General features: G+C 43.3%; 6 protein-coding genes across 8 annotated transcripts; 2 read left to right on the top strand and 4 right to left on the bottom strand.

The window, feature by feature from the left end:
• The first annotated feature begins 2270 nt into the window (after positions 1-2270).
• LOC133513639 (uncharacterized) lies at positions 2271-7015 on the top strand. The gene is made up of 3 exons (XM_061844586.1): positions 2271-2964; positions 4175-4230; positions 5226-7015. The coding sequence occupies exons 1-3, from the start codon at positions 2434-2436 to the stop codon at positions 5320-5322; spliced, it is 684 nt and encodes a 227-aa protein (XP_061700570.1). The 5' UTR covers positions 2271-2433; the 3' UTR covers positions 5323-7015.
• On the bottom strand, positions 6819-14062 carry LOC133513638 (kelch domain-containing protein 1-like). The gene is made up of 13 exons (XM_061844585.1): positions 13937-14062; positions 13590-13683; positions 12100-12170; positions 11707-11824; positions 11060-11172; positions 10868-10955; positions 9653-9811; positions 9497-9555; positions 9314-9423; positions 8785-8857; positions 8615-8699; positions 7642-7694; positions 6819-7181 (listed from the first exon to the last, which is right to left on the bottom strand). The coding sequence occupies exons 2-13, from the start codon at positions 13668-13670 to the stop codon at positions 7031-7033; spliced, it is 1161 nt and encodes a 386-aa protein (XP_061700569.1). The 5' UTR covers positions 13671-13683; positions 13937-14062; the 3' UTR covers positions 6819-7030.
• Positions 14063-14921: 859 nt separating this feature from the next.
• LOC133513510 (TMF-regulated nuclear protein 1-like) lies at positions 14922-16517 on the top strand. Its single transcript, XM_061844372.1, has one exon. The coding sequence runs from the start codon at positions 14922-14924 to the stop codon at positions 15495-15497; it is 576 nt and encodes a 191-aa protein (XP_061700356.1). The 3' UTR covers positions 15498-16517.
• A 3558-nt stretch (positions 16518-20075) lies between these two features.
• asap3 (ArfGAP with SH3 domain, ankyrin repeat and PH domain 3) lies at positions 20076-60336 on the bottom strand. Of its 2 annotated transcripts, XR_009798439.1 has the most exons (27): positions 59989-60336; positions 53534-53606; positions 48685-48830; positions 46742-46816; positions 46011-46060; positions 45196-45313; positions 43898-43983; positions 43535-43610; positions 39952-40038; positions 39079-39188; positions 38632-38701; positions 38400-38487; positions 36952-37000; positions 35126-35292; positions 34762-34895; positions 32402-32493; positions 32144-32324; positions 30123-30208; positions 29752-29867; positions 29605-29672; positions 29170-29277; positions 26883-27096; positions 26534-26795; positions 26185-26392; positions 24868-24999; positions 24498-24684; positions 20076-20946 (listed from the first exon to the last, which is right to left on the bottom strand). XR_009798439.1 is itself a non-coding variant. In XM_061843884.1 (26 exons), exons 1-26 carry the CDS (start codon positions 60112-60114, stop codon positions 24610-24612), a joined length of 2997 nt encoding a protein of 998 aa, XP_061699868.1. In that variant the 5' UTR covers positions 60115-60336; the 3' UTR covers positions 20076-24609. The 2 variants fall into 2 exon arrangements, 1 of the variants encoding a protein (XP_061699868.1); XM_061843884.1 differs by having other exon boundaries at positions 20076-24684.
• An 8365-nt stretch (positions 60337-68701) lies between these two features.
• Positions 68702-84243, bottom strand: e2f2 (E2F transcription factor 2). 2 transcript variants are annotated; one of them, XM_061843788.1, is made up of 8 exons: positions 84051-84243; positions 83565-83794; positions 74641-74731; positions 74331-74550; positions 73367-73528; positions 73116-73230; positions 71683-71848; positions 68702-70011 (listed from the first exon to the last, which is right to left on the bottom strand). In XM_061843788.1, exons 2-8 carry the CDS (start codon positions 83751-83753, stop codon positions 69743-69745), a joined length of 1212 nt encoding a protein of 403 aa, XP_061699772.1. In that variant the 5' UTR covers positions 83754-83794; positions 84051-84243; the 3' UTR covers positions 68702-69742. The 2 variants fall into 2 exon arrangements, with proteins under 2 accessions (XP_061699772.1, XP_061699771.1); XM_061843787.1 differs by having other exon boundaries at positions 83565-84243.
• A 4314-nt stretch (positions 84244-88557) lies between these two features.
• On the bottom strand, positions 88558-90943 carry id3 (inhibitor of DNA binding 3). The gene is made up of 3 exons (XM_061844216.1): positions 90487-90943; positions 90276-90348; positions 88558-89227 (listed from the first exon to the last, which is right to left on the bottom strand). Exons 1-2 carry the CDS (start codon positions 90805-90807, stop codon positions 90295-90297), a joined length of 375 nt encoding a protein of 124 aa, XP_061700200.1. The 5' UTR covers positions 90808-90943; the 3' UTR covers positions 88558-89227; positions 90276-90294.
• Between the last annotated feature and the right edge of the window lie 10140 nt (positions 90944-101083).

Genomic DNA, 101083 nt, shown 5'->3' with positions numbered 1-101083 from the left:
AACAATTCAACTGGCTACAATTCAGTCTGAAATTCACCGTCTGTGCCACCAGGCAGGGTTACTTCAGGTCAGAAGCGAACACCCGGCCAATCGGAGTTACGCTTTCCGAGTCACGTGACGTCACATATTAAGAAAGCGTAACTGGATTGGCTGGGTGAACGCTTGCTTTGTACGGAAGTGAATTAGTGCCACCAAGATTTGAATTTGAAATCCCACAGAAAACAGGATTTGAATTTGAAATGTAAAGTGACCACATTTTCAAGAGTTGTCTTTCAGCGTAACTTTTCAATGTCAACAATTCAACTGGCTACAATTCAGTCTGAAATTCACCTTCTGTGCTACCAGGCGGGGTTACTTCAGGTCAGAACCGAACACCCAGCCAATCGCAGTTACGCTTTGTTAGTCACGTGATGCGTAACTGCGATTGGCTGGGTGTTCGGTTCTGACGTTTCAAATTCAAATCCTGTTTTCTGTGGCATTACAAAATTCAAATCCCGGTGGCACTTAATTACTTCCATACAAAACAAGTGTGCAAGAAAATGGGCCAGAATTCCTCGCCGCAATTTGGGAACATTTGAAAAGGTGCCGCAGGTGTGTTTGACTTGGTCCAGGTCCAGACCGCTCACACATGTCGTCACACAAAGACAACACGGGGGCCCCGCTAATGAAACACAGCAAACATCTTTGACTCGAAGGGGGATTGGGCGGGGGGCATTGCCGGGGGGGGGGGGGGGTTACTTGGCCCAGCTCATGCTCCTGCTGTGTCTTTTGTACGTGCAAGTGGGCCAAAAACACACCCACACACAAAAAGCTTCGTGATGAATCTGCTGTCGCTCGGGAATGTTGCCTCTCGTTTTATTTTATTTTTATTTATTTATTTTTTTATTTTTATTTTTTTCAAAAGAAAGACAAGTGTGTGAGGCAAGAAGTTGATCGCAGTTGACCTCACTAAAGTCTTGTTAGCTGAGGAGAGGCTGGCGGGGGGCTTCTCTTTACTGATGATGTGATGCTTCACAAATCACAATGACTGTTCGAGTGCTGCAGGATTACGTAATGCACCCCCCCCCACCACCACCACCGCCGCCACCGCCCTCCCCGTCTTGCTAGAAAGTAAAACAGAAGTTGTCAAGAGACAACTTTTGTCACCAACCCACATTTTTGTACATAACCCACCCATTTTCTTAGCCGCTTATCCTCACAAGGGTGGCAGGGAGTTCTGGAGCCTATCCCCGCTGTTAACAGGCAGGAGGCGGGGTTACACCCTGAACTGGTCACCAGCCAATCCCAGGGCACATGGAGGCAAACAGTCGCACACACAATCACACCTATGGGCAATTTAGAGTGTCCAATTGATGTTGCATGGTTTTTTGGGGGGGATGTGGGAGGAAACCGGAGTGCCTGGAGAAAACCCACGCAGGCACAGGGGAGAAGATGCAAACTCCACACAGGCGGGTCCGGGATTGAACCCGGAACCTCAGAACTGTGAGGCCAACGCTTTACCAGCTGCGCCACCGTGCCGCCCAATTTTGTACACAATAGTTTTTTTTTTCCTTGCAAAAAAAATGACCTTGATTATTATTATTATGAAAAACATTTTTAACTAAAAGAAATACAACTTTTTTCAGTCAGATTTTTCGCAATAATAAAAATTGATCTTCTCGGGAAAAAGTAACAACACAGCGAAGTTGTGAAAAAGTTTTAGATCTTGAAAAAAAAATACTAAATTGTCATAAGGTCCAAACTTTTTTTCTTTAAAATACATGTACTGGCCGGCAACCAGTTGAGGGTGCACCCCGCCTCCTGCCCGTTGACAGCTGGGATAGGCGCCGGCACTCCCCGTGACCCTCGTGAGGATAAGCGGCAAAGGAAATGGACGGATGGATGGGAAATGCATGCACACCCGTTTTCGTGGTCAAAAAGACAATGTGACTTTATTCACAGATGATTGTTTTTTTTCTTGAAAATATATTTCTTCAATCCCAACAAATTTGACATTATTATATTAATTTATGTCGAAGACTTTGTTTTTCTTAAAACTTGACTTGGAAAAAAATACACATTTAAAATTTGACTTTGTTTCAATAAATTATCACTTTTTTTGTGGCCGCGCGAGAAAAAAATAAAGTTGGGAGTCATCAAGGAAGCATGTTTGTACTTTTATGAGAAGGCGGAGTGTTTTTTTTTTTTTTTCCATTTTATTTCTTTCCCCCCCCCACCCCCACCCCACCCCGAGTGCTGCTGTGTCCAAGTGGCGTTACGTAACCGCGCCATCCGCTGCTGAGGACTTCCATTTAGGTCTCGAACGACCATCGCTTCAAAAAAGTGACACTGAAGTCTAACGGAAGAGGACTTGTTACTTTTATTTAGTATTTAACCTAAACCTCAACTGTCCGCGTGAGTTTAAGATGACTTTTTTCATGGCTTAACCTCGAAATGGGGAGCGGAACGAGCCGGGGGACCAAAGTGGCACCTGCGGGACTCGGCGAGGCGAAGCTCGCGAAGAAAGCCTCTTCGTCGGTCGTGTCGTCCAAACGCGACGCCTTCGACGCCTTGAGGATCCACGCCCGCCGCCGAGCGCCGGTGGACTGCCACAGCGCCGGCCACGACTCGGAGATCTCCGGGGACGGGGACGGGGACGAGGACGACGACGCGGACGCGGACGTCGAGCTGGACGCCGGGTACGGAGAGGCGGTCGATGCGGGTCGCCGGAGGGGGAAGAAGAACCCGGTGTCCAAGAGGGCGTTCATGAGGTCCAGGACGTACGGACTGTGTCACTTCAGTAGCAAGGACCAAGATGAGGAGCAGGAGCAGGAGCAGGAGCAGGAGCAACAGGGGGCGTCGTCGACCTCCTCCTCCTCCTCCTCTTCCTCCGCCACCTCCGGCCTTGGCGGAGCGCAGGGGGCGCAAGGCTGCCCGGGTACGGGCCACAACAAGAGGGGCCACGATGCCTTCGCACCTCCGCATGTAAGCGCTACTTGATTTATTTTATTAAGCGTGATGCAAAAAATAATACACAGAAAACTATCGTTACGGGAAATTCATGTCATCGGTTAAGATTGAGCTCATGTTAGAAGAATTTATGATAAACGTACACAAATTGTGCATTATGCAATGTATGGAATGCTCCAAGTCACTTATAATTTGATTTTAGTTTATAAATTTGATTTTACTCTCATTAATCAAAGTATTGTTCATTTTTTGTAAACTATACAGTACTCCAATATATTGTATTTCTGCTAATTTATCAACTTGGAAGCATTATATATTGATACATTTCATTAAGATATATTATAGAAACTAGCATTTTTTTCTTTTTCAGTTCCATTTTAGTCGTTTGCTGGATTTGCAGTTATAAAAACTTTTTTCTTAAGTGTTAATAATCGTGTAATTCCTGGACCCGCCTGAGTGGAATTTGCATGTTCTCCCCGTTTCCTGTGTGGGTCTCCTACCACATCCCGAAAACATGCAACATTAATTGGAGACCCTAAATTGCCCCGAAGTGTGATTGTGAGTGCGGCTGTTTGTCTCTATGTGCCCTGCGATTGGCTGGCGACCAGTTCAGGGTGTACCCCGCCTCCTGCCTGTTGACAGCTGGATAGGCTCCAGCACTCCCGCAACCCTCGTGAGGATAAGCGGCTAAGAAAATGGATGGATGGATGGATGGATGAATGGATACTACTCTCATTGATCAAAGTATTTTTCTTTTTTCAGAACTCTACAGTACTGTACTACTACTAATACTACTACTATGTAATACTACTGTATTGATACCAATTTATAAACTTGGAAACATATATTAATTAATACATTAATTAAATTATATAATAGAAACTAACATTTTTTTTTCTTTTTCAGTTCCATTTGTTTCAGTCGTCTGCTGGATTTGCAGTTCTAGTGATAATAAAAAAGTAAAACTCAAAAACGTAATAAATGACCTTTTTTTCTAAGCGTTAATAATCGTGTAATTAATGGAAGCGCCGCTGAATGTCACATTCCAAATCAACTAAAAGGCTAAAATGTGGTATTTTAAAGACTAACAAGAAATATTGGACGTTTACGCAATGCATAACAGCTGTTATGTCATAGCAATTAAAAATCTAAAAAAAAAAAAACTAAAAAATGACAACCACTTCATGTAGTTGTGTTTGTGTCCCTTGCTGCGTGTTCCCTTCAGGCCTTCTTGACGACAGGACCAATCGAGGAAGATGCCCCCTTGCCACAAATACAGACGTAAGTAGACCACCTGGATCAAAAACGGATATTGTCTAATTCAGTGGAGAGAAGTAAACGCTAGGTATAGACGGAGCCACACAAAGTTATTCTCATACAAGTACCAATTAGTAGTACACGTACTCTGCTTCGTGGTACATTAAAGAATCACTGCCAAGGTACAGTTCCGTTGTATTTAACGTTTTAGTTGAATACATGTGAATGTAATCTTTAAGAAAACTTTGTATTTCATACATTTATGTTTATTTTTTCACTTTTATGTGCACTACATTTTAACTAAATCATTTAAGCAGTTTGTTTTTAATTTTCCTGTATTCAAGCACAGTGTTAATATTCAGATTGTGCACAATGATCCTGTGGTTTAAAATATTAAATATGCTTTTTTGATATAAAACACCTCATTTTTGATGACCGCTTAGGCCTACTGCATTACTGTATGTTAATGGTAGTCATTATATTTGTACTCAAAGAGCCTACTTGGGCCTATTGGTTAAAATTATTATCATCATTAAAAACAAGTTTGAAACCTTTGGTAGTTTTGATAAACTATATTTTTTTCTCAACTTGAGTTTCTAATTTTGTTTTGCTGCGCTGAAACCACCACCACGCCTGAGGAAAAACAACTAATCAGAGACAGAAGGTGTGACTTATGAGAATTGTCACAAAAATTTTGTATAGAACATTTCTAAAGAACTAAAGAACGTTCGGACCCAAGTCCTATAGAATTTTTCTAGAAACAAGTTGTTCTGTACAAATTCTATAGATTTCTATAGAATTTTTTTTAGCAGGGCTCCCAGGCGCACTCACTGTCAGGGCCTCACACTGACTCGTTACATCGTAACCCCGCAAAAGCACCTTTTACATAATGCAGTATTAACATGACAAAATGTTGTTTTGAACTTGTACTTTTTGCTGGGGTACGGGGGTGCATCTGTGAGGGGTGCACTCGCGGGTGTGTGACAAATGACTGACTTTTCTTGTTCGTCTCCCATCAGCACTTTTGGACACAGCACGCCCGTCGCCACACCAGTAATTCTCTACGACGGCTCTGAAGAAGAACTGATGGACACCATCGAGAGGGACTTTAGTTGACCCCTCCCCTCTACTTAAAACTATGTTCACTATTTTTGTTTTCTTTTTGCACAGGCACATGCAAGGCCAACTATTACTGAACAACACAGATGAATACGTAAATAGTTCTCCTCACATTTGAGATAATACTGTCATGTGTAACCTTTCTGTAAATAGTCAAACAGATAATTGTGTAGTAGAAGTTGAGGAATATTTTTTTTTTTTTTGTGTGTTGCTATGGAAATGCTGCTGCATATATAGAAATGCAAAGCGAGCGGTTTTTGGTCGTGAGTGAGGCCAGTCAGCAAAAAGGAAAACGTGCGGGTTGCCATGTTCGTATAAGGTTTCCTTCTTGACTACGTACTAGTAAAAACAGCAATTTTCCAACCCTGGTAGAAAAGATTGTCCGCCCAAAAATGTAATTATCGGACCAAATAGCTCCTCTGTTCAAGTTTTACGCATTGCGCTCTGCTGGCACCTAGCGGTGAAACACAAGCGTATGTGTGGCTCAACCACGTTGTAATATGAAGAGAATTAAGTCCCAAAATTCATCCAGCCATCCATTTTCTTAGCCGCTTATCCTCACGAGGGTCGCGGCAGTGGTGGAGCCTATTCCTGCTGTCAACGGGCAGGAGGCGGGGTACAACCTGAACTGGTCGCAAGCCAATCGCAGGGCACATCGAGATAAACAGCCGCACTCACGATCACACCTATGGGCAATTTAGAGTGTCCAATTAATATTGCATGTTTTTGGGGACGTGGGAGGAAACCAGAGAGCCCGGAGAAAACCCACGCAGGCACGGGAAGAACATGAAAACTTTGCACAGGCGGGGCCGAGAATTGAACCCGGGAGCTCAGAACTGTGAGGCCACTTCCGGCTGAGCTACCGAGCCACCAAGTCCCGAAAATTACAAGGAGAAAATATTATTTCATAACATTGTAATATTAAAAGTTTTGACAAGAAAAAAGTTTGGGGTATGGGGTTAATGTATTTTAATGAGAAGTTTGTAAAGTCATATCACGGAATGTCTCAAACATAAAGTTCCAAATGTCAAATATGAAATTATGACCTTGAAAAAGTTGTAATACCGAGAAACAATATAGTCAAGAATCAAATCATTTTTTTTTTTGAGAACAGGAAAAAAAGTCGCCATCTTTTTAGACCCTGCAATATTACAATAGTCACATTTCCCTCATTTTGTCTTAATTTTTAGCAAATGGGAAATGTTATCATTATGAGAGGACAGTAAATGTTTTATATTAAATTAGGTTTACATTTGTGTAATATTTAACATAATCTTGTATTCAAGTACAAATAGTTTTAATATAGAGCTGCAAAGTTTTTATTTCACCTTTTATCCAAATGCTGTCACTTTATTTAAAGTTCTCATTACACTTTTTTTTCTTTCCATTGAGCGCATCATTTGCCGGGGCCTTATTTAAACGACACGGTGAGCCTCCACCAGAATGTAAATCTTGACTTTTAAAAAAGAAAAAAATGCAAAGAGTGAATCGAATATTTTGTCATTTGCCATTTAATCATCATAATGACAGCAGGCAGACAGCACAAGATTATTTCATATTTGTGCAACAATAAAATGTATCATTTCTTACATGTATTTAAACAGAAAATAAATTTGCTTCTTCGCATTTTTAAGGTTCAATGTTACAAAGAAATCACAGTATTGTATTGAAATAAAAAATGTGTAAAACGCATGGTTGTTGGCATTCAGAGAGCGTGCACGTGTTGCTTCTTCGAAGGCCTGTAAAATGACATCCTCCTCTTCACTGCCGTACACAGTTTGGGAGGAAGTAGACGAAGCTGCTTTCGGAGGACGTCGTACTCGCTCGCGTTCTTTGCGATGAAGTCCTCGCAAATTCTGTAAAAACATAAAAAAGCTCAAGGAAGGAGCAGAACAATAGATCATGTACAATGAACTCCTGTTATCCGTGGGATCTCAGGATTGAGCCGTGCCATGAATAGTGGAAATCTGAGTATTTGAAGCTTCCTCCAAAAAAGGTTTGTGATTGCCAAAAGGTGGCACAACATTGCGGCAAACGACTACTTTTGTCGAAATACATGACCCGCGTTGCTTGGGCCAAAGTCACCCATTTACCATCAGTAAACCTGTTTTATATCCATACGTATTTACCATTGGAAATGAGGACTTGCCCATAGTGACCCCTTTAAGATTGAAATGATTTGCAACAAGATGAACTGAAATATTTGAGAATCTCAAGTTCCCTTGCAACACAAATGTTAGCCAGAAAGACAAAGCCCCTCCCCCCAAAAAAAAGCAAGAAACTTGTAAATCAAGGTAAAGCATTAAAAAGGCCTACCTGAATAGTGGGTACGGCGCCATCTGGAAGACGAGGGCGTCATTGCAGTGGCCCTGTAGACAGTAACAAAGCACCGTGTTGATCACAGATGCTGGATCGAGATCGAGAGGCGTGAGCTCATTGATCCTGCCGCTGGTAAATCACTTTCCAGGAAATCTCATCTTGATTGAGTTCCATACACCGTTCGAGTTCACATACTTATTATAATGGTGTGTATATATCTATACATCATCAAATACCACTCTGCACCAACATCGACACACTACGCTAAAATTATCTTAAATCGCTGATTTAAAATGCTAAACACAAGAATTTATTACACTGTCATTTATTAAAATTCTGTAATAAAATGTGGTTACATTATCTTTCCAAAATGTATACAAAAAATATACCCAAAAAAACAAGTTTAATAAGTAGTCTTGTAAGTGGAAATGAATCGTAAATTGAAACTTCACCTTCATGGCTGGCACTTCCTTCCACACCGAAGCATTACAGCGATCCATTTTTAACAAAACAGGCTTTCTCAAAATGTATCTATGCTCACTAATGACACTCATTATTTGTCTAATAAACATGAGGCGACAATGCTGCACCAAATGAGGGAAGAAGCGGCGTTTCCCAAGACTTAAGACAGTTGAGCCTTCAAAAGCGTTTCTCTCCGTTTACGCTAAATGCGGCAGTACTGCGTGCATAGAGCCCGATGTTATTATACAGATGTTGTCCGCACATTGCATAAGTTCATATTGAACATGACGCAGGAAACATAAAACTGACTCCACGCTATGATTACTCCAAGAGACTGATTATGTGCCTTGATAGATGTTGCTGTTTTGGTCAGCAACCCAAACAGTTGCCTCGGTTGCGTTAGCTCAACTACGAATGGGCTCCAAAATTAATCTCTTGATGAAAAATAGTGTCTATGAAGAGATATTTACAGACTTGAGAAAACTATTTTCTTGTTGTAGGTACTCACAGTGTCAACAAGGAGGATGTAATCGCAGCTGCCTCCAAACACAATTACGTCAGAGTCCTTTCCCGGACAAGCCGTGTGCCATAACCTTAAGGCGCAGAAGTTATTAAAGTTTAATAGACAAGATTTGTGAATTATGCCTATCGTAAATCATGGTACATCCAAGCTGCTACCTTGGCTTATTCTTAAAAGGATGCGCCAGTTCTCTCCATGTCTTTGTCTCCACATTGAACAGCCAGCCGTCACCTGGTGATGCAAAAAAAAAAAAAAAAAATACTCAAAACATTGTCTGTACACTTAGTGAAGGTTATACGAGTCATTCAAAAAAAGTTTCCAGTTCTACAATCGTGACCAAAATTAAAATAGTACCGTCGTAGACCAAAGCGTTCACAAAAAACAAGACAGATTTTAATCCTGGAAAGTACAAGTAATATAATTTAAGTCACTGTAATATTACACACAGTTTTAATGTCAACACTGCAATTAAATATAGGAAAATAAGAAATCTATACATAATCATTCAATTTAAAAGTATTTTACAGAGATGAATAAAACTGTGCCGAAATGAAAACAAATGGTTTAAATGACAACATAATAGTGATTATTTTGCACACCACTAGTGGGAGCCCACATACCACTAAATTATTAATTTGAACAAACTGACTCAGACTTATGAAGTGACAACTGACTAAATGTTCTTACTCATGGGTTTGCAGTCCACACTGAGACCTCCGAACAGAAACAAAGTGCTGTCGGACGCGGCCGTGAGCGAATGCCACGACCTGCCGACTGGAACGCCGGACGCTGGGACTCTGCACGCAAACATTTCGAGCGCTGTGACTTTAAAAGGACGACATTCATGACGGACGCGTCACACCGACTCACATTTCGGACCACGTCAACGAGTCAAGGTCCAAGCAGTGAATGTCATTTGTTCTGGTTTCCTGCATAAAAACAAAAATTAAAATGAATAAAATAAAATGTTGAACACAATCACGTTTTATCACAAAGGTGACAGTCGTGCTGGGAAACGTTTCTCACCTTAACTCTCCCGCCACATATGTAACCCCGATTCCCGAGCGTGGCGCAGGCTTGGGCCGCTCTGGGGGCCGGAGGGCGACCGTGTGTTTGCGGTTGACCCCAACTGCATTGTGCGGGGTCAAATACGTGGACCTCGTTGTTCCAACCCCACATGACATCCTCAAACGAGAGACAAAACAAACTTTATTCATTACCAAAAATATTAGCCACCAAAAGTATCAACTAATTTAATCAGTCGGGCCCTAAAACATTTTTTTTTTTAATGATGTGTTCCCCTTAAATAATATGTCTACTAGAAAATTAGTCCGGTTTGTCGGTTCCCTTGCTCTCACACGCCTTTTAATATCTCACTTCACTGTGGATAATGACACCTTCTTACCAGCTTCATCGGGTATTTTCGCAAGGCCCTTTAGCTTTTGTTCTGGTATTGATTGGCACATTCCGGATAAAAACATGTTCGTCTCTGAGACACAGAGCATGTCTCCTTCCTGAGCGGTGTGATTGCCTGAAAATTCCCGTGTTGTTTGTACTTCCGTATAAATTTTTGAACAGAAGAACGTGGCACGTTCAAGCATCTGGAAATTGTACCCAAAGATAAGACAGATTTCTACAGAATCACAATTCTTTCTCTGATTTCCTGTCTGATTTCTTTTGATTTTCCCATGATTTCAAAGAAGGAACCAGAGTGTGGCCTTAAGTACATCCCCAGGTGTGCCATCTATTAACTAAGATGGTCTGTTCACCTATCAGGAGTTTCCAAAGCCATGGCATCATCTGGGCTTCACTATGTCTTTTTAAAAACTTGGTACTTTTTGTGTATGTAAACGTTGGGCTTAGAAGAAAATTATATAAAATTCTCCCTGTTGATATTGTGGCATTTAACAAAATTGAATAATTTTAGTGACCCTGATAGACCTGAAACAGGACAGCTTTAGTCCGATTTGACTTCAGACAGTGAGACAAAAAAATGAAACGTGTTTTTGCACAGTATCTGTAAATGTCTGGCTCCAACTGTATAGTAAAGAATTAATTCAAATGTTTACTTCTTCTGTAATGATGTCAGTGAGTGAGCAAAAAGATCACTCAACCGATCAGATAGTACTTATGTCATACCTAATGGCTCTCACAGTTTTTTTGGTATCATATTTTCATAGTACCTGCCAATTTCTGTGATTTAGTGTTACACGTGAACCATTATTAGAATTTTGAAATTACCTCCGATAAGTCATCTACAATGAAGCTCCTATTTCGTCTGTCGAACTCTGCCAGCAGTTTGTGACCGTATCCTCCAAAGTAGATGATCCTAAAGTACACAAAGTTGTTGTTGTTTTTTTTTTAATCAATGGATGACGAAAACAGAAATTGAAATATTAAAATGAACAATCCATATGCCTTTACTGTACTTACCTTCCTTTGTAAACCCAGCAGGACAATTTGTCGCGAGGTGACGGCGCAGAACCGACACGGTGCACGACTTTGGTCCACGTGTACTGATCGTCCGTCAGTTTGACGCGATAGATCTTGTTTCAAAGACACGGGGTGATTTTATTAGCTTCATCTTTATGGCTCGTTTTAATGAATATACAGTTGTTCCACGGTCTTCTTGTAAAGTGACAGAATAATGCAGTTCTGACACAATTAATGCTGTCGTCTGCATCGCAACTAATCCAGAGTATACAAAATATAATCCGAAATATCCAATACAGACACAACTGCCGCCATTTTAAATACCCTTCACTCACTGCAAATAACATTTGAAATACTAGGATTTATTACAATATTATTGTATCTATGATACCTTCCGGTCTTTTTTTTTTGCTTTTGAGTAAAATCTAAAGGTTGAACACTGTCTGCTATTTTAAACAGTTGATAATTTGCTCTACCCTGCCACTAGGATGTTTCATTGTAGTTGCGGTGTTCTTTTTGCCATGAAGACTGATATTTCATATGATTTATTTTGGTCTAATTTTGAGGGATGTGTTGACTTTTTTTTTTTTTTTTTTTTTTACATCCACTCTATACTATACAAGTATAGTTTGTATTATGACTCTCACCTGATTGGTCTGACCATTGTCGTCACAACCTCCAAATATGTACATGTGACTGTTAAGGGAAGAGCCGCAAGTCCCTGACATGGAGGGCGGGACTTCCCCTGTCATGTGGAACGTCTGCCTTAAAAAAGAAGGGAAAAAAATGTAAATGAGCAATTCATTCACTTCATTATTCAAAACAAAAATAACATCATATAATAGATGAGCTGGGCAACAAGGCCTAAAAATACACGACAACCGTTTTACATTATTTTCATTACATTTTAACAATCGCAAGACAGCAATGTTAAATATTACTGAAAACATTGCATGTCGCTTCAACAAAGCCTGTCTGATGGTGGCAATTTGATATTTTGACAACAGATTATGTATGACGTATGGCTGTAAAATTCTTACCATACGCCTTGTTCAAGATCATAGATCCACAATTCATCATTGGGTAGGAAGACTTCATCATCAGCAACAGACTGGAGAGAACAGTGTGACTTAGTAATGGCATAATTCAAGTTTGCGTTCATATAAAAACTACAATATCCACAAAACTATGTGACAAGTGTAACTGAATGTGTTTAGTATTTATATGGATTTATGATATGATTTGTTTATTAAGAAGGGCATGTATTATTATTACTTTCACAATTCGCAAAAATTTTTAGTTAGTTTAATAACATCTGCGACAAGCTTCTGTCAAAATACCCAAATTATCTATCATGAATCAAATCAAAAGCCTTTATTGTCATTATATGCTGTGCATACAACGAAATGATGAGTGCTTCTCGGCAAGGTGCAATAAGATAGAATAAAAAAAAAAACGAAGAACATCTTGGGTAAAAAAAAAAAAAAGAGAAAACATCAAGGCACAGTTGTTGCTAAAATAAATAAATGCACAAAAGTGCAGTTGCGAAATATTACATTCAATTGTTGTTATTTTCAGTGGTTTGAGTTCAAGGACTTGATGGCTCTGGGGAAAAATCTGTCCTTGAATCTAGTTGTATATTTTCCATATATATTGCAATAATTTAAAGTTGTGGGGGAGCTAACACTTTTTAGGGTATTAAGAGTAATAACGCAAATCCCAGAAGAAAAATACAACAAAAAGCAAAAGTAGGTTTTATTAAATTATGAGTGACTTTAAAGTCTGAGATTTTATTTTAAGGCCGTGTCACATAATTGCACTCAGTTTTAGTCCTCTTGTGAAACTGATTATCCATCCATTTTCTTAGCCACTTATCCTCACGAGGGTCGCGGGAGTGGTGGAGCCTATCCTAGCTGTCAACGGGCAGGAGGCGGGGGACACCCCTGAACTGGTCGCCAGCCAATCGCACGGCACATCCAGACAAACAGCCACACTCACAATCACACCTAGGGGCAATTTAGTGTCCAATCAATATTGCATGTCTTTGAGGATGCGGGAGGAAACCCACGCAGGCACGGGGAGAACATGCAAACTCCACACAGGTGGGGCTGGGATCGAACCCAGTACCTCAGAACTGTGAGGCCAATGCTTTCCAGCTGAATATGCGCACCAAAACATTTATACACTATTCACCAATGTAAAAAGCTTGATGATGATGAAGAGGAAATTTGAAATTGTATTTTTTAATTTAACAAGGCGATGCAATAGTCCATTTAAATGTCAAACACCTGTTCTGAATTTTACCTTTCGGTTCCATCCGAGACAATCGGAGTCTCCTAGACAAGTCTAACTAGAACTGAAAGGTAGCACGCGTCCAAAAACGTTTAGAGAAGATAAAATTAAGCTCCTCTTTGGATGTTGTACTACTGAATATCAAATTGTTGGCAATAAAGGGTGATGGGTGCATTAAAACGTAGAAATAAACCTGCATTAAAATCAAAATAAAGGTGAGTCAAGTGTGTGTCGTTACCATGTAGCCTCCCCACACGTACAGCAGGTCGCCGTCGACCACCGCCGTGTGTCCGCTCCGTTCTCGGGCCACCAGTTCCATAACAGCCAGGTAGCTGAATATAAACAGCGGCTATGAGTTAGCCAAAAAGAATCACCCCCACCGCGAAAAAAAAAGAAACGTTGTCTAGTCGGGTAAAGTTACGCCAAAATGAACAAGTACAGTACACCTCCATCTTGTCTTGTCTCAAGTTATTCATATGTGGAGGGCTGACGTCGCGAAAAAGGTGTGACGACAAATTAACAGCTGGGACTTTGAGTAGGTAGCAACAATTTAAAAAAGATGAACAACTCAACGTTGGCTCTTACCATTTATTCTCATGTTATTGAAGACGGAATGTGTCGAAGACGTAACATGACAACTCTCGACACATCTGCTGCGTGAAAACAGCTACGAAACACAACGTCATATCCGGTAAATTTCTTTCAAAATAAAGCTTTAAAAAAAATCGACCGTCCTGTTTATTTTTACAATTACACACCAGATAAATTCACTCCTATATAGTCATTAATTTATAAGATTAATTCGTCGTTTGACCAGTCTGTTAATGCATTTAAATTATGGCAAATAATTTTCCGACTCTAAAAATAACTTAAATGACGATATCCTCCCCCAAATTTTTGTTGTTTTTTTTAATGTAAAAAAAAACCCCACAATATTGTATAAAATATCAATTCATCCATTTTATATGCTGTTTATTGTTATTTAAAAGAAAATAGATGTGCTCTCACAATTTCATGGGGGGACGTGTACTAAAAACAAATTGCACAGATTCATGTAATCCAAAACAGAGGCGGGATGCATTTTGGGAGATGTCAAGCCATGAATTTTTAAACACACTTTTTGCTTTTAATGAAAAAAAAATTGAGTGGTGAATCACATTCAGTGAAGTAGAATTATGGAAGTTTTTGTGCAAGCCGTGCTATTGTGTGCGGGACGTTTGCCAGAGATGATTGCACACCATGTAGGATTATCTTGGCGTGTTTATCTTGCGCAACCAAAAAAATAATAATAATTATACCAAATATATCAACTGTAGTTGATATAAAATGACTGGTGAGGGAAAAAAATCCTTTTAGAGAGAGAACAAGCATATAGTTTGCTTAAGTGAAGCATTAGCAGCACAGCCAGCCAATCACTGGCCAGTAGGCCCAGTGAGCCCGTGAGCCAATCGGCTGCGAGGAGGTTGTGCCCCCACCCTCCTGCTGCAGCAGAGAGGCTCGCATCCTTCATCACTGATGAACGGAGCCTGATCCTGGACGCGTTGCGATCGGAGGTGAACCGCAGGCGGCCATGAAGAGGCGACAGACGACCCCACAGGATGAAGACCCCCCCGAAGACGTCCTCCAGCTGCATCCTCACTCTTCTCCGTCGTCCTCTTCGTCATCCCGCTCTCCACTATCGGCCATGGCGGCCTCCGCGTCCGCCCTCCTGGCCCTGGCCTCGCCGGCCACCCGTCGCTCCATCTCGATGGGCGACTTCCGGAGGCTGACGGACGCCTCCGAGCCGGCGTCGTCCTCGGCCACAGCGCCGTCCTCCAAGCTGGTGACGCCGAGCTCCAGCATGGAGTTCGAAGCGGCCCGCCGCCGTCTCTTGGAGGTGGAGGAGCGGCAGCGGGTCGTACAGGAGATGGAGCGGAGGCTGGAGGAGCTCCGGGAAGTGTTCGTGCGCTCCGAGCAGGAGGTGGTGCTGCACGGGGAGCGTCTCGCCAGGATGACCGGAGCCGCGCAGCAGAGCGAGATCTACGTGGCCGAGGGCAGCCAGCGTCTGAAGAAGGGACTCAAGTTCAAGAAGCACCGACCTACCATCGTCTTCTCCTCCATGCTGGGACTCCGAACGTGCCTGCCTTGGCCCGTCAAGCTCAAGTAGGACCGAACCGCTGTCCACCGTCCGTGCTCGTTTGCTCTCGTACCCCGAGGCCGGTCCTTCGGATCTTTGGAGCGCACCCGCACAAAGGAGCCGAAGGGGCCGGTCGAATCCAAACGATGCTCTCGTCCTCGTTGTCATGGAAACCTTGCCGGTTTCTTTTTCAACGTTGTCGAGACTGCGTGGCGCTGCATGGATGACTCACGTATGGTGGCGCGAGTGAACCCCCCGTTTATCGCGGCGAATAGCCCACCCGTGACAGGCGAAAAATAGATAAGATTGTGGAACTGTTTTACCTCCACCCCCACATGCTTTAAACTACACAGTTTGAACAGTTCTACATAGTATTAGGAATACAAAATCAGTACAGGGAGTCCTCGATCTACGACTGAAATCCGTTCCTACAGTAGCGACTTAACTCGAATTTCGACTGAAGTCGGATTCCGCCATTGAAGTCAGAATTTACCTCGAAATACTTTGTATAAAAAACAAATACATTGAAATAAACAAGATGACGTACTTGGCGTTACTGCTGAGAGGTGGATGGAGAAGAAGGGGAGACTGCACTTAGCTATCGCGAGCTATCCAGAACCTGGTCCTCAATCCTCTCCATCTCGACAAGTATCAAAGATCCTTGTGTTCTAATCGTTGGAACCAACATGGGAACAAAACCCTTCACATGGACTCAAATTCAGGCTTTATCTTGAATAATTGTCACCACGGCCGACCGACTGAAACCTTGGTGGTGTTGCTGTCTCTCCTTTCTCCAATCTTTTTATGATTTTGAGCTTCGTTTCCATGCTAATGGATTTTCTTTTGGCTGGAGAAGCATTGGTAAAGGGCACAGCTTTCTTCTTTGGGGCGATAATGTCAAAAAAAGAGCGGCAAAAATGCCCAGATACTCCCGCCGCACAAACACGGACAAGAATTAGCCAGACAAAATGGCGGACGGGGGACGGGCGTTGTAAAGTCAAAACGTCTTACGTCGAGACTGTCTTAACCCGAGGACTCCCTGTACCATGTTCTGACTCTCTCGCTAGCACAGCTCTCCAAATAAGAAGCTTCAAGGTGTATTTTCCACTTCCATCAAACAAAAGCACATAAACAGTTTCAATTTTATCACCAAAACTCTTCAACCGAACCACCGATTAGCAAAAGTCACCGATCACAGTGCTAGCTTACGAGGCAAAATGCAGCAGAGCGACGAATAGAAATCAACATAAATGTGGCGGTAAATCTTGTAAATCCTCAAACCATTTGCCGGTTTGGCACTGGCCACACACAAACTGATTATTCTTGCTACTTAGTAGGGAATCTTCTCTGCTTTGTCTTTTTTTTCCTAAAATTATGCTACATCTAGTATTGTACAGCTCAGTGCTGCCTGCTACGTGGCTAAATAGTCTAAATTCGGACTTGCCTGTACACAGTAAAAATCTTGAAAAAACCAAAACAAAAAAAACCCCAAAAGCGATGTAGTGGGAGACCATTGTGTAGGAAAAGCTAACTGTCGCTATGTTAGCAAAGCTAACGTGTTAATACCTGGCAACACAGAAACAGAAGCTGTGCTTTCACGTCTCCATGATTCATGACGGGGAGGAGGAAAACCGAAACAAGCGGGCGGCGACGCCGCCTGCGGCCTGCAGTCTCCATGGCAACCACTGTTTGCCTGCCGGTCGCCACGCAGCGACACAGAATGTATCCAGTGAGCAGCGAACGCTTCGATCGAAAGCTTGATGGCCGTCAAATGCGACACATTTGCGAAGGCGTCAGCTATTTGTATTACTGTAAAATGCTTGCAATGTGGACACATACACAAAAATGGAATGTCCGCTTCATATTTTTATCAGCCGTAGATGATTTCAAATTGTTTCTTTGTGGGCACGAAACGCAGCGGACGCACCGCCGACGTCTCTCGGTGGCATCCGAAGGTCGAGGCTAACTGGCCTTTCGGCTCAGATTTCACGAGAAATCTATGGCGGGCTGCGTGAGTGCACGAGCGGGAAACTGGACATTATTAGACCGGCATTAATATTTTAGTTGCAGTCTTGCTATGATATGAGAGTTGTATGCCTCGCCGTCGCCCTTCTGGGCTGAGGGCAAATACGAAATGTGATGCGATAGACGATTAAGAGGGTGCGTGATTGGACTCCAGCGCATATGTGAACGCTCAAGACCAGATTGAAGCGAACTGATTTGAGATCGATTGAGGTCCCGATGCGGTTCTGCTTTAACTCCGCGGCAAAGTCAGCAACTTTCAATGGGAACTGCTCGGCGTTTGCTTCAAGTCATCAGACCGGAATTCTGCGGGGCAAAGTGGACACAAAGTGGACCAGATTTATTTTGCAGACCTGGAACGGACCTGAAAGAGAACCGGTTCCCTCCTCCAGAGCAGTTTGCCTAACCCAAAGCGGCCCAGGTCCACTTGGCTTCATATTACCTCATGCCGCGTCGGACCCGAAGAAGAGTTTCTCGGTCAGCATTTTTTTTTTGCAACCAATGTGAACGCTCCAACCGGACTCAGACCACTTTGAGACAAACCAAATCCCTTTCAATTTTCTCTCATTCAAGACCAACTTTTAACGTCACGAGCGTTATTTTCACTGTACGTGAAACGGGCCGTGTTTCCGTCTCCACTCTTCAAAGGGCTCAAAGGATTTCGACACGAGAAGCCGGTCGAGCGGAGGGCGGACATCGAGTTCTCATCTTCCCCGCCGACGACAGCCATAACGACCTTACGATTGACGACGTCTCCATTAGCATCCCGCTCTGCCGAGGGAGCGAGCGCCTGCTTGCCATTTTTACTGTGCGTGCTACTCAACAAGAATCGATGACGGGGGCTTCTATTACCCGCTAAGAGCTAGAGCAGGTTAGGCCTTATGCATAAATATGTACGCAAGGGTCCGCCATGTACAGTACGTGGAAATAATGTAATACAGTACAACTGGCGTATATCGCTTGCCGTCTGCCTTATGCGACATTTGTGCATCGGCAATGAGAAAGTTAGACAAATAAGATGTAAGACAACAATGCTGTTCCGTGTTTCTAGTTTTTAGGACTCTGCTTCCCAAAGAACTCAAGAATGAATGTACTGTACCGTATTTTTTTTTTTTTTCTTCTAGAAAATACACTAGTACCTGATTTGGAATCATTTTTTTTTTTATTTGGACCTCTGCCTGGCCAGATGCTATCATCACATCCATCCATTTTCCAAGCCGCTTATCCTCACAAGGGCCGTATTGGAGGGGCGCGGGAGGGACTCCGAATAGTAATACATGAATATTTATTCAGTTATATAAGTAAGTTTTCTTTGACATTTTTATGTCAACAGTTTTCACACAATTATTATTCGGTTGTAGATCACACAATACATTGATAAAACAAAGTACTTAGTTAGCATTGATTTTTTTCAAAATAAAATAAATACATATATTATATTTATAGAGATAAATTGCGGGAAATCAATTGATGCAAATATATTTAGGAAAATCCAACCATTAGTTTCAGACTGGCACGGAAATAGAAAAAAAATTGAAAAATTCCAAAAATTCTACGCGCATGCGCATTAATCCCTAGGGGACTTTTCAGCACGGGGGAGCGCTCAGACCGTTACACCGGCCAATCGCAGGGCACATCGAGACAAACAGACGCACTCACAATCACACCTATGGGCAATTTAGAGTGTCCAATTAATGTCGCGTGTTTTTTTGGGATGTGGGAGGAAAACGGAGTGCCCAGAGAAAAGCCACGCAGGGACGGGGAGAACATGCAAACTCCACACAGGTGGGTCCGGCATCGAACCCGGGTCCTCGGAACTGTGAGGCCAACGCTTTTACCAGCTGAACCACTGTGCTGCCTCCTCCAAATAGTAATACATAAATGCTATTTATTCAGTTATATAAATAAATAAGTTACTTCACACAATTATTATTCACATGTAGATCACACACTATAACACATTAATAAAACAAAGTACTTAGCATTGATTTTTTTTAACAAAATAAATACAATTGCGGGAAATAGATTGATACAAGTATATTTAGAAAAATATTATATATATTTGAAACCATACATACGTAGTCATTATATAGTCCTTATACAAACTTTGGCCATACAAAGGTTCATATGTATTTGGTTTAAATTTCATTACTGAATGTACTCTATGAATATTGTGTTACTTTTAAATTGCTGTATAATAATTTCCTTTAAGTGACAATTTGCTCTATATGACAATGTTTTGCCATCTCATCTGGCCCTCGTTTGTGTTCATATTCATAATTCAGAGCCTTAACGCCACGCTTCGCCGGGGCAACCGACCTTTACCACTTTTGGAAAACCAAGCTTCCTGCTGCAGAGAATGAATGTGGTGGTATTTTCCGCATACTTTTTTTTTTTTTTTGCAGACTCGCGTTTCACATTTAAAGCTGAAAAAAAAAATACTGTTTGACGATTTAGGCTCGGCGCCGTAATGTACGAGCCGAAAAGGATGTGTCGTTCGGATTAAACTGGCTTAATGATTAAAAATGTTATATAACATTCCAAGCTGTTTTTCTGAGAATTCTTAATTGTTGGTGGATTTACTACTTTTTTTTTTTTGGGTGTGTTTTTAATCTTTTTTTTTTTCCCGAGGCTCTTTGGTGTTGAATGCATTCAAAATCAACGTTAGATCAACAGTGATTTTTTTTTTTTCATTTTAAAATTTGCACATCACAGATGGCTTTTATACAGAAACGCGGATAACGCATTCGAGGCACACAACTAAATCCAAAGATGTATTCATGCTTGTTTTCCGCAGATTAGCACGGCATCCCGCGGTGTGTGTCGCCCACGCATTGACACTAAAATCCACCCGCGGCTTAGCGAGCGGGCCGATTGGCTATGAAGCAGAAGCGCTGCTGTTATTATTTGGCCTCGTTACATAAGTGACGGGTCGGAACGTCGCCGCGCCGGACCCTCGGTTGGCCGTGCTTGCGGAGGTGGCGTGCGAGGCAAGTGCAGCTGTCGGCTTGCAAAAACACGTCGGATTCGAGGAGCGTCTTTCTGTGCTTTGTGGCATGAAAGGGGAATTACACATTGGGGCTACATTTAATTGATTGGCAAAAGAGGATAGTGAGTCCCTGTCTCGCTGTGGTCAAACGTTGAAATACACGACAAATATTGTGGACATAATCCACCGGGTGCTGTCAAAAAAATCTTTTTTTTTTTTTTTTTTAAAGATGCAACAGCGGCGATAAAGTTAAGGGAAACAATTTTATATCCTATCTGGAATAAAGGAGCAATAAGATGACCTTGATTGACAAAGGGTACGATCACAGTCCCACTGTAGTTGTTACTAGAATTTTACGTGCATTCAGCGGGGTTATGATCATCCATCCAGCCCTCTTCTTTGCCGCTTATCCTCACAAGGGTCGCGGGGAGCGCTGGAGCCGAACACAGCTGTCAACTGCTTGCCAGCCTATCGCAGGGCACAAGGAGACAGACAACAGTTGTACTCACAAGCATATCTAGGGGCAATTTAGAGTTTCCGATTAATTTTTCATGCTTTTGGGAAGTGGGAGGAAACCCACGTGTGCACGGCGAGAACATGCAAACTCCACGCAGGCGGGTCCGGGATCGAACCTGGGACCTCACAACTGTGAGGCCAACACTTTCCAGCTGAGTCACTGTGCCGCTTTGGTTACGATCATATAGCCAGCAAATTCATTTTCGGGTTTTAATGATCTCAACTTTGTAAATTCAACATTTTTTAGCCACAGACAATTCATTAAAAGTTATTCTAAAGTGAAAATAAAGTAATTAAGTCATTATACAGTCATTACATGTACAGTAATTTCCACTGCGTTATCGGATTTTTACGTCATACACCATAAAGTGTTGCTGTATTTTCATCTTTTATGGACTTCTTTTAAACTACCTTGAATTATAGTAATTTACTACTTCTGTTGTCAGTAAATTACTGTAATTCAGGTTTATGGTACTATTAACACAGTGACATTTAGTTACTGTAATTTACATGTAACGTAACACACAGTTACTGTAAAAGTAACGGAATTTCTGGCCTACAAGCCACAACTTTTTTCCCACGCTTTCAACCCTGCGGTTTATGCGGTGATGCGGCTAATTTGTGCATTTTTTTCTAACAGCCGTAAGGGGTCACTCCAGCGGAAAACGTAAGAATGAGACCGGTGGAATATATGTGCCGAGGAAGTGACTTTTACCGGCCCTGTTAGCGCTCTGCTAGCCTGTTGCTGCTGTGTTAGTGGCATGTCTCAGTGATATTTACCGGTAAATTTTATTTTAACCGACCCTGCTAGCTTTAGCACTACGCTAGCGTTAAACTTTTTCTCTGTACCGTCTTTCTTTGCAAATATCTCGTGTTTCAATCCGGGTTTCAATGTGGGCACTTGCGGCTTTTACACAGCTGCAGCGTATGTATGTACCAAATGGTATTTCCTTTACAAATGTACTCGGTGAGGCTTGTAACCAGGTGCACTCTGTAGACCGGGAATTACGGTAATATGTCGTACTCTAAACTTCATTTACTGTAACTCACAGGCAGAAGTGTTGCCAGTAAGCTACTGTAAAAACCCTATCAAATGTCTAACAAGGCTCGCTTAAATTAAGCAGTCAGAATTAAGAGTCTTTTTTTGGAAAACTCATTTCAAGGCCACCATCGCAATTTCCACCTTAAAAGCAGTGCGCGCATTTCATTGAAGGACGCCGGCCGCACTGAATAATTGAATCGATTCATGCTCGTATCGAGCCCAAAACAAGCACTTAGCAGCGTTGCCCGTCTTTGTGCTTCTGCTCTGCTTGTGTTCAGGATTTGCGAGGACGGCAAACTAACTCGCACTGCACGCTGCTGACCCACAATATTAGGTACACCTCCGGTTAAAAAGCGACAAACGACACTTAAATGACAGTTTCTGCTTGCCAAATATTGCTGGGAATATTAATTCCTGAAAGTGTACAGGAGTACCTAATAGTCTCCAGCGTGTGTACGTCCATATATTCTGACTATACGGTGCTTTACTCGACACATTTAATGTGTATGAGCAACAACAAATGCAGCATTGAGCACAGTAAGAAACAGACTGTATTAAAAATTAACATTAATGTACAAGTGTATCTAATATGGCGGCGGGCGCGGCGAGAAGTACAAACACATGAAGATACATCAGTGGGCATTTTAGACAAGTACTGTATATACATCAATTAACATGTACAGTCATCTCCATGACATGAGTTACAAGTATTTTAGTTATATGTCAGTATATATATAAAAAAAAGGTTCCTAAATACCATAAGCTAATTACAATATGTACAATGAGTGCAATTGCATGTCTGTGCGGCACACACACTTCCTGTATGTTCACTGATGGCTAAGATCAATATCTATCCCTAAGGCTGGTTTTACATCGCATGGTCCAGATAAAACAATTATGAATTTTTGCACTTGAGGGGCACAATTGGGAAATTTGCCAAAGCAGCAAAAAACAACAAAAAAAAAACAGAAGGGGGGGGAGATGTATGGAAATGCGTATCTTCAGATTGGAAGTTGGCCTCTTCCAAATGTAACTGAAAGTCTGATCTGTATCAGCTATGGACCCCCATTATTAAAATATACTGACCAGGAACATACAGTGAAGAAAATAAGTATTTGAACACCCTGCTATATTGCAAGTTCTCCCACTTAGAAATCATGGAGGGGTCTGAAATTTTCATCGTAGGTGCATGTCCGCTGTGAGAGATAATCTAAAAAGAAATATCCAGAAATCGCAATGTATGATTTTTTTAATGATTTATTTGCCACGACCCATCTACAATGCTCTGACTGAGGGAAAGAGGTTGTTCCCACAAAATCTCACAATACATGGCCGTGGTCATCCTCCCCTTAATACGGTGCAGTTGTCCTGTCCCATGTGCAGAAAAACACCCCCAAAGCGTGATGCTACCACCCCCATGTTTCACAGTAGGGATGGTGTTCTTGAGATGGAACTCATCATTCGTCTTCCTCCAAACGTGGTTAGTGGAATCATGACCAAAAAGTTCAATTTTGCTCTTATCTGAACACAAAACTTTCTCCCGTAACTCTTCTGTATCATCCAAATGGTCAGTGGCAAACTTAAGACGGGCCTTGACATGTTCTGGTTTAAGCAGGGGAACCTTCTGTGCCATGCGTGATTTCAAACCATGACGTCTTAGTGTATTACCGACAGTCACCTTGGAAACGGTGGTCCCAGCTCTTTTCAGGTAATTGACCAAGTCCTGTCGTGTAGTCCCGGGCTGATTCCTCACCTTTTGTAAGGATCATTGAGACCCCGCAAGGTCTTTGAGGGTCAGAATTTTAGCTGATAGACAGGTGTTCAAATACTTATTTGCAGCTGTATCACACAAATCGCTAAAAAAAAAAATCATACAATGTGATTTCTGGATTCTTCTTTTTAGATGATCTCTCTCACATTAGAGATGCACCTACGCTGAAAATTTCAGACCCCTCCATGATTTCTAAGCGGGAGAACTTGTAATACAGCAGGGTGTTCAAATACTTATTTTCTTCACTGTATACTGACCAAACTATGACTCAGCGTTAAACAAAACTCCGGCATAAGCATTAAGTTGCAATTGGGCACTTGGACCATGTCGTGTAAATCCAGCCCAGCAGTCCCTTACCCAACCCTGTTAGTTGACATCTATTTTTGAATATTTTGAGGACCAGCAGCTGGCCTTTTGAGATGTGAACACCCATTTGCGAGGAATTTAGAGTTTAAAGTGCATTTAAAAATAAAAAAAAAAACAGGAGAGATTAGCTCGGCAAGTAATGCAAAGGTTCATTCGTGTATGGCGACTGCCGCACTTGTGAATGCAAACGTTTTAAACGACTGAAGAAAAGTTCAATATCAGGACTGAGGTGTTCATTATTTTTAAGACTTTTATATTCCTTGTTGACAATTTCAAATCACACTGTAGAGTCTTTGCCCGAGGGGGTGTCCAGAATTCGCTCACCGCGTTGCAGTTTTTGCGAATCCCCGTCGGAAAACAGCGTAAAAGTCCACTTGTCCACAATAACGTAATAAAGCCGGCGAGCATCCGGCGCTGGCCCGGTTCACAAACGTCTTTAATCTGCTACTTTCTGTACGTAGTTCACGGGGAAGGTCCCGCTCCTGGACGAGTCCCCTTCTATGTAACCAACCTGTTAAAATGGAAAAAAATATATTTAAAATATATTCAAACTATTGCACTACACATATTTAGTATAAACAAAATGAAATGGAAATGATATTGTTTTAAAGGAGTGCCTGTTTCTCAACTTTTGATAAAAACAACAAAACAACCTTGGGGTGAAGGAAGGTGAAGAGGTGGTAGTTGCACTTACCCACCAGTGGGGGTCAGTGGAGACCGTGACCACAATGGTCTCGTCTTTGAAAAAGGTCAGCTGCTCCGAATTGGCGGCTCGGCAGTCCGCTAACGCCTTGACCCGCTTCTGTTGGTGCCTGTTGCCCGAAACCTGCCAGGTAAATTAATAGAATGGGAAGAAGGAACCGGAAAAGGATGCAATTTTCATGATGAGACATTTGAAAAAAAAAAAAAATACACCATTTAAAAATAGTTATGGATATTTGGGTTTTGGCTTGAAATTTCCAGAGTGAACGTCAAATAATCACGAGATGACGAAAAATGGACCTTTCCGACCTGTAACTCACTCATACAGTGATAGCCAATCAGATAGCCGCTTCATCTTAACCCCTGGCTTGACACGCCCCTGCCGCCATGTTGTCCCACAAGCAAAAGTGGTTGTCAGTAGCGTGCGCTTGGAAAAGTTAATGTTCCCAAGGAAATGGTCCTCAGATGCACTCGGGGAATGTGCAATTCTGATGAAGCATAGATGCAAGAGAAATGTCTATTTGCCGATTTGTATCACATCGGACTTTTAAGACAGAGCACTGGATTCCATTACGAAACAAGTCAAACTTTTTCATCTGGTAAGTACGGTACTGACTGAGTTAATCACCACTGTTTAAATGTAGAAAATCGAACCTAACTCACTTACAAAGACTACAATGATATTACTCGGGATCTTTCCAAGTAAAAAGTACTCACCCTGCTTTACATGCGCAGTACGATTCCACGATTTTATCCTGTTGGATTTCAATATGAAGTTTGTGAGGCGTCAAACTTTTTTGCATCGATCGCCAACGTTTCACTGTAACTCTGACACATTGCGACTCCTGCTCCATTCAAAGTCTTAATTCCGTGTGCATATCGTTGCGTGAAATAGTTGAGATTTCTCTGCAGAACTTTCTTGGACAAGTCTGATGCATTTGGCAAAAAACATATCGCAATACTGTCTGGAATACGCGATAGAGAATCAACTTCAAAACTGTTCTGTTCAGTCGCCATTTTGGAAGCTTGTGGGACGTATCAACTGTCGCTAAGGAGGGCGGAGCTTAAGATCGCCAGTCGGAAAGGTCCATTGATCAACAGTAGCAGAAATGACTGTGACGGGAGGGCACACAAGTCGAAATCTTTCGAAATATTATTTGTTCAAATGCTTGTCATTCAGCTCTTTGATGGAGGAGCAAGTTGTGAAAAAAGTGCAGAAGCATCGAATAGACAGAAATGGAAAAATGTGAGTTATCGTGCCAGACATTTTCAGGACTTTTAAGGCTCAAGGGGCCATCCGTAGTGGTACCATAGCGTTCCGGCGTGGTCGGAGGGCTGGGGTGACACCCGGTGAAGAAGACGGGGCAACCGCCGCGGGTACCGGGCTGAGGCAGGTGGAATTCCCCGCCAAAGTACAATAGGGGTCCTCCTGGTTGCTGGTGGGAGACAACGAGGCACACTTGGCCTGGTTGCCTCCTCCGCTGCACGTGCGACGATAGGATGTGGTCTTCTCGGAACTGGAAAGAAGTTTGACGTCGGTCACAATAAGACGTGGCAAAAGTACTCACAGACAACCTGAACAATCTACTTCAGTACTTCCCACCGTCGGTCGAATTTATTGAGGACAAAGCTAGACTGAGTAGGTGACTTTAATCTACCTGACAGGTCCAATGTGGTTCTGGGAGGACGTGGAAGTGCTTTGAGAGGCGGAAGCAGTTCCGGCTTGCACTTCTCCGGAATGTCTGTGAGTCCTCAGCACGCTTCCCTTGTGCGCCTTTTGATTGTCTACACCCGGCGAAGGTGGGGTCTGTCGGGCCGGGGTCTGGGAACCGGGGGTGCCGGCGGACGGGTTCGAGGCACGTCTTGGGGGATTTTGGTTGGCTTCAATCGCCGTGACCGCGAGCTGAGGGTCGGAGCGACCTGAACGAATAAACGGGAGAGGATATGGAAAGTGAACGCTCGCTAGACAAGAACTGAAAGGTTTTAATCCTCAGATTCAGTTTTTACCTTTAGGGGTTGATTTCGCAGGCAGTGGCGGTGGCACTGCCAGGCCAGAGGGGGCACTGTTGGATGGGGGATTTCTGTAGAGGAACTCCAGGTTCTCGTAGGTCTGACAAGGTCTGTTGCCGGGGTTACCACCGGCGCTGCTCAACACACTCCAGCGGGATCCAACACCTCCGTTTGAGGACACCGGAGACCGGTTCTTTGGTATTGGGCTCACCTGAAAGTAGGGGTTGAACAACTTTTGATTGTTTTGTAGTCAACGCCAAGGTGATGTTGAGTCGACATTGACTAATGGATTACATCACAAGTTTTTATTTTGATTCGCTCGATTAGTCTCGATTCGCTGTGCGCGCCTCGAAACAAAAGATTGCTGACTCACTCGGGCCTCAGTTGCACAGGCCCCACCCACTAACTCTTTCATCCAATCGCTAGCAGAGACTCACTCATCCAATCGCATTCTGAGAGCTGTACAGTCACCATTTGCGCAACTCCAACACTGTACAGGTAACACAACTACAGATCCTGCAGGGATTTCTGCCAGAGTTGAATAAGATCCGACTGTCTCTCAAACGCCGAAAGTGTCTGTGAGTCAGCCGTTGCGTGTTTGACTGACGGGAGAGGAACGACAGTTGGATGTTTTCTTTGACACATTAGCTGTTCAGTTTTACAATAAAAAGTTAGATATAGGCTTCACACTAAGCAACTACTGGCTAGTTGGAAGTCCAGCAGTCGGTTCGACCCTTATCGAGAAGAACAAAGCTAGATTTTAATCATTTTTGTTATTTCTCCATGCATATGTTGGAATAGTAAAGGACATGTGTGAGGTCAGCAAAACAGCGGTGAGATGTGCCGTAGGTGTGACAGAAGAATTTAAGGTGGAGGTGGGAGTGCATCAGGGATCCGTGCTGAGCCCCTTCCTGTTACGTTAGACTGGAATCCCCTTGGTTTGTCGGTTCCCTTGGTCCCAAACACCTTTTCTAATCTCCTTTCACTGTGGATAATGACACTTTCTTACCAGCTTCATCGAGCATTTTCACAAGGCATTTAGCTTTTGTTCTGGTAGTGATTGGCACATTCCGGATCAAAACACATTCATCTTTGGGAAGCAGAGCATGTCTCCTTCCTGAGCTGTGTGATGCCTGAAAATTCCCGTGTTGTTTGTACTTCCGTATAAATTTTTGAACAGAAGAACGTGGCACTTTCAAGCATCTGGAAATTGTACCCAAGGAAAAGCCAGATTTCTAGAGAATCACAATTCTTTCTTTGATTTCCTGGCTGATTTCTTTTGATTTTTCCCATGAATTCAAACAAAGAAGGAGAGTGTGGCCTTAAATACAACCCCAGGTGTGCCATCAATTAACAAACATTATCTGTTAACCTATCAGGAGCTTCCAAAGCCATGATGTCATCTGGGCTTCACTATGTTTTTTTAAAGACTCACTACTTTTTGTGTATTTATAATTAGAAATATGGAGGCATGCACTGGAAAGGAGAGGAATGGAGATGAGCTGAAGTAAAACAGAATATAAGTGCGTGAACGACATGGGCGGAGGGGGAAGAGTGAGGATCCAAGGTGAAGAGATAGCGAGGGTGGATGACTTCAAATACTTGGGATTGACAATCCAGAGCAATGGAGAGTGTGGTAAGGAAGTGGAGAAATGGGTCCAAGCGGGATGGAACAGTTGGCGGAAGGTGTCTGGTGTTCTATGTGACAGAAGAGTCTCCGCTAGGATGAAGGGTAAAGCTTATAAAACAGTGGTGAGGCCGGCCATGATGGACGGATTAGAGACGGTGGCACTGAAGAGACAACAGGAAGCAGAACTAGAGGTAGCAGAAATGAAGATGTTGAGGTTCTCGCTTGGAGTGAACATGTTGGGTAGGATTAGAAATGTGCTCATTAGAGGGACGGCCAAAGTTGGATGTTTTGGAGACAAAGTTCAAGAGAGCAGACTTCGATGGTTTGGACATGTCCAGAGACGAGAGAGTGAGTATGTTGGTAGGAGGGTGCTGAGGATCGACCTGCCGGGAAAAAGAGCGAGAGGAAGACCTTAGATGGAAAAAGATGACACGTTGTGGCGACCCCTAACGGGACAAGCCGAAAGGAAAAGAAGAAGAAGTTATTACTCCATGCCAGCATCATCTAGTGACAGGCAGAAGGGGTAAAGCTACAATAAACCTTTGCGTCTACTTTGCATGACATTTCTGGGGGGAGATGTGCTGTGAGATGTTTTCCCTCATGTAAAAATATTTGCCTTGGCTCGCTAAATGTAAAGTGCGGTGTGACGTTTACCCTCTCGTCCAGGTCGTCCTCGCTGTCATAGATTTCCTGAGCCGGAGTGTCCCACGCGAACTCCACATGAATCTGAGAGTTAAACTTCCCATTGTGAGCAAGCTCCAACTACAAACACACACACACACACACACACACACACACACACACAGCAAAAACACTCGATTCAAAATTGTGGGTTGGATTAAGGTTGCAAGCAATGGTTATGGTTTCAAATATGTATTTGGTGGCTCAAATTAGGGCTTCATGCAGGTTTTAAATTGAATTTCAAATGAGGGTTAAAGTTTCTAAATTAGGGTTTCAAGCTCAAGTGAGGATTTCAATCAAGGTTTACAGTTTCCAACACTAATTTGGGACTGAAGTTAGTGTTTTATGTCCTATTTTGAAATGATTTCATGCGTAATCTCAAGTAGACAAGGCGCCGGGAGGTCTCACCAGCTCAACGCATTGCGTGTGCTGCAGCCTCCTGGCGATATCAAGGGCAGTCTCGCCTGCAGAGTTCACTTAACAACAGAAAGATCATAATGAACATATTTTGCGCTCAACTGACCTTTGCGTGAAGACATAGAGAGGAAGTGGTACCTATGTGAAGCGTCGCTTTGGCTTTGAGGAGCAATTTGAGGGACTCGGGCTTGTGGTGGAGGACGCTGTAGTGCAGAGCCGTGTTGCCTTCCGCTGTCCTTTTCTCCAAGCAGTTGCTGTCGGGTCAGAAGCACCATTAAGATTCACTCTATTGGGGGTTTTAATGATGGCTTGGGAAAGGGGGGGCGTCTACATCAATAGGAAAAAGGGGTTAAAATCTCAATCGCGCTGTGTTGTTCAAAATTACATAGTGTAGAAGGGTTTGTTCACGAGTTGTGTTATCAGCGCAATCGCAAGCCGCGCATATGAAATGGTCCATCGGACACGGAGCACGCGTGCCGTTGCGTCTGACCTCTGCGTTTAGCACCGACCTGTTCTGGCACAAGAAGTCCACGATAGCCAGGGAGCTTCTTTCTTCCAGACGCACGGCCAGATGAAGAGGGGTTTCTTTCAGACCCTTCGTGGGGAAAAAACAAATATAAGGACGTGCAAATACATACTATGCAATCCGCTTGAACTGGTGTCGAGTGAAATAAAGTCCTTCCATCCGTCCATTTTCTTAGCCGCTTATCCTCACAAGGGCTGTCAACCAGCAGGAGGCGGGGTACACGCTGAACTGGTTGCCAGCCAATCGCAGGTCACGTCGAGACAAACGGCTGCACTCACAATCACACCTCGGGCCAATTTAGAGTGTCCAATTAATTGTTGCATGTTTTGGGGATGTGGGAGGAAACCGGAGTGCCCGGAGAAAACCCACGCAGGCATGGTGAGACTCCATACAGGCGGGTACGGGATTGAACCCGGGACCTTAGAACTCTGAGGCCAACGCTTTCCATCTGAGCCACCGTGTCACCATAAAATAAAGTCAAATAAATAAAAATAAATACAAGTTGCAAATGTTAACATATTGTTGAGGTGAATCAAAAGTCACCTAAAATTTAGGTGACCGGAGTCAGAATTGAGTCATGATTTAGGTCCTAAATCATGACTCAAGTCTGACTCTAGTCCAAGTCATGTGACTCCAGTCCAACCCCCTGACAGGAACACTTCTGATTTTGAATCACATCCAACATGAGATGGAAACCCGGTGCAAACATCAGCTGATAGTACGGCTTTCTTGTGCAACACCCCCCCCCCCTTCCCTTATAAACATCTAAACACTCCATACAGATTGATGCATGCTCATAAGACAGTAAGAAGATGAAAAACAATTTTTAAAAAAAAAGCACCACAGAGGGTTCTACACGAGTGTAACCCAACCAAGTTGTCTCATTCACCCTCGAGAGACGTGTACTCCGGCCTCAAAGCTGAAATAACAAACAGTATCCAACCAGTACAAACAAAGCGCACACCCACTTGTTTGACACTGAGCAGAAGGCATGTCGTATGCACTGTAGTTACGTTTGTAACTTTTAACACTCAATAAAGGCTAAGGTTAGTGACGGTTTTAAATACCGTAATTTTCGGCCTACAAGCCACGATTTTTTTCACACGCTTTCACAAACCCTGCACATGCACGTATATTTTGTAAACTTCCGGCCAGTCTCAAACATCCCCATCCATGCTTCACCATGTGCCATTCGACAACTTGTCGCTGAGTGTTCATGTTCGCTATGGACGTCTCAAAAAGACGAACACAGCGAACGTACATATATGTGTATATCTTTTTATCAACTTTTGTTTTAAGGTTAGGTTAGGGTTTGGTTGTAACGTATGTTAGCTCCATCTATGTAGAAGAAGGGGAACTATGAGACCGGGGGATTTCCCAGTAAGCCTCTGCTACATACCCAGAGTTCCCCTGTTATTAACGCATGCGTATTAATCACAAGGAGACTTTTCAGCACGGGGGAGCGCTCAGACCGTCACCCTGTTAGCACTGCACTAGCATTAGCACTGTGCTAGCGTGTTGCTGCTGAGTTACTGGCGTGTCTCAGAGATATTTACCGGTAAATTTTTTTAACTGGCGCTCTTAGTGTTAGCGCTAGCTTTAGCGTGGCGCTAGCGTTAGCATTAGCACTAGCGCCCTGCTAGCGTTAAACTCTTTCTGTGTACCGTCTTTCTTTGTAAACATCTCGTGTTTCACTGTGGGTTTCAACTTGGGCACTTGCGGCTTTTACACAGCTGCGGCGAATGTATGTACCTAACGTTATTTCCTTTACAAATATACTCGGTGAGGCTTGTAACCAGGTGGGCTCTGTAGCCCGGGAATTACAGTACACAACACGTATTTCTCTTTTTTTATGTACAGTAAACTTGCACTGAAAGTCACTAATAATCATGATTATAAGAGCAATTAAAAAAATGATGATTACTCTGGAAAATGCCTAAGATAAAGTATCCAATATTGTGTTTTACAACAATACTTAAGCAACGACGTCAATGATGTCCTCACCTGTCCGCCGTTCACCGACAGCGGCCTGGAAAGGTCCGCTCCCTCGGCAAAGAGCTGCAGCAGAGAAGTCAGGTCCCGGCTCTTCACGGCGTCGTACAGCAGGCCGGGTTCCGTCGCCTCCCTCCGCAGGACGTAGCGGCGCTCGGCGTACTTTGCCACAATGTACTCCTTTCTGGCAACCCTGGGAGGCCACATTTCCATGATTGGATTTGAAATCACGTTCCAGATGTGACGTTATCGGCGGTGAAAGGGACTCACATGTCACTCTGAGGCAATGGCTTGACGGCATCACTTGGAAGACCTGCTTCCATGATGTCGTTGAATTTTGTGTTGCCAATGCTGACAGCCAACTGTCACACACGAACACACAAACAATGCTCATATTAGTCTGTGGATTATTTCTAGTGGTCCCATATACTTCTTTTGTTATCATTATCAATGTCATTATTATCAACACTAGCCTTAATTATGACCTGCACATGCGGAATTTTTTTTGTCTTTCTTCATTCTTCCGGTTGCTGTTCATTCCTGGTCTATTTCTACTTGAAGTGGTAAAGTCTATTTTTTTCCCCACTTGAGGCCGCTGACAAAGGTGGTCTTTTTTTAACAGCAACACTTTGAAACAGTCGCCCCGTGCTTTCATCGCATCTCGGCTGCACTTTTATTTTGGAGTCAGCCAGTCCTTCCTTAAGTGGAAACTCATCATCTTGTCTGGTGCAGTCCCAATTTATGGACCGACCTCCTTGTGCAGATTAGACAAGCCCGTTTGCTATCCATTTTCAAACAGCACCATACTTGAGTGCTTATTAAAGTGTCTTTAATCGAGTTAATATTTTGTTTCTATGGAATTATATTCAATTGTCTTATTCGAACCATCTTTATTATCATGTTTAAAAACAAGGAATTTGTTGGAGCCACTGAAATACTACAGCAAACAAGTTGATTTAAGTTTGATTTCTATTCATGTACTTTTACTTTCTCTATAAATAGAAGCGATTTGATCAGAGTGTTGACGACAGTGCATTCTGGGAGTTGTCGTGATAGGACATCAGCTCGTGCATGACTGAGCGTGCCGTGGAATTTTTTTCTAGTTGTTGTTGATTTGCATTGTTGCAAGAGCAAATGAGGGAGCGCGGCACTGCACATGTTGTGGACATTTCTCGCTAGACTTGTTCTGTTTATCGTATTTTACGCACTATAAGGCACACCACAGTATAAGGCGCACCTCCAATGAATGACCTATTTGAAAACTTTTTTCCATATATAAAGGCGCACCGGATTATAAGGCGCATCGAATGGACGCTACAGTAGAGTGTGGGGTTACATTATGCATCCATTAGATGGAGCTGCACTCAAGGCTCAATATTGATCCATGTATAAAGTGCACCGGAATTTAAGACTTTTGAGAAAATTAAAGGCTCTTAGGTGCGCCTGATAGTGCGGAAAGTACGGTATTTGTATTGTGAACGCTGGTGATTGTCATCAAGAATTGGCTGAAGGTGCCATCATATTAATTGAAGCATAGTAGTACATGTACCTTTACGTGACATTGCTTGCTACTTTTGACTTTTTGGATTATTTCAATTCTCAGTTTTTTTCTGTTGTCCACAGCGACAAGTAACATAAATTATTAAAGAAAGGAGCGATCGTGTTAAAGCCATAGCGCACAGGTGGCAAACTCAAGGCCCGGGGACCAGATCTGGCCCGGCACATGATTTTATGTGACCCGCGAAGGCAAATTGCGCATATCAACGTCCGTGATTCTCGTTCAAATCTGTACGAAAATGTTAAATTGTCATCATAAATCACAACATTTAGGTATTGCGAGCGTTTTTAAGTTACCAAACATCAACAATAGCTGAAAAACCCGTTACCCTTGATTTCTGATTCCAAAAGTAATTCAAAAATTTCATGTGTCAATATGATGAGGGGATAAACGATTTTTATGGTTTCACAGTCACACCAGCCCGATGAGGCAAACCCGAACTACAATGTCGCCCGCGACAACAATGAGTTTGACACCCCTGCCATAGCAGTGAGGATGCTTTCGATTATCGTTTCCAGCCATTCAGTTTATTCCAAGTAATATCCATCCATTTTCTTCGCCGCTTATCCTCACGAGGGTCGCAGGAATGCTGGAGCTTATCCCAGCTGTCAACAGACAGGAGGCAGGGTACACCCTGAACTGGTCGCCAGCCAATCACAGGGCACATAGAGACAGACAGCCGCACTCACAATCACACCTTGGGGCAATTTAGAGTGTCCAATTAATGTTGCATGTTTTGGAGATATGGGAGTGCCCGGAGAAAACGCACGCGGGGACGGGAAGAACATGCAAACTTCACACAGGGAGGGCCGGGATTGAACCCGGGACCACAGAACTGTGAGCCCAACGCTTTCAAGTAATAGTATTACAACAATAGTATGACATCGTGTTGGGCCGGGCCCTTCCTTTTCCAACGCGTCTTCCCAAATATATCCATCTCGATTACGAAACAAGAGCATTCACACCCCAAAAAGGTATTTCACGTGTCAAGAGGGGCCACGCACGGTTCCCACAGCCTACTCCGAGTATGTCCTCAACGTACTTGAATCACAGCGCGTCACATGAGTCGTACCAGTAACTCAGAAGTGCTGAGGAGGTCCAGGGTCAGTGACTGGATCCTGGAATAGTGGACACCCAGCTCTCTATGGATCCCCGAGCATTCGATGCAGGTCAGAATGCCGAGATTGGTGGACAGCCATGTTGGATCTATGGTGAAATGAAGGGTCAAATAAAATAGATAAACAGACTTTCGCTGACTGAGTCAGAACAGACAAGATGAACATGACGATGGGAAGTTGGGATATATCCACAAAGACGTGTACTATGGCAGCATTGTTCTGCTCAAAACTCTAGCAAAATGATTTTTTTCCTTTTTCCGAGTGGCAGTACACGGTGTTTCAATCACCATATTTGTAGTGTGTATATTGTTTTTAGACCTGGTGCGCCGCAGTCAGCGCAGGCCTCGTTGCCGGGCATGTGGCGAAGTTCGCCGATGATGGATCTGGAAAGTTCCTGCAGGCCGCTGTCCTGGAGGTTGAGCTGGTCTCCTCCCAGTGCCGTGTTCAGGGCCTCCTCCTTACTGTTCTGGAGCACCGACACCCAGCTGACCAACACGCGCATTCATGCAATGTTATTTATTAAAGTTAAAAGAGCACAGCATAAAAAATGTCACTTAGCATAATGAAATTTACTTCATTTAGAAATTAGACAGGTCTATTCTGAGTAGACTCACAGAAAAGCCTAAAAAACATCCCCAAAAAGACACAGGTCAATCTTTTTGGTTTCACATGCCCAAGTTGTGGTTATTTGGGCCATTTCAAGAATTCCTTGTCATTGAGATTCTTGTCCAATTGCTACAAAGTTTCAATTCCTGAAGGTTTTAGCAAATCCAGCCTCTAAAGTTAATTTCACTGCGAAATGTGAAACTTGGTCACCATGTCCATATTAAGTCTTTTTTTTCCTTTCGGCTTGTCCCATTAGGGGTTGCCACTGCGTGTCATCTTTTTCCATGTAAGCCCATCTCGTGCATCTTCTTCTCTAACACCCACTCTCCTCATGTCCTCCTTCATATTTCAACATATTTCCATCGCTATCCTTCATCACCTTTACTTGCTGCACATCCTTCCAATCTCTATCCCTCTATCTGGCCAACGTGTAGAGATCTTTTTCTCCCTCTTTCGTATCCAACCTGGCGTACATGACGTCACATGCCTCTTGTTTAGCCTTCGCCACCTCTAGCTTTGCCCTACGTCGCATCTCAATGTATTCCTTCCGCCTCTCCTTAGTTCTCTCCATGTCCCACTTCTTCTTCGCTAATCTCTTTCCTTGGATGACTTCCTGTATTTTGGGGTTCCACCACAACTTTCCTACCAGAAGGCACCCCAAGTACTCTCCTGCCTGCCTCTGTAAGTACCTTGGCAGTCGTATTCCAGTCTTCCTGTCCATCTAGAGCCTGTCTCACCTCTTTCCGAAAGGCCACACGACAGTCTTCCTTCCTCAACTTCCACCACCTGATTCTCTGCTCTACCTTTGTCTTCTTAATCTTCCTCCCTGCTACCAGAGCCATCCTACACACCACCCATCCGATGCTGTCGAACTACACGCTCTCCCACCACAACCTTACAATCAGTAACCATCTTAAGTACGCCCACAAAAAAGTCTCAAGAACCCGTGGCCAGGGAGATACAGGAAGTCAGCCATATTGTTTTAAATCGGCCTTTTTAGGGTTCAGGTTTTAGGGTTTTGGCATATCCGAATTTATCATATCCGTGTGTGCGCGGAGCAGCGCGTCACATTTTGATTCCTCGCCATAAAACATGAATCTAATTAGCCAGTTACACAAGATCCAAAAACCCATCAAGCACTTTTCCCCATTCCCACATTAAAATACAACAAAGCTTCCTTGCATGATCAGCGCAGAGGGAATTCCCACCCAACGCCATCTGGACAAAAGTGATCCTCTATTCATAGCGTTTTCTTTTCCTTTTCAACGTCCTTTAGTTTCCCCTCATTGTTCTACAGATCTGATGACACCATAGATGCACTTTAATCAGAAATATTACAAAAAAATAACCCTAACCCTAAACCCTTGTAACGGCAATTTAAAAGTTTTGCTTTCAGTTTGACGGTTTTATTATTCGCAACCTTGACTTTTAAGCACAGCGCCCTGGATGAACATTAACAGGGCATCGCATGCAGTGGTCTGCGGCAAAGACAGGATGAGAATAAGGAGACCAACGTGAATGTACAATCCATTTCTTACATCACACATTCCTGCTCGTCCTCTGTCTGGAAATGGTATGTCCGGTTATCTGTTGGAAAAAAAACAAAGCGCATTGGCAATGAAAAAAAGACTTTCCTGCTGATCATGAAAGGAGGACAGTTGAAGTGAAAAAGCAGAGATAAACCTGACGAGAAATCAAAGCGGCACCCATGTGACACTTGAGATAAAAAAAAAAAAAATAGGAAGAAAACCTTTTCTAAACTGTAACTACATAAATATATATTGAAAAAATTATTAAAAAATAAAATATTCCAACTTCAGAGTCATGCTAAAATAAAAAATAATCCTGAGAAAATATAGTTGATATAAAAAGATTTTATTTTATTGTAAACTATAGATAAATGTTAATTAATATGAAGGAATTAATATTTCACCCCAATCTATATTTACAATTATGCTAAAGATAGTACTATGCTTAAATTTATCCATTATACATTGAACATGATATAAAATTAAAAAAATACATTAATCAGACATTCACTATAACATAATGTCAATTAATAACATAGAAAGTACATGTTACAGTTCAATACATCTATCCATTTTCTTCACCGCTTATCCTAACGAGGGTCGCATGTGCTGGAGCCTATCCCAGTTGTCAACAGGCAGGAGTCGGGGTAAACCCTGAACTGGTTGCCAGCCAATCGCAGGGCATATAGAGACAAACTGTCGTACTCACAATCACACCTGGGGGCAATTTAGAGTGTCCGATTAATGTTGCATGTTTTGGGGATGTGGGAGGAAACCAGAGTGCCCGGAGAAAACCCACGCAGGCACAGGGAGAACATGCAAACTCCACACAGTCGGGGCTGGAATTGAAACCGGTTCCTCAGAACTGTGAGGCCAACGCTTTCCCAGAAAAAAAAAAAGGGAAAAAAAACTCCTTTTGTAAACTGTAAATACATAACTATGTATTGAAAATTTATTTCAAAAAATAAAATATTCCAACTTTAGCATCGTGGTAAAATAATTTAAACAAATCTTAATAGTAAAATAATTAAACAATTAAGATAAAATAATATAAATATATATACAAATATACAGATTTTATTTTATTGTTAACTATAGATAAATGTCAATTAATAAGAAGGAATTAACACTTCACCCCTCAATCTATATTTACAACTATGCTAAAGATAGTACTGTGCTGAAATTTATCAAATACATTAAACCTGATATAAAATTTTAAAAAATACCTTAATCAGACATTCACTATAAAATGGTATCTATTAATAACATAGTAAATGCACTTTACAGTTTAATGTACAGGTTTATTCTTTTATGTCACAACCAATTTAGACTGCCTTTTGTCACTACACATTTGACTACTTTTTTTCACACACCCAAAAAAAAAAAAAAGAAAGAAGATTCACATATTTTCAAGACTGCCAAGCAAGTCAGGGTCAAGGGTTAAAGATAAAACTCACGAGTAACTAGGTCAAAAGCTCTGCGGTCCTCCGGGTTCGGTCGCACCTGACATGTCAGGAGATTGAGCTTGGCCGGTGGTCGATTGATCTGAACACAAACACACATACATACGCACACAAATATTTATGTATGCTGTACTTTATTCTCCTCCTTATGTGCTGCTGTAAAAACAGAACTGAGTGTGTAATCGAAGCTTATTCTGTCGCGTTTTGTTGTGTTGCTGTTTCTCACCGTGCTGTGAGAGATTGTGAGGCAGCCAAATTTGACTCCACATTTCCTCTTCTGCCACACTTTTCTGATCCTGCAGTCGAAAAAAAAACCCAAGACGAGCATTTGTGAAACGTCCCTTCGAAACCTACCCTTTCAAACGTTAAAAAACGTACCGTAAACATTGGAACCCCAAGTATACATCGCCTGTGTGTGTGTGTGTGTGTGTAAAAGCTGGATCCACTCAACAAAACCACTTAGCCCACAAAAAGTTAAGAGGAGGGGGCCCCTGTTTGAATCTTCTTGTCAGGATAATGGAAACCAGCTGAGGGGGGAGCCAAGTCTGAGACCCCCTTATCCTCCCCCATCATCGCTAGCACCAGAACCTCCCCCTTCTCGCTCCATGCTCTCATCTGTGTACTCTATGCGACATGAGAGAAAATTCACACCAGGTGACCATCTTTTACTCACCCATCACTTTTTTTGAGCAAGAAACCCGACTTCTCAGTCCCGTACTGCTTGTTGCCCTGCGGCTGGTGGATGCTGTAGCCGTTGCCCGAGTTCTTCCTGTTTAGATATTCCTGCCACAAAAAAATACATAAAATAAAATCACACACACAAGAGGCTTTTTAAAGAGAATTTGTAAAGTCTGGGGGTTTATGGCAAGTCTTCAAATGGCTCCACCCGTACGCAAAGATGAAAATTGTACCGTAATTCCCGGCCTCCAGAGTGCACCTGGTTATGAGCCTCACCCAGTTCATTTGTAAAGGAAATACCTAGCTAGCTAACGCTAACACCGCGATATCAGGGCCGGTTAAAAAAAAAAACATACCGGTAAAAATCACTGAGACATGGCAGTAACACGCTAGCGCAGCACTAACAGGGCCGGCCGGTAAAAGTCACTTCCTCGGCACATACATTCCACTGGTCTCACTCTTACCTTTTCCGCTCGAGTGCCCCCCCAACCCCGCGGCCGTTAGAAAAAATGCACAAATTAGTCGTGTCACCGCATAAACCGCAGAGTGGAAAGCGTGTGAAAAAAGTCATGGCTTATGGGCCGGAAATTACGGTAATTCAAATTGCTCTCAATCAGATGAAAGTTCAACTTGGAAGGACACAAAAATAGCCCAAATGACCTTAAAATGGCAGCTTCAGACCAAAATGACACCAAGTCCTCTGTCTTTTCACTCATGGCTTTATGAGACGACTTTGTGGCTTTTAAATAATAACGGCAAAGAAGCAAAACGATTTCAAGATGGCCTTCGCGCTGCTGTACTCGGGCCCTAAAAAACCTTGACGCAAATCTCCCGAAACAGTCCGTGATTTAAAATGCGGAATATTTACCTCTTTGCCGTCCACTTGGAGCAGCAGGCGAAGAGAATCCCTCAGCTGAGTGAGTTGTTTGACTTCCTCGTCCTGGTCCAGTCGTACCTACCACAAAATCAAGAGGACCAGAAAATTAGAAATTAGAATCGAATAGAATTAGAAAATGTAACACTTGAGCTAGCATTTATTCATCTGTGACTTTCACACAGAATCCAGGGAGGCGGGATATTGTCGCGTGTGAAAATCATATGTGTATAAAATACTTGTCAGAAAATGATAATCCTTCTAGAAAACACAACAACAAGCTGTGTCTCAACAATAAAATAGGACATTTGTGTCAGGGACCTCACATCGACCTCTGGGTTCAAATCCGGGCTGCGGACTTCCTGTGTGGAGCTCGCATGTTCTCACTGGGCTTGTGTAGATATCAAAGATTACAAGAACACGTGTTTTAGGTTACGTTAGACTACATTTCATGTGAGTGAGAATGAGAGTTTGTGAATGCTTGTTTGTCAATATCAGCCCCTTGATTGGATGGCAACCAGTTCTGGGTGTACACCGTCGTTTGCCTTAAATCGGTTGGAATCCGCGAGGCTCAGCGATACAGAAAATGGACGGAAATGGATGGATACCGTGGTCCCAAGGAAATCTCTTTGATTGGTATGTCTTGACTTAGAAACAAGCTTTGTATGTTGGGGGATGAGCTAAATTTTGCCTGGGTTGTTAGTGGAAGATTATGAGAATCTTGTGTAAGTACCGTAATTCTCGGTCTACAGAGCGCACCTGTTTATAAGCCTCACCGAGTACATTTCTAAAGGAAATACCATTTGGTACATAGATATGATGTAGCTGTGTAAAAGCAAGAAGTACTCACATTGAAACCCACATTCAAACACGAGATATTTACAAAGAAAGATGGTAAACAGAGTTTAACGCTAGCGCCGCCGCACTGATGCTAACACTAGCGCCGCACTAACGCTAGCGCCCCGCTAACAGGGCTGGTTAAAAAAAAAGCATACTGGTAAAAATCACTGAGACACGGCAGTAACACGGTAGTGCAGCGCTAACAGGGCTGGACCGGTAAAAGTCACTTCCTCAGCACATATATTCCACCGTTCTCACGCTTAACTTCCGCTCGCATGCCCCCTTGCGGCCGTTAGAAAAAAATGCACAAATTAGCCGCATCACTGCATAAACCGCAGGGTCGAAAGCGTGTGAAAAAACATCCGGTCAAGTTTTTCAAAGCCAAATAGTTTGAAAGTTGCTTGTTTTATGTTAATGTTGTCAAATGAGTTTCTGATTCTGAACTCTTCTGGGTTCATAGTTTGTAGTCTATATCAATCTATCCATTCTTTATCTGAGCCGCTTATCCTCACAAGTGTCGCGAGAACATAAAATATGCGATATACAATCCACATACAATCAAAATTATTGCTATGGGCAATTATGAACTTTTTGGGGGCTGCGTCACAGTTTTTAAGTCATGCAAGTCATCACTGTACTGTAAAAGCTATAAGATGACAGCAAGATTGTATTAAATCTTGATTTTGAGGGTGGGGAGCTAGCTCAGGACTTAAGAGCTTTGTGTCACCGTCCCAGTAACAAAGACCAGACTTAGAACTGGGGCGTGTAGTGCTCAGTGGTCTCTCTTCCCCCAAAAGACAAACAAGAGTTGAGTCATTTGCTGCGCAACGTGATTTAAAGCCATCAAGACTTTTTCTCCAGATGCACGCAGACAACTGACACAATGTCATCTGGGAGCCGCAGTACGAGTCGGAGCGAGGACGCGTTCCGCCGACTGTGCCAAACCAGAAAAACGTGTAACCTTGTAACGTTTTTTTTTTTTTTTTGCGCCATCCGTCGCGCTAGGGCAGGTCTGCGCGGAGCAGAACGAGTCCAAAAAGTGTTTGAAGGAAAAGTGCGGTGGAAGCTTCAGTTTTCACGGTGCGCTAACAGCGGAAATATGTCTTCCAACAACAGAGTCGGCTTGTGCTTCCAGGGGGGGCGCGGGTTTTGGTTTGTTGCGGAAAAGAAACGGTGGAAAGAGTTCATTCTGTGATTCATCGTGGGCAAAAAAAAAAAAAAATTGGGGTAAATGCTGAGACAGGACTTTCTTACCATAGTGAAAAAGAGTTACTGGTTGACACACCCCTATTTTTTCGTATATTTAATTATTAAGTTACTGCATATATACATAAAAATACAACAAACTATGATACCAAAACAGGTACGTATCATTTCAATCTCATTTTATGTTAGCCTTAAAAGTGAATGGCTAACAGAACTCTCCGCAATGTCCACTAACGACCCAGTCTAAACTTATCTTCCCCTGACACGCAAAACCTGTCTCTTCATCGTGATGCATAACTTCAACTTTTTAACATCCGATCCCATACCAATGATGCAACCGATGTCGGTCCAAGACGATATCAGCAATAATCAACCGAACAGCAAAAACCTTTGTTATGAGAAAAACTAACCCATTTATTATTACGCAATGAGTTTCATAACGTGACTTTCAAAATAAGAATGGACTACAGGTGACTGAAACAAAAAATTATATTTGGAAGATAGCCGGGATGGGCTCCAGCACTCCTGCGACCCTCGTGAGGATAAACAGCTCAGAAAATAGATAGATGAAAAATCACATTTATGTAAAAGTTTAAATCCATCCATCCATTTTCGTTGCCGCTTATCCTCACCAGGGTCACGGGGAGTACTGGAGCCTATCCCAGCTGTCAGGAGGCGGGGTACCCTGCCCATCGCAGGGCACACGGAGACAAACAACCGCACTCACAATCACACCTAGGGGCAATTTAGAGTGTCCAATTAAAGTTTCAATCAAAACAAAAAAATAGACAACCATTAAAAATGTAAGACGGAGAGAGGGATGTTTATTGTGGCTCTATTATGAATCCCACTGAGTTTGAGGAAGTCCTTGCTAAAATGCGTGTGGGAGTCACATTATTGTCCAAAGTGATTTCTGAGCTCATCAGTGCGGCACTAATATTAGTTTACCGCTGCAAAGGGCAAAGTGCGTATGACTGGCAGTGCTGTACTGGTATATTGTGTGTCTAAATGCTGTGGCTGAAGTATTTAGCTTCAGTCTGTTACATGAAGGGTTAGAGCTCCACACCATACATACTAATTGGCATTAGCATTAAGCTAGCAGGGGCTTTCTTTCTATAGCAGGGCTGGTCTAAACACATAAATGTTAGTTTTCTCAAGTTTTATGTTGTCTAGAAGTGGCATCTTGAAGCCTCTTTTTTGGATTAATTTGCCAACTTGCTCTTGTAAAGTGTGTCGACGTGAGTTCACAACTGCTCGCATCTTGAAACGCCGGTAAAAAGGCTCACTCGTATCTCAAGGCACCACTGTATGACATTTAAAAAAGGCAAAAATTGCCCACTGATGTCATATGTTATGGTGAAAAATAATAGGAGTTTGCATCCAATCAGGTACGGCTAACAAGATCCCTCTGTCGACCGCGTGCTATGATATGCTGTGATGTGCTGGCCAGCGTTTCAGTCCTAAATTGATTTCTTATTTAGCATTTCAGGGGGTAAAAAGAAAAGACGAGTACAAAGCGACCGTTTATTACCGTGTGAACCGAGGAAGCCAGCTTCTCCACAAAGGGAGCAAGATTTTCTGCAGCTTTCAGCCCGTCCTGAAAGAAACTAAGAGTGGGGGGGGGGGGGGGGAAGAAAGGCTGAGTCATGGTGTCGCTTCAGTCCAAACAACATCACACGCTCGAGCAGTCCGCTTCAAACCACTGGTGTGGTTCCAGTTGGCAAAATGGTTGAGCGACAGCAGAAAAAAGAATGTACGAATGTCATTTTTTTTTTTATGCCAAGAAGAACAAAAAAAACAAAAAAAAAAAGACTCCCACCCTCACCCCGATCACCTTATGTGGCACCCAGCTTCCCATAAATGGAAAGTACACAAGCTGGGGAAAATAACTGACCTGAGCTGGGCCTGGAAGAACTTTATGAGGCTCTGGAGGAGATCCGGGCCTTGACGGACCTTCAGCTCCTGGATCTTCAAAAGGTACTGGAAACATAGAAAAACGTAAAAATTTTACATTTTCTCATAATCGCGCTATTTTCATATTTAATGGCAGAATTTGTAGACTGCGTACAATTCTTTCAAGAAAACATGAGGGATCATGCAAAACACATTTGTTTTCATTTTTATGAGCTTCGAATTAAACTATATTTCAGAAGAGCGCAAAGATTAAACAAAATGGAAATTATGAAAATAATATCCACCCTGTTCAATTTTTCCCCACAGGTTTATCAATGGATAAAACGATGCGGCTGGCTAGTCAATCGAATCTGCCAAAAATTAATAGCCACACATCTGTCTGTTTCACAGTAAGGAAGTGTCGTATCTGTAAATCCAACGGTAGACCGACACAATCCACAGAGGTGTATGGTTTTTTTCTCCCCCCCACCAGCGTGTGGAAACAATGACTTCATTGTGTTGTGTTTGTGAGAGATGACACGCGCACACAGACGGCAGCGGTCAGGCGGAGCAGCTTGCAAAAGGTGGAAATTCCACTTTCCATTTGACACCCCTCCTAACGTCAACTAATGCTGTCACTTAGCAGTAGGAGCAGGAGGATAGACAAAATTTTGAAATATACCGCAGTTATAATTAATAGTACCGGCCTACAGAGCACACCTGGTTATAAGCCTTGGTACACGTTAGCGCTAGCGCTAACTCTTTCTGTGTACCGAAGCTTATGATCAGATGCGCTAACGCTAGCGCCGCATGACCGCATAAACCGCAGGGTTGAAAGCGTGTGAAAAAAGCCACGGCTTGTTGGGCGGAAATTACGGTATATTTTAAACAAAGAAATGTCAAATTATTGGCCTCGTACCCCTTTCCCAACTTTTGTGAATTCTGACACATTTGATACGTTAAGTTTGTCCACTCAGGTCAAACTGTGCATTTTGCAAAAAAAAAAAAAAAAAATCCTCCAGCCTTTCAGTGCATCATAAAACAGCTTCTTCATAAAAAAAAAAAAAAAAAAAAAAAACTTCTTTTGAATGGATGACAATAATACAGCCAACTGGAACCGAGCCAGAATCCTCCACACCCACCCCCAACCGAACCCCTGGGGCCCCCGATATTTTCCCCAATAAAACAAGTGAGAAGCGCCTTCTGGAAGCTTTTTCAAAGGATGGGAGACCACCCATGTGGATGTGGGTCAAGACCACTTCAGGTATGTGCAAAGGGTTGTTGGTGCTGGCAACTCACCTCGCACATCTGCAGCTGGAAGGTCCTCCTCTCCCTCTCCATGTCCTCCCCTCCATCCGATCCCTCCGTCCGAATGAGCTGCCTGCTCTTCTCCCTGCGTTCCTTCTCCAGTTTGGCTCTAACGTAGATGAGGAACATATGGCAAAAAATCGATAAAGTGCAATTTTAGTTTAAATTATTGATTTATTATCATTATCTTATTATTATTATATAACATATATATATATATTATAATATATTGCAATATATAATAATATATATTATATAAATATATAATAATATATTTATATTATTATAGACCTTATTATCTCCTCATAAGGAGGAGAAATATAGAAATATGGAGGGGACATTTCAATAAAAACAAAGTAGTTGTTTCATCACGAAAATAGCTACTGTGTGATTTTGTTATCTTTTTCAAGGACAAAGCTCTGCTAAAAAATGCTTCAAAATTAACAGATCCACTTTCGTCTGCTCCAATGAAAAGACATTTTTTTAGATTATAAATAAAATAAAGCTATTCTGTTGCTTAAATTACACATAAAATAATGCTATTCTGTTGTTAGCTTATGAACCAAAATGCTAACGTCATGCTACAGACCTAGCCTACTACTATATCTGTGGGGCTAGCTAGCTCAGGCAGCGAGGCTAAAGGCTATTTTTTTTAATTCACATATGTTCTTAATTCAAGTGTTTCATTATCAGTTTATGTACAAAAAAATAGCAATGTCAGGACAATACAGGATATATTTAAGTGAGGAATGTTTTTGAAAACCCGCTTTAAGGAAATGAGGCATATGCTGTGTGACAGTAGTTACATTTTCAAGTCGTAGTCTTTCCAGCTTCTCTCCATCTGCTTCTTCAGTTCCTAAGGTAAACACAAGTGAAAGTACATCTTTAATAATATAATGTACAGAGCCTCACTGTAATTCAACTAAAACTGAACCCGTCTGCTATCTGGCAAAACCGGCTCCCGCCAGTTACCGCTCATCTGCTGTGGTAATAATACACAGGGACAGTCGCTTACAGAAATATGAGGCAACTCTCTTGCTTGTCGGTTACCAGGACGACCCTTGCATTCAAACAATAAGCAGGTTATATCTGCTTGGAACATTGTTTTTTTTCCATTTGTCGGTATAAACAGTTTTATGCCTGTATGAATAGGCGACGATAGCTGAAAGCAGTCAAGATTGCATTTTGGATTTAGACTTTCTGCCAAAACGATTTTATCTTCATAAAGACAATCTCGTAGCAGAGATGTGTGTTTTATGTGTAATTACCTGTCTCATAGTTTATTTTATTTTCGAATAGTTTTACTTTGATCTATCTATCTATCTATCTATCTATCTATCTATCTATCTATCTATCTATCTATCTATCTATCTATCTATCTATCTATCTATCTATCTATCTATCTATCTATCTATCTATCTATCTATCTATCTATCTATCCATCCATCCATCCATTTTGTACGTTCCATTGCAGTTCATTTCAATGTGCGAAGGTTTGCCATTTGTTTGGAGACTACCAAGTGAACTTTTCACTCACCAATCTGCTGTCGCGCAGCTCCGATTTCAGCACATTTTCCAAAGGGAAGGCCATGATGTTGTTGAGGTTCTGCACCTGGAACGTGTCAGAGCGCAAGACAGGCGCGATATATTAGGTTTTCAACTTGGTGTGTGTATTGTGTGGCAGCTGGGTCATTAGAGGTCATATTCGTCAAGAAAAAAAAAAAAAAAAAAAAAAGCTGTGCTCCAGACAGTCCCATAATGGTTTCATTTTGCCCTTAAAATTTGAGACTATGAATGCATTTTTGATTTCCTTTCCATTCCTTCCTCAGTAAATTTGTTAATATTTTTTTGTTTCTGACGACCTTCACACTTCAGCCCGGTTTGGTAATGATGATCCCGGTTTGCCATCCAATAATAACTCCAAAAGAAGAAGAAAGGGATCAAACAAGCAAAGATGAGAGTGGGGTGAAATGAAAACTGAGATTGACAAATACTCTACGTAAAAGGAAACTGGTATTCAAACAAAAATAGTCCCGATAATACTTCATCCATCCATTCATTTTTTTAGTCGCTTATCCTCACGAGGGTCGCAGGAGTGCTGGAGCCTATCCCAGCTGTCAACGAGCAGGAGGTAGGGTACACCCTGAACTGGTTGCCAGCCAATCGCAGGGCACTTAGAGACAAACAGCTGCACATCACAATAACATCGCACCTAGGGGCAATTTAGAGTGTCCAATTGCTGTTGCATGTTTTTGGAATGTGGGAGGAAACATGGAAACTCCACACAGGCGGGTCCGGGATTGAACCCGTGACCTCAGAACTGTGAGGCCAACCCTTTCACCAGCTGAACCACCGTGCCCCCCCCTCCCCCCCCGATAATACTAACTTTACATATTTAGTTTTTAAACTATTTGTTTCATTGATGGAATAATTTCTAGAATAACTGATGATAAAAATATTCCACAGCTGAAGCCCTACTCCCCGGCCAAAATATTAGGTACACAAGCGCAATATAACCAGGGAGAAACTTTGATAAATTCTCAATAATACCAATAATAATAATAATAATAATACAGCACATTTAAAAATAATAACTATATACACGGGCGGCACAGTGGCGCAGCTGGAAAGCTCACAGTTCTGAGGTCCCCCCGGGTTCAATCCCGGACCCGCCTGTGTGGAGTTTGCATGATCTCCCCGTACCTGCGTGGGTTTTCTTCGGGCACTCCGGTTTCCTCCCACATCCCAAAAACCTGCGACATTAATTGGACACTCTAAATTGCCCCTAGGTGTGATTGTGAGCGCAAATGTTTTCTCTGTATGTGCCCTGCGATTGGCCGGCATCCAGTTCAGGGTGTACCCCGCCTCCTGCCCGGTGACAGCTGGGATACGCTCCAGCACTCCCGCGACCCTCGTGAGGATGAGCGGCTAAGAAAATGGATGGAACTATATACACTTTTCAGGCAGACAAAGAAGTGCCAGTAAACCGACAAACGAGGGCAAGCTTTTGAATTAGGAAGCTGTTATATAACCCAGTGTGGTATCGGGACCGTCTTTCAGCAGCCGGCAAGATGACGTAAGAGGAGAATGCGTTGAAACAAACAAAAACCTGTTGAAACCTTCCCATTCATTTCTCTTGGAGGGACTGACTGACGCACGCGAGTCCGGCAGTGTGTGGGGGATTTGAGTGCTCCCGCCCGTGAATTACTCACGGAGGTCTGCTCTCAATTAAAATGGCCATAGAAACAATCCGTGGGAGGCTTCACTTACTTCTGCTCGCACACATTTCATCTTTCTTTTGAGCACAGGAGTAATGACTCTGTTTGTCATGCAGCTGTAATGTCCCACAACCTTCATCTCTCCTGCCAGCGTGTTATCTACGACATGATTCATTTCTGTAACGTGTCAAGCTAACCTTCACTTCCCTTTACCGGAGTCGTGTTTGGAAGCGCTCGCTCCTCCTTCTACGCTTTTCCTCACCAGATTCTTGAGCAGGGCCGTGACCTCTCGGGTGAACACGGCCAGGTTGAGGAAGCCCGTGGAGACCTCGTTGTTGTCCTGGCTCAGGTGGCTGTTGCCCAGCTTCTCCAGGACCTCGGTGTATTGCTCCTTGGCTTCCATGTGAGCTGCAACAATGAATATGCTGTCATTCGAAGAAAACCGCATGTGGGTTCCATTAGTTGTCCCGCCGTTTAAAAAAAAAAAAAAAAATCTGAAAACTCCTGGATTTAATAAAGGAAAGTGGAGACAGAAAGTGAAAGGTTTTTCTGATGAGACAATAGTGAATTGTTTTTCAACAAATTCTGCACAGTAAACTGGAACCTGCATGAAACAAAAAGAAACTCATTTTCGTCACGGGCCACATTGTGATTACGGTTTCAATCAGAATGACGAAAACCATAATCTTTTATCGAGTCATCATATTTACACCTGAAACGTACTCACTTATTTTGAACCCGAGATCAAGTGTGATGGGGTTTTTCCAAACATTCTTCCTATTTGGTTACACAAAAACGCTTATAATATCTCAACATTATCATTTATGATACACGACAAATTCAAATTTTGGTCCAGATTTTCACAAAAATCATGGAAGTTGATTTGCCTCCGCGGGCCACATAAAACCACGCGGGAGGCCAGATCTGGTCCCCGGGCCTTGAGTTTGACACCTGTGTGTGCGAGGAAAAAATTGTAAATTAAAAAAAAAAAGAATGTGGAGAGAAACAGAGCTTTTTATTTTAATGTGCTTTTAATGAACTAAACTACACTTTTTAGTATGGATAGGTATCTTTCCGAGGACGTTCCCATTATTATTAAGAGTAAATAATAATGCATGCAACTTACAAGGCGCTTTTCAAGGAATTCAGAGGTTTTACAGTCGGACACGTTATTCATTTACTCCACTGTCGCACCCTGGTATTTGTAGCCAAAGCTCACCTGGGCCGGTCTTACGAAAGTGCGGCTGCCATTCTGCACCTACGGCCCCTCCAACCAACACCAAAAATCCAACTACCATAATTTCCGGCCTCTAAGCTGCAACTTTTTTTCAGAGGCTTTCAACCCTGCGGTTTATGCGGTGATGCGGCTAATTTGTGAGGTTTTTTTCTAATGTCTGCAAAGGTGCACGCAAGCGGAAAAGGTAAGAGTGAGACCTCTGGAATATATGTGCAGAGGAAGTGACTTTTACCGGTCCGGCCCTGTTAGTGCTGCACTACCGTGTTATTGCCGTGTCTCAGTGATTTTTACCAGTATGTTCTTTATTAACCGGCCCTGTTAGCGCGGTGCTAGCGTTAATGTTCGCGTGGCGCTAGCGTTACTGCGGTGGTGCTAGCGTTAGCGCAGCAGCGCTAGCGTTAAACTCTCTGTGTACCGTTTTTCTGTGTAAATATCTCATGTTTCAATGTGGGTTTCAATGTCAATATACCAAATGGTATTTCCTTTACAAATGTACTGAGGGAGGCTTATAACCAGGTGCGCTCTGTAGGTCAGGAATTACGGTACATTAATTCCATCCAATAAATTCTTTATACCATGATACCTAAAAATACAAGAATATTTCTTTACTCCACCTTGCTGTTCCAATACTTTTGGAGGGCAGTGCATATATAATTTACATTACCTACTGTACTTGCCAACATAGAAAAAGTCACGCAATATAGTTCATAACCGTTCATATTATATCCCTACAAGTAGAGGGAGGTGAGGTGGGCAGCGTCACAAATGCATGAGAAGGACAGCCCCCCTCCGACCCCTAAACACCATCTGCATTGAACAGGGCCAGTTAGAGAGGGTGATAAATGTGCTGTAATTATTGAGCCTCGACATATTTTGATATGTAAGAACTGACATATGTTTATAATTTAATTTTTTAAAGACGCGCTGATGTTTTTCTTGCTGGATGGCAGCTAAGTGCAAAGATTGAAAACAGACTACAGATGTGAAACTATCACAGAGTGTGCACATAAAGACATTTTTTACATCTAATCTGTTGACAAACACTCACATCAATTGGCACTCCAACGCTTTTGAGGTTTACGGGGACCGGAAAGGGAATAGTAGACTGTTTTTGAGCATCTGAGCCAGTGCGGTAGAGGGTGTTGCGGGGGGGACGACGTGACTCACAGTGTTGATGTACGATTTCCTCGGGAGTGATTAAAGAGCGCAAAAACATAATGCTGGAAGGCGGACGCTTACGATCAACCCTCTCCTTCGACGAGGCTTTTTTTACTGGATGCTTGCCTAAATTCTGGCCGGCGGATTTCTGACTCACTCACTTCTGGGTCGGAATGGGAAGTTTAGCGGAACGTCAAACGTACACTTCCTCACAACTGGTAACAGAATCGCATGCCGTTTGCACATTGGCCCCTTAATGGATGCAAACACATTCACACAGTACAACCCCCATACATGCAGTAATGACTTGAAGTACCACCTCAAGGGTGTGTCAAACTCACTTTTGTCGCAGGCCACAATGTAGTTATAGTTTCCCCTCAGAGGGCCGTTATGTCCGTGAAACCCGAAAAATATTTAATCACCTCATCATATTTACACATGAAAAGTGTGAAGTAGTTTGGGAATCACAAATCAAGGGTAATGGCGTTTTACAACTATTGTTGATATTTGGAGACACAAAAATGCTTGCAAAACCACAACGTCGTCATTTATGATGTGACAATTGGAAATTTTGGTACAGTTTTGAACAAAAATCATGGAAGTTGACACGCGTGATTTGTCTTCGTGGGGCACATAAAATCATGCGGTGGGCCGGATCTGGCCCCCGGGCCTTCAGTTTGACACCAGTCACCTAAGGTAACCGGTATCAAACTCATTTTTCTCGCAGGCCACACTGCTGTTCCGGTTTCCCTCAGAGGGCCGTTATGACTGTGGAACAAAAACATTTCATCATCTCATCATATTTACATCATCAATTTATGAACTAGTTTTGGAATCGGAAATCAAGGGTAGTGTGTTTTTCCACTATTCGCGTTTGGTAACACAAAAATGCTTGTTATATCTCAACTTTATCATTTATGATATTTGACAATTTGAAATTTTGGTACAGATTTTTACATGAATCACGGAAATTGACACTCTAGATTTAGCTTCGTGGGCCACATAAAATCATGTCAGATCTGGCCCCCGGGCCTTGAGTTTGATACCTATAACCTAAGGCAGGGCTTAGCTACCTTTCTGAGGTTGAGGGCTACTTTGTGAGCACTGATTGTATGAAGGGCTACGTGACCTGTTTGCGGCAAATTTCAGGCTCAGTTCATTTCACGTGCATGAAATATTTTTGTTTTAATTTATTGTAGTAAATGACATTACAGGTATTTAAAAAATTTAATTCATGTAAGCAAGTCAGATTCAGATTTTGAAGCAAAAATAATAGTAACAATTTGTGGCCTATGGTATTTTTAGGACATACCTCGCGGGCGCCTTATATGGTCCTCTGCGTTGGTGACCCCTGACCTAAGGCAACCGGTGTCAAACTGAGGCCCGGGGGCCGGATCTGGCCTGCCGCCTCATTTTACGTGGCTCGCAAATGCAAATCATGTGCACCAACTTCCATAATGCTTGTTCAAATTGGTACCCAGATTTTACATTTTCAAATGTAATAAGTACAGCACAACCTCGGTTCTTGACCACAATCCGTTCCAGAAGGCGGTTCGAAAAGGGATTTATTTGAAAACCGAATCGATATTTCTCACGTCTGCGTACAGAGGCTGCGTTATACACAATAACAACGCGCGTCGTGGATCAGCCGGTCGGGCCGTGCGTGTTATTTCCATGTTTTTTCGCGGTGCGTTTGAATTTACAATAACAAAGTGCGTCGTGGGTCAGCTGATCGGACCGCGCGCGTTATGTTATTTCCGGATTTTGTCGCAGGTGTTCGAGTACTGATTTTCTTTCGAAAACAGAAGCAAAAAAAAAAATAATAATCTGAAAAATTCAGTTAGAAAACCGATTTGTTCGAGAAAGGAGATGTTATTTTGGGATATTACAAGCATTTTTGCTACCACACCCATTTTTTTTACAGTAACGTAATCAATAGTTGAAGAAAGTATTTTCTTTGAATTCTGATTTTAAAACTAGTTATCCATCCGTTTGTTGTGTGTATGTAATAATATGAGAAGGCGATTAAACAATTACATGGTTTCACAATCATAAAGGCCTGAACCTGAAACCTGGACTAGAATGTGGCCCATGACACAAAAAATTGTTTTACGTCCTGGACACAAGGATTTATTAATGGTTTATTAACAACAATAGCTTACCAAAGCTTAAAACAGTCCAGAAAACCGTATTTGCCGGCACCAGGTTCTTTTTTCACAAAAACCTTACACCTATTGGTCTTTGAAGGATCATGGGGAAAAACTTCAAACAGTGAAAGTGTAAAACTGCACAAAAATGACCATACATACTACACGTAAGGAACATACTGTAAAGTCGGTTTTTAAGAATTACTCATCCATTTATGAATGTAATCCATTTTTAAAAGTTCTGTCGTACTCTGACTAACGTGACACACAGTTTGGTCACAATTTAGCAAAATAAACAGTTTGTAAAGTAGTGTTGAGCTTGGTTATCTGCCACACTTTCATAAGATGACATCATAACAACATATTTCATTTCCTCTTTCTTGCACCTCAAGCTTGTTGCGCCACTTGAGAACAAAAATGAACTTTTCTGATTGAGCAGAAATGACGCGCGTTGTCAACATCTACAAATTACACAAAAACAGGCGGACGGCGTCTGGCCACCGTGTGAGAAAGTGACGGCGTTGAAAGCGCCGGCAAGAGGCGGCGAACTTTGAACACGGCGCACTTACTGATTCCAGAGTTATGGATGGCTTTGATCAGCTTCTTCATCTTTTGGAGAGTCAGGTGATCCGTCTCCAATGACTGTAAGAACAACACAACATGACATTAAACGTTAGACTTCGGTCCTTGAGGGGACCCATTTTGAAGTGCAGCCTGAAATGGCTTCCCAGCTACAACATCAGGTTCACCAAAATAATAAAATGGTTTGTACAGTGAATTCAGCTGTTTTTCAAAGTGTTTTGCTTCCCCGTTTGTGTTCAGCCATTTGTTCCATATTATTCCAACAATTAGTTTGATCAAACAAAAGGCCACCTCCATCTGCAGTTAAGTAAATGAATACAACTGGCAAATATTTCAAAGCCAGTATATATCCAGTCATTATATGAGCCGCTTATCCTCACAAGAGCCACAGGAGTGCTGGAGCCTATCCCAGCTAACTTTGGGCAGGAAGCGGGGTGCACCCTGAACTGGTTGCCAGGCAATCGCAGAGCACAAAGAAGCAAACCATTCGCATTCACAATCACACCTAGGGGCAATTTAGAGTGACCAATTAATGTATGTCGTTGGGATGTGTGTGTGTGTGTGTGTGTGTTGGGGGGGGGACGAAAGGTTTATTTTTTGTGGGTGTGGCGTATATTATTCTTTTTGGATTTCATTTGATGAGTGCGTATTGATGTGTGCGCGTCTACGTGCAGTCAGTAATGGAAAAGATTCCCAAAGTGTGACTTCAAAAGACAACCGGTGAGTAAGCACGTCAGTCATCTACCTTCATGCATCACTTGAAATAATTCCAGCGTGGATATCATATCATCACCGGTCTGGCTCGCCTAAAGTTTCTTTTACGTGGACGCTCCTTTTGAAATGACAACTGAAAACACACCCAGGAGTCAGCTCAGGTTACCTTCTAGTGGATGTCCCAAAATATCAGCTTGCATGTTTGTCATGTTCCGAGAGGCCCTCGACGGAAACTTGACGCGCAAAATGTCCATTTTTGTCCAACCTCGGTGGTCCCTTCAGCTCCTCCAGGGGGAGCCTTTTTCTGGCTCCGGGGGGTTAGTATCAGAGCCAGGATGCGGATTGTGTGAAAGGGAAATTTTCAGTGCTGGGAAAGTGAGTTTATTGCAGAAGATATGTTTCAAATCCAACTGGAGCAGGTGAAACTCTTCGACTTAACAATTTTACCACCCTTAGACACTTGCACTTCCATCCATCATCCATTTTCTTTGCCGCTTATCCTCACAAAGGTAACGGGGAGTGCTGGAGCCTATCCCAGCTGTCACAGGGCAGGAGGCGGGGTACACCCTGAACTGGTTGCCAGCCAATCGCAGGGCACATCGAGACACACAGCCGCACACACAATCACACCTAGGGGCAATTTAGAGTGTCCACTTAATGTTGCATCTTTTTGGGACGTGAGAGGAAACCGGTGTGCCCGGAGAAAACCCAGGCAGGCACCGGGAGAACATGCAAACTCCACACAGGCGGGTCCATGATTCTGCTTGTCTCTTCAGTGCCACCGTCTCTAATCCGTACAACACTGTTTTATAAACTTTGCCCTTCATCCCAGCGGAGTCTCTTTTGTCACATAAAACACCAGACACCTTCCGCCAACTGTTCCAACCCCGCTTGGACCCGTTTCTTCACTTCCTTACCACACTCATCATTGCTCTGGATTGTTGACCCCAAGTATTTGAAATCGATAGTCAGTAAGTAAGTATACTGCAAAAAAAAAAACCAAACAAAAAAAAAACAATAACAATCAAAAAATAAAATATTTACTTTCTCTGGATCATTAAGAGTGGACCTGGACAAAGATTTTCTGTTATATTGTATATGTAGGTTTTTACATAGGCTTTTACATTACATTAAGCTTTTTGTTTACATGACATAGTTTGAGAAGTAAGTCTCCTACTCCCACCCCCCCAAAACACACACACACACACACACACACACACACACACACACATACATACAATACAATAGAGATGTGTGCCTACTGGCTACGCTGTATCTTGTGTTAAGTGTTCAAGCAAATATTACCTGCCAAGTGTTCACCCCATGAGAATTGATAAAGAATCTGAACTCTTAAGTAGTATCAATATCTGGAACAGGCGGCACGGAAGCTTAGCTGGAAAGTGTTGCCCTCACAGTTCTGATCCTAGACCCGCCTGTGTGGAGTTTCCATGTTCTCTCCGTGCCTGCGTTTGGTTTTCTCCGGGCATTCCTCCCACATTCCAAAAACGTGGGACATTAATTTGACACTAAATTGCCCCAAGGTGTAATTGTGAGTGCGCCTGTTTGTCTCTATGTGCCCTGCGATTGGCTGGCAACCAGTTCAGGGTGTACCCCGCCTCCTGCCCGTTGACAGCTGGGATAGGCTCCAGCCCTCCCGCGACCCTCGTGAGGATAAGCGGCTAAGAAAAGGGATGGATGGAATATGTGGCACATCAGTGATGTAACCACCTCTCTGTTTAAGACAGAACTCGAAGCATAGTGACAATCCGGCCACTGAGACGCCCCGTGTGTAAGGGATTTCTGTTTCTTCTAAACAAAACACAAGCAAACTTGTTAACCCGACCTCACACAGACTCGCTTTTCCGCTGATGCAGACACGAGGCGCAGCGCCGCCGCCACGCATCGCCGCAAACGGCGTTAATGAGGCAGAAATTCAGACCTAGCATAGACGCCGCGTTGTTAGCGGGTGCCGTTTACGCGCCCTCGCTCGCAGTTCACTCCCACTTCTCTCACCTCCACACCCCCCAAGCGCGCGCCCGATAATTAAAAGGCTGAGCGACTCAGTGAATGGGAAAGCGATTCAAGCGGAGTGTCGACACGAGACTGGCGGTGGCAGAGGATAAACACGGAGGCGACAAACCGTACTGTGTTCATATGTTTGGTGAAAATACACGGGGAGAAAATCAGGGCGCGACGTTCTGTAATTCACAGCACGTTAGCGTGTGCCATCATGTAGGGCAATTTTTCCTGTCCTTCTGGATGAATTCAGGCTTGTCGGGTTATTTTTATGATGCAATGTAATAAGAATTGGCGTGAGAAAGTCGATGCGACAATATTCCGCCTTTGCTGAGTTCTGCGCAAAAAGTCATAATTTTGCAGGATCTCTGTGTGAAAGAGGCTAAAGCAGGGGTGTCAAATTAATTTTTGTCGCGGGCCACATTGTAGTTACGATTTCCCTCAGAGGCCCGTTACGACCACAAATCCATGAAAATCTTTCGCCTCATATTTACACATGAAATTTATGAACTGGTTTTGGAATCAGAAATCTCGCTTCATGGGTTTTTCAACTATCGTTCGTGTTTGCTGACACAAAATGCTCGCAATATCTCAACTTTAATCATTTATGATTTGACAATGTGAAATTTTGTTAGATATTATCACAAAAATCATGGAAGTTGATATACATGATTTGCCTTCGCGGGACACATAAAATCATGTGGCGGGCCGGATCTGGCCCCCGGGCGTTGAGTTTGACACGTGTGGGCTAAAGTCTGGGCCGGTGCACAAGCAGGTATAATATTTCATCATCAATTGCTATGTGATCTGCACGTTTTGGGCAATATGCAGTTTTCTATTTCAACAATGCCAAAAAGATCTCCTTTTCAGAGCAGCTACTTGACTTGACACCGGCAATTTTTGTGCGATATATTTGTCGGCACATATAACTTCCATCATTGTGTAGTAAAAGGAGGTTGGGGTTAGGAAGCAGGCCGCGGAGTGTACATGGGGGAGGGAGAAGCGGGAAGGAGTTGCCTAACCCTGCAAACCACAATTACGTCCACATGCTAGTCCATCACCGTGAATTCACATATGCCGGACTAAATATACACACTCTATGAAAGAGGCTACCTTCACCATACAGTACGTATACTTGAGCTACTATTTTTATGGGCATAAAAATTGCACACTTCTACTCTTTGCAGAAAAATAGATTCCCCTCACGCTCATGTGTGCGCCGTGAACATCTGCTGCGATGTTCCTGCTGACACATCAGCGCCGCAATGACGTCGAGAAAACTTTCAGAGCTGATTCCTTGTTTTTATACAAGAAAGGACAGGAAGGACTAACTGCCGTGGATTATTTGCTTTATGGCAAAGTTCACAGCAGCACTTCTCGTCTCTTCCGTCACCCGAGCGGCTTCGGAAGAACAGCGTTTACGGTAACATACACGGGCGGGGGGGCTTACAACTAAAATGGGGGATTCATAGTTTATATCAATCTATCCATCGTATTTCTGCAAAAGCAGGATCACCTGCCGATCACTGTACTAGTTTGTACTAAAGAAATGGCAATTTAGATTCAATTATCATGCAGTAATGCGTTTTGTAACATGAAAAACCAGTGAAGTCATCTTTTTGTAAAAAAATGTACAGCCTCGATCAACCCAACATACCTGAAGTTGTTTTACTGGTCAATGAATATCGCATACGTCTTTGCGCAAATATTGACCATTTTAACTTCTCAATATTGTTAAAATATATAATTTGGCCACAACAACAACAATTTTTGTAAACACAAAGAGTATTTGAGATTTTGAGACCTGAATTACTACTACTAGACCATCAAAGACAATGGAGAGTTGAATTTTCTTGTCTTCAATTAACCCAACATCCTGTAATTGTCGGTAAACATTGAAGTTTATTTCGTATTTGATGGTGTTCAATGTTTTTCGGAACATCAATTTTGAGCGGCCAATTAAACTGTTGTCGAAAACAGTGCGGAGTCTCAATTACCGTAAAATTGATCTTTACCGCATAATTAAAGTGGGCTGTTTTCAACCAGATGTGACCTTGTCGTCAATCAACCAAACGCAGTTGTTTATTAAGATTGAACACCATTTCTAGTCCTCGATTATAGTACAGTACAGCATTTTGCAGACAGTTCAGACACTCGAATGTACCTGACACCCTTTTGGAATGCGGGTAGGAATTTAGAGTATCCTAGAAAACCCTCGAAGGCACATAGAGAACCTACCACCTCCAAACCGGAAGGCTGGCGCTGAGACTCAAACCAAGAACCTTGGAACTTTGAGACAGATGTGCGAAGCAATAGTACCGCAAGCTACTGTGAACCCAACATCTCAGTAAAAATTGAAGACTATTGATGAACATTAAAGAAAATATAGTCTTTAATTAACATTATGTTGGTAAATATGAGAACAGGATGTCCAACTAATTTTTGCCACAAGGCGCGTTGTAGTTTTAGTTCCCACATAAATGTTTCATTATAGTATTAAATTATTTTGAAAGTAGATGTCCATAAAAGTAGTTTGGTCAACTATTGTTAGTTTAAAAAGAGATTTGGTTACTCCTATTTTTTTTTTTTGCTGAGGACAATTCAAAATTTTGTTACAGATTACAGCAAGAATGAAATTTGACACACATGAATTGTGCTTGCGGGCCACATAAAATGGTGTGGTGGGCCGGATCTGGCCCCCGGGCCTTGAGTTTGGGACCTGTACATTAGAATCCTGAATCTTCAATACAGTGCTTCAAAACGTACATTTTTTCATCAATATTTAAGTCAATTTAACGTCTTCCATCAACTGTACATACTGACTGCACGTTTGTAAACATCCATCCATTATCTTATCCACAGTTGTCGGTTAACTTCTTGACCATTTCAAGTCATCAATCACTTGAGCGTTTCTATTCTTTAATCTTTGGTCTTTGGAGTTTTAAAAGAACCCGACATGTAGGTTTTGTAAACAAAGATAATTTAACCATCTGTGAACTTTGCATTGTTGTTTGTAAGGGTCAGAGAACATTTGAAGTCCTCACAGGCCCTAAATAAATACCTTTTCAATTACAATAACTGTCATAAACAGTAATGTCGGTGAATTGAAGTCAACACCTCGACAATCAATGTTTTAGTTCCATATTTAGTCTCGTAATTGAGCTTAGCAGACTAATTATATAAAAATGTAAGACAATGAAGTCATCAGTGAACTTGAGATTTTTGTTTTCAAGAATTGAAATTCATTTCAGCTCCCCAAAGACCGTCTTGTAAACAGTTTTCAATGAAACTCACATGCAGGTTTTGTGGACACTGTAAACAACTTCAACCATCTCAGAACCTCACATTCTTGTTGGTAAAACCTGAAATCCATTTCAAGGACTCTGACTAGTAAATACTGTGTATAGGCTTTTGTAAACAATTACTGTAACTGTTGACGCATGTTTGTGTAGACCCCTTGCGAGGGTGTTCAAAAAATAAAATTACACCTGCCTTCTCTTGAAAAATAAATCTACTGCCATGTACAGTCCGTTACATTTAAGGGTGTGAGTTTGACAACTTGATTTTCAACCCAAATAAGCCTCATAAATCCGCCCAATGTGGCGCATGCAGTCAGGCAGTCTAAAGGTAAACGCTGCACGGAAGTCGAACACCGCGCACGTCGCAGGTAAAACACCGCCTCTCGGGCTCTCCCCGTCCCGGGGTCTCTCACCTCCTCCACGGCGGACACGGTGCTCCTGCAGTCGCTCATTTTGGCCTGGAAGGTGGACGTGGCCGGCGACGACAGATCCTCATTGGTCAGAACCACGAAGTCCGAAATGCTGATTCTCTCCGGCATGTTTGCCTCCGAAGTTTTTCCCCGAACCAAAAAACTATGCAAATTATCAAATCACCGCCTTGTGGGGAACGACGCAAAGCTTGGGCGCAGGCAACAGATTCCCATCGGAAGCCGGCGAGTCAAAAGTGTCCCAAAACAAACTAATCGAGCTGGGAGTTTTTGAGAAGTGCGTGCGACTCTGACGCTATTGTGCGCCACACTGACAGAAAAGACGAGGAAGAGGAGGACCAGGAGGACCGGGGGGGGGGGGGGGGGGGGGGAGCGCGCGATCGTCACGTGGGAATGTTTTTGTGGCGCTCCAGATTTACGAGGCCATTTCTCACCTCTCATCTCTAAACGGACGCCATTGAACGCGACTGTGTGGTTTCCGTGGTAACCCGGGTGGACGCTAAGCACGGGACAAAATATTAAGTACGGAACACCTCATATGACGCAAGGCTTCTATAAAAATCTGCATTTGGTAGATGAAAGAAATTTGTCAATACTGATTTTACCCAAATATTACTCATGTAGCGGGATTACAAATCCATGCTAATGTTGCGTGGATTAGCTGTGTTAGCTGCTAACCGGGCATGCTAACTGGTGAAGAAGCAAAGCAAAAAATATATAAAAATATACTGAATGTTTTTTTTTTCTGGTAGTAGGAGCAACACGGCTGTGTTGGTTTCAGTGCACCTGAAAATTGTGGAAAAACTGGAGAGAGGGCAGTATTTAAGGTTACATAGCTCTGTTGTAATGTTAAAAAAAATGACTGATCGAATCACTTCAAAACCATTTAATAGCATTAATGTGACCTACGATCTCTAAAACCCAAATTAAAAAGAAAACATCTTATTTTTCAGTCGGGCTGGCGGGCAGTCAATACGACGGCGCATGCTGATGACGTCATGCCCGGTGACACATGGTGAACTACAATTCCCAAGTAACTTTTAGACCTTCCTTCCATATCCATTAATTATGTACCCCGAAAGCTCGTGTATAAAATGAAATGACAAAGACGAAAACTAAGGAAATATTGCCTTTAATTATGGTTAATTTGGCAAACCAAAATGTCTTTTTATTTTCATTTTATCATAACCTTGATCGACACATGTTCACAGTTCACGTATTCTAATGTAAACAAAGTTGTAGTTTGCAGCGTCGTATAAGTGAATTTTGTAAAACTGAAAAGCAGTTTTAATATCTGACTAACCTTGCTGAGGACCCTAAATCACAGGCTGCATTCTTCGGTTATGTTGATCTTCAGGACTAACCCCTAGGAATATGCTTTATTTAATTTACAACGCATCCTTATAATTATATTCAAGGATGCTGCTCGTGTATTTGCCCTCGGTCATCGCCTTATGATGCTTCTCAAGTGATAATCTGATGCGATGAAATGAAAAAAAAAAAACTAAAAGAGGAAAGTAGTGGAGAGGTGTAGCGAACATAGCACCTGCATGCTATGCTCTATTCAAACACTACGTTTCTCCTGGGGAGGAGGGGGGGGGGGGCACCGATACTCAACATTGTGCAGATGGGTGGCTGTATTAAACTCATCACCTTCACTTTTTTGTTTGTCTGTTTTTTTTTTTTTTAACCATAAAACAACAAATGTGTCATTTTGCCACACCACAAGTACAATCAACATCTCCATCTTGTAACATCGGTGCCAAGAAACCACAATGAAGTGAGCGGGGAAAGTTTCACTTATTTGCGAGAACCTTTCGACACACACTAGGATTGGGAGCCTGACCCAACAAGAGGAGGAAAAAAAAAATGACACTGGCGCTCTGTTGCTGACATGAATGGACAAACTCCTTCTTGTGCCGCTTGTCCTTCATTTGGCGATGAAGGCCAGCGCATGTGCGCCATTGTGTTTGTTTACACATCGCCTAATGTGTGGGCCACCGCGAACTTGCCCCGTGACGCCCACGTGCTTTATTATGATGTGCAAAACACTCTCACTCTATTTATCATAAACACTCACTGACTGTGAGGCCAAAAACATTCAGCAGAACCTCTTCGGCATTTGCCTGCTTTTTGTACAGCAATCACTGCATATTGCATAGATATATACATATTTTAAATCTGAGTGAACCTCGCAAAACACTCGTGAACTGCTTTTCATACTCGTAAACACCTTTACAAAATATTGTAATGCACATAGTTTTGGATGAGGCTAGTCAGCACTTATTTTACCACATACATTCATAATCGTGTGATATGAATACATTAAATAAAATATGCAGTGCACTAAATCCATAAAAAGAATTAAAAATCTAATTGGCTTCAGCCCAAACAATGATTGATGAATGAATCCATTACATGTGTTGTGCGCATACTTCAGTCTGTATATGATGCGAACTGCATACATCATGGCTGCCCGGGGCTGACGTCATGCAAGCCCCGCAACGTCCCGAAAACAACCCCCACCCCCTTCAATTTCTTTGCGGCCCCTTGCAAAGAGGCCCCGCTTTTGTGCACCCTTCCAGCTTTCAAAAGGCTTCGAGCTTTTTGTGAAACCCAGCAAACTGGCCCGCTCCGGCCGAGCATCAGAATACAAACGAGATCACGGGGGACAATCTGTGTTTTTATATGCTGCTAATTACGCAATCAGTACCTCATTTTCAGATGAAGCAGTGCTTTTACATTTGCTAAAGGGAGTAATTCTCTAAAGTTCGATATGGAAGTGGTGTGTGGGCTCCCGCTAGTGGCGCCCTAAAGAATTACTGAATTCAAGGCTGAGTGAAAACTGCGAACAAGATTTAAATGAAGCCTCACTTCACCGAGTCATCCCTCACTAACGCCGTGAGCATGAAAGTGCAAAGTTGTGTAGTCACAGAGTACTCTTATCCATCCATCCATTTTCTTAGCCGCTTATCCTCACAAGGGTCGCGGGGAGCGCTGGAGCCTATCCCAGCTGTCAACCGGCAGGAGACAGAATGCAAACGCCACACAGGCGGGTCCGGGATTGAACCCGGGACCTCAGAACTGTGCCGCCTACATGTATCTAGCTTCAACAAAATACAGGTGCTAGCAAAATTAAGCTAGCTTTAGCAACAAAAACAAGCCGACGTTAGCCTCGGCTACTGCATCGGTTGCATGGTTCATTTATAAAGGTGTTACGATCGCGCTAAATGTTACCTATGCGAAGTTGCATTTTTTTGGTGAGTGTACAATCATTTAAAATTCAAAAGAGGAGTCTGCATTGCTTCTGAATATTCTCAGCTGCCTTTGTTGTGCTTCTGTTTGTGAGTCTTGGGTTGGCGAATGAGGGATGGGCAATTTCTCATTTTCCAGATGTTGATTTTTCCAGCATATTTTCAGGAACGCTCCCGAAGCCCACTAGAAGTGTGGTGCAAATCGTCAGTTTTCAGTCATGTACTACTGGGTATATTACAAAAAATACATATATTTTGATGGCAAACTTGCCTTCAAAAGTTCAAATTGCACCTAATGTAATTGGCATTTTTATTTTAATCGATCATCCAGCGCTGTACATTTTGTTAGGTGCAGTTGTATGAACTGTTTGATTTCAAACTTTCATTTAGGTAAAGCATTTAACTTTTATGTGCAGTAAATTTGGATTGAATCATCATTTAAGTGTGCTTTATATTTTTCTTCTATTAAAGTGCTATGTCAATGTTCAAGCTTTGCAATAAAATAAAATATTTTATAGGAAAACCTCTGCCTCATTTTTTTATGAATACTTGAGCTTACCACACTTTTTTTTTGTTTGTTTTGTTAATGTTGGCCATTATGCTTGTACTGTACTTGGTGCAAACAGTTTGAGAATCACTGGTTTAGGGCAGCAGAGATCTTTCTGGAAGATTAGCGGAGTTCCCAGCAGCCTGGAGGACGACTGTGCCCCCCCCCCCCCCACCTTTCCTGCTCCTCATTCCCCCTTGTTGACTCAGCTCCGCAAGGTCCTGCTATCAATTTGCGAGCGGCGTCAAGCCGGGAGGAGACCTGCGCTTACGGTAATGCGGCCCCTCTTTTTTTTTTTTTTTTTTGGCAGACATGCGTGGCTGAGCGGGAAGAAATGGCCAGGGAGCAAGTTTGAATCATTTTTATGGAGTGCTCCAAGCCAAGAACATGAAGTCTGTATTTAAAATTTAAAAAAAAAAAAAAAAAAAGTCAAAACCCGGGTTTCAACTGACCCCCTTCTTCTTTTTTTTTGGATCGTTTTCAAAATGTCTGCGATTCGCTGACTCAGCAGACAGCAGAAGTGGGTGGTGCATGGGGACAAAAGGTCAACCCAACAGACAACTTTCTAGTTGTCCAACCTGTTTGTGAGTCGCAAATGCAGCGTGATGTGTTTAATGACAATCTGTGGACTTATACGGGAAAACTTTGTCCGCCATTGGTGGTCTGGATGTCATTCACGTCGCCATGTGAGTGACTGGTCAGTTCGCCTTCACTGGCCAGCCTATCAGTACCCCACGATGGCCATTAGATGGCACCAAAGCAATATTTGATATTAGACATGGCTTTGGCTTGAGTACAAAAACAGCAAAATGTGAAGCTTCTGTGTGTGTGCGCGTGTATGTGCAAGCACAAGTAATGCAGGCTACCCCCCCCCCCACAAATGCGGAGCTACGACTACACTGTGACAATCCATCTATCCATTTTCTTAGCCCTTTATCGTCACAAGGGACGCGGGGAGTGCTGGAGCCTATCTCAGCTGTCAACGGGGCGGAGGGGGGGGGGGTACACATTGGGTCAATTTAATTTCCACCCCTTCCCTGGAGCCTTCTGTTTGGAGCCCCAAGATGAACGTGGTAGGATAGCAGCCTGATGAATTAGGAGACACGTAATCACCCGTCGCCCCCTGCTGGCCGTGCCCTATGCTATCAGGACATTTTCAAAATGCCATATTTTGTATTACAAATAGCTTTTTTAATATATTTAATATTTTCTGGCAATTTGTGTACTTTCTAAGAGTGACTGCTATTTTAAAATTGGATAACATTTTTTTAACATATGGTACAGTTCATGTCATCCTGTTTCATCTTTTAATTACTCAACAAACAAGTTATTATAAAGGAACACATTTTGACAAACTAACTTTACTAACTTTGCGTTTATTGTCACTGACGCAGGCAAAATGTTGAACCCATTCACAAGGAACAATCTTTAACTGAACAGTTCAAGTCAGAGTCCATGCAGATTTGACGTTAAAAACATCAAATGGAGCAGTTGCTCTTGAGCCTTTTGCACCAAGTCACCCCCCCCCCAAAAAAAAAAAAAAAAAAAAACGTAATTCTCCGAGCATGTTTGACGCACATGTGATGATTGGTTTGGAATGAAATCCAGAATGAGATTGCCCGAGTGGCCGCTGCCTTTGCAAAATCTGAAAATGGCCTGTTGGACTACCATCAGGATTTTTCCGACTGAAGACTCAAGGTTTAGGTCACAAGTATTCCCAAATGGCTTAGAGTAGGGGCGTCAAACTCATTTTTGTCACGGGCCACATTGTAGTTCCGGTTTCCTTCAGAGGGCCGTCATGACTGTGAAACCATAAAAATCGTTTATCGCCTCATCATATTTACATGTGAAATGTATGAATTACTTTTGGAATCAGAAATCAAGGGTAATGTTTTTTTTCATCTATTGTTGATAAAAACACTTGCAATACCTCAACATTATGCTTTATGATATGACAATTTGAAATCTTGGTACAGATTTTAACTAGAATCACGCAAGTTAACATACATGATTAGCCTTCGCGGGCCACATAAAATCAAGTGGCGGGCCGGATCTGGCCCCTGGGCCTTGAATTTGACACCTGTGGCTTAGATTGATTTCTGGAAATACAACTTTAGGCCAACATGCACCGTAAAAGTTGTCATAAAATGTCTTAACACTTGTCTGATTGTTAAAAACAAGTTAATTTTATTCATGTGGCAAATCTCTATCCAATGACAACTGATTTTGAATAACATTGCTATAATGTCATTTTCTGTGGACCACTGACAAACTAGCATAACAAAACAATACTTTTCAAACTTAGTGTTTATATGTTCCAGTTGTTTGTATTTATCTATATTTTCCTTTTGTCGTCATGCATTGACCAGAGTTTGCCTCCCAACCGACAAACCCAAATATGACATTTAAAGATTTTTTTCCTTCCATTTTGACTTTTGTTCCAAAGGCATTAAAAATGCTGCAAACTCACAAATTGTAGTTAGTAACTGAGAACCAGGATGTAGCCTGCTCAAGTACGAACCGATGCAAAAATCGACATAATAATTTGATATTCTTGTCTATTCATCTTTTGTACTTACTATATACACTTCCCAAATCCCTGGCCCGGTGACCCAGTGACCCCCGACCCCTTGGGGCACCCCGCCTTTTGTCAGCGCGTTCCCACAGCTACAAAGTTGCTGAGAAGCACCCACGGCCCACGCGCGTCTAGCCGAGCGGGTTCACAGTTCAGCCTCGGTCCTTTTCTCTAAATGTCACTCCGCATTAGATCAATCGTCTTTTCGACCTAAATCGGGAAGTCCATTGATCATGTTTAACTGCAAAATATAATGGCCTCATTATTTATTTGTTTTCACTTTTTTTTTTTAAGAAACAAAACACAATTTTACAAAAACATTAAGTGCTCCATGTCATACCATTAAAAAAATGCTTGTATGAAATCAAATCAGCAAATATACGTATAAATACAACAATCCCCTTATATGTACAAATACAAGGGAGATAAACAATAAATGCTGATTGAAAAATTACTACAAATTCTCAGAATCTATACATACTGTAGTCGAAGAAATGGAAATAAAACCACTCAGGCAAAATAAAAAAATAAAATAAAAGGAAGAAAATCACACCCAAACACACACTTTCAAGTTTTGTTAGGACAGGACAATTAGCTTATTTCTAAAAGTCCAAAATATAGCAATTACATCAAATATTACATTTACAAATGGTGTCGGAACCCCATCCTGTCCACATTTGAGCACAAAGGAGCAAACGAGAGAGGAAACTGCGGTAATTGTGCTTCACTACGTCCGCATAAAATTGAGGTTTCCAAATAAATAAGAAAGACTGACCCTCCTTATTTGTTATTTTTGATTCGGCTTGAGCGCCTTTCAAAAATGAGCTGAAATTACTTCACATTGCTAACAAAAGGACTGAAGATGAGTTTTGTGAGTATTCAGTGCTTGTATTATGGCTTAGCATATTTCCTTTCCAGTGATTCAAACCTGTCAAGCTTTGTAAATGGTGTAAATAAAACGATGCTGCACCCTGGAGGCCAAACACCGCCAAGACTTTTGGGGGAAAGCAGAGAGCCGGACGTAATTCCTGAGTTTGACGTGCTATAAAACAACTGCCTGCTCTCTGTTTTGTTCGGGAGGTGGAATATGTTTGCTAGAGATACTTCAAAGAGATGTTAAAAAAATTAAAGCCAATTAAACAGAGCCACTTATCCTCACAAGGGTCACGGGAGTGCTGGAGCCAATCCCAATGCCGGCCAATCGCAGGGCACATCGAGACAAACAGCCGCACCCACAATCACAACTAGGGCCAATTTAGGGTGTTTTTCATTAAAAAAAAAAAAAAAAAATATATATATATATATATATATATATATATTCCTATTGAATCTATTCTTTTAAAATTTTTGCAAATTCTATTTTATAACCAATCACATTAATTCATTTTAATTGCCTTGATATTTCTAATAATTAGGAATTCATTTTGCATTAATTGCATCATTTTGGCATCTTTTTTGTGGTGAAGTCCTGCTAAAAATCAAGCAAACAGCAATGATAAGAAATGGTTTGTACATTAAACATAGGCCAGAACATTTAAGTACAGTTTCTATTTTTCTAATCATTCGTGGTCATCATAAATTTCCAACAAATCTTCTTATTGAATATCATATCTGCGTTTTTACAATCGTTCCTCCAAGGTTTCCTTTTTTTTTTTTTTTTTTTTTTTTAAAAACACATGGCTGACCTGATTCATTGGCCTTACCAGCCACATGTGGCCCACGGGCCGCATGTTACCAACCTCTGATTTCAACTACTTCGTATGGAAGTAAATTAGTGCCACCAGGATTTGAATTCGAAATGCCACAGAAAACGGGATTTGAATTTGAAATGTAAAGTGATCACATTTTGCAAAGTCGCTACGATTCACTGTCTGAAATCCACCGTCTGCGCCACCAGGTAGGATTACTTCAGGTCAGAACCGAACAGCCAGCCAATCCAGTTACGCTTTCTTAGCATGTAACGTCACGTGACCAAGAAAGGCTAAATGCGATTGGCTGGGTGTTCGGTTCTGACCTGAAGTAACCCCGCCTGGTGGCACAGACGGTTGAATTTCAGACAGCGAATTGTAGCCAGTTGAATTGTAAACATTGAAAAGTTACACTGAAACACAACTATTGAAAAATGTGATCACTTTACATTTCAAATTCAAATCCTGTTTTCTGTGGCATTTCAAATTCATATCCTGGTGGCACGTATTTACTTCCATACAAAATACTTTAAATAAGTAAGTACATAAGTTGGTAACCTACAGCCCGTGGTCCATATGTGGCTGGTAAGGGCATTGCATCAGGTCAGGCATGTGTAAAAAAAAACCCAAAAAAAAAAAAAAAAAAAAAACCAAATGTAACCTTGGAGGAATGATTATAAAAAGCACCAACAACGCAGAAATGATATTCAATAACAATATTTGTTGGAAATTTACTATGACCATGAATGATTAAAAAAATAGAAACGGTACTTAAAGGTCTAGTGTCATCCCTATAAACATTCTAAAATAGATATTGAAATGAAAAATACATACAACATGATTCACTTCAATGTCTATACGAAAAATTAAATATGAGCGGAGAGCGCGTCATCCGTGCGCAAAGTTGCGGAAGTGTCATTCGACGACATCCAAGTGGTCGCCATATTGTCTCCATCCCCTGTCCGTGACGTCACCCCGGACATTCGCCATTGAAAAGACGCGGCGCACCCTACTTTGGGAGACGAACACGCCACTTCTGACACGGAAGCTCTGTTCGAAGAAGAGACCATCACACAACCGAGTGAAGTTACCGGGGGCAATATTACCCTATTGTTTCCAGCCACATTTAGATGATATGCGGATCACGGCCAAACCACCGCCTCGCCCGATCCACCTGCGGCGGTGATAAATGCCCACTTCCGGCACCACACGGGCATTATGGCTAACACGAAGGAACAACGAGCTACCTTCCCGGAGGTAAAACTAATAGAAACAAACGAGTCCACTTGAGGGGGGTCCTGCCATGTACGTCACTTCCTGTATTTTCTCGAAAACTAATCCCTCGAGAGGATTTTCATTGTGGCCGTTACAAAAAGGTGTATACGTCAAAATTAATTGTAAAAATTATGCATTTCATGACAGTGGCCCTTTAATGTTCTGGCCTGTGCGTTTAAAGTACAATCCATTTCTTATCGTAGCTGTTTGCTTGATTTTTAGTAGGACTCCACCACAAACTATTCAACTAACCCCCACAACACTTTTTTGGCAGGGTGGAACAGTGGCAAAGACAGAATCCATTGAAATCCACAGCAGGTTTGGATCAGGTTCTCCCCGTCCCCGCTCCAGAGGCTAACGTGGCTTCCTATTGCGATGTTGACAAAATGTCCCCTCACCTCTACAAGAGATCATTGAGGTCGTACGTGTCGAAGAAGTCAGACACGCCCTCGCCGTCCTCCAGGCTCCACAGGTAGTCGCTGTGGTCCAGAGGCGGGGAGAAACTGACGAAGGGGGCGGCGCCGCCTCCGCTGGGGTCGCCGGGGAAGGACGCCCCTGGTAGCTGGTCCTCAGTCATCTGCAGCAAGCTGGGGGGCAAACCCAGGAGACGCTCCACGTCCAGCAGGGAAGAGGAAGACGAGGTCGAAGCCGTCACTGTGGAGACGCACTCTGAATTTTTTTTGGGGTGTGGGGAGTGGAAAGCAATGTTTTTTTTTTTTTTTAAAGGTCAAGTCTCATGCCTATAAACATTCGAAAATAGATATTGTAATGAAAAATACATATAACATTATTCACTTCAATGTCTATACGAAAAAAATAAATACGAGGGGAGAGCACGTCATCCATGCGCAAAGTTGCGGAAGTCTTATTCGAAATTCAGGTGGTCGCCATATTGCATCTTCTGTCCGTGACATCACACTGGGACATTTGCCATTGAAAACACGCCGTGGCCCCTACTATGGGACACGCCCCTTCAGACACGGAAGCTCTTTTCGAAGAAGAGAACATCTCACAACCAAGTGAAGTGACCGGGGCAAAATTACCCTTTCGTTTCGAGCCGTATTTAGATGATATGCGGATCACGGCCAAACTGCATGCGGCCAGGCAACCTCCCCACCTAATCCACCTCTGCGGCAGCGATTAACAACGGCGCCCGCGGCTGCGAGCGACGACGTCACTGCCCGCGAGCAACGACGACACCGTAGCCAAACCGCCTCCTCGTCCGATCAACCCAAGCTGCAGAGATGAGCCACTGCAGCCCAGAGCAGCGACGAGCCAGCCTGGATGCGCCGCGTCCGCCGATTACGGCTTTGGCACGAAGGAACAACGAGCTACCTTCCAGCAGGTCAAACTAGTATAGTAAGTTTCTTTCGGCTTGTCCCTTTCGGGGTCGCCACAGCGTGTCATCTCAGATGAACGCACATATGTTTGGCACAATTTTTACGCCGGATGCCCTTCCTGACGCAACCCTTCTCAGGGAGTGGAGGCCCCAGTGGGATATGAACCCACAACCCCTGGTTTATCAAACCAGTGCTCTAACCACTGAGCTACAGGGCCTCCCTAGCAGGTCAAACTAGTATAAACATACGAAAAATCATGTATTTCATGACAGTGGACCTTTAAATATTTCATGGGAAATGTGAAAACTACTGTAAATATATTAGAAGCTATAGTTTATGCACCGATTAGCATAGTTAATCACAGTGGTAACTATATGTGCGTGTTTTTTGCGAGATACGAGCAGTCACTCGAGCCATTTTTGAATTTTGACTTGTGAGAAACAAGTGCACTAAATGGTGGCAGCATACTTCACGATAAACTCCAGTTTGACATATCGTGAACAATTCTTCAAATATGAGGTCAAGTGCTTCACTCGAGCTTCTTTTTCCACTCTCAGTGCAAGTTTACTATCAAATAAAAAATTTCAAAATCCATTTAAACCTATCGCCAACATTTGATACTCTGCTAGCTTAATGCTAACAAACAGAATGAAAAATGCCACAGATGGGCTAAGGAAAGCATGGAATGTTACGAGCTCGGGTCACCTGATCAAATTCAACTCGGAAGTCAAGGGCACCAGTGTCAATGTCTTTGGTATAATCTACAGTAGACCCTGAATTATTATTTATGAATCCACTGCACATCAACACTGTGAAATTTTCATTTGAAACTCGAACCTTTGTTTGACGACCTAAACCATCTTTGAAATCAAAACCCTTATTTGAAACCCCAATCCAGGCTTCCAACCCTAACTTGAAATGCCAACATTGGCTTCAAACCCTAATTTGAAACCTGAACCCTTGTTCAAAACCATAAACCAGGGAAAAAGTCCAAACATACCTTCAACAAGCTCTTCTTTGACGCCGCTGAGGCTCGCTGGTGTTGCGGTGGACTTTTCCGGCGTGACTGAGCTTTTAACCGGACTGGCGTCTTCCAGTCCCTCCTCTGGACACAGGTACACTTCTATGGGACCGTTCTTACTCTTCAGATAGATCTGTAACGAGCCCTGGCAATTGAAAAAAAAAAAGGTTTCTCATTGATTTGATATTGTTTCAAATGTTTATTTTTCCAGCCTGACCTAACATGTTGGCATTATTTTATGCTCTTTCTGGAATTCTTTAGAATGCCACAAGAGGCAGTTTGAAGCTTGAGTTAAAGCGCAAGATTCTGATTCTGAACGAAGGTTCCCCTTCAATTTGCAGGGATGCATCTCTATCTTTAGGTGTCGGGGAGGGGCTTAGTTTAGCCTGGGTTGTTAGTGGATGTTATGGAGTCTTGGACGCATGTGCATGGGGACATGAACCGCATTTATTTACCCGAAATCAGGCCAGCTGTTTTAAAGGTTTCTGATGTTATAGTGGCTCTATAGTGGCCTCAGTAAAACGCCCATCCATCCATTTCCTTAGCTGCTTATCCTCACGAGGGTCGCGGGGAGTGCTGGAGCCTATCCCACTTTGTCAACGGGGTACACCCTGAACTGGTCGCCAGCCAATCGCAGGGCACATAGAGACAGACAGCCGCACTCACAATCACACCTGGGGGCAATTTAGAGTGTCCAATTAATGTTGCATGTTTTTGGGATGTGGGAGGAAACCGGAGTGCCCGGAGGAAACCCACGCAGGTACGGGGAGAACATGCAAACTCCACACAGCGAGACCCTAACCCTTACCCCATCCCTAACCCTAACCCTTCGGGGATTGAACCCAGGACCTCAGAACTGTGAGGCCAACGCTTTACCAGCTGATCCACCGTGCCGCCCAGGACAACGTGAAATATGAATTAAAATCATCCACGTATTCCTGAGTTCCAGACGTTTATCTGTTGAAAGGCCCGACTAGTGAAGACGTCTGCCTACCTCTCCATTTCTAGGCCAGCACTGTCAACATAATCCTGCGCTCTCACAAATGGGTGGCAACCAATCAGAAGAAAGGGGGCGGTCTTGGCCAAATATGGGCAAAGCGGATACAAAACTGGGTCAAACAGAAGTAGCTGTCAGAGGGGCCTTTTCTGCTCTTATACTTTGATACTACGGCCCTGTTAGATGGCGCTATAAATAACCAAAATATGGGACCTTTAAGAGAAATGCTGCAACATGAGTTTGAAATGATATGGCATATTTTGGAATCAAGCGTGGTATATTTATGGCTGAAACTAGAGACCTAAAAAGGCAGGTCACGGTCAGACAGTGAGCAGCAGGCGTTAAAAACAAAATGGAGGATTGAAACAAGAAGAGTGCAGAATCGTGAAGTGTCAAACAAAAGACGCGCCCTCACCGCCTCCATGTCTGGCACCTCCAGCTTGGTCTCAGAGGGGGCTTTAACGGCGATCACCGTCTGGTCTCGGAGACTGCCGATGGAGCGGATGTCCTGGTACGTCACGTAGCCCAGCGTGGAAGTCATGGGTTAAGGGGGGGGGGGGGGGGGGGGGAATGGAATCCCAAGAACAAGAAACAAGATACTCGACGTAAACTCGAATATTTGCTTCGTGTAGGGAACCAGCGTTATATCTGCGTTATAAAGGATATCTCAGGTTGTCTTTGTGCTCCGTGAGCTGCTTGAGCTGCGCGCTGCTGGAGTGGATCAGCTCATCCAGCGATCGCTCGGCTCGCTCCAGGTCTCGGAGATCTTTGCGCAACGCTCCGGCCTTCTCTCCTCCGGCGGCGCCGCCTTCGAAGACGTCGCCGACCCTGCGGGAACAGTGCAAACGAGTGTTGCAGTGTGCGGTGAGAGGTGGCTCAATATTTTAATACCTCTCCTCATTAAATGAGAGTCACAAAATTTGAAGATACTTCAGTGATACTTTTCAAATATGGTAAGAAATCTTTTGATGGTTTAGGCTAGTTGTTCGCAGAATTAAGGAAGCCAAGGTGTTGATGGAAACGTACAGAGAAGGTCAGGGGTGCACATTTCGTCTTTGCGGATCGAAATACAGGAAGTATGGTATTGCATGTCCAGTTCTGGAGTGGCAGAGAAGTAATGGCAATCGTACAGAGTATGTAGGAAAGCTGTAAGATCCCAGTGAAGGGTACTGTGGGTATGACAGAGGAATTTTGTAGATGGGAGTGCATCAGGGATCGACCCTGAGTCCCGTCGTGTTTGCAACCCGGTTGACAGAAGCAATTTGACTGGAAGCCCCGTGGACCTCGATTTTTTTTTCCCCCCATCTTCCCAAGAAAATATGGTTTCTACTTCAAATAACTGTTGTTGCGCAAAATTGGGGGGTGGGGCGGGAGGGACATGAATCATCGAACGCATCAGTCATAAGATAAAAAACTAATTAAAGAATAAAATTTCTGTAGAATTTGAAGCGCTGAAATTAAATGCTGGTGGAATTCACTGACTGAATTGTTCAAATTTAGAATATTCGATAAATGGACCTTTGATTCGTAGAAAAGGATTTGCGGCGCGCTAAGGTTTTTATTCAGTTACCCAAGTTCTACAGCCACTAGGGGTCAAACTGTATCCAAATGTGTTCTTCTTTGCACTTACAGCCACTGGATGTTGTTCTTTGACTTTTTCCGGATGAGCTGGACTCCCTCGAGGACGTTGGTGATGTCGTAGATCCTCCTCTTTTGGACCTCCAGCACCTCCGTGGCCCAGTTCAGGTCCAGGACGCCATCGGGGGACTCGGCGATGAGGCCCACAAATTTCTTGGTCAGCAGGCCCAGCGAGGTGTCGTACCTCGTCCGCTCACCCGGCGACTTTGGGGCTAAAAGGTAGGAAGAAAAATAATAAGCGGTGCAGAAAATGGACAGATGGAAAAACACGTTCCTTTTTTTTTTTCATTTTGTATACTTACTTCGTGGACTGGCCGGAACGCCGCCTTTGCCTTTTGGGGTGCGGAACTCGGGGAGAAAAACTGGGGCTTCGAGATCTAACTTCCTTTTAGCCTACAGAAAGAAGAGATGACACATTTTAAGTTACGCATAAAAATATAAATTCCAAAAGTAGGCCCCCTTCAAGTCTGCCGCGTATTGGGCTCTTACGGCAAAATAAACGTGATAATATATGATGTAAAAATTTCAAGAAAAAAAAAAAAGTTTTTAATGCCATGAGTAAAATTAATTACAAACTATTTGTTTCTATAACAAAGTTGCAAAAAACAAAAAAGGAGAATGAAAAGTTGTACATTTTTTCCAGAACAGCTGCAAAACACGAAACGGTAATTTTTTTTGTACACACGCTTTCAACCCTGTGATTTATGTGGTGATCCGGCTAATTTGTGCATTTGTGCCGCAAGGGGACACTCGAGCGGAAAAGGTAAGAGTGAGACTGGTGGAATATATGTGCCGAGGAGGTGACTTTTACCGGCCCTGTTAGCGCTGCGCTAGCGTGTTTCTGCTGTGTTACTGGCGTGTCGGAGTTGATATTTACCGGTAAGTTTTATTTTAACCAGCCCTGATAGCGCTGCGCTAGCGTTGTGCTAACATGTTGCTGCTGTGTTACTGGCGTGTCTCTGATATTTACCGGTAACTTTGATTTTAACCGGCCCTTTTAGCATTCGCGCCGCGCTAGCGTGAAACTCTTTCTGTGTACCGTTTTTGTAAATATGTCGTGTTTCAATGCAGGCACTTGCGGCTTTTCCACAGCTGCGGCGTATCTATGTACCAAATGGTATTTGCTTCACAAATGTACTGGGTGAGGCTTGTAACCAGGTGCGCTCTGTAGGGAGTTAATTTCGGTAGTTTTTTTGAAGATAAATTTGTAGGGATACGAAAAACATCACACCCTTACCCGGGAAAAAGATTTTGAATTAGAAATATAATGCATTTCTTCATCTGTCATCAACACATAGTGCCAGGCACAATTAAAAGCTCTTCCATTAGATGGCAGAAGGAAATATTAAAGCTGTGTATCCACCCGGTTCTTTGGAGCAAAAAGTTCTGGAGACTACACACTGTAAGTCAATTTGTAAATACCTCGAGGCGAGATTGTCATTATTCATACGATTTGTGACATTTTTGTCAGATGGTGTGCCGAGACATTTTTGCAAAATATTAAACGGGTGCCAACTGGCCCGATCAAGATTAGGAAACAGTGCCTCATCTTATCAAACCTGCACGACAGGTTATGAGTTGGCATTAAACGTCGACGCGAGCCTGGCAAGTGCGTTTGGAACATTCTTTGATGGAAAGCCAAAATGACGCTCTTGGGGCGACAAACAATTCCACGCAACAGTCAAATTTGGGCTTCTTGGAACACACCTCACTGACAGCATCCTCGCGGCCTTCAAGCTTCCTCCTCTGTTGAAAACTTGGCAACGCTACAAGCTATTGCTATGCCAGAGAAGCTACTTGTTGTCGCTAATTATCCCAGACAGCTGGCAATGTCTCCGAGACGCGAAATGTGGCGAGACGTGTCGGACGGTGAAAGCCGCCATTGTGCTTAGCGCGCTCATGTATGTCACGTCCACCTGTTAGCCGACGACATCTGGAGCTACGTGGAACTTATAGGAAGCATGCGGGCTAACGTAGTAAAAATACTGACACACACAAGGACAAAAAAACTTTCTTCAAAAGAAATCTAAGCATAACATGAGAGCAAATAGAGAACAAAAAAAAGTGCGCAATATACACATATATGGCTAAAGTATACACGCTCTGTACCAAAGTACAGACTGAAATGTCAAAGCTTTGCTAACGTTGTTAACCATGTCACAAAAGTACAAAATTAGCTGACAAAAACTACAAAGATACACCTTACTTGTTTGTTTGATTAGATGAAAAGAACACTTCTTTGGTATTTGTTTTGCCTTGAAAACACCATTTAATGAACCTTTGTTTTTTTCTCATTTTGGTATTTGCAAATTTGGCAGATTTGTTTTGAACCTATTCGCTGTTATTTGGGGAAAAACAAACCTATTTGCTGTTTTGATGACCAGGCCAAATAAATTTTTTTTCTTCCCCGTAAATGACTGTACTTCCAGAGTTTTGCTATTCTTGACAGGGCTATTGTTCCCTATCTGTTGCTAATACCAGAGTTTCACTATATTTAGCCATGGAGATCAAATATCCTCCAACAAAATCACTATACTGCAATAAAACCATTATAGTTTGCCTTTTAAATGTTACATTTTACAGCCGCATTCCACTCACAAAGCCACAATGGAGGCCGCCACATTGCGAGCCGCTAAATTTTCACTCAACTCTGCGCTGCTAGGCTCCGGTCCAGCCAGCCCCCCCATCTTGTCACAAAGCTCCAACAGGCATGTTGTGTGAAGAGCGATATTTTAATAAGACAATTTCAGTTGTTTAGTTGATTACTTGTAGTATTCTAAATAAGCAGTCGTGTATTTACATGCAGAGATACCATGACATCTGATATACTATATATTCACCAGAGTCCATGTTCGTTATCTATTATTTCTTCTTCCCGCTGGCTGTTTTTCTTTTCTTTAAAGCAAAAAAATAGATCCAAAAAGAACCAGGAACCTGTAAATCAGTTGAGAACGTGAAAGTTTCTCGAAGCGTGAAATCTCCAGTTATAGCTGGCTCAGGGTTTTGTTATGATATAGGTTTTTGGTGCTGCTGTACAGTTGGGAAATGGCCGTTTTAGCCTGCAGTTTGCAGCTGTACGGCGGTGGATCGAGTAAGGGATTATTTTCTGGTGAGTCAACCGTTTTGTGCAAACAGCATTCCAACACATGGATTCCTGACAGTCCATAGAAGTGGATCCCCTGGCGGGGTATACATATACAGTCCACTGTATGTGCATGTTTAGTTCCCAAGACTTTGATCGGCCAAGTTCTTCAAATTTAACACCTGACTTTCAGGAAATGTAACCAGTAAGAGGTGGCTCAATATTGTAATACACTTTGAAAACATATTTTTGATAAACTTGTACAGCTTTGACCCTGCAGGTTTAAATACACCAAATTTGAACCCTCTACCTCGTTAACTGAGAGTCACAAAATTTGAAGATACTTCAGTGATACTTTTCAAATATGGTAGGAAATCTTTTGATGGTTTAGGCTAGTTGTTCGCAGAATTAAGGAAGCCAAGGTGTTGATGGAAACGTACAGAGAAGGTCAGGGGTGCACATTTCGTCTTTGCGGATCGAAAGAGAGGACGTATGGTATTGCATGTCCAGTTCTGGAGTGGCAGAGATGTAATGGCAATCGTACAGAATACGTAGGAGAGATGTAAGATCGTGGTGAAGGGTACTGTGGGTCTGACAGAGGAATTTTGTAGATGGGAGTGCACCAGGGATCAACCCTGAGTCCCGTCGTGTTTGCGATTGTGATGGACAGGTTGACAGGTGGAATTTGACTGGAAGCCCCGTGGACCACAATTTTTTTCCCCCTCTTCTAGGCTATGACAGGGTACCCGGAGAGGAAGTGTGGTATTGCATGGCCAATTCTGGAGTGGCAGAGAAGTAATGACAAGAGTACAGAATATGTAGGAGAGCTGTAAGATCAGTGGGTCTGACAGAGGAATTTTATCCGTAGATGGGAGTTCATCGGGGGTCGACCCCGAGTCGGACAGGTTGACAGGTGCAGTCTGACTGGAAGCCCCGCGGACCTCGATATTAGCCGATGACTTTGTGATCTGCAGTGAGAGCTCGGAACAGGTGGCGGCACATTTAGAGAAGTAGAGGCATGCGCCGGAGCTGGACTTTAAATAACAGCGGTCCAGAAATCAATCCAAGCAGGTTGGACTGAGTCGAGTCTCAGCCAGAATGAAGGAAGAGGTTGGAGAGAACAGATTTTTATGATTCGGGCATGTTCAGAGACGACATAGTGGGTATATTAAAAAGGATGACATGGATTGAGCTGCCAGTACAAGAGAGAGGATATATACTGTACTGTATTTTTGAAATACTAAATGCAGCTTCTTTATTAAACACTACCTCTATGATGAGGTGATACGGGCTCAATGTCATACCAAAATAGTATATTATGAGATATTGAGATTGATATTCTTGAGTTATACAGTATTTTTATGAATATGGGAACGAGAAGGGGAAGTTAGCCAATCTGTACTTTGTGTGGAGAGTCACAGTTCCAGTACGACAAAGAGCAAGTAGCAGTCCTTGCCCTTGATCTGCAAGAGTTGCAGTATCAGCACTCGTGTTTAGCCGCGACCTCACCCCGCCCGCTCGCGGCGTTACACCCAAGCAACATCACGTGACACCCTGAAGTCATCCGCCCGCCAGATTGCCACCGGAGTCGTGCAATCTATGGTGACGTGCGAAAAAAAAAACAAAACGTTGCAAGCACCGGCAGCAAACCTTTCCTGTCAGGCTTCTACACAGGCCAGATTCCATCTGGGCCAAGGGCAAGTTATAGAACGCCTGCAAAAGAACTCGTCTTTCGTACACAAAACCCCCACCTGGCTACCACACCCTTGTAGTCATAGTCGAAGGACAACAATAACCAGATTGCCAAGACATCGTCAATGTTTTCTTTCAGAATGAGTTGGGTGGATCTGCCATATCGAGCTTATTTTTCGCTTTAGCGGGGCTCGACTACATGCAAACTGTGTGAAAGATCTCCAAGTCCAGGTCTGAAACACCAACGGTGTTTATGTTTTGGTGTAGAAACAACTAAAAAAAAACTTTCCAACACATATTTAAATCGCACTTGTAGGGTGCCAAACAGCCGTGGCCCATGATTACAAGCCGAAGATTTGGGACTGGAAATTGAAGAACAAAAACAATATACAATATATGTAAAACAATTCCTAAAATGAGGAATACCACGATCAGATATTACGTTCGATAGCTGCGTTCCGGGGCGGCACGGTGGATCAGCTAGTAAAGTGTTGGCCTCACAGTTCTGAGGTCCCGGGTTCAATCCGGGATTCACCGGTGTGGAGTTTGCGTATTCTCCCCGTGGGTTTCCTCCAGGCACTCGGGATTCCTCCCACATCCCAAAAAACATCCAACATTAATTGGACACGCTAAATTGCCCATAGGTGTGATTGCGAGTAGGGCTGTTTGTCTCCAAGTACCCTGTGATTGGCTGGCGACCAGTTCAGGGTGTCCCCCGCCTCCTGCCCGTTGACAGTTGGGATAGGCTCCAGCACTCCTTCGTGAGGATAAGCGGCAAAGAAAATGGATGGATGGATAGCTGCGTTACTTCATATGAAGTGTAATAACATGTAACAGAAAATGCCATTACGGTACACTCGTGCTTGCACTAACATTTACGAATGAGAGTTCGAAACTGCCGACAATTCCAAGCACCACCATTTTTTTTTTTTTAATGTGGACTTTTGGTTTTAGGTCCAACCAGAACCAAGCAACGGTCCAATGGCCACTTGAAGAGGACTGAAACGGGCTCGAAGGCGACTTTCAGTGTAAGCGCACTGTTGTCAAAATATGAGGTGACAACATCTCTTGGGGGGGGTCCCACACAGCGGTTCAGAGCGATCCAAACAAACACGCTTTGACTTCCTGTGACGGAAGAGTTTTGAATTAGCAGTTGAACGCGCGCGTCGCTGATGCGTACGATACAAACGGCGCCTGAGCTGTTATGCGGTAAACAGCGACTCTTATGGGTCCGTTTCATTCAATTTCAAGTAACGAGCATAAAGAGTCGAATGTGAAAGCGAAAAAGAATCCGTTGGACTTTGGATGGAAGACTTCTTTTTTTTTTTTTTAATATATTTATTGCCAACACCATCGACAGGACACAGATCAATTGGCTTGTGCTGCTTACTTTTCTTTTACAAGCTTGTTGCCACACTTAAAAAAATGTATTTTCCAACTTGCCGTTCAGTTCTTGCAAAGTTCTGCGCACTGTGGTCAAGCCGCCGTGTCACATGAGGACATCGAACCAAAGAGGAATTGAACTATGGACTATTTTGCAACAATTACAACACTGTAAAATGATGCACTTTTTTTCTCATGTATCAAGAAAAAAATGAAACTGATTTTTTTTTCCCCCCTCTTGCTCTTTTCATAATTTGCACAAGATTAAACCGTAAAATCCTCAACACATTTTTCTCACAAAATTAACATTTTCTTGTATGATCACAAACTTTTGAAAAATAATAGTTTGTCTTTTCCCCTCAAAATATTGTAAATGCCTAATTCTAAGATAAGAAATAAAAATTCATAGGATTCTGAGGATTTGGATAATTTTAAGTTTAAACAACATCTCTAAATGATACAGCTGTCAAATATCATTATTGATATCGCTTCTGAGTATCACATCGAGCTACATTCGGCTTTATTTTTGACCAAAGACATTTGAGCCCCAGGCGCTGTCACATGACTGCTTCAACGATGCAACGTGACCAGCTAGCAAAGTAAATCAACGCATAAACAAACATTTTCCTTTATTATTCCATCCATCCATCCATTTTCTTTTGCCGCTTATCCTCAGCTGTCAACGGGCAGGAGGCGAGGTCGACCCTGGACTGATCGCCAGCCAATCGCAGGGCACATGGAGACAAACAGCCGCACTCACAATCACACCTTGGGGCAATTTAGGGTGTCCAATTAATGTTGCGTGTTTTGGGGTTGTGGGAGGAAACCGGAGTGCCCGGAGAAAAGCCACGCAGGCACGAGGTGGGGCTGGGATTGAACCCGGGACCTCAGAACTGTGAGCCCAACGCTTTACCAGTTGATCCACCGCCTATCTATTTATTTATGTATTTATTTCATTTTATGCCAATTTGCACAATATTGACCACTTTGGTCGCAATAAATCTGATGCCATTTTCATAGCATTTCATCTTTTTTTTCCCCTCTAAATCAGGCTTATTGTTTTGTGCTCGCTCAGCCACACGCCATTGTACAAATACTACAGCATGCCATGTACCGTATAGACAGTCCACACATGTTTGGGAGGGAAGCAAAGACCACTATCAGTGCGAAAACACTCCAAGTCTATTGCGTCCTTATCGGCAGCCGCTGGCCCACTTCTGACGACAGGACAATAAAGATGACGGCGCGCCAGTGGGGCGGTGTGCAACTCGCAGCCCCCGGCCGGAGCAACAGATAATAATTATAAGAATTTCCCGTGGCGTGCAACTCTAAACGACAAAAGAAAGATTTATTTACTGCTCGCACCAGACGTGGAAGATGTTTCGGAGGGCAGGTGGCCCCCTCGCCGGTACTTAGGCGACACTAATCCTCTCGCGAGGGCTACTAGCAACGACCAGGCCGAGGGCGAGTGCTGGGTCAGCGCGAGATTTGGACCCAAGCACGATGTCACCCCCTTAACCTTTTTTAGCTTTGGCCCAATATGACAAACAACAGCTGGCATTGGGGGCGGAGGGGGGGGGGGGGGTGCAACTCGCAGCGGAATTGATGTCGAACAGTGCAGTTGTCCATGATGACCTTTTGAACCCGCCCCGTTCACTCCCGAAGCGAACAAGTTACACCGGCGGGCAGGTGGAACTGATGTTACACGAGTAAAAAAAAAAAAAAGATGAAAAATGAAAACAAATAGAGACTAGGTTGATGGCTAATATGGCTAGATAATTCAACACTGATAAAATACCAAGCCCAGCTAGCTTCAGGCTGGTACCACAAATTTAGATATAGATCCGTCCAACATCAATAATTTGTCTATACGATAGAATTCTAAAAACGAATTCAATTATTGATATTATCGGGAAGCCTGGCATCATAGTATCGACGTTTTAGTATGGATCGATTCAACGCTAATGCCTCTCTTGATAAGTTTTCACCTCACAATAACAAGTTTCAAATATTAATGCTGTACTCGCTCTTGTATATTGTATCAATCTACACACACAGCACTAATATTAGGAACATTAGTATGAGAGTACACCACATTTTGAACAAAAAAAAAGTTCAAATGTCAATATTTTGTCCTGTATTGGGAAGGTTGCTGCCCCCCATACAGTATAGAAAATAAATATTAATATTTTTCCCAGCATTGAGGATGTCGGGGGGGATGTCGTTTCTTTTTGTAACTTTTCTACAACACTGCACCGGCTGAAAACTTGCAAAAAATAATGATAAAAAAAGTTCCGATATCAATATTTTGTCTATGTTGGCTAGTGGGCTCGATATCGCCGTACAGATCCACTCAGAACCAGTGGAGATGATTTCTTTATGACAATGAAAACTAGCGCCACCCAGTTTGTTGGTTCATCTGTCAATAAATGTTGATATTTTGTCGTATCGTGACGAGAGCGACATGTACCCAACAAAAGTTCTGATATTGATGTTATTTATATCTTTCCGGTTAATACCTACGAAGACACTTTTCTTCATGTAACTTTTCAATAATGCCACACAAAAGTAAAAAAAAAGAATAACAGAACAAAAATTGATAATTTATCAGGAAGGCTGGTAACATAGTCACCATTATTTCAAATTGTATACATCCAACACAGAAACATCGTTTTGTAGTAACTTATTTCAAATACAAAAATGGATGTTAGTGGTATCAATCCACTGCACAGCAATAATAACTTTTGATAAACAATAATGATATGCTGTCCTGGTTTAATGATCTCTATAGTTTATTATTGAGCCACCCGACAGCAATAAATGAAAAAAAAAAACTTTTCTATAAGTGAAACTGTATCTGCAGGCTCTTATCATGGTGTCCATGCACATTATTTTCAAAAACTGTATGATACTATATTGTAATAATTTTGCTGGTATGCGTCCCTCTCAGTTATGTTTGACTCTATTGTGTTTTCGGACGTCAACACCAATTCAAGCACGCATAGCAGTGCAACATTATTCCACCCACGCACGAACGCACACAGAAGGGTTCGTTGTTCGATTCCTTACCGGGAGCCGTCCGGCGGACGATCGGACGGGCTTCTGGTCCGGTCCGTGGGGGGTCGAGTAGAGGCTGTGGGCTCTTTGTTCCACCACGGCGGTGTTGGCGCAGATCTGGGTGAAGTAGCCCACCGGTACCGCGCTCAGGGGCGGACTGGACAGGCCGCCGCCGAACAACTCGCCGGCCAGGAGCTTCATCTTGGACTGGCTGCACGGAAGCCCCGACGCCTGAGTGACGCCTTTGGGCAGGCGCATCATCGTGCCCGCAAAGAGGACCCGGATTAAAATAACAATGATTATGATGACGATTATAAATAACAACAACAACAACAAAAAAAAAAAAACTCAAGTAACGATGATTACAAATTCTATAAATCTGAATATCATCGAACTCGCGCATGCAAGAAACAACAAGCCATCGATTCGGAGTGGTGACGTCAGCAAAACCGTGAACGCAGCCTGTTACAAATGTGCACAAAACAAAAGTTGACCAACGTGTTCAAAAGTCCAGAGGGTCGCACACAAAAAAAAAGACCACCGAGGGTCGGCGGAGTTAGTGCTTCCGGTTCGTCGTCGTGTGTTCGCGAGCGCTTGACCCGGTCCGCCCCAAAAGTCAGCAGGCGGCCTTGCGGGCTCCCTTCGTCTCCATTCGACGTTTTTAGCGCCAAAGTTCGTCGCGCGAAATTCACAACTCCCGCGGTTGGAGCTGCGCGCTGATTGGCCGGCGGCACGCTCGGCTTGCCCTCATTTGCATAATACGGTTGAGGGGGGGGGGGGGGAGACACGAAGGTGGGGGAAGGGGACTCCTTTTCTCTTAAAGAGGCAGTAGCCCCCTTTTTCTTTCCTTTGAGAACGTCCTTTTGTATGCTGGGAACGGAACAAAAGAGAGAATTTGAATACTATTCGGGAAAATGTGACTTACACAAATTTAAGATTGTAAAAAAAAAAAGTAACATTTCAAGGCGAGCACGGATGTTATCAATACAGTAGTATTCTACCATGTACATATTTTTTTCCCATTACAGTTGGGAAATTGTGCATTTTATAACAGTAGCAGTAGTAAATATTGTGTTTGTTTTACACCATCAAACCTCGATGATTTAATTTTATTCACATTAAAAAAAAAAGTGGCATAGCAACAATGATAAAATGCGAGTGCCATGGTGAGAACAGTTGAGCTTGAACAACATTAGCATGTCATGTCATCACCCAAGCCGCTTATCCTCACAAGGGTTGCGGGAAAGCTGGAGGCTATCCCGGCTAGCTTCGGGCCAAATGCGGACCACACCCTGAACTGGTCGCCAGTCAGTCGCGGGGCAGATATCGACGCCATCACTGAGCGGGAATCGATCCCACGCTGCCCGCACCAAAGGCAGGCGTGTCTATCACTACACCCGGGGTGTCAAACTTGTTTTTCCTGCAGGCCACATTGTGGTTCCAGTTTCCCTCAGAGGGCCGTTATGATTGTGAAACAATACGAATATTTCATCGTCTCATCGTATCGTACACAATCAATTTATGATCTACTTTTGGAATCGGAAATCAAGGCTAATGTGTTTTTCAACAATTCATGTTTGGCAACACAAAAATGCTTGGAGTGTCTCAACTTTATCATTTATGATTCGTGGCAATTTGAAATTTTTGTACAAATGTTTCCAAGGATAATTGAAATTGACACTCTAGAGTTGGCTTTGCGGGCCACATAAAATCAGGTGGCGGGCCGGATCTGGCCCGCGGGCCGTGCGTTGGACACCCGCGCCCTACACCGTCGGTGACTCCCATTTTTCCATGTAAAAATTGGATGTATTAACGACAAAGCAAGCATGGGTTTCCACGACAGTTTTAACCCTGCATATTTTATTTCGCATACAATATTCGATGATTTCCAAGCCGTCACGTGGCTATGCAGCCCCGTCACGCAAATACTGGACCACTTTGGAATGAAACCTTCTCCATTGCGGTCGCCCGCAGCCACCCAAATAGCGACGATGACCGGACAAACGCAAAGCGAAAATGTTCTCAAATGCCGCCTCGCACGCGCCCCGAGTGAGGAAAAAAGCAAAAGACAAAGAAAAAGAAAAAGAAAAAGCCCACAAAAAGCTTTTGTGGCCATCGGCAGGAGGAGAATTGCAGGACGCTCGCCCATTGGCTCGGAGGGGGCGTTGAAAGAAAACAGACCCCTCCCCCAATACGCACAGCAGCCCACGTGACTTGACACCCCGCCCCCACCCCACCCCTCCAGGGTCTATTGTCACGTGACAATTCTTTAGCAAAAGGGCTGTGATGTGATTATTCGTTCGGAAAAAAAGGAGACACTTCTTCTTTGGGAGGGCGACGACAACCCCCCCCCCCAAAAAAAAAAAAAAAAAAAAAACCTTCACTTTTTTTTTTTTGGGGGGGGGGTACATTTTAGGGATCCTCAATATAACCTACTTAATTAAAAATAAAGTTGAAAAAAAATGCAACCCACCATGCAATGCATTCCATCAATGACCAAAAAAAAATAAAAAATATGGCAGACATGCCAATTCCAACAGGAAGAAGGAAATCATCTTTTTAATTTTAATATTTCAATGCTTGAACTTTGACAAACTCCAACAGGATGTTTGGCTTAATGAGCCCCACCCAGTAGCAGGTGCAATATTTGAGACAGACGGGTGACGCGGAACCGGTCTTAGCGCTCCAAGTATCACCAAAACGACACCCGTCCATTTTCTTTGCCGCTTATCCTTACAAGGGTTGGGGTGGAGTACCGGAGCCTATCCCAGCTGTAAACGGAAAGGAGGCGGGAGGGGTACACCCTGAACTGGTTGCCAGCCAATCGCAGGGCACATAAAGACAAACAACCGCACTCACGATCACACCTTGGGGCAATTGAGAGTGTCCAATTAATCCATTCATCCATTTTCTTTGCAGCTTATCCTCACAAGGGTCACAGGGAATGCTAGAGCCTAACCCACCTCTCAACAGGCAGGTTACACCCTGAACTGGTTGCCAGCCAATCGCAGGGCACATAAAGACAAACAACCGCACTCACGATCACACCTTGGGGCAATTGAGAGTGTCCAATTAATCCATTCATCCATTTTCTTTCCAGCTTATCCTCACAAGGGTCACAGGGAATGCTAGAGCCTAACCCACCTCTCAACAGGCAGGTTACACCCTGAACTGGTTGCCAGCCAATCGCAGGGCACATAAAGACAAACAACCACACTCACGATCACACCTTGGGGCAATTGAGAGTGTCCAATTAATCCATTCATCCATTTTCTTTGCAGCTTATCCTCACAAGGGTCAAGGGCCAGTGCTGGATCCTATCCCTGCTGTCAACGTGCAGGAGGCGGGCCACACCCGGAACTGGTAGCCAGCCAATCGCAGGGCACATAAAGACAAACAATCGCACTCGCGATCACACCTGGGGGCAATTTAGAGTGTCCGATTCATGTGGGATTGAACCCGGGACCTCAGAACTGTTGAGTCCGACGTTTTCTAGCTGATTCACCGTGCAGTAGCATAGCAAGACAGAGTGTTGATCGAAAGCAAGGCAGAGGTTTCAATCTTCATTTTTTAAAAGGTGCAATCGTTTACCCATCTAAGTTTTTCGAGCGTTTGGGATCTAATATTGTCTACGTGGTGCTTCAGAGTGAAAATCATCAGTTTGTTTACATCATTAACGGGCCGGCGCTGTCAACGTGACAAACACGAGTGGTTCTTCCCTACGGAGGCAACCGTTCAGAGGAAAAGGGTCTTACGCGGTCTTAGCCAGATATAAACAAAGCAGATACAAAATTGGGTCAAACACAAGTAACTTTCCCAGATAATCGGATGACAAAACCAAAATGGGAATGACGAGGCGGTAAACATGAAAGTTAGAACATAAAATATGGACCGTATGTACAGATAATGGAACAGTTCTGGGGTTTGGGGTTTGAATCTCGACTCCTGTGCTCAACTGCGAAAATGGTCACATGCTTACAATTTGCATCTCTTGGTTTATGACTTGTATGATATTTTGTACGAACGCCCAATTGGGTTCATGTGACATTTTTCCTCTTCCTTTGAATCGCAAATCCCGTGGGAGTCCCTTTTTGGTGCAAGTTTTTTTTTTTTTTTTTTGCTGCGTTTTATACAACATATTTTTGTACTTTATTTTGGTTTTGTGTGGTTAACTAATATTTCTGTTAGGTTCGTGCGAATACTGCACAGTACATACAATATCTATGTACTACTTTTGACACATAAAGGGTGGAGTACACACATTGGTTTTAATTAGTAAATACAGTGGGGTACAGCTCTATCTTTTACCGCGAGATGGCGCCATTACTCAACAATTCAGCCAAGACAGACTTATTTTTGTTCAGCTTTTTCTTTCTTTTCTTTTTCTTAACCACGGAGATAATAATAATAATAATAATTTACGACAATTACAATACCTTTTTAATATATTCATTAAAACAGGAGGCAAATTGGGCAGTGAGTAATTCCACATTTTGTCGCTAGGGGGGATTGTTTATTCATTTTTTGGGGGGTGGGTGGGGCCTGCAATGTTTTACCTCGTAAGTAGTATGTCAAATACATACTTCAGAAGATTTTAATGAGATGCTCGAGTGATTTTTGTGACGTCAGGACTTCTACCAGCAGTGCGCGCTGCATTGGCGAGAGTACAGTATGCTTTTACTTTCACATACGCAATCATTTTCACTTTTCATTTATTTTTATTGTATAGCAACTTTCATTGGGGACTGCAGTACTACAGTGCAATCTTTAGAATATTTTTAGATATTTTTTTTTGCCTTGCTGACATACGCAAACACACTGCCGTGAATATTAAAAATGTAATATAAACTCAACCAACTGAATTAGAAAATTCAATAAAAGTCATGGTGTCCAAACATTTATGCAAAATATGCTGATTTTTTTTCAACGTATTAAAATCTATTTCATTCCCCCCAAAAAAAAAAAAAAAAAAAAAAGACACTACACATCTGAAAATATTAATAAATTCACAGGAAACCCACACCAGCAACCTCACCCGCCCCTCCACCTCGATTGATTTTCCACCGGTACACATCCTGTGCTATTCGCAAAGTTCTATACTTTCACACAACACGCATCAAACCACACCTCCTCGTTTTTGTTTGTTTGAAATTGTTTATTTCACGACGTAACAGAATTTACACGTAAAACCTTTACAATAACGAGTTTATGAAACTCAGTGGAATCTCGTCCGTGGAAATAACACCACAATCCCCACAGACAGCTTACAAGTAACTCTATTATAGAGTTTCTGGATTACGATCGTCATTAAAAACAAAAAATGGAGAGGGACAAAAAACAAAACAAAAAACACAGCTCGCATACACACCTCACAAATATGTACACCGGTTGCATGGAGATTAGAAAACAAACAGGGGTGAGGAGGGCGGAGGTGGCTGGAATGCAAATATTTGAAGGTGCCAAGGTAGGAACGGCTCCAAAACGGAGGAGGCCCGGTGAAGCTTTTGGTGCGGTGAGGCGTCCGAACCGGCAGAAAAAAAAAAAAATAAAAAATACTCGGCGCTTTCCCATCCTGTCCGCATACCTTGCGCCCCCCTCCCCCGCCCACCCCTCGGCCCACTCGTGTGCTCTTCTGGCCTGTGCTGAAGTGGAGACATGTGTTTGTTTCCCTGCACCTGCATGGGGAGAAGGAAAAGAAAAAGTCAAGTCAAGATTCCTCCTCCTCCTCCTCCCTCACTCCCTCCCTCGCTCTCGGCCGCAGACAGACTGGCGCCGAGCGTGGAGCGTTCATTAACCCCGGGCAGATAGCGATGAATTCCCCCCCCCCCCCCAACCCTTGAAAAATGGGTCTCGTCTAATTAGCCGCCGCTCGAGATTGCCCACGCACATCAATGGGCTGCTTTATCTCAAGCTCGTTTTTAAGTGATTTCACACTCAACCCCCCCCCCCCCCCGCCCCCATAAAAAAAGTCAGTCCCTTAGCTTTGCACCAGCAGCAAAAACACGACTGTATTTACAGTCAATAAAAGGACTCCAATAATTTTTTTGTGTATCAACACTTTCAGTATCTTTACAGTAAGGGTGGGAGACATATGGCCCGTGGGCCACAAATCCACCCCCCTCGGAGCATTTTAAGCAGCCCACCAACAAAAGAGCCCCCCCAAAAATATTATTAATAATTGATAACGGACAGAAAAGTCCAGACATTGTTTACATATGTAGTGGGGAAAAACAAAAATAATTTTTTAAACACAATTTCAGCCATCAAAATGTCTAAAAGCCGCTCGCACCCTATATTTATTTATTTAATATAGAGATGATATAATAGAAATGAAAAAAAGTTCCCTATTACTGCTTTCAAGGGACTGTTGCACAACGTCCTAGGGAGAGTCTTCCTGATTTCTACATTCAAATCATGTCTCAGCAAGAATCTCTGACTCACGCTTTACGTTTAAAACCTGTCAGAGGGAAAACCCGACAGATTAATGTCATAAAACAATTTGTGATACAAAAATAAGAGTTTCTAAGTTGTTGTTGTTTTTTTTTCAATTTATAAGAACAATTATAGCGCACGGGCAAAAATATTTTCAGGCATGCCGCAAATTGGCCCACGGGCAACATGTTGCTCACCCCTGAAATCTGTCCGATGACAGTGAAAATTTCCAGAGAAAAGTTGAGGAAAATATTAAAAGCGTGACTGTAAAAGTGGCGGTGGTGTACCTACCATGATCACGTGATTTATCCTAATGGCACAGACGCCCTTCGTCTTTGGAGAAAGTTCTGCTCAGGTCGGCGGTCTACAAGAAGATCCGGACTTTAGGTGAACATCGCATAGTACAGAACCCCGGAACCCCGTTATATTTATGGGCATTTTTCATGTCGGCACCCGTCTGAATTCGTATAAACAAAAGACGAAGTGGTCCAAACGTGCTCACCTTTATCGACAAGAGCCCGGGGGTCTCTTCGGCCTCCAAGGCGATCTGCAGGTCGAAGATGTAGTCGATGACGTGCTGCAGGATCTCCACTTGGCTGACCGTCTTGTCGCGGGGGATGCTGGGCACCAGCGCCGCCAAGCGCGAGTAGCAGTCGTTCATGTCGCCCGCAGCCGTCGCCGGCACCTCCGCGCAGCCGTGGCGCTGCTGCTGCTGCTGCTGCAGCTGCTTCGTCGTCCGACCGATGGCCACGCTGCGCTCCGAAATGCAGCACACGGCCTTGTAGCAGCTCCTCCCTGAGCGAACCGGGCTGATGGCTTTCATGGCGGAGTTATTGTTGTTATTATATTTACAAATAAGACGGATGAAAAAAAATAAAAAATAAAGAACTCTTCGGTTTGTCGACTTCGGCCTCGGTGAGTTGAAGGTTGACTCGCTGTCAAGCGGAGCGCTTCGGTGCGCTTATATACCCAAACGCGTCAGGCCACGCCTACTCACGAGTGCCTCTCTCTGATTGGCGCAGGAGAAGACCTTCTCATTGGTCGAGAACGCCGAGTGGCCGCGGTGAGAAAAAAAGATGAGGAAGTGGGACCTGTGCTGCATTCAAGGGATCGTCAAGCCATCATCTTTTCCAGGTAGTTCCCGGAGAAAATTTCTATTTATATATCTATAAATAGCTCATGTTTTTACACTTAAAGTTATGCAACTGAAAGAAATATGGTTTCAAAATGTAACATATTTTTCCAAAAGTTTGAACAAAGTTCTCCAAGGTGCGGTACTAAATTTATGACAAAACTCTACAATAAAAAACAAATTTGTATTATGGCCCTGTTTTCTGTTTGTAATAAAATAGAATAGCATGTATGCTTTTGGTGTGAACCCCCCCCCCCCAAGTTTTGTAAGCAATTTTACATATTACAATCATATATTGAGTGAGATTAATTTGTGAGATTAAAAAGAAATAATAATAATAATTTCAATACTGTTGTATTTCAAATAACTTGATGTATTTCAGTTTTATTGCTACTACTGTATTATCTTTGAATGTTGGTAATACTACAGCTAGTACTAGTACGACGAGCTGCTCTGGCCATGCACAAAATGTTATTTCCGGGTTTGGTCGGGGGCGTTTGAGTACCGATTTTCGTTCGAAAACTGATTCGTTCGAAAATGGGGACGTTCGAGAACCGAGGCTTTACTGTAATTCTAAACATTTATTTGACTATTTCATTTACTTACTGTTTGATTCTGTAACGTATTTTTTTAAATCATTGAACTATTTTTATAATTTTGTCGGAAATATTTTTTTCATCTTTTACATATTTTAAATGAGTATATAATGCATATCTATTTTTTCTTTTAAAAAAAATTGTTATTCAACTTTGTCAATTTTTGCAACAGACTTCCATCTGTGGTCTCTTGAGTAACAAACTGTCAAACATTGTCTCAAGATTTTGTTTCAACACTCGTGAAAATCTTTGCCAAACAGTTGGCAATGTACAAGCTCAAAAAAAAAATCATAAATAAACAGCAACACTATTATATGGATCGTGAGAAATGATTTTAAAAATATATATAAAGTTAAAATACGGGGACAGTTGCAATGAAGGTAAAAGGTCAAGCGGTGTCTTTTATTCTCGAGGGCTGCTCATGTGACACCAGCTCAAAAGAAGAAGAAGACGAAGATAGAAAATGGGGATGAAACAACAACACCGAAACAATTGCAGAGACACAAGTTGGCTGCCAGGGAAGCACGTCCCGTTCTGCTCCTTCCATTTCTGCTTTCTCTCAGCCCCCCCCCCCTCCCTCCTTTCTTTTCTGCGCGCGCGCGCGTGTGTGTCTCCCACACGCTGACGCTCACACAATCCTGTTTTGTAGAGGAATGCAGCGGCCGGCCAGCTGTGTGTCCTATCCCGGCCCAGCTGTGTTGATCTAACGCGCCAGTCCCAGACATGCTGGCGCCAGCCTCCCGACGTCATCCATTCACCCGACGCGCACCCCCCCCCCCCCCCCCGCACCCTCCCGGCCGCACTCCACCCACTTGCCTCTCGTCCGTCCTCCGTCACGTGGAGACGCTCGACGCTCCGATTGGCTGGCTTGCCCTGCCAGTCAACGACCGTGCGGTTCAAATCCGCGGAAAAGAAAACGAGCCACATAAAAAGATTCATTTAAGATCACAACGAAACGAGTTTAAGGTGGAGTACTGCACGTTGATGAGACCAAACGTGGTCACTCGCTTCGACCTTAAAGTTGTTTCCTCAAGAGAAACAGGAAGTGAAAAATACTCTTCAAACTTCCCATAAAGGGACGGTGGGAAAATGACATTCACGCAGATTCATGAGCTAACTTCACTACCTTTATTTACTTCAAACAGTTGTCTTCCTCATGTATTACTTTATGTGTGTGTGTATATATATATATAATATATATATATATATATATTTTTTTTTTTTTTTTTTTTCAATTTTACTTTCATTAATGTGTTACTTTTTTTTTCACTGCAACAAAATACAATCAGAAGAAATGGCTGAAGGAATAGTTTCCCCTGCCCAGAGCGGGACAAGCAATTTTCATTTCAATTAATAAAGTCAATTAAAAATATTTTTTTTCATAGGTCAAACCACTCATTCAAAATAACAGGATTATTTTGTATTCTTAAAGGGCCACCGTCATGAGACGCATGATTTTTAGTATGTTATTGATGAAAAAAAAAAGCAGCCGGAATGGACCCATTCGTTTTTTTCCACCACAAATCATGATTTTGACATTTATGGATTTTTGCCACTCCCGCCATGAAAATCCTCTCGAGGGATTTGTTTTCGACAAGAAGCAGAAAGTGACATTAGTAGCAGACGCCCACTCAAGCGGTCTCATCTGTTTCTACTACTTTTACCTGCTGGAAAGGTAGCTCGTTGTTCCTTGATGTTAGCCAAAATGTCGGCTCGTTGTATTGCTGGATATTGTTCGAACACTCAGGAGAATGAATTTACTCTTCATACTTTTCAAAAAGACCTGGTTCGTCATGAAAAACGGATTGCATGGGTGCAAAGGACGAGAGATTCGTGGGTTCCAAATGACAGGTAGGTGTGTATACAGCTACTAAAAAAAAGTGTTTTTTGTTGTTAGTTCGAAGTGATCCGCATATCATCTAAATATGGCTCGAAATGATAGGGTAATATTGCCCCAGTCACTTCACCTGATTGCGAAATGTTCTCTTCTTTGAAAAGCGCTTCCGTTCCCCATAGTAGGTGACAAAGCGTGTTTTCAATGGCGTGACGTAACGAATAGAGGATGCGGGCAATATGGCAACCACTTGGATGTCGAATGAGACTTCCGCAGCTTTGCGCATGGATGACACGCTCTCTGTTCATATTTATTTTTTCGTATGGACATTGAAGAGAATAATGTTATATGTATATTTCACTACAATATCTATTTTAGAATGTTCATAGGCATGACACTTGACCTTTAAGTATAGTCAGCATGGACACCCCCCCAGTGCCTTCAATCAAAAATGTAGGACAGATGTATCAGCAAAGACATCCTTCATGAAATAAGCGACGCATCGGACGAATACCACGCAGCTCCCACCAAATCTGGTCGGGGCTCCGAGGGGATTCCCACCGCGTTGTTGTTGCAGCGTCTAAAGCGGCGCCTTTGTGTTTCCAGCGAGGCGAATGCCAGCCGTCATTCCGGGTCCCCTTCAGCTCGGGGCCCCGACGGGCAATCGTCCGGCCTGCCTGCCCCGTCGCGCCGCACACTTTCAGACTTTTTACAAAGTCATATTCTGTTAAGTTATGTTAATGCTTTTTTTCCTTTTTTTCAGGTACGTTACACAAAACTGTCTCAGACCGATTTGACGCATGCACCCGGGCGGGATCAGGTGCTCGGCCTGCAAAGAGCACAGACACAATCGCCTCTCTCTTTCAATGGATGGGAGAATTCCGAGCCTGGCGTCAGTGAGTCTGCCTCCCCCCCTCCTCCTCTTCTCTCCCACTCCCTCCCTCCTTCCCTCCCTCCTCCATGCAGCTGGACGCAGACAATCAAGCCATCAACAATCGCCACGCATAATGATTACCACCCTCCTCCTCGTCTTCTTTGCTCAATTAAATTACAATCCGAGTGTGTTTAACAGGCGCAACGTGAAAAAATAAATACATGTCACAACGAGCTGGAAGACCCATATTTGAACGGAACCCCGCCATTTAAAGGTCATCTTAGTCACCAACAAAGTTGTGGCGTCTGAAACGCTCTGGTGATACGCGGTGACGTCACTGACGCGTGTCATCCGGGGGCGGTCACGCGGCCTTTTTTTTGACTAAAAGGTCACGTTGAATCCCCACTTTGAAGCCAAAACAGAAGATCCAGAATTGATCGCTGACGCGGGAACCGAGCAGAGATTTCACACGGCCATACGCCGTTTTGCATAAAATCAGATAATGTGATGACGGCCAGGAAGCACGCCGTATTTTTGCGTCGTCACGTTGTATTGACTGCCTGATAAGGGATGTAGAGGTTAAAAAGAAACAAAAGAAAACGTAGTATGCACCGTCATATAGATGGAATTACCGTAATTTCCAACCTATAAGCCGCAACTTTTTTCCCACGCTTTCAACTCTGTGGCTAATGCGGTGATGCGGCTAATTTGTCCATTTTTGTCTAACAACCGAAAGGGGGCACTCGAGGGGAAAAGGTAAGAGTGAGAACGGTGGAATATGTGTCGAGGAAGTGACTTTTCCCCGTACGTTTTTTTGTTTGTTTTAACGGCCCTTTTAACGCCGCGCTAGCGATTAGTGTCGCGGTAGCGCCCCATCCTTCTTTTGTTCCTCCATATTGTCTGCGTGTCACTCTCATACTCAACGGTGTGCGTTAACACGGATATCTTGCTTTCAGTGTACGCGTGTGTTGTTAGCACCACGCTAGTGGTTAGCGGAATTAGTGCCCCACTAGCAGTTAGCGCCACGCTAGCGGCTGCTGCTGTGTTACTGCCGCCTCTCAGTGATTTAGGTATGTTTTTTACCAGCCCTGTTCGTGCTACCGTGTTGTTGCTATGTTAAGCTAAGCTAAGGTATTAAAACTTTGAAAACGCTTTCTGTTTACTGTTTTTCTTTCTTTCTTTGTAAATATCTCGTGTTTCAATGTGGGCACTTGCAGCTTTCACACAGCTGCGGCTTATGGACTGTATGTACCAAATGGTATTTCCTTTACAAATGTACTGGGCGAGGCTTATAACCAGGTGCGCTCTGTAGGCCGGAAATTACGGCACATTTCAGGCTTTGCAAAGTCGGTGCTTGTTGAACGCGTTTCTGTCGCTGACTGCAGTTCAGCGCCGGTGTCTGAAGCCCGATGGCTATCACCCCGCTTCACCCCATGGTCCAATTTACGCTATGCCCTGGCAATTTTCCCAAAACGGGATTTGTTCTCGAGATCCCTTGCAGTTAATCCGAGGCCCGTTAATACCGGCGCTGAGGAAAACGGCAAACCGCTCGAGCAGGTGTTCGCTCAAATCCAGGGAAAGTATGCCGAGTGTTGCGCTGGACCGAACTCTGGTCGAGGGCAGAAACTTTCCAGGCTGCAATATTTCCCTTTCAAGGCAAAATATAGTTTTCGGGAATAACTTATAGCTTTTTTTTTTTTTATAGCACAAACAGCATTTTTGAGCATATAATTTAAGACGCGACAGAACACATTATTATAGGGTTCGCATGGGTGGGTTAGCATTCAAATATGGAACTTATATTGCGAAAACATTCATTGTTATGATTTCCTACTAATCCTAAAACAAGACGAGTGACGATACAAATACAAGTTTTATGGCTGTCGTAAAGTCCGAAATCGTGTAATGGGAAAGGCTGCATCACATTGACTAATAATCATGAAAAATGAAACTTTTATTAGCTTGTGCTTGTTTTCAAGGTGAACTCCACCTTAAGGGCGCATGCCGTACATACAAAGCGTCTCCCTGTCGACGAGCGAGCGCTCCGCTTCGCTGCGTGGGAACCGGGCTGTTGATGTAGTCAGGTGACCCTGCCCGCGTCCTTGGATGGGAATATTTGACACGCGCGAATAAATGGAGGCAAAGCAACATGTACGGCAGGTGGCAAGGGTAAGGGGGGGGGGGCAAAAAAAAAGCCACAAACGCGCGGTGGCCAAAACAAGCAGTTCGCGATGTGACTCGGCGACGGAGGCTACCAGCTGCTGGTCACGCTTTTTGTTTTGTCGCTTGGCCCGACCCTGAGTGGAACGGTCCGTTTAGTCCGCAGCCACCCGGCAGGTGTCAGCACCTGGCTTTGGGTTTGCGGGAATTGCTAAATTGGGAGCACGAATACTCAAATTCTCAAATAGTTAGTTTGAACTGATTTAAGTTAAAAACAGTCCCCTGGATGAATTAGCTTATATAGTATATCAACAGTATATGTAACACATTATTTATCAATATTACTCATCAATTTTGAAGAAGCAACTTTTGATTTTGAATGCTGTCTGCGTCAGTCGGCTGGTATGCGAGAATGGGCTAGCCTGTTAGCGTGAACCTCACATTTTAATTGTAATCATGGGTGTTGCCATCTAAATTTTAAATGTCATTTAGGTCAATCAAAGTCAAGCAAGTGGAATTAATTTAACATCACCAAACTGGTATTGAAGTCGCCTGTTTTGTTGATTTCACGGTTCACGATTAACTTCTTTTCACACCCGCATGACAGTGAAGAATGTCAAGCGTAATGAAAAGGCTGTTTTTCTTGCTAAAACCCCAAATCCTGTACACTTCCGCCTTTATTAGAATCCGAGCCGCCGCGAGTGTGGCCTCGCCATGTGACGTTTGATTCATTAGCGGGTTTAAGTTCACGCACGTGTTGTTCCCGCAGACAACAGTTGCGCAAGATTATTAGCAGACATGAACTAATTAGATCGCATCGTATGTGTGAGCGGATTCCATTGCAAACCACACACACACACACACACACACCCGGGGATCAGACTGGCAGAGGCTGGCGTGCCTCTGTCACGTCTGAACATCTTCTCTGTACTGTTTGTTTGCCCTTCCCAAAACGGCGCAATGGAGCGATCGGGCCCCCACCGCGCTTCCATGAATGGTCATCCATTCCGTTCGACGCGAGTTAGCGCCCGATGCTGTTTTCCGTCTGCCCTGCGGGCGAGACAGCAGAGATGCCTTCAATGGGAGGAACTTTTCTCTCACTTCACTTTTATATGGATAGAATGGCAGATGGATCAATAAATAGATCGGTGATCAGATAGTTGCGAGCTACTAACATTGGTATGGAAGAGAACACAGCTAACCGTGAGCGCATACCCCTGATTGAGCTGGTGATAACGGCTGGGCGTCACATCCCGGTGGTGCGGAGGCGGGCCCAAATGCAGGACTCCCGGGCAAAGTCATAATGTTCAGTGGGTTTTATTCTTAACTAAAGAGTTAGACAATTACATAGTCCAAGAAAGCGGGATCCAAAAAAAAAACAGAAACAGGGTTCGATGACTATGAATCGAAATATCGGAGTAACCCGGGATTAAAGCACACAAAGCAACGAACTGGCAAATGCCAGTGACAAAACTCCAAATTAAATACTTGGTATAATCACAGAGCTTCATGGGAAACAGCTGTGACCGGTGACACGTGTCAGAGATGATACCGCCCAGACTACCGGCCTGGCCTGGTAGTGCCCAAGCCTTACTCACGACACTGCGAGCTTTAATATATCTGATGTGCATCGGACCCTTAGAATGTGTTGAATGTGCTATCAGGGGGAGCGCGAATGAGAAAGAACGACAAAATACTCGGAATAAACGAAATGAGCAATAGCGGGACGAGGTCACGTCGACAAACCCGCCCGACAGACGAAAGGACCGCCACGGATGCTGTGACGGCTTCAGGGGTTCAGCTGGGCACACTTCGCACAGGCCGACTGCATCCCTGGTGGGTATGCCTGCACCTGTGTGTGTGTGTTTCTAGGTCAAGTGGGTCACCCAAAATCTTAGCTCACACACAAACACACACATGGTCGGCTACGAATGAGTATAAACTTCGCTCTCGTCATCCTTGTGTTGATAATGAATTGAAGCAGTGGGGATTGAACACATCATACACAGCTGATCCTCAACCCCCTCCCCACCCCCGCAGAACACACACCCATACACACACACACACACACACACACACACTTGCACTTTCCCAATCTGGGTCAGCGGTGCCCCTCTCAGTCACCCCTGTCGAAGTCTTCCAGACGGGAGGGAGCAGAGTGGGAGAAGAAAGGTCTGGGATTCGGGTGACCTGATTAAGAACTCCACACACACACATGCACGCACACGCACGCGCACACACACACACACCGCCAAGCTGCATGGCTAATCAAACACAACACAGCCCTTGACCTTGCTACTGGACTTATTTGTCTAGTCATGTCCCATCACTGCAGTGAGGGCTCCCTATCACTTCAGCCCGCTCTGCGATGTGTGTGGGTGTGCATGTGTGTGCACGTGTGTGTACTGTCTTATATTCTGGACATTTCCTGCTCACATTCTCCAGCTGCACTTACTGGAAATACGCTCCTTATTACTCAAGAGTGCTAAAAATACAGCTTCCTCCAGAGTAAGTCAAAGAGGCCCGAGGAAGTCGTGCCTCACGCTGGAAGGCTACGAGTGCGGACCTCCACCAAGCCCCCCCCCCCCCACAACCGTCTAGAGTTATTTTACAGCTTCATGTCGTCAGATAACACATCTACACTACGTTACAAACATTTTCATTGTTTTTTTCGTTGAGGCTGGAACGGATTAAGAGCTTCTCTATACATTTCAACAGAGATTTGCGCTGTCAGTGTTTTTAAATTACGGGCGTGATGATGCAACGATGAAACTTGTATCTCAAGGCATCGTGTCAATCCCATCTGGTATCTTTTTGCTATATTTTCTGTATTCCATCCATTTTCTTTGCTGCTGATCCTCACGAGGGTCGCGGGGAGTTATGGAGCCTATCCCAGCTGTCAACTGATTCCCATCGAGACAAACAGTTGCACTAACAGTCACACCTAGGGGCAATTTAGAGTGTCCAATTAATGTTGCATGCTTTTTGGGATGTGGGAGGAAACCGGAGCGCCTGGAGGAAACCCACGCGGGCACGGGGAGAACATGCAAACTCCACACAGGCGGGTCCGGGATCAAACCCGGGACTTCAGAACTGTTAGGCCAACCCTTTACCCACTGATTCACCGTGCCGTATTCCAAACGTAGGAATTCAAGAGAGGTTACTTATCTAATCTGTAATCTACAATTTGTGTCCCTCTCACTGCAGACGTCTGGAGGGCAATAATTAACTCACTCGAGTCCCGCTACGCGTTGACACAGGTGAGCGGCACTTTGGTAGTTAAACAGTCATTACAACGCAACACACACAAACAGGCGCGACCGAGACCGAGCCCCTCGGCCCGTCTGTCACATTGAGGCTCGCTCGGCGCCTCCGCTCGTTGTATTAGGGCTGATTGGATAAGCTCCGACGATGGCCCCCGTCCGTACGACGTGATCAATTTAACACGGCCGTCGGATGTGTTTTGTCAGGGCTCGATCTCGCGGCGGCGCGCGGCGCGTCCTTCACTGTGAAGCTTATCAGCGGCCTTTCAAGTGCCACTTTTTATTATCTCCGTTACAAGTCCGACCCCGAGGTCCTTTACCCCTCTCGCTGGAACTTGTTTACTCACATGTTAGCTTCTTTTAGACCATGTGAGATGCGCTTCTGTGCCTTTTGAAGGCGATTAGCAGCGCATAAACATGATATAATCCGACAGTATGCTGTGCGGCAGGGATTCTCAAACTGTGGTGCACGTAAGTTTCTGGGGCTGAGCTGTGGCTAACAACTGACTCGATTTTTGTCGTTTTTAGGTTAATGATTTGAGAAAATGGATATCTTACAGTTCAGCCTTACAGTTCTGAGGTGGAGTTTGCATGTTCTCCCCGTGCCTGCATGGGTTTCCTCCGGGCGCTCCGGTTTCCTCCCACATTCCAAAAACATGCAACATTCATTGGACACTCCAAATTGCCCCAAGGTGTGATTGTGAGTGCGATTGATTGTTTGTCTTCATGTGCCCTGCGATTGGCTGGCGACCAGTTCAGGGTGTACCCCGCCTCTTGCCCAATGACAGCTGGGATAGGCTGCGGCACTCCCCACAACCCTCGTGAGGATAACCGGCGAAGAAAATGGATGGATGGATCTCTTTCAGTTCTAAGTCATGGTTCAGTTCCAGTTTTGAAATACTGTATAAGGAACAGATCATTATTACCCTCGGCAATTTTCCCGAAGCGACACCAGGCCGACTTCCCAGAATAGTTCAAAGGTCGATAGATGATTAAAAAAGTGTTCCTTTAGCTCGATTGCCAGTGTATATGATATATATGGACTATGCATGGGTACCAAAACTAGGTATTGACATTAGGTCGATAGCAGCCTTATTTTGAGGTACTGGGTCATCAGGAAAGCTGCAGATACCAGCCACTAGAACGTAGAGTGCCATTGACGGATTTATAAGTCAAACCTTTGTGATAATTTGGAGGAATGGCAAAAATAATGACATTGAGTAATTCCTCCTTGCTATGA

This window comes from Syngnathoides biaculeatus, chromosome 15 (assembly GCF_019802595.1).
Source record: "Syngnathoides biaculeatus isolate LvHL_M chromosome 15, ASM1980259v1, whole genome shotgun sequence".
NCBI lineage: Eukaryota > Metazoa > Chordata > Actinopteri > Syngnathiformes > Syngnathidae > Syngnathoides > Syngnathoides biaculeatus.
This window is presented reverse-complemented; position numbering and strand designations above follow the sequence as displayed.

Excerpts from the sequence above, each read along its gene's own strand:
- LOC133513639 (XM_061844586.1), top strand. The coding sequence starts at position 2,434 with ATGGGGAGCGGAACGAGCCGGGGGACCAAAGTGGCACCTGCGGGACTC. Across the intron at positions 2,965-4,174 it reads ATGCCTTCGCACCTCCGCAT|GCCTTCTTGACGACAGGACC; the intron begins GTAAGCGCTACT and ends TGTTCCCTTCAG. Across the intron at positions 4,231-5,225 it reads CCCTTGCCACAAATACAGAC|CACTTTTGGACACAGCACGC; the intron begins GTAAGTAGACCA and ends GTCTCCCATCAG.
- LOC133513638 (XM_061844585.1), bottom strand. The coding sequence starts at position 13,670 with ATGGAACTGGTGGCCCGAGAACGGAGCGGACACACGGCGGTGGTCGAC. Across the intron at positions 7,695-8,614 it reads ACATCCTCCTTGTTGACACT|GGCCACTGCAATGACGCCCT; the intron begins GTGAGTACCTAC and ends TACTGTCTACAG. Across the intron at positions 7,182-7,641 it reads GCGCCGTACCCACTATTCAG|AATTTGCGAGGACTTCATCG; the intron begins GTAGGCCTTTTT and ends ATGTTTTTACAG.
- LOC133513510 (XM_061844372.1), top strand. The coding sequence starts at position 14,922 with ATGAAGAGGCGACAGACGACCCCACAGGATGAAGACCCCCCCGAAGAC.
- asap3 (XM_061843884.1), bottom strand. The coding sequence starts at position 60,114 with ATGCCGGAGAGAATCAGCATTTCGGACTTCGTGGTTCTGACCAATGAG. Across the intron at positions 43,611-43,897 it reads TTCTTCCAGGCCCAGCTCAG|TTTCTTTCAGGACGGGCTGA; the intron begins GTCAGTTATTTT and ends CCCCACTCTTAG. Across the intron at positions 30,209-32,143 it reads TGTCGGTGAACGGCGGACAG|GGTCTGAAAGAAACCCCTCT; the intron begins GTGAGGACATCA and ends TTCCCCACGAAG.
- e2f2 (XM_061843787.1), bottom strand. The coding sequence starts at position 83,813 with ATGATGCGCCTGCCCAAAGGCGTCACTCAGGCGTCGGGGCTTCCGTGC. Across the intron at positions 74,732-83,564 it reads CGTCCGCCGGACGGCTCCCG|GCTAAAAGGAAGTTAGATCT; the intron begins GTAAGGAATCGA and ends TTCTTTCTGTAG. Across the intron at positions 70,012-71,682 it reads CAAAGAAGAGCTTGTTGAAG|AGTGCGTCTCCACAGTGACG; the intron begins GTATGTTTGGAC and ends AAAAAAATTCAG.
- id3 (XM_061844216.1), bottom strand. The coding sequence starts at position 90,807 with ATGAAAGCCATCAGCCCGGTTCGCTCAGGGAGGAGCTGCTACAAGGCC. Across the intron at positions 90,349-90,486 it reads CCGGGCTCTTGTCGATAAAG|ACCGCCGACCTGAGCAGAAC; the intron begins GTGAGCACGTTT and ends ATCTTCTTGTAG.